Source organism: Lethenteron reissneri, chromosome 29 (genome assembly GCF_015708825.2).
Source record: "Lethenteron reissneri isolate LAM-NWPU_2019-01 chromosome 29, ASM1570882v1, whole genome shotgun sequence".
NCBI lineage: Eukaryota > Metazoa > Chordata > Hyperoartia > Petromyzontiformes > Petromyzontidae > Lethenteron > Lethenteron reissneri.
The window spans coordinates 13045164-13184776 of record NC_083807.1 but is presented as its reverse complement, the minus strand read 5'-3'; the positions used below and the strand labels follow the sequence as shown (position 1 = coordinate 13184776).

At 48.4% G+C, this 139613-nt stretch overlaps 3 protein-coding genes and 1 pseudogene across 4 annotated transcripts; 1 reads left to right on the top strand and 3 right to left on the bottom strand.

Annotated features, from left to right (window-relative positions):
* Positions 1 to 11228: 11228 nt before the first annotated feature.
* LOC133349067 (alanine and arginine-rich domain-containing protein-like) lies at positions 11229 to 17244 on the bottom strand. Its single transcript, XM_061562205.1, has 2 exons — positions 16751 to 17244; positions 11229 to 14449 (listed from the first exon to the last, which is right to left on the bottom strand). Exons 1-2 carry the CDS (start codon positions 16985 to 16987, stop codon positions 14156 to 14158), a joined length of 531 nt encoding a protein of 176 aa, XP_061418189.1. The 5' UTR covers positions 16988 to 17244; the 3' UTR covers positions 11229 to 14155.
* Positions 17245 to 32634: 15390 nt separating this feature from the next.
* Positions 32635 to 36128, top strand: LOC133349066 (fatty acid-binding protein, liver-like). The gene is made up of 4 exons (XM_061562203.1): positions 32635 to 32806; positions 33903 to 34075; positions 34829 to 34918; positions 35843 to 36128. Exons 1-4 carry the CDS (start codon positions 32740 to 32742, stop codon positions 35894 to 35896), a joined length of 384 nt encoding a protein of 127 aa, XP_061418187.1. The 5' UTR covers positions 32635 to 32739; the 3' UTR covers positions 35897 to 36128.
* Positions 36129 to 44348: 8220 nt separating this feature from the next.
* On the bottom strand, positions 44349 to 110173 carry LOC133349271 (M-protein, striated muscle-like; annotated as a pseudogene).
* Positions 110174 to 112005: 1832 nt separating this feature from the next.
* LOC133349270 (stathmin-2-like) lies at positions 112006 to 120985 on the bottom strand. Of its 2 annotated transcripts, XM_061562629.1 has the most exons (6): positions 120856 to 120985; positions 117291 to 117414; positions 115978 to 116073; positions 114817 to 114986; positions 113837 to 114028; positions 112006 to 113077 (listed from the first exon to the last, which is right to left on the bottom strand). In XM_061562629.1, exons 2-6 carry the CDS (start codon positions 117313 to 117315, stop codon positions 113018 to 113020), a joined length of 543 nt encoding a protein of 180 aa, XP_061418613.1. In that variant the 5' UTR covers positions 117316 to 117414; positions 120856 to 120985; the 3' UTR covers positions 112006 to 113017. The 2 variants fall into 2 exon arrangements, with proteins under 2 accessions (XP_061418613.1, XP_061418614.1); XM_061562630.1 differs by lacking the exon at positions 115978 to 116073.
* Between the last annotated feature and the right edge of the window lie 18628 nt (positions 120986 to 139613).

Genomic DNA, 139613 nt, shown 5'->3' with positions numbered 1-139613 from the left:
ACGGAAGAAAGTTTAAATAAATCTTAGATGATGCCACATTACGTGCTGGCCAGTTTTACTTCAGTTAGCTAACTGGCCCTCTGATCACGCCACACGAACAAGGCTAACGTGGCGAGGCCAGCCAGAAGGCTCCGGCGTGTCAAAGAATACGCCCAACGTGGCAAACTCGACATCTGATTGGTTAGAGAATATGACAATCAACAACATCGTCCCCATTTGCTTCAACAGCAGAGGGGATTCACTCGACATTCTGAAGGCCTCAGGGTAGATTTTTCACCCGGAGACGGCACAGGTGGAAAATCCGATTGTATAAAAGCTCTAATTTATATGAGCTGCACTGGAAGCAGCTCAACTGAGGGAGAGAGTAGCAGTGAAATGACGCTAATAGACTGATGGGAACGAGGACGGCTGCTTGCGTTGTGGCCGAAACGTCGTGATAATTATTTTATTATGTTTTATAATTATTATTTTATTATTTCCCTTCTACGTGACTTTACCGAAAGAACCAAGAAGATGAATCCCTGCAGTCACGAAAGCTTTAAATCGAAATTTGATGAGAACGAATTTTGTAAAAATACATATAGCATTATTGAAAGTGTATATATTAAATTTAAAAATATATAATTGTATGATTTTGACAATCTCTAGGCCAGCAGAGAAGGCCTTGCTGGCCCTGACGGTCCACATCTGCTTGTGAGGCGTTATCACAAACAACAAAACATGCCCCGTGTAGCCTTAACATACTGTTGAGGCAAGTTCTGTTAGCGAGCACCTATGAAGTCCGGCACGGTATACTCGGGGATGGATGGTCAGCACTACTCCCGACTGCCTTAGGCTCCCCAATGGCAATGTTTACACACCGCACCAGGTACTCATTTCAGGCCAAGTCAACCGTGGGGAGGCCAATGACCGGTTCAGATAATCGCCACCCAGCGGTTCGTAGCGCAGCGCGCTAACCGCTACACTTACCGCTCCCTATTGTTATAACAGCCACAGTGGCACACCCAGCCCCAATTCCTCCCACACCCACGAACAGAGTCCACTGGTGTCCACTAACAGCTCCCTGTGCAAGGAAACAACACCCAGGCGAGTTTTCAATGCCTCAATACCCTTCCTCCCAGCCCTCACGCCGACACTTATGCCCCATGTTGGGTTGCCACCTCAAAGGTACCAAAAAATACACAATTCCAGAAGAGAGAGAGAACTACACACACAGATGCACCATCTCGAGTGCGAGTGGTGTATTGTTTACACAACACTGGGGCATTTAATGACGTACATATGTGGTGCCACAACGACGGGGCCGCTCTGCCGAACCAGGGAGCCGCCCGGCTTCCCCCACCGCACTGCCCCCCATCACCCGCCCCACATAAGCACACACCCGCACGCATCCCCCCCCCCCCATAGAGCTGGAAGGGAAGGGCACCTGATCGACCGGTTTTTATCCGAGAGACCCTTATCGGGATTAATTCTCACGGTTTCCGGCGATCAGGGAATTGGATGACCTCCCCGTGCTACGTGGCACCGCGGCGCTGCGGCCGGCCTTAATATGGTAGGTCGTGGCGTGGGGCATTCGGCCACCGCGGTTGAGGCGCATTTCCCCCCACACACACTCCCACGGGTCGACGGGGCGAGCAGGGGAGGCACGGGACAGCATGAATAGCGGGGTCACAGGGGCTGTTGCGCATAGTCATGGAGGGTTGGGATAATTGCGCTTGAGCGCGCAAGCCCCATTGGTAGGAAGGGTAAGGGAGTAATTAGGATTTACGCCTTGCACGCAGCACACTGATTAGCATATCAACAGCGCCTGGGGACTGCGGTGCGCGGGCTTGGGGTGCACGAGCCCATTGTTCAGCGCAGCATCCCCTTTGGGAGGTAGGGAGGATAAATAGAGGAGCGCAGAGGGGAAATCGCTCTCTTACTCCAGCGCCAGGCGACCAGACGCAGCTCGAGCCAGCGACCCGGACGTCCGTGCGACGCACCGAGGCACGCGGTTAACAGAAGGATCAGCGGACCGCCGTGGACACTTAACAGTGAGTAAGAAGGGGAATTAGAATCATAGCCGATAAATAGGGAATAGGTACAGGTTTAGTGGAATAGGCCAGCCTCGTCGACTCACTGATTCAACATCAATTCGCAGGTGGCATATAATAAATCATTAATAGCGAAGCGTGGTCTCGCGTGATCTTGTCGTGCAGTGTGAGCGTGTGGGTGCGCTGTGTGCACAGTGGTTCGCCACGGGAGTGAGCGCTGCGCGGAGCTGAGCGCGCGGGTTGCGTGTGGGAACGCGTGTGGTACTGTGTGTGCGTAAGCTCGCGGCGTGCGTAATCGGCGTACCCCAGGTGCGCGATTGTAACGTGAGCGGCCAGCGCGGCGCAGAGAAGCGCAAGAGTGAGTGCCGTACAGAGCTGTGTGTGTGGGTGTGCGCGTACGTAATTAACCATGCCTGCTACGCGGACCCGCGGTGGAGTGGAATCCTCGGGCGACGGCTCCCACCCCATGGGTGAGGAACTTAGCAGCGGTTCGCTTAGCAGCGGGGGGGGGATTGATGATGCTAGCCCGGCCGTTAGCATTATCGAGGGAGGGATCTCGGGGGCTAGCGACCCCCACAAATTGGTGTCGGAAGCGGTACGGACCCCCGCGTTACCTCACGCTAAAATAAGACTAATATTTACCGGCCGGGGGGCCCCTTCGTGGAAGGCATTCGCCCGCAATCTCTTAGGGGCCAAGGAAATTAATGGATGGACGGACGCGCAGGCAGTACGTCAACTTAATATGAATCTTGATGGGCGGGCAGCCGATTTTGTAGAAGCGTTACCCGCGAGCGCACAGACACAGCTAGAGGAGCTGATGCGCCGACTCGATCAGCGGTTTGGCACGCGTGACGAGGAGGAAGCAAAATCGGCCTTAGAGGCGCGCCGGCGCCAACCTGGCGAAGATCTACGTGATTACGCCGAGGATGTGCGCGAGTTAACAAAGATCGCACGCCCGGGGTACGCAACTGATGTTATTGAGGAACTGGCCGCCGAGAAAATCCAGCGGTACCTGTCTCGCACGGCGTGGTGGCAGCCAGACATGAGCTGCCCACGTCTTCCCTTTAACGCCCTTGTCGAGCGCGCACGTAAGTGTGAAAGAATTCACAGCGAACGCGCGCAGCTCCGGGGGCTGGGACGAGAGCGCGCCATTGCGAGCCTGCTCTCGGAAGACGAGGAGGAGGAACAGGAGCTCGCGAGGACGGTAAGGGGCCGGGAAAGAGAGCCTCCAGTGTCCCGCGAGACAACTCCGGGATGGGTTGCCGGTATACAAACGGGTATAAAGGATGTCTCCGGCCAGGTAACCCAGATAGACAACAAGGTAAACCAAGTAGGTGAGAGGGTAACCCAGGTACGCGAGGAAACGAATAAAAATATGACCCAACTGCAATCCTCCGTTGAGACCATCCGATCCGAAATGGGGGACCTACGCGCCACGGTGGGAGGGTTATCTGGGAGGGTAGCCCGACTAGAGGCAGAGGGTGGACAGCGGCGTAATGGGGGGGGAGGGAGCGGACAGGGGACCCGCTACGGAACCGCCCCCCCTCCCCGGGCATGTTATATGTGCGATCGCCGAGGGCATCTAGTGAGAGACTGTCCTGAAATCACCCGAGCTAGGCAGGCGCGGGGGTTAAACTCCAACGCCTCCTAGTGAGCGGACCAACTAGGGGTGCAATCGACGCGGTCCCGATACAAATGGACGATAATGAGAATAATGGCGAGCGAGTGATCTCCACACAGGTTCCAGCAACAACGCCCACGGAAACGGTGACTCCTGGCGACTGGCTGCGGGAGCTGGTGGCGGGGATCACGGGGGCCACGTCGCTGGTGGAAGGGGAGGTTAACGGAGTGCGTACCCGCATCCTACTGGACACGGGGGCGGTGGCCTCGCTCGTGAGCGCAGCGCACTGCAGCGCGATCGGGGTCGACGTGCGTCACCTGCAGGCCCCGGACCGCGCGCTGCACACGGCGAGCGGAGCCGGAATGGGGCTGCTGGGGAAAGCCACCCTAGAGGTCCGCATAGGCAGCCAGGTATGCACGCAGGAGTTCTACGTGTCGAGTGCGTTGTGTCACGAGTGTATCGCAGGCACCGACCTCCTAGAACGGTTGGGACTCAACGTGCAACCCCGCCAGCGATGCGCCACCATGGAGAGCAACGGCGAGCGGATACCGTTCCTGGGACGAGAACCAACGCGCCGCCGCTTTGCACCTGTGGCCGCTATCCTGGCGACGGCAGTCACCATCGGCCCGCTCACCGAGATGCTGGTGCCGGTGGCAACATCCCCCACCGACCCCGCGCTCCGACCATCAGGGGAGGTAATGCTAACTCCTCACCCGGAGTTGGCAAAACGGTATGGGGTTGTGGGATCCGCCACGTTGGTAAACGCAGATGGGGACCGATTGTTTATGCGGATGTTTAACCCCCACAATACCCCCGCGATACTGCGACGGCGCACCCCGATAGCCACAGTACACCCCCTGCACGCACGCCACTCTAACGACTCGGTGTTCGCACTCTGGGCTGAGGACCCCGGTCGTCCTGAGGGTGAGCAGGACCTGGCCTGGCGAGTCGGCCCGACTCCCCGAGCCGAGGTCGTTCCCCTGCTCGACGCGTTACATGTACCATGGGCGGACTTACCTAAGGGAGAGGCCGATCGGCTGCGCGAGTTACTGCGGGAGTATGCCGACGTGTTCAGCGAACACGACTCGGACGTGGGTCGGACCGACCTTGTTAAGCATCAAATTGACACCGGTGCAGCCCGACCCATCAAACTCCCTGCGTACCGAGTGGGCGCACCCGAACGCGCCCAAATCAAAGAGGCAGTTGGGGACATGCTTCGCGATAACATAATTCAGCCCTCGGCGAGCCCCTGGTCAGCCCCGGTGGTACTAGTAACGAAAAAGGATGGGTCAACCCGGTTCTGCGTCGATTACCGTAAACTAAACGCAGTCACGCTCGGCGATGCCTTCCCCATACCTCGCATCGACGACACCTTCGACAGTCTCGCAGGAGCGCGGTATTTTTCCACCCTCGATCTGGCATCCGGTTACTGGCAGGTGGAGATGACGGAGGAGGATCGGCCAAAAACAGCATTCACCACCCCGATGGGCCTGTTTGAGTTTCGAGTGTTGCCGTTCGGACTCACCAATGCGCCCGCGACGTTCCAGCGGCTGATGGAGTTGGTGATGCGGGGCTTGCAATGGGAACAGTGCCTGATTTACTTGGACGATGTGATAGTGTTCAGTAGATCTTTGTCTGAGCATTGGTCCAGGCTTCGAGAGGTGTTCCAGCGACTGCGAGCGGCTCATCTCAAGCTCAAGCCACGTAAGTGTTACATCGCACAACGCGAGGTGGGGTACCTCGGGCATCGCGTCAGCGAGGCAGGCGTGCACACCGATCCGGAGAAGGTGCGCGCCGTAGTGGAGTGGCCACGGCCAAGGAATCTGACGGAGATCAGATCATTTTTGGGGCTTGCCACCTATTATCGTCGATTTGTAAAGGGATTCAGCGAGATTGCACGCCCCCTCACCCAACTCACTTCCCCTAAGCACCCCTATCAGTGGACGGGGGCCTGCCAGACGGCATTCACCACTCTCAAAGACCACCTCACCCACGCCCCCACCCTTGCTTTCCCCGATTTTACCACCGATTTTATTTTGGACACCGACGCCTGCAGCAGCGGGCTGGGCGCGGTGTTGTCACAGGTACAGGATGGGACGGAACGAGTCATCGCGTACGCCAGCCGGACCTTGAGTGGGGCCGAGCTGAACTATTGCGTGACCCGCCAAGAGTTGTACGCCGTGATTTTCGCATGTAAGCAGTTCCGGCCGTATTTGTACGGCAGGAGATGTCGCGTACGCACTGACCATTATGCTCTGCAGTTTCTTCTTACATTCAAGGAGCCGCGGGGGCAGATGGCCCGGTGGTTGGCGCAGTTGCAGGAGTACAACCTGCAAATCGAGTATCGGGCTGGCCGGACGCATGCAAACGCGGACGCCTTGTCGAGGCGACCCACGGTGTACGCCGAGACGAGGGCGGAGGAGGCCTGCCCGTGTTTCACGGGGGGACGCTGCCGGCAGGCAACGGACCCCCGAGAGGCCGCGGCCACTGACCCCCCCCCAGCGAGGGAGAGTGCAGTGTGCGCCACAGAAACCCTCACAGGTGGCACTGAGGATCCCGTCGACCGCCCGGCAAGCGCGGGACCCGCGGCTCGGGACCCGATCGGACGGATCCAGGAGGACGTCGGCTGCGCCTTCCCGGGCCTAAACGACGAGCAGCTGAGACAGACCCAGCAGCGAGATCCGGATCTGGCGGCAGTGGAGGCGGCACTGCGGGAGGAAAAGAGCGCCCTACCAGGACCCTGGAGCGGTTTGTATGCCCGGTTGTGTGTGCGGAACGGAGTGGTACGGGAGTTAACCGAGGCCGGCCAGCCGGGGTGCATCTGTGTTCCTGCCCAGGTGCGACCCCAGCTGCTACGGCTGGTGCATGACCACCCACTCGGGGGCCACGATGGGGAACGACGCACTCGAGAGACCCTGCGTCGCCAGTATCTCTGGCCCAAATTGGCACAAGATGTGGCCGCCTGGGTGCAGGGCTGCCGGGCCTGTCAGCAGTGTGGGCAAAAGCCGGCGAGGTACCAGGTACCCCTGAGGCCGTTCCGAGTCAGTCGGACGAATCAGTTGGTCGGAATCGACCTGCAGGGGCCCTTTCCACGATCCCACCGGGGCAACCGATATATTCTCGTAGCGGTGGAATACTTCACCCGCTACCCCGTGGCGGTGGCTATCCCGGATAAAACAGCCCTTGTAGTGGCCCGGGCCTTCGTGGAAAACTACGTACTTAAGTGCGGGATCCCCGAACGAGTCATTACCGACCAGGGTAGTGAATTCGAGGCCGAACTATTTCAGGCGCTGTGCCGAGAGTTCGGGATCCAGAAGGACCGAACCACGGCGTATCACCCCCAGGCGAACGGGATGGTAGAGAGGATGAACCAGACTCTGGCCGGGAAGCTTAAACGCATGGCGGCCGCGAATCAACAGGACTGGGACGAACACCTTCCCTATGCCCTGTTCGCCTACACCACCGCCGTTCACACCTCTACAGGACAGACCCCGTTCCTAATGATGTTTGGTCGCGAGTCTCGCCTGCCCGCAGATCTGCTGTTCGGTGTTCCTCCGCCGCAACGGGAGGAAGGGAGCCACCCCGTGGAGCACTTGCTGGAGACCCTGCGAGGGGCCAGGGGCCGAGCCGGCCCGCACGGAGAGGCCGCGCACCAGCGGCAAGAGCAGGGCGCCCGACCCCGTATGGAGCCCCCCTTCTACACTGCGGGCTCCGAGGTGTGGCTGTACACTCCCCGCGTCGGTGCCGGACAGGTGGGGAAGCTGACCACCTACTGGCGAGGACCCTGGATTGTGAGACGGCAGATCTCACCATGGACGGTGCTGATTCAGGGAGGAGAGAGGGGCCGGGAGATGGTGGTCAACATCCGCCGACTGAAGCCGTGGCGAGCAGCCCCCGAGGGGGGGAGCCCCGCCGTCCAAGTACCCCGAAACCCCGGGGTCCCCCCACCCCCCGTGCCCGGGGGCCTCGCGCAGTACATGGGCCCCACGGAGCCCCGGGCTCCGAGGGGCCCCGGGCGGGGCCGGGGGCGACGAGGACGGCGACCCTTAAACCCCACCGCCTCTGAGTTTGTTCCCCAGCCCGCAGGTGCCAGAGGCCGAGGGGAGCCGTTGGAATGGAGGAGGAGACCACCGCCGGAGCCCCAGGAGACGGAGCCGCCACCCCCGAGGCCAGCCACAAGGGCCGGGCGAATCCCGCGGACCCCGCGGCGATACCTCGTGGGGGCAACCCAGGCGAGGTGCTCCAGTCAACCCGGGACGGGGACTGGCACCCCGGGGGGCTATGTGGTGCCACAACGACGGGGCCGCTCTGCCGAACCAGGGAGCCGCCCGGCTTCCCCCACCGCACTGCCCCCCATCACCCGCCCCACATAAGCACACACCCGCACGCATCCCCCCCCCCCCATAGAGCTGGAAGGGAAGGGCACCTGATCGACCGGTTTTTATCCGAGAGACCCTTATCGGGATTAATTCTCACGGTTTCCGGCGATCAGGGAATTGGATGACCTCCCCGTGCTACGTGGCACCGCGGCGCTGCGGCCGGCCTTAATATGGTAGGTCGTGGCGTGGGGCATTCGGCCACCGCGGTTGAGGCGCATTTCCCCCCACACACACTCCCACGGGTCGACGGGGCGAGCAGGGGAGGCACGGGACAGCATGAATAGCGGGGTCACAGGGGCTGTTGCGCATAGTCATGGAGGGTTGGGATAATTGCGCTTGAGCGCGCAAGCCCCATTGGTAGGAAGGGTAAGGGAGTAATTAGGATTTACGCCTTGCACGCAGCACACTGATTAGCATATCAACAGCGCCTGGGGACTGCGGTGCGCGGGCTTGGGGTGCACGAGCCCATTGTTCAGCGCAGCATCCCCTTTGGGAGGTAGGGAGGATAAATAGAGGAGCGCAGAGGGGAAATCGCTCTCTTACTCCAGCGCCAGGCGACCAGACGCAGCTCGAGCCAGCGACCCGGACGTCCGTGCGACGCACCGAGGCACGCGGTTAACAGAAGGATCAGCGGACCGCCGTGGACACTTAACAGTGAGTAAGAAGGGGAATTAGAATCATAGCCGATAAATAGGGAATAGGTACAGGTTTAGTGGAATAGGCCAGCCTCGTCGACTCACTGATTCAACATCAATTCGCAGGTGGCATATAATAAATCATTAATAGCGAAGCGTGGTCTCGCGTGATCTTGTCGTGCAGTGTGAGCGTGTGGGTGCGCTGTGTGCACAGTGGTTCGCCACGGGAGTGAGCGCTGCGCGGAGCTGAGCGCGCGGGTTGCGTGTGGGAACGCGTGTGGTACTGTGTGTGCGTAAGCTCGCGGCGTGCGTAATCGGCGTACCCCAGGTGCGCGATTGTAACGTGAGCGGCCAGCGCGGCGCAGAGAAGCGCAAGAGTGAGTGCCGTACAGAGCTGTGTGTGTGGGTGTGCGCGTACGTAATTAACCATGCCTGCTACGCGGACCCGCGGTGGAGTGGAATCCTCGGGCGACGGCTCCCACCCCATGGGTGAGGAACTTAGCAGCGGTTCGCTTAGCAGCGGGGGGGGGATTGATGATGCTAGCCCGGCCGTTAGCATTATCGAGGGAGGGATCTCGGGGGCTAGCGACCCCCACACATATTTGGCAGGACACTTACCGCAAAAAAAAGATGACGATCCCGGGAAAACCAGGACAGGTGGCAACCCTAGTCGCATGCGGCCACCCTTCTTCCAGGTCACCTTCATTTCTCCCCACCCAATGTCACCCCCCCCCCCCCCGCCCTAGGATATTCTTCTTCCCATGCTATCTCCCGGTCCTTCTGTACCTCGGGTGGCATCCTTAACTGCCCCCCTTACCAACCTCGCATGGCGCTGCCTGTCTCTCGTGCTCGACTCCCCCCCCCCCCCCGTAGGAAATGGGTCACAGGCCCATTCCAGCCCATTAATCCGGAGGAATTTTGGTGGGCAAATTAACAACAGCTGGCGATATATATGTAAAACTCCCGCAGCTAAATTTTTGCGGGTCTTTTCAGTTATAAATAACACGAAAAGAAAAAAAAATCTACAAATGCAAACCTTTTTTTGGGGGGGGGGAGGGGGGGGGGAATGCGTAGCTAACAATTGCGGTATTTGAACAACATGCGAAATGCATGATTAGTTAATTTGCTATCAAAACAACGCATGGCCTTTCAGAGAATGTCTTTAAAACCAATGATATAATGTTTGCGCAAAACATGTATTTTAAGTTAAAAGTGATTGAAACCACAGATTGGGTGGATTAATGCATACAAATTGTGCTTTTCAGTCATGTGAATAGTCGGTATATGGAAGATAACATTGTGACTATTGCACCTGGAATGTTTAGTCATGTTCTAAATAGAGGGCTCCACGGCAAAATGACCAACAACAGTGACAACCAGATTTAGGAAATTGCGGTAAATTTGGAAGGAATTTTGATTTTGGTATAGCTAGGATTATGGTTAGATTTAAAGTGAATTCATTACTTTAAACATGGAAATTATGTGACCACTAAAAACGTTACGAAGGTCGCAAAGCTGTTTTCAAGACAATTTACAAACAAAACAAACCTCATGTACAACTGGTTTGCTAATTAAAGTAATTGACTGCTGGAGGGACACAACTGAAAAGATATCAGAATACAGATACATATATACACACACACACACGCGCGTGTGTGCGTCTAACCCGGCGTTTCTCAATCTTGTTTTGGCCTGCGGACCACTCAGGCCTGGAGACAAAACGCATTCACTTCCCGCTCTCTATACCAGTCATACTAAATGATTAATATTACAGGAACATAAAAAGGTCTTGGTTTTTTTTTTATATAGAGGTTGGGGGAGGCATTTCGATCTCAGGATGAGGGTAGTTTAATCAGGGCGGTTTACGCAACTTAATTTTTTAAATATAAAATATCACGAGTAAAATATAAATTAGTGCCCGAAACAAAAGGTAGAATAAACATTGTCAATAACTTCCGGATCAACCTGCATTTGCATCACAGCCCCGCGGGCCACCTAGAGGACTGTCGCGAACCGCACATTGAGAGCCACTGCCCTAGAGCACTGGCTTGGCAGCCCTAGAGCACTGGACTGGCAGCTCTAGAGCACTGGACTGGCAGCTCTAGAGCACTGGACTGGCAGCTCTAGAGCACTGGACTGGCAGCTCTAGAGCACTGGCTTGGCAGCCCTAGAGCACTGGACTGGCAGCTCTAGAGCACTGGACTGGCAGCTCTAGAGCACTGGACTGGCAGCTCTAGAGCACTGGACTGGCAGCTCTAGAGCACTGGCTCTCAGGGTGCCGTCTCCGAATTCAAACGTATGAAATAAAAGAGGCGATCAAGAACGGGGGAGGGGGTGGGTGTGGGGGAACTGATTTGACGAAGAAAAGCAACTTACCGTTTTTTTTTCTTCTTGGTTCTTTCGGTAAAGTCACGTAGAAGGGAAGTAATAAAATAATAAAAATAAAACATAATACAACAAATTATTTTATTATATTCTTTTATTATGTTTTATTTTTATTATTTTATTACTTCCCTTCTACGTGACTTTACCGAAAGAACCAAGAAGATGAATCCCTGCAGTCACGAAAGCTTTAAATCGAAATTCAACGTACCGTTGTGCGTAAAAAAAATAGTTTTTAATCGGGGAATGTCGCCAGATACGACAAATGGATCAGAACACAAACAAAGAAAGGAACAAAAGCTGAAAAGTGCGCAAACAAGCACGTGGCGACACGTGGTGAGAATTGCACCATGTGTCGCAAAGAGGAGCACTTGGATCAGGTTTACAAAAAAATGCAACAACGATAGACGCCACATTGACTGCTCATCGAGTGCGGTGGGCCAGGGGAGGACATGTCGCCGACAGGAATGACTGCCGGTGCTACAGAAGCACGACGGAGACTGCCAAAGGAGAGGACACCCACTGTGGTGCAGCAGCAGCAGCAGCAGCAGCAGCAGCAGCAGCAGCAGCAGCAGCAGCAGCAGCAGCAGCAGCAGCAGCAGCAGCAGCAGCAGCAGCAGCAGCAGCAGCAGCAGCAGCAGCAGCAGCAGCAGCAGCAGCAGCAGCAGCAGCAGCAGCAGCAGCAGCAGCAGCAGCAGCAGCAGCAGCAGCAGCAGCAGCAGCAAAGATCGGCTCATGCGCATGAGTCGGATGGATCGTGGCAGCGCAGGTTCATGAAGCACGTTTGAAGGCGTAGGGGAGGGCTTCATCCAGCAGTGGGTACACAATGGCTGCAGAAAAACGAAATACTAATACGCATTCAAACTGGTTAAAGTTTTTTTTTACCAGGGCAGTTTACCAAATACAGTACTAGTATACATTAAAACTGCACTTAAACTGCAAGCGAGTTAAAAAAAAAAGCATACGGCCTGCATGTATTCAAACACCGAATGTTACAGATACACAAGAGGTCGTGTCTAATGTATGCTGTAATTTAAAATAAGTGGGGATTTAAAGGGACAAAAAACGGTTAAAAAAAAGGTACAGGCTCCAATATTTTAATATCCCAAGGCACTAATTCACGACGCTACAACAGTTGCAATTTTTTACCACGAACAATTCAGGTGTCACGAAGCCACGCACTGGCCTGGCAGCATTTGTGTTGCACGGGACACACGCACACCGGCATGGGACAACTGGTAAGGGTGAACTTATTATTATTATATCTGACCAGCTCATCGTCAGAGGAGCGTGTCAATGCAGGAATGCCGTGCACGCCACCGCACCACGGGCGCTAGGCAGAATGCAAGACCTAATGTAAACAAGGAGGGCCAGTGTTGGCAGAATGGAGCGCAGGAGGCAGCAACAAGGCTGGGACACGTGGCATGAATGAAGCCAGGTTTGGCAGAGGCCCCCAAGTTCTCATATTTCACCGCTCGCACTGTGACGAGTGCCACCTGTTACCTATTTCACGTGATCTTTTTCTCCCCCCCCTACCCACCTCTAAATTTGAAATGCTTATCAACAGTGTGCTACAGTTATTGCACGTATGTTTAGCTCAGCGTGCGCAGCTAATAAGCATTTCAAATTGACAAGTGACAAATAGAGTAAGCGGGGGGGGGGGTGTTATAAATGCCCCCAAACAGGTGGCGACCCCGTGTAACCTTCGCCTCCCCGGCCCCCCCCCACCGCCACTCGTAGGGCGTGAATTCACAAAGCGCCGTTATTCCCCAATGCCACGCAAGAGGGCTTCACAAAGTGTCCTGAAGCTGCAAGGGCCACGGAGGAACTAAGTTCTGCGATGTGTTTTCGGGCCGTGGTGTCCAACGTACCGCTCCCAGCACGTGCAGCCAAAGGCGCCGTAACGCCGCACGATACAACCCGGAAAGAAATGTCACGAAAGAGCTGCACAGCACAAATCGCGAAAACCCTGCGCAGCGAGGGGCAGTGTTTAGATTTGAGGGGCCCCCAGACAAAGCTAATGATGGGGCACCCAGCCACGACTGACAGCCTACAATTACATGTGATAGACACTACACTTGGATGTATCATGGTTTTTAGATTATATGGTCAGTCTCTGTGTTAGTAGGCAACGGCCATATGATTTTAAAACATATATTTGTTATTTTTTCCCTCCGAGCGTTATCCCGCTTGTGCTTTTGGTGTCACGTCATGAGATGAAGTGACCCGATTGGAACTCTCGTGGGCAGTGCAATGCTTTGTGTGAAAATGATGGCCCACGGGTTTCATATGCATATCTCTGAGTTCCCTTCAAGGGACTTCTTGACCACACAGTCGGGGGGGGGGGCAGGACTTTCCCACTCACCCTGCCGCTATGTATAATGCTGCAGCATGGAGTCCAACCGATATTTCGCACGTTCAATTAGAACTACGTACGGTGCAAAAGAGGTTCAACCTAAAAAATGTAACCTCAAAGCTGGAATTTAACTAAATAAAGTACGTAACCAAATTTGATACAATGGGGTTTACTTTGTACCGGCATTGGTGACCAGTCCGAGACCATCGACTCGCTGAACTTGCATTACGGATGGGATGCCTGTATTGAACCCAGGCTCGTGGGGGTGCTAGCTCAGCACTCCGTCCTCTGAGCCACTCGGCCACCTCCACTGCCTGACCTGGCTGATGCTTGTATTTTTGGAGTTTGCGTGTCTCTCTCCCTGTGGTCGCGTGGATTTTCCTCTCGGTCCTCTGGTTTTCTCTCTCCACATTTAGAAACATGCGTTTCTAGTATTTGGCTACTGCTATATATTTTCACGTGATAAGCCACCTCATTGGGCTATCATTGGTGGCCAGGCCGCTTCTGAAAAAAAGAGCTATATAGCTCAGTGGCATTACCTGGTAAAATAAAAAAAGGTTAAGTTTAGTTTGACATATGCTCGAGCAAATGCAGCGATGCCTCCCTGGGATAAGATCTCCCAGTGCGCGATCAGTTACACTCGGTTGGGGCCGTGCAGGGAATCGGAAGCAGGTGTGTGGGCCGTCTTAACCGAGGCGTGGGATGAAGCTGCTTCGCCGAGCGTCGCCTGCCGTGGCGCACACGACAATTTATCTGGAGCAGTGGAACGCCGGAGCCGGCGTGACGTCCAACACCGCGGACGGAGAGTGGAACGCTGTGGCCATTGAGTCCGGCGTCGTAGCTGGCGCGCAGGACGACGCGGCTTGCGCGCGGTGAACTGCGCTGGGCGAACGGGGTGCCTCGGTCGGTGTGCGTGGTGGGAAGAGGGCAGCAGCAGCAGCAGCAGGGCTGCTTGGCTCTCTCCACGCTCTCATCGAGTGGATCTCCTTGCCCAGGTGCAGCAGGGATTTTGCCAGCTGGCAGTCCTGTTGCCGCATTTCTAACTGCATGGTGTACAACACACACACGCGCATGCACAATAGACAATCATTCACCCATTTGGTCATGCGAGAGCAGTCAGCGAACGCCTGTTAAGGACTCCCGCAGCGCATAAAGGTGGGGGCTCGCACTATGCCCAGCTGCCTTTGTCTCCCTAAATGTTGATGTTTAGTATACCACAACGTATGCTTATGCAAGGCTCAGCTGACCTAGAGGAGACCCAGGACAAGATGAGAGACCACTTCCCACTGACGTTATCAGGTCGCCAGGGTTTCAGCAGTGCGCTAAGTTTCAGACAGCAGACAAAACCGCGTAAAAAGCATTCAGCCTTTGTGCAAAAGCCATGACCATTTGCCTCAAGAGGTGCATTGTGGTCCTCTTCGTCTTAAGCCACCAGACTCGAGTGACCTGGCAACCGACGACACGAGACACGCGTGTGACACGCTGCGGAGAACATTACACTTCATGCCTCCATTGTGTCTGCAACTCGGTTGGAATTTACAATATAACATACACGCCGTACGAATTCGTATGATATATATAAATGATGTAGCACAAATCCGTTTGTATATATTGTTAATATTATGGAATGCATGGCTTTTTGTCAATCGATTGGTGAATTAAGGCTCTCCCCCCCATCACACCGTGTCAGCCATGGGGTTGTTTGACCATACTTCGCCGTGCTGGTGAAGATTGTTTAAATTATTGAGCTGTTTTGGCTGCTACAAATTTACATATGATAAGTCGCTTCGTTTGTGGCCAGGTCACTTCTGTAAAAGAAGCTAATCGGGGTTTTACCTGGTACAATAAATAATAGATTAGTTTTACTTTCATAAAAAGTTATTTGCTTACCTCTTTCTACTGTGCACTCCTATCGTGTTTTTGTATTCTTTGTTGTTGTAACTTTCTGACCCGCCCCTACTGCACATATGTGAAAAAGAGCTTTATATCTCATCCGATTCCTCCAGTATAAATACATATTCTGATGATTCTGATATGTGGGGGCAGAGGGGGGGGGAGGCAGAACCAGCTCAGCTTTCACGATCCATGTTCGCCACGGCTGAAAATGTAACTCGGGGGTTTTATAGCGCAATGCGCCAACCACTATGCCTTGCACCAAATAATTGTATTTCATGTATGTACGTATGTTGAACTTATTTTGCACCACATGCAGCGAACCGTGCTCATCAGAGGTGCGGGGGAAGGACAACAAACCAAACACAAAAAGCAGTTAGAAGTAAATTAGTTTTCAATCGAGATGATTTAAAAGTGCATAGCTCCAGTGGCCTTCTCGTATCGGAAAGAAGAGCGTTCCAGACGGCCGCAGAGGCGCATCTGAAAGCGCGCGATGTGGTGACCGTCTTTGTTCGATGGTTAGCCAAAAGCCGCTGCGAGGATGACCGGAGTTCGCGTGGTGGTCTATGCTCCTTTCAAAGTGTTGACAGCCCTATAATACAGGGTGCTTCAAAAAAATGTTAACATTTACATGGGACTATCGTTTTTGATGGAAAAGAAATGATAGTACACTGTAACATGATAAGAAAAGTTTGCTAATAGCTTCGAAAAGTCAAAGAGTCTCCACTTGTTCGCCATCATTGTCAACACGTGCTTGGAATCATCTCCAACAGAGATGTTTGGCAGGAAGCAAAGTGAAGATGGTTGTCACGGCGACACTGGACCGATACTCTTCGATACAAAGCGACGATTCATCGGTGAGCATCAATACAAAATATAACAATGCACACATTGAATTGTGTGAGAACCATTTGCGTGCTGTTGATGGAAATTGTACGCAAATTACATGCCCATGTGTCATATAGATTAAACGATGGTGCAAAATATGGCACTGACATTTTTTTTAAGTATACAAATAAAATGGGAAAAACGAGACAAAAAATTATGATACATATTTGATTCAAACTATGATATGCAAAAGTTTGCAAATTCACCACATAACTGGGGGGGGGGGGGAGGGGGTAAATCGTTACATACCACTGCATGACTGCTTTGGTAAAAGAATGTTGTTTAAGAGGTCAGGGCTTTAAATAACGCTTGGAAATGAGGCAGATTAATTTGCGAACTAGCCAATAAAGAAACCATAATGCAACATTAATTTAAATATCCGAATAATGCTAATTGGACATTATTAGCACGTCCATTCATGACTTGTTTAGCCAGGCACAGTTCAAGCGAATAACATCAGCACCTCTTGTCACTAGATACCGAACGTGACGCACTTTGAACGCGGACGAACTTCCACACGACTCGAGATTAACGTCAATATGGAATCAACGTGGAAGCCTCACCAGTTCAGTCCTGATCCAGCTCAAGGCCCCCTCGATCTTGGCCCTCCTCAGCTCCTCGCTGGCCTCCCGGTGCGCCCCGTGTGGCCGCCCCTTGCCCTCTCGCGCCCCGGAGCTGCCACCCGGGTGCCCTTGCCCAGCCGCCGGGTTCTGGAACGCGTCCCTCAGCCGGTGGCGGATGCTCTGCAGGACGAGCTCGGAGACGGAGTCCTCCTCCAGGTCGCCGTGGCCGGCGTTCATCGCCGCTGTGCCGGCGTTCTAGGGACTCCGTCGGGCTCCGCCGCGGACGACGATGACCCAGCAGCAGCAGCGGCAGCAACAAAGCTCCCTTTAGTATGCTAAACCTCAGAATGCCACGAGGTCCCACGCGTGAATTGAGGAGACAGCTCGGGGGGGGGGGAAGGGGAGGCGAAAAAAAAACAAAAAAACTTTCCTCGCTGATAATCAGGATGCAAAAAGGGCTCCACACAGAGAGGGACGACCGTCGTCTCGGTCGACCGTTAATCGAGGCCCGCACAAGAGAAGTTGGTGTGGGAAGGGAACGTGTTTGACAAGCTTGACCGCACACCAATATGTAGCGGCGCGGTCCCATGCTGGTTGTGTTGCCTTGCGTGGGGCGGCCACGGACGCATTTGCATACCGGCCACATTTTTACGGTGCCGTTTACGCGTTGTTTCGCGCAGAGCCGCTGGAAACCAACATTTACTTCGCCTCCTCGACGACGCGGCGTGTGTAGCCAAACCTGTTAATGTGCCACTTAACGCTGACGTGTGGATGGAACGGCAAAATAAATGGGGCGCCTTTGAAAGGGCCGCATAGATAGACGGCGCTGTGCAGTCGGGCTCTCAGCATTTATTGCCAACGTGTTGAAAATCCCAGCTCAACATGTATTTCATTTATAAACGGAATGGATTAATTAGAGATGTCCGGCTCTGCCAAAGGCCAGAGAGCTGGTCCCAAAGCGTTTCAGCAGTGAGGGTGGATATCGTCTGGAACGCTGCATTGTTGTCGTTGCTGAATATTGAACGTGGCTACGAATTTGACACCAGTTGTCAGCTTTCAGCTGTCTGTGACTGAATTGCACCATGGCTCATTGCAGTCAATAATTCCGTGGATTAAAAACAACATAGTTTAATCTAAAAAGTTAAAGTAATTATTATAAATTAGAGTAATTGTAAGTAATGTAATAATTGCAGTAAAACATTTTTTGGCAAAATGTTCTTATTTTAGTATAATTATTTCTAGGTTGCTGTATGAAATGTAGGAAATTACATTGGTAGCACGGTGAACCCGGTGACCTGAGTTTGCTTCATGGCCACGGCTAACATCAGTGGCGAGTGATATCTAACCCCTGCTGGGCACCTGCTACTTCACCAACTTACAAACCCACGAGGGTGGTGAAGTGTAGGGAAACTAACCCCATGACAGACACGGCATGCGGCAGTGGATTTGGCAAAAGGCTGTACATTATTGCTTTATTACCTTTTTTTTTAATCCCGGGAAGATAGTGAAGTGAATATACTGTGACCAATTTGAACTACTGGATGCAACTGGGAGTGTATTGTTTAGAGTAATATCATGGACAGAGCTCGACGGAAGAAGACCACGATCGCCAACGTGTTTGAGAATGGACATGGCGCACACAAAGAGAGAGACGTCATTATGATTGTTATGGCACAGGCAAACCTCCCTCGAGGTCTCCGTCCTCAACTGAATGTTTTCTCAGCAGTAAAGTGCCTTTTCGAAACACGGTGCGTGCACAACTTTTACGGCAACGAATCTTCTGCACTGGGCAGCATTGTCGTCTGCTTTTTTGTTGTTGTTGCCAGTTTTCACGCCGTAAATAATCGTGAAGAAAGCCCGAAGACCCCCATTGCTGTCCCTGGGAGGGGGGGTCGGGGTTGGCGCGGTGGGGGTGCCGGGAAGAGGGGGGGGGGGGCGGCCAGGCCTGGCGGTGGTTGCTGTGGGAGAGAACCGGGCGCTGGGCAGGGCACGGAGATCGTCTAAATCAGTAATTTGCATAATCAGAGCGCCACTGTGATGCCACACTTGTGAGAGGTTCAAACACAAAAATGAGCATATTTCGGATTGGCACTCGCCCGGGAGATGTTAGCTTAAGTTTAGATTGTTGTCCGTCGCAATGTACGCGTTGAACCGATCGTAACTATTGCTAACACAGTCGTGCTTGTAACAAGGCGTCGTGCCGTTCAGTCATTAAAACCGATACTCGTGCTCATTATACACGTGTCGAATTGTGCGCAGCAAGAACAATTGGCGTGCGACGTAGGCGAATCACATGCTGTTGTGACATTTATTCCAATGGGTAACCATAGCTATAAAGAAAAAGAAAAATAATAAACGACAGTAAAAACGTCGCAGAAATACGATAAACACTCGAATCAAATCGCAAACCCCCGAAAATCGCGGCAGTTCACGTGCCTCGTCGAAGCCAATGAGTTTGTGTGGGTCAGTGACCATGTGTGTTGGTGTGTGGGTGTGTTGGTGTGTTGGTGTGTTGGTGTGTTGGTGTGTTGGGGTGTTGGTGTGTTGGTGTGCACTCACAATAAACCAACTGATAAGCCCTTGCGTCGGTGCGGCCTGCAGCGTGAAGTGTGCTGTGGCTTGGCAGAATGTGCTACAATCTGATGTGCTTCAGTCCACAGTGCATTCACCCACTGGACCATACACTTGTATATATGTACATACACACGTATAATGAGATCCTTAAGCCCCCCACCCCCCTCTACAACACCTCTGTCCACACATTCGTATAAATGGGTACAACCAACGGTGAGTCAATGGCGAAAGGTGACATGTTGTTGGGTAGAGTGTGGGTACTCCCAACTTCTTCAAAGATTTCGATGTAAAGCTTCTCTCGTGACTGCAGGGATTCATCTGCTTGGTTCTTTCGGTAAAGTCAGGTGAGGACGGCTGCTTGCGTTGTGGCCGAAACGTCGTGAGAATTATTTTATTATGTTTTATTTTTATTACTTCCCTTCTACGTGACTTTACCGAAAGAACCAAGAAGATTCTTCAAAGATGTCTAGCCGGTGTGGAAGAGGAGCCCAAACTACTGCACCCTCGAGAGAAATATCTCTCCCCAGGGAGTAACAAAGCATGGGAGCGGCAAAACACATTTGCAGCGCTGCATATACATTAGAGCAGAACACACAGTTCAGTTCGAACGTTCGTCGCGATCCTAAGTCGACTCATCACAACACAGCACGTGGTTGACAATCGCCGTCACTCGAATGAGAAGGGGGCGCTTTAAATGTCTCTGTCTCTCGGAGCGCCCGTGCTGGAGTCAAGGGTCAAGGTCAAGATGATGCCCGCGTCCCCGTCTCGCTCTCGGAGCGAGCGAGCGAGCGAGTCCAGCCATTCATCACGGAACGTCACCGTGGCCAATGAAAGCGATGCTTTGCGGACGTTGGGATTAGAGTAAGATCTCATTCCCGACGGGTGGAGAACATTGCCACAATTGTTATGGAATTTTTGCCCTCTTGGAAGCCGCACAAGTTACAAACGTATGCCGAGTGTGCAGCGGTAGATCGATCGTGTAACAAAGACTTGTGCATTATATTTACGAGTACAATAAATGTATATGTTTTCGTAAGATTATGTCCACTTTCCTAAGTTTAAATGCTCACGTAGTGCTGGTGCTAATAATATAATTAGATAATTTATTACAGCCCCTTGGGGCCGTCCATAAATGACGTCACACACCTAGGGGGGGTGGGGGTCAGACATTTGTGAAGATGTGTGACGACGGGGGGGGGGGGGGGGTTGAGAAGTGTGACGTCACATCAAAATACGCAACTTTAAATAAATATAGACAACACGTTCTACTTAATTAAATAGACTTTTTTTATTATTTTTTCTCTCCTACAACATCAGAGTGCAGCGCCACATTAAATACGCACTACAATGACAATAGTTTAAAACGATTGGAAGCATGTACAAAAAATTGTGGGGGGGGACAGAGCTTTGTGCCGTCATATTTGAGGGGGGGTCTGACTTTTTGTGACGCCGTGTGACGAAGGGGGGGGGGGGGGATAGAAATCGTCCAAAATCGCGTGACGTCATTTATGGACGGCCCCCTTGTCAATCCCGCCGATGGATGAATCCGTGTCCACAGTGTGCCGGTCATCGGGGCTGCTTCACCATACTTCACCATACTTCACCGTACTTCACCATACTTCACCATACTTCACCATACTTCACCGTACTTCACCATACTTCACCATACTTCACCATACTTCATCATACTTCACCATACTTCACCATACTTCACCACACTTCACCATACTTCACCGTACTTCACCACACTTCACCATACTTCACCGTACTTCACCGTACTTCACCATACTTCACCGTACTTCACCATACTTCACCGTACTTCACCACACTTCACCATACTTCACCGTACTTCACCATACTTCACCATACTTCACCGTACTTCACCATACTTCACCGTACTTCACCATACTTCACCATACTTCACCATACTTCATCATACTTCACCATACTTCACCATACTTCACCACACTTCACCATACTTCACCGTACTTCACCACACTTCACCATACTTCACCGTACTTCACCGTACTTCACCATACTTCACCGTACTTCACCATACTTCACCGTACTTCACCATACTTCACCATACTTCACCGTACTTCACCATACTTCACCGTACTTCACCATACTTCACCATACTTCACCACACTTCACCATACTTCACCACACTTCACCGTACTTCACCATACTTCACCACACTTCACCCTACTTCACCATACTTCACCGTACTTCACCACACTTCACCGTACTTCGCCATACTTCACCACACTTCACCATACTTCACCATACTTCTCCGTACTTCACCATACGTCACCATACTTCACCATACGTCACCATACTTCACCATACTTCACCATACGTCACCATACTTCACCATACGTCACCATACGTCACCATACTTCACCATACGTCACCATACTTCACCATACTTCACCATACGTCACCATACTTCACCATACGTCACCATACTTCACCATACGTCACCATACGTCACCATACTTCACCATACTTCACCACACTTCACCATACTTCACCGTACTTCACCGTATTTCACCACACTTCACCGTACTTCACCATACTTCACCATACTTCACCGTACTTCACCATACTTCACCATACTTCACCGTACTTCACCATACTTCACCGTACTTCACCATACTTCACCGTACTTCACCATACTTCACCGTACTTCACCGTACTTCACCATACTTCACCATACGTCACCATACTTCACCATACTTCACCATACGTCACCATACTTCACCATACTTCACCGGGCAGATCGGTGCAGGTTGGTGAACTTGGCGAGGCCCAGGATCGGATTGATATGTAAATTGCTACTGATGTTAGCCGTGGCCGAGACTCAAACTTAGGCGGCCAGATTCATAACACAGAGCGTCAACTACTCTCCCAGTACTCCCCATTTCCTGCGGTTTTAAAACATCACTTGTACTTTGATTTGTTTGTCTTTACTCTGTCTACTCATGTGCTGGTGTTTCTCTTGTTATGCCGTTTTCCCTTTTTTACGTAGTTTTTGCAACTTTTTTTAAACCGAGATTTCACTTGAAATAGACTTGTCAATAGTCGATCATCAGCAGACATTCTCTACCCACTGCTGAATGAAGGCCTCCCAAGCCGTCATCATCCCTCATGGTCCTGCAATGCCACAATCAATCTCATTCTTCCACGGTAAAAGTTTTGCGTATTCTCTCCTTCGGCTGCCATTCCATCACTAGTCTTGATATTTCATAATGTCAACCTTCGCAAACATTCAATCATATTATGAGGAGCAGCGGTGCAGTGTTTCACGCACTGTGCTCTGAAACATGGATTCGATTCCTGGACGTGGCAAACATCAGTGGCGAGTGAGATCTGAAAAAATTCCAGGCCCTCCCTTCCGTACCCCGCACTGGCCAGCGTGGTTATAAATGACAAAACAAATCCCCGTGAATGACGTGGCATGGGGAGGCCTTCATCCAGCAGTGGATGGACCAAGAAAAAGTAGTCAATTATTATTCATAGGATTACAATAATTTGAAATAACTAGTCAGTTAAAAACACGCAGAAAAAAAAATGCTTATTGCAAAAAACGTAATTGTAAATGATGTTTCAAGATGTTAACGAATTGTACGGTTTATTGTTCGACTTGATGTCTCACGTTTCGCTCCACTCGCTGGGAGCTTCCCCGGGAAACTGAAGTCTCTTCGGGAATGCAGAGGAAGCTCCCAGCACGAGCAGCGAAACGTCGGCTTTCCCGCCGGACAGCACACGGGGACAGCCCGGACACAACAACAACAACAACCCACGTCCAAGTGCTGCCCGCAACAACCGCGAAAACCCTGCGCGGTTGTCATCTTCCGTAACCTTCTTGGACATGTTCGTTCGAGGCAGCGCTGTCAAGAGCACATGCGAGCTCCGTTCGCCGTGGCACTGCAATCCAACCGCGAAGCTTTCAACGGACCGAGCGAAAAAGCGATTTCAATGACATTTATTCAAACGGCAAAAAGATGTATAGCGAAGCCCTTAAAGGCTGTCTGACGCGTCGCCTCCACGACAAAGGGCCTGGCCGTTCTGTTGCTGCACTCCTCGTGCTCGTGAAATGTTCCATTTAATCCAACCATTGAGGGCAACCTCGACCCCCCCCCACCCCCCTGTCCTCGTCAGGCGCTAACCCCCTACATTCACACGTGAAGGCGCAGCAAGCAAGGAGGGGAGTCTGCCTCCCCCCCACTCCCCACCCACAGATGCCCCCCAGGGCGGGCGGCAGTGAGGTTTCCCACAGCGCCGCATAAAGCGCTGCTGTGCGCCGCACAGTAAATCGAGATGGGGAAAAAATACAAAAATACATGGGTGCAGTAAATTGCTTTGTCAAAACCTAACGATGCGGTGGGGGTTTTTGGGGGGGTTGGCGTTGTTTTATTTTTTTTATTTTTTTGTAAGCTCCATTACAGTGAAGATTAAGAACCCTGCTGTTGCGTAAAGGTTAGCAACACTGGGATTTGGAAATCCAGAGGTGGCCGGTGTGAGTGGATCTCCGCGGCGAGGCAGTTGAAACCGTAGGGCAGGCCTCTGTCCGCTCAGCGGCATGAACGGGGACACGGCAGCAGGTCGCGTGGGGGGAGGGTAAAATGTGGTCACCGACACGACCTCGAAGACGCGTGAAAGAGCAGGCCACATGACACTCTGCAGGACATCTCGAGAGCTCGCTCGAGAGGAGGGGGTTCTGCCTGAGTGGTGTAATTGCTAGCCTACACCTTTACCTTTGACAGTAAATCAGAAGTGGACATGAAGCCCGTGGCCTGTGACAATTCTACAAGGCATTGATTTGTTTTTAGCCAGGGATCCCTTGAGAGATCGTGCTTGGATGGGCAACCAGTATACGTAACAGGTATGAGCTACATGCTGCTGGGGGGCTACACTGTGGGCAACAGAGGACAGTGCAGCAGCATCTATTGCATGTACTGCTCCTACATGTTGGCGGCAGAGTGACGCAGTGGTTACATTTGTGCCTCAACGGTCAGAAGCCCCGAGTTCAATTCCCGACTCAGGTGTCGATCTGTGTGGCGTTTGTATGTTTCTCCATGCCACACTGTTCTCTATGATTTCACTGCGGGTTCTCTCCTTTCCTCCGGCCTTTCTGATTTTAAAAAAGAACAATGTAACTGGTATTGGCCACGTATCACCATTGAGAAATTACCCGCAAATTTCTCAAGGTGGAATACACATGAACTTGAATAGCAAGATCCACCCCCCCCCCCCATCGTGAAATACCAAATACTGTACAAACGTGATTCAATGTTAAATAATAAATTGACTGTAGTGCAAGTCGGCTCTGGCAGGTAACTTCTTGAAACTGACCACAGTACAATTACATTTCGATTTAAAGCTTTCGTGACTACAGGGATTCGTCTTCTTGGTTCTTTCGGTAAAGTCACGTAGAAGGGAAATAATAAAATAATAAAAATAAAACATAATAAAATACAATTCTCACGACGTTTCGGCCACAACGCAAGCAGCCGTCCTCAGGTGAAGAACATTTTTATTATTTTATTATTTCCCTTCTACGTGACTTTACCGAAAGAACCAAGAAGATGAGTACAATTACAATTAAGTTTCAGAAACGTTCAACGGATATCGTGTGACTGTCGTGCTAATGTGTGAAAAGACACGGGCGTACATGAGGGCATGTCAACTGCAACTCCTGCGTGATGTCACATCGTCGGCCTTGGCCCTGGTGGCCTCATTTAAATTACATCTTGCTGCTCCTCATCCTCCCTGGAAACTGCCTCTTAACGATAGTTTGGGGGGGGGGTGGTGGGGGGGGGCACACAGGGAGCAATGTTGTTTATTATGGGGCCGTGTTTGCAACCCTCACCCCGAGACCTCACCACTGAATGACCGCTGCTTGTAACTCGTCATTGCCGAGTGCTTTCATTTGCCCCGCCAGACCACAGCTCTTGAGAAAAGAAATCTCAAAATGAAGCCACGCACAATGTGCATTGCCTGACTCGCATTCCGAGTGGATAGCTGCCTTCGTTCGTCCGCACAAATGAAAGGAAAGGACAGATTGGCTTCGAAATTCCTGGGACCGCTGACAGGTTATGAACCTCTCTTGGAGCCTATTGAGATTTCAAACATGTGTGTAAGCCAAGAGAACATTCCTGGAATTCCATAGAACATTTTTTTTTTACAACAAAATGACCCGCCTAGCTGACACGAACTCACTTCTGCTGAGCGTGCTTTAACAGCCAAGGACAGGAGGCCCGCGTCACCCTGCAAAGAGTTCAGGGGTCAGAGAAAGCCATGCCAGACAGGGCAATGACCATGCATCTATTCAAACACGACCGGACCTCATAATGATTCACTGTTTGCAGTGCAACGAGGTTGCAGTTTAGATATGGAGTTTATTATTAAAAACAAAACCTCTTTACAAACCGTAAAGATAAACTGCAGCACTGCACGGAAAATGTGTTAGCGTTTATTGCTAAACTGTTTAATATATATAGGGGTTCTAGCCATTGGCTGAAGTTATTTACATCTTTAAAAAAAAGTAGTTCTGCTTTACTCAACGTTCCACACAAAGTTACATTGTCTCATGAAATACTGTTAACCTAAAAAAACGTTGATTACATCGATTGTTGAAATTGTGTTCAATGTGCACAAACGTAATAAAAGCAAGATTGCCAAGGTTTGCACAACGGCCATGGTGTCATCGGCACATTTTATAGCAGCAATCACTCAGTTGGTAGACTAAAAAACCGTGAAGTTACGACTTTTATGAAGGCGACTTAACGAACGTTCCAGATTGACTGAGGTCAATGACTTGCTGGGATTCCATTGTGCGTTTGATGTATGTGCACGGCAGTGGCGCAACGGTTTGAGCACTTGTGCTCGAAACCGAGCTGAGTTCGATTCCCAGCCATGGCTAAACAGGATAGCAAAGGATTCTTGAATGAGACAAATATACAGAAATTTGTAAATAAAAACTCATAGAAGAGTGGAAGCATGTTAAGTTTGACAATGGATGGATAACGGATACAAGAGGTGAGAGTTCAGGTATCTGGGAAGACATTTAGGATGATAACTAAAATGACCATGGGAAGGGTGGCATTCAGCAGGAACAAGTTGCTGCTGATAGGACAGATGAGAACGCACTTCAGGAGGCTGATTGAAATCCCTCGTATGGAGCGTGGTGTTGTATCCGGCACACGTCGACATTAAGAGATCAAATCGTAAATTTAAAATGTTTTGAGGTGTGAGTTTTGGAGTTGAATGGAGAAAATCAGCTGGGCAGGGAGGATAACGAGGAAGCGTGGAGTGGGTTCACTAAGAGCGGAGTTTGATCTTAACAATTCAAGGAAGGCAAGCGACGTGGATCGGGCATATTGTGAGTGACAACGGCCTTCTGAAGAAAGCTCGAGAGGGATGGTTTGAAATAAAAACAAAAGGTAGAAAAGGGAAGGCATTGCTCAACGCTTTCAAAAATGAATCGCACGAAGGCGAACTTGAGCTAATAACCTGCCCTTAGGCAAATTAACTTGAGAAAAATAAGATGGACGAAGCAGCGTCAAGATAAAAGGAATGAAGTCACTTGAACGGCCTTGTCTGAAATCGACAAATGCTGATGCCATCAAATAGATAATTATATAAATAGACCGTTATCGGTTGTCACAACCTAGCTTCAAGTACGTTGAACTCGTGTTCTGAGCACACACACGCACACACACGCACACACACACGCACACACACACGCATACAAGCACATACAAAGACAAAGATCCCCCGTATAGCCTTCACAGACTGTAGGGGCAAGTGCTGTTAGCGAGCACCTATAAAGGCCGGAACGGTACACGAACGTGGGTGGCCAGCACCACGCCCGACCGCCTTTGTCTCCCTAGTGACGATGTTTACACACCGCACCAGGTACTCATTTAAGGCTGAGTCGACCTAGGGGAGGCCCAGGACCGGTTTAGATAATCGTCACTGGTGTTAGCCGTGAGCGGGAATCGAACCCGGGTCGCCAGGTTCATAGCGCAGCGCGCTAACCGCTACACTACCGCTCCCCACAAACACATACACACACATGCACACACACACGCACACACACACGCACACACGCGCACACATACGCGCACACGCACGCGCGCACGCACGCGCGCACACACACGGAGAGGGCAGGATGACAAAGTTCCCTCTCTGGGGTTGTTAGCCGTGTGTGGGGGGGGGTGCTGCTATGCCGATGTCACCTCAGGCTGTGGGTGGCATGGGTTTTGTGGATTCATGTCGAGGTTTGTAAAACTCCCAATCTCACCTGGCTGTGAAGTGGGCCAGAGATGAGATTAACGAAAACAAAAGATTCATGAACCCATCCTTCAGAAACTCTAAGTGCCATCCTCTCACACGAATGGATTTTCTACGACTACTGTGGTTTTATTGAAGGAAATTACGCAACCATACATATGAAAGAGCCTCTTAAACATCATTATGATCCTCATTCAGGCTTTGCTGGATCAGCGAAGAGTATTGTTACATTAGATTTAACCTTGCTTTGCTATTTATTGATATTTTGATCTTCGTAGCATCGACATGGACAATGCAGATCGGGCAGGCTTCATAGTTTACAACCTGCGGTTGGTATAAAGTCAGTAAAGAACCAGCGCCGTTGGGATTACAGCGCAGTGCATTAGACGCAATCAGCACTGATATACAAAGACAAAGATCGCCTTATAGACGCATCAGGCTGTTGGGGCAAGTGCTGTTAGCGAACACCTATTGAGGCCGGAACGGTACACGAGAGGGTGGGTGGCGAGCACCACGCCCGGCCTCCTTGGTCTAGCCAGTGGTGATGTTTTACACACCGCACCAGATGCTTTTTTGAGGCTGAATCGACCTAGGGGAGGCCCAGGACCGATTCAGATAATAGTCACTGGTGTTGGCCGTGAGCGGGATTCGAACTCGGGTCGCCAGGTTCGTAGCCACCGCTCCCCAAGATAATATAATATACACACTCATCAGATCAAACACATGTACACCATTACATGAATACATTTATGAAAACACAAGGATACATGTTGATGAAACATGCAGATATTATAACGGCTCAGCTGGGAACATTTACCACTCGCACTGATATTAGCCGTGGCCTGGGAATCGAACTCAGGTCACTGGGTATGAAGTGCAATATCTCTTTAACACATTCACGTGTTTAACACAATTATAGCCAAATATTATCCTTAAAAGATTGCCATATTGCAGGATATTGATTTCAAAAAGAAATCTACTCATTATATCATCTTCAAGTAATCCACTAACCCCATCACCTGCTCAATTGCAAAGGTTAACCATTCTACAGGCACCTTAATTCATCAAGAACACTGCAAACATTGGAACACTATCATATGCTGTCGTTTAAACCTGTACTCAATTTGGCTGCTCTGCAGCTGGGGAAGTTGCATTGGTGAGAAGGTGGCTTTCTCCTGGACATCTGTGAAAAATAGCTTCATAGCTCATCGGATTTGTCCAGGATACATTAGGACTCTTATTCTGATATTGCAACATTCGTGTATGACAGAGGAAAACATAAAAATAACATAATGAAACATCTCTCCGTTGTAGATCTCTCTCTCTCTCTGGTGTGCTTTCATGGATGTGCCACAAGTTGTCTGGCACGAATTGCGACTCAAAATAAACAGCTCTGATTGGCCTACATCACACAGCAGCAGCCAGCAACGCCGCACAATCCAAGGAGAACCTGAGCTGCCCAAATTATTTCCCGAAGAAGCTCCCAGCTCGTAAAACGAAACGTCTGACATCGTGCCAAACACGCGATGCAATCATAACGCAACACGCAAGAGCTACGCGGCACAACCGTGTAAATCATCGCAGTGGCATCTCGCCGTGCTGTCTTGAATGCGTTTGGCTCAGAGTGGCAACTCTGTTGCGGACATAAAGTTCCGTTGAATGTCTCCTGCAGAACGATTGTCGGGTCTCCATAAATAACTTGTGGCTCCTTAAGGAATATAGGGGTGCAACATATAGCATTCATACACTGGTAAACGGAAACTGCGGTCATCATCCTCGCAGCCGCTTATGTTGATCTTCTTTCGCACCATACGCAACACACCGTGCTCATTGGAGGTGCGGCGTGTGGCTGAACATCGAACAAAGACCGCAACTCCATCGCGTGCCTGCGGGAGAGCTTCTGCGGCCGTGTGGAACCCTCTTCCGATATTAGGAAGCCACTGGAGCTACTCACTTTTAAGTAATAAATGTAAAACGTATTTCCTGCGAACTGATTTTTGTGTTTAGTTTATTGTCGTTTCCCCGCACCTCCAATTAGAGCGGCTGGCTCCGTGTGGTGCAACATAAGTTAGACATGCATACCAAAATATCAACCATAATAGAGGGTTTTTTGGGTTAGATCGCGTAAATATATAAATGTGTCGTTAAAACCCGCCACCACCCGACACAGCCAACTAGTAAGGGTTGTCACGTAAACATAAGGTACCAATTCGTCACTAGTACAGCACACCGGTGTGTTGGAGAGCCAAGCCACAACATTTACAAACTGTTTACGATGTTTCGCCAGTAATTACAACCAGCTTCATCAGGCAACCCTTACTAGTTGGCTGTGTCGGGTGGTGGCGGGTTTTAACGACACAATTATATATTTACACGATCTAACCCAAAAAAGAACCTCTCATGGATACATACAAGCTCACTTAATTGTCTAAACATTCAGTATCAACATGATGTCTCGAACTGTAAGGTGTTCCCTGATCCAAATATTCATCTTTCTGCCTCTCTGGTAATTACAAGCATGTGCCTCTCCATGTTTCTTTGTGCACGCTTATTGCTTTGTATCATTTTATGTTGTGAGTATCCATGACTCTTCCACTTGTATCAGAGCAGGCATCGTGCGGCAACTGAGAATGCCTTCTTGAGTCACATTGGCGTGTTGTTCTTGAGTGTCGAATCGAATTTCCCATAACCACTCCAACCTGCCCTTACTCACCTCTTTGTATTCATCCAAATACCAAATTAGGCATTTGGCAGAATTTTTTATTTCAAGTCAAAGTAGTAACTTTAAATATATATTTTTTAAGTTAGCAAACAGCCATGCTCCATGCATTACAACACTCCCCACCCTCTCACTTAACTCACTCCCCACCCTCTCACTTAACTCAATTCTCGACCCCTGCTCTAGAAAATAACCAAACAAAACGTTGAGGGTCTCAAGGAGGAGGGGGGTGGAGTGGGGGGGGGGGGGTACCCCCATTGCCCCCAGTGCCGGATTAAGCTAGTGCGGGGCCTGTAGCATACGTTATAAAGGGGCCCTAAATTTAAACAAACACGTAAATATTAAAACACTAATTTGTAACTTGCATAGTAGAGTAATTGTATTTTTTCATTTGCTATACAGCCAGATAATGCGACAAATCGCTAACCTTAAACACCCAGTCGTTTATAAAAGTTGAAAGCAGTATAGATCTATAGCAATAGAGCTAGTGCAGAATCACAAAACCGGAGTTGATAGCTTGAAAGCGTTTAGCACGGGGCCCTTGAAAGTAGCGGGGCCCGTAGCTACTACATGTGTAGCTACTTTTGCTATTGGGATCATCCGGCATTTGATTGCCCCCCCCCCTTCTGTCACCTACATCACTGCCCTCATTCAGCTCATTACCTGCAATTCCCTCAAACTCACCTCTCTGTCCCAGTCGAAAAATAATTCTGCTCGAGCTGACTTACGCTACAGGGAATTTATTCATAAACCAAAACACGATTTATGTTTGCACAATATTGTCGATTTCTCATGCGGTAGTATATTGTTCTGCTGATTTATCTTTGCTTCATTGCTGCTCTTTATTTTACTTGTTTCTTGTCGTTTGTAACTTTGGTGACCCAGGTCACGCTGGCAAATGAAACTTATCCTGGTCTCCTGATTTTCTCACCTGGTTAAACTAAATTTACTTGACAGAATAAAAATATCTGAAAAATATCTGGCATTCAGCCGACTTGAAAGCAAATAGAACATTCGGTTTGTACATTAATTGGAAATCAATTCCCCTGACCCAGTGGATATGTCCTAGGCTGTATACGTTATGCTACTTTATATTTGCATAGAACTTTAAACCATGGATATATTACAAAGTATTTTTTTTCATGCATACACACGAAACAGCCTACACAGACTGTTGGGAGAAATTCTGTTGGTGAGCACGTCACGTGAGCAGGTGCCATGGCCGGCACCGTTGTTTCCACACCTCGCTCGGGCGTCACGGTGGTCAGATGTTGACTGGTCGGTTCGATCCCGACCCTGACGTCTGTTGTATATGTTTGGAGTCCGCACGCGTTCCCCGTGCTCGCGTGGGTTCTTCTCCGGGTCCTCCAGGGTTTTTCCCTCCGCGTTTAGAAATGTGCGTTTCAGAAGTATTTGGCTGCTAGAAATGTCCACATAAGCCACTTCGTTAATCTATACTTTGTGGCCAGGTCGCTTAAAAAAATAGTTATATAATGCAGTGGACCTTGCTTGGTTTAATGGTTATGTTTGTAGTTTAATTGAAATCCGAGATGACGTAGGCGGTCCAAGACCGGTTCAGATGCCACCCGCCACTGATGTTAGCTGTGGCTCGGCATCACAATCCAGAGCGCTCGATAACATTTTTCCCACCGGGCCACCCGCCACCGACTGATGATGCTGTGGCACCGGCTCCACCCCACCAAAGACTTGAGCCGTCAGCCGTCACTGCTTATTCCTTTTGTTTAACACTATGGCCGCCCTCCCTGTCGCACTCATGCTGTTACGGCACTGTCGTAGTCAGGTTGCCAGATTTGCAACACGGTTGCCCGAAACGACTTGAGCGTCGCTGCTCCGATACACAGCCTCTAACAGACTGTTGGAGCAAGTGCTGTTAGCGAGCACCTGTGAAGGCCGGCATGGCACAGCCCACGAGGGGATGGGTGGCCAACACCACATCGCCGCCTTTGTCTCTCCAGTGGTGATCATTACACACCGCACCAGGTGCTCATTTGAGGCTGAGTCGACCTCGGGGAGGCCCGGGACCAGTTCAGAAAATCGTCACTGGTGTTGGCCGTGAGCGGGAATCGAACTCGGGTAACCAGGTTCGTAGCGCAGCGCGCTAAACAGCTACACTACCGCTCCCACCACTCTCCACCACACATACACGGACACGCGCAATGCACACACGCGCGCACACACACGCACGTGCATGAGCGGAGGAGGGCACGTTACACGTTTACTGTCCACACATTTTTCCATTCACCTTTGGCACCGCCCCTGCCCTCCTGAAACGTGAGATATAAAAGGGCGGTGGAATCGGTGGTTGGAGCTGCAGCACTCAATAGACTCTAAGCCTCGTTCCACTCTCTTCTGCCCTCCTCTGCCCTCATCTGCCATGGCGTTCAGCGGCAAGTGGAAGCTGGTCTCAACCGAGAACTATGATGAATTCATGAAAATCTGCAGTGAGTATATATCATCGCCTCCAATTGCACTTCGTTAAAATTCCACTCTGGTGACTTTGATTGGGAGGGCAAAATCAGAAGTGGTGGTTCAGTGCTGACAACCAGTGATTTAATAATGCCTGCTGTATGTTATTGCTGATCTCTCAAATGTAATTGGATCTGCCTTTCGGGTCAAAGTTCGCCAGTTGAAGCCACACATCGTGGCTTCTTTATGTGTTTTGTTACATTAGTTTGCTAAATCCATTGATTTATGAAGGCGACTCCAAGACCATGTCAATCATGGGGACTGTTTGACCATACTTGACCGCACTGGTCAATGCGAGTTTGGTGAAAGGGGGAGCCCAGGACCAGTTCAGATTTCCCTCGTCGCTAATGTTTGCTGTGGCCAGAAATCTAAATCAGGTTGTTGGATTAATATTTAATCACGCCAGGCAGTGTTCTACCACACCATGCATTATTCGTATGCATGATTTACTCAAAAAAGGGAAATGTAAATTGTATATGAATAAACGACTTGTTACATAATTCGCAACAGGGAGCCATTGTGTCCTGGGAAAACCAGGTTTTCCGTGCGTGGCTGGGAGGTGGCTGGAAGATGGCAGTACAGCAAACAAAGAGAGGTCATTATCTTTGCGGAGTTTTGAGCGTTATATCCACTTGCATGTGCGTATTGTCTCTGGGTATTCCAGGTAACCTCTAAACACGTCAAAGCACTCATTGCAGGAACCACCCGAACATCCTGAGACAGGGGCAATCAGACAAAAAATAGTCCTGACACTCGGTGAGGCGTCCCAGAGCAAATCAAAGATTCAAGGTGCAGCCTTGCGATTGTTTTCTCAAGCCACTGCTGGCAAAAGGTGCCTCCAATCAAGGGGCGCTCTAGAGAGAGAGAGGGTAAATCGACTTGACTCACCCAAGCGCGTTGGCAGAGGGGGGCAACCCAAACTTCACGCCACCACACGCGGACCTCCGACCAACCGTGGTTGCAAATGGGAAAAATAAAAATGGCAAATACCCATGACGTGCAGATGCGATCGTGCAAAAAAGTCACCGTTCGTCCGCGCGTGGCCCTTTTTTTCTTCTTCCGTGAACGCAGAATTCCCCGACGACGTCATCGCCAAGGGCCGAGACGCCGTCACGGAGACGACCATCGAGCAGACCGGGGACAAGTTCGTCGTGAAGACGGTCACCAACGGCAAGGAGGTGGTGAACAGCTTCACGCTGGGCCAGGAGGCCAGCCTCACCGGGACCCTCGGCACCAGTGCCAAGGTACGAGGAGACCGCCGACCCCTCGCTGGGACCACCCCTGGGCACGTGGGGGAATTCATCACGATGGTAGCAGCAGAGGGGTGGTGGGAGGGCAGTTTCTGCGGTAGGGGTGGACGTGAGGTGTCTGGGCAACCCTAATATTTTTTCTATATTTGGCCGATGCCCACAAAATATTGTTACGCCTGGTCAGCAAACGCACAGTCGTTAACCACGAGATCCGGCCAGTGCCAGATTAAGTTAGTGCATGGCCTATAGCATATGTTATAAAGGGGCCCTAAAAAAAACGTAAATATGAAAACACACATTTTTAACTTGCATAGTAAAGTAATTGTATTTTTTTCATTTGATATACTGCCAGATAATACAACAAATCGCTAACCTTAAATACCCAGTCGTTCATAAAAGTTGAAGGCAGTATCGTACTAGAGTAATAGAGCAGGTGCAGAATCACTGGACCGGACTCCAGCCACGGGACACGTGGGGGTGCATCTGTAATAAATGTGACGACATTGGCTTCATCGAACAGCAGTGTGAAATTCGCACAGGTTCCCAGAAAATAAACTGTTCTGGTGCCAGTCAAGCACCATTGCCATACACCTAAAATCTGACTTTAAATCTCATGAATGCATGAGTGTCTTGGTTGTTAGACTGAGAATGTCTCACCGGTTGATGTCTCAGTGGTTAGAATGATGGGCTCATGATGTGCAATCATGTGTGAATCACCTTTCTCTGATCTATTATGTGTCCATTCAGTGCATCGCTGTGCTCGAGGGAGGCAAGCTGATCTACAAGGTGGACAAGCTGACGCACGTCCAGGAGGTGAAGGGCGATGAGCTCATCGAGGTAAGCACGAGCATGACATCCTAAGAGGCCCCCCGTGTGTGAGACACTGCAGAAAATACACGTAATAAAACGTGGGCGTGCTGGCTGGTCACATGTCGTCATAAATTCAAAGTGCCACGTGTACAATAATAATTAATCAGTGTCTCTTGTCTCTAGGGCTCTCGTATAGTGCTTATTTATCTCTCTTTCGTCTCAATAATCTGTACTCTGTCGTAGCAGGCTATATCTCTCAGAGGGCCATAGATGGGTGAGTCACTCCAAGAGCTTTTATGGGTCAGACCCTGCCCACAGGCGGATAGAGTGCTCTATATTCGTATGCATGATGAACCAGTACCACTGGCTCACCGACAACAGTCTATAGGTGCCGCTGTGGCAAGATGTTAATTCCCTCGCCTGGTATGCAGGAGGTCGTAGGTTCGATCCCGATCCTGATCCCGATCCCGACCCTGACTCCTGTATATTTATAATTTGGATGTTTCCCCCGTGGTCGGGTGGATTTTTCTCCGGTTCTTTCGTTATTTCCCTAAACATTTATAGATATGCATTTAGAGTTTTTGGCTGCTATAAATTTCCACAAAAGTCACTCTTGTTGAGCTTTCATTTGAGGCCAGGTCACTTCTGAAAACGAGCTGCATAGCTCAGTGGGCCTTTCCCAGTAAAATAATGACATGTTTTTATTTTTTTCTATTGTGACTTTGAGATGAAAATGTATTTCAGTCTGGTATATGATTAGACCATTATGCATGTGAGATATCTACCTTCCTGCAGAGTCAGCAAAGTTCAAATATACGTCCGTGTAGCAAATAGGCTGCTTGACATCAATATTTTTTTAAAGTGTCATCTCCATTTGTCCCAGGGTCTCTCTCCGATGGTTTTGTTGACCACATGTTTGGTTTTGTTGTGTTTGGTGTACCCACCCTGCAGAACGTGACGGCTGGAAGTGTGACATTGATCAGGAAGCACAAGCGCGTCGCATAGACGCAACACTCCATCCTGTGTGCGCGAGTCAGGAGCTCCGAAGCCACGTCCATATCACAAACTTTGTCCGCGAGTTTGTTTTTTAAAAATCGGTAATGGTGACATTTCATCAATAATCACGTTACAGCTCTACACGCATTACAAAGCCACCAAGGCATGCTTGTTTGTTTTTCTATGGGTGGCTTTTTTCTGTTTAAATTGAAAGTTGCGAAATAAAGCTTTCTAATTCCAATATCTTTCCACTGGATGCGCTGTTCATGAAGTGTTCTTATTTGTGACTTTTAAAGAATGCAAAAAATAATGTCAAGTAGCACCGAGTACAGGGACTCCTCTACTTACAAACGAGTTAGGTTCCAGAGGTCTCTTCGTAAGTCGATTTGTTCGCAAGTCCAACTTTACTACTGTCGATTCCAAACATGTTGTACGACATGTACACTAAACATGGGGAATGGCTTTAAAAGTTGTATAATCTCCTGCAAATGTACGATTCTCAGTCCGAACAGGCAACTGGACATATGGACAGGTTTGCTCTTATCAATGAAAGTTCGCAAGTCGAATGTTCGCAAGTAGAGGAGTCTCTGTACTTTCTAGTGACAAAAATAGACGCGTGTGAAAAGTATTCCTTTATCAAGAATTATGCGCCACAGTCACAGTCGTCTTTTCCCCATGAGAACAGCAACCAGGTTACTGGGAAACTCAATCACGACACGTGTTGAGAGGAAGGACCTCCCGGCCCCACCTACTTTTACAGAGCCACACCCCACCCATCCACTCGCCCCCGCCACACAGCCAACGTGGCCTCACCTCGTTATTACGCCAAGGGTGGCACAGTCGGGTTTTATTACAATCGGGTTTAATTGTCTTTTATATTAAACCCGATCATCTAAGATTGGGAGAAACCCGATGCCTGCCGCTGGAAAAATCGGGTTTTTTCCACCCATGTATTACGCTGGCCACACATTGTTGTTCACAACAGGCCCCCACCCTACGTTTTGTTGGTTTCACTGGACATCTGTGAAAAAGAGCTTCACAGCTCATCGGATTCCTCCAGTATGAACAGATTCTGATGGGGCCCCGCACATTTCTAACCAAGGCGAAATTTCTTTTTTTACAAATTCTCCCCCACACCATGTCAGCCTTTCTCAAATGAGGATCGTTGTTGTTCAATCAGGACGCTCGAAAGGTGTACCCCTGAGCCCCCAGAGGCTACACCTAAACCCGTTTCCGTGTGGGATTGAAAGGTCTGCCGTACGCAATATTTGTACACACTCGTACAAGTACACACGCATCTCTACAGACAAATATAAGACGCGAGACGAAATCCCCCCGAGAGCCTGAACAGACTGTTGGGGCAAGTGCTGTTAGCGACTACCTACGAAGGCTGGCACGGCACACGAGGGGGTGGGTGGCCAGCACCACGCCTAGACGCCTTTGTCTCCCGAGTGGCAATGTTTACACACCGCACCACGTACTGATTTGAGGCCTAGTCGAACTAGTGGAAGCCCAGGACTGGTTCAGATAATCGTCACTTGCGTTGGCAGGAATCGAACCCGGATGGCTAGGTTCGTAGCGCAGCGCGCTGGCCGCTCCCCGACCGCTCCCCGACGGCTCCCCACACACACACAAATGCAGATCCTCACACACACACAGATACAGATCCCCACACAACACACAGATACAGATCCTCACACACACACCGACAAACAAGTTGTGCCACCAGCGGCGGCACGGGGCGTGTGCGCGCATGGTTGGGTCAGAACTCGCGCGCGTGTCCTGCAATGTGTGCATCACTCAGCAGCACCGTAGAGATCAGAGGTTCTTAACCCGGGGTGCACGCTGTACCCCCTGGGGTGCGAGATGCCCTTTCTGGGGGTGAGAGACGTGGCCAGATTATTTATAGAAGGTGAGTCGTCGAAAAACAAATTAAGCACGGGCACATATTAAAGTAAACCGACTTTGCTTCATTAAAGCTATGTATTTGCTAACATTATACATTTTTCAACGATTGAGCAACAGAGTGAAAGGCTGCGGTAAATGTTAAGAACCACTGCTGTCGATATTCACTATCATGGATCGTGATCGTTTACATAAAATATAATTATTAAGATGCTCAATGAATAATTAGAGAAAGGTAAGTAAGATGTATTGCACATGTAATGGCTAGCAGACCTCAAGATTTAATAATAATAATAGTTCAATTTATAACGCGCGCAAATTTGCGGACGTAATGGCCGCAACTCAGAGGCGCGGAGCGAAGCTCAGAGTCGCTCGAAAGCACGTGGTTGTAGAGGTGAGTTTTTAAGTGTCTCGTGAAGGAGATGATTGAGGTGATGCTGCGAATGTGCAGAGGGATAGCGTTCCAGACTGTTGGGGCTGCCACCGAGAAGCGGCGCATAGACGTGACCATCCTGGATCTTGGTATCAAGAGGAGGTCGTGAGTCGCGCTGCGCAGGCATCTGCCGTGTGCTGCGCTGCAAGTTGTCAATAGTGAAGAAAGGTACGGCGGGCAGGCGGATATGAAGGCATTGTGGCAGAGGCAGGCGATCTTGAACATATTGCCATGCGCAAGTATAAAATGTATTGATCTTAACAAATAAAGGAAACTATTAATATTAAAACAGCAATGACATCAACAAATATTTATTGAGAAATAATTTCATAATATTTTGGGACATTTCAAAGAACGTTATGGAGCAAAAAAAAACTAAATGTATAATCTTCCGTAACCATTCTTATTTGCAATTTTTTACGCTTTTGCATTTAGGTCCCTGGACCGAAATGCGTTTATTCATGAAGAGGGGGACAGGGTTCGCGTGACGATCGTGCATTGAACTTGGGGTCGCGTTGGAAAAGTCAGCATTGTTGGGGAGAGGGACATTTGAAAATGTGGATGAGATGGGTCGTGGAGCCTCTGCCTCTTAGCAAGATTGGAAACGATTTCATTTGTTGAGTACAATCTCACCCAACCACGAAGCTAAACAATTAAATCACGTCTTAGGGTGAATCTCTACTCGGGTTGTTAAAATCTTTGCTAATTATGCTTTATAACCGCATTTTAAAACCGGTTTTTACCGCCCATGTAGAACGTTTGTCAGTAAACATTCATGATTTCCTTATTAACTTGAACACAAAGGGAACCGCTGTGGTGTGATGGTTAGCACAGTCGATTTGTAATGAAAAGGACATTGATTATATTCCATGATGGGCCAAGTTTCGTAGATGCCACCCCATCCCTGCACGTCCACGCACCAGTCTAAAGATTCCACCACAGTCAAACGTGAAGTGTGGGTATGCATGCTACCTCTTCTAAGACGTCTGAACAGCGTGGGGGAGCAGATCACACACCCGCTTGAGCTCCCTCTAGTGGAGCAAGCAAAGCAATTGATAGATTGTGTATTTTACCTTTCAATTGAGAAACGAGGGCGCATGTCCCATGCGGTGACTTAGGCCGTCGTGTCGTTTGTACGTTAACGCGTGGCCAATCAGCACAATCATTACTGAAGTTCCACTGGGAAGGATTACCGGTTCCCGACTCTTGAAACCAGTGATCGATTCTGATAATGGTTACCGGCTATCGTTTTTAACAACACTAATCTTTACACGTCTACCAGCTGATCAGCAATATAAAACAGCATTCGGGTTTAGATTTACTATCCCAACATTATAACATAACATTGGTGATGGAATTTCTTTCCTTTCCTTTGAGCCACCTCCAATGGCTCAATTTGCAAACAGAAGACACACCAGCATAACTTCACTCCGATTTTTATTTGAGAACGCAGCAGCACATTCCATTCAGAGCTGATCCATCATGCGGTGCGACCTTGTGTGTAAACAGTTTGAAAAGGCGAGACTCTCTCAACATAAATCTATCTGCTTGATGTCAGCACACACCTGAGGACTGATGGCAAAGAATGTTAACACAGAAGGCTCCTCATACTGCCATTTAAAGAGGGCTAACATCCCATTACAGCACCATGGTGAATATGTTAAATAAGAGCTAATGCTAAAAGGCAGTCTAGATGAAGGAAAAGAGATGCGTGCTGCTCATGCAATGCGAATACTTACCAAGAGTATAATTAATTGCGTACTAATTGGCACGAAATCAGTTTCATAGATCTTCCGCAATAAAAATAAAATTAAACTCAATAATGCAACTGAAAAGCAATGGGGACGCCAGTGTGTTTGGGAGCACATGTTTTATACTAAGGCATACCACCTCCATCCCACTCTCTTTGTTATCATCACACAATTATGGAGCTTGTGAAATCTAGATTTTAATCACGTGGTGGAGAAATGAACTGCGGCAGTTGGCCAGAGCTGTGGATTGACGCCTCGGACATGCAAAGAGTGCAGCTCTCCGAAACGACAGAATAACTCGTTGCAGCGAAATTCACACGCAACCATAATCACACAGCCCTTTGAAGGCTTCCCCGTGCTGCTGGCCATGGGGGTTGTTTGACCGTGCTTCGCCATGTAGGTGTGTGGGCTGGTGAAAGCGGTGGTTACTAGAGGTTCTGATATCACTCACCGCTGATGTTGGCTGCTTACCAGGTGTATAGTGCAGTGCCCTACCCACTGCGCCACGACTCTACCCCACACCGCTCTACATATATTAACATTATTCCGTACCATTCTTTGGCAATGTGACGTCTTGACAGGACTGAAATACAGAAAAGTCACTAAAGTGTCATTAATTATTTTCTGGACAAAAATATGTTTGAAGTTTAGATGTAAAAGTTTACGTTATGAAGAGAAGTGAATAATTTGAGGCGTCAACAGATGCTACCATTCACAGCACAACCCAACCTAAATCATTTTTTAGCAAAGAACATGAAAGCCAAAGGGCAGAATCCAGAGAACATTCAGACCCCCGTTGACTCATTCTCTCTTAAAATTATGTGATCAGGCTGTGGGTTTTCTGAATAGCCCATGCCAGGGGCTGCTATTGTAGCTACAACCACAGCACGGTACCACAGCCACTCCACAGCTCTCTCCCAAGCTACACCCTGGTGTCCCAAGCTACACCCTGGGTTTATCCGGCAGAGGGCGGCAAACATTGAGGGCACTGCAGGTATGGCGTTGAAGTGGGGCGAAATATGAGAAAAAAAACGGATCTGGAATTTTCTATGACCGGGTCAGGAGTGTAGGAGGTGATTATAGCTGCAGCAAAATGTTGGGTTTCCAAGTCATCTCGAATGTCAACTTTTTAAACGAGACCAAAACAATGCAGGCAACGAGAACTAATTTCAAAATTAATGTTTGCCGTGCCAGATTTGTGTGCTCAATTGAGTCCATAACCGATGGGATGAAAACTGATGCAGGAAGATGCACAAGAGCAAGTTCAAGTTCAAGAGCAAAGCCCCGGGAGAGCAACGACAGAGAAGGCGGCGAAAGATCGGAAGAGGCGGAGGGAAACGCGTGTCGACAGCACACGAGGAATCGCACAATGCTACCGATGATGAATGAGTTCAATGTCTTACGTAGTGGTCAGCATTCGAGAGCGCGAGCGTAATCCCTCTGCGCTACCTGCAGGAGCCCGGGTAACGGAATCTCAACGGCATTGCTGCCGCCAAATGACACTCTCACACGCACCGCACTTTCACGTTCAGACGCGGGATTTGCTCATTCAGTAATTGAGCAAATGTTGCGTTCGTTTGATATCTTCCTTGCTTCAGCCACCCCAGTCGACCGACGTGGTTATACAGAACCCCTTGGCAACGCCGCACAGTCAAGATGCTGTGTGCGTGAGCACAGAGTTTCTTCATCAAGGGAGCGCCGGTCACTCCTCCTTGCCGGTTACATTCAGCTGCACGCACCACAAAGCCACACGTTAGACGCAGTGCCGGATTGTCCTAGTAGCAAAAGTAGCTACATATGCTACGGGCCCCGCACTCTCAAGGGCCCCGCGCAAAATGCTTTCAAGCTATCAATTCTGCTTCAGTGATTCTGCACTTGCTCTATTACTATAGTACTATACTGCCTTCAACTTTTATAAACGACCGGGTGTTTAAGGTTAGCGATTTGTCATATTATCTGGCTGTATAGAAAATGAAAAAATACAATTACTTTCTATGCAAGTAAAAAAATTGTGTTTTCATCTTTGTTTTGTTTTATTTAGGGCCCCTTTATAACATATGCTACAGGCCCCGCACTAGCTTAATCCGGCACTGGTTAGACGTCGCTCACAAATACAAAGATCCCCCGTGTAGCCTTGACATGCTGTTGGGGCAAGTGCTGTGAGCGAGCACCTATGAAGGCCGGCACAGCACACGAAGGGGTGGGTGGCAAGCACCACGCCCGACCGCCTTTGTCTCCCCAGTGGCAATGTTTTTACACACAGCCCCAGGTACTCGTTTGAGGCCCAAGACCGGTGCAGTGAATCGTCACCGATGCTATGAGCGGGAATCGAACTCGGGATGTCGGCTTCGTAGCGCAGCATAGCGCTAACAGCTCCACGACACACACACAGCCCAGCGATCACTTTGCCCTCAATACCCAAGTGTTAGCCCCTTCTTGAAAAACAGTTGAATCGCACAATGAAGTATATATAGGGCAGTGCTAGAGGAGACACCCATTCAAATCCCCCCCCCCACCCCATTAACGCTTTAATAAGTAAAAACTAAATTCCAAATCAGTTCCAATTGTGCTATTGATATTGTATATTGAAACGAAGTATCCACTCGGAATTCTCGCAGGTCAGTGCGACTCTGTGGGAGGACGGCCCTTAATCCACACAGTCGAGGTGGACTTTCACACATGGCCTGTGCAATGGATAACTTTAAATTTTCAGAGCTGGAATTGAGCAAAAATGACTAGAAGACAAAAGTTGTATGTAATATTTTTGTGCGCAGTCATCTGTGGCTGGACTGAGACCATACATTCACGACATTTGAGGGCCCAGATTTGAAGTCAGGGTCGCAGCAGTGCCAGCTCAGTGCTTTGACCTATGACCTCTGAGTCACCCAGCCACCTCCAATGCGGTAGATTGTCTGCAGCATTTGGCTCAGATACGTAAACAAAAATGCCAATTCTAGATTTGAAGTTATCGTGACTGCAAGGATTTATACTCTTTGGTTTTTTCGGTAAAGTCACGTAGGTAAAATTTTGTTTAAAAATAAATAAATAAAATAAAATGTTTTCATTTTATTTATTTTTACCTACGTCACTTTACCGAAAAAAATGCCAATGTTAATTAGAATGCCTGCCACTTGAACGAACATCCTAATAGCTATAGGCGCCTCAATGCCACTATTACTGCCAACTGTTATTGTGAGTGTTTATTTAATTATAAACCATGACGAGAAAGTGTTGTGGATTCACCCTTCAACACACCGGTGGGCTAAAGTAGTGAACTATTTGTCTTTTGTCAACGTGACACATTTTTTACTGATTGTCCGTGTCGGGTGGTGGAGGGTTGCGACACATTTATAAATAACGCGATCTAACCCAAAAACCTTTAATATGAAATAAAATTTAATTAATAAAAAAAACGTCTCATTGCTGTCTAACTTTTCTGCACTAGAAAAAAAACTGCCAAAAAATAAATTTCAGTAAGTGGAAATGCAAGTTAAAGCAGTTGGTCAAAAAGGTAAAAATCAGTAGAACATCGTAATATCTTCAATGATCATTTTAAAAAGAAAAATGCTTCCTTGATCATAACTCAGGGCTGCTATTGTTACACGTATATACAGAACGCAGCTGAACGCCATTAACCCTGGTTCTCTACTTTCCTGTACTCTGTTTTTGTTAATATACTTTTTTTAAAATACACTCCCATAATTTTACGTCTGCAGAATACACGTAATTTTTAACGTCGAATACAAACCATATTGACCATTCTACTCGCCCTCTCAATTACCGCTCTTTAAAACTAATTGTTCACAAGCGATTCATCTGCTTTGAGTGAACGAGATGAATCCGTTTCCGCGGCACTTCCATGAGGACCGCGTTAACGATTTGCACCCCTTCGTAAAACAAAAAAAAAGAACGGTCTCATAAATCCCCACTTGGAAACATCCCCGAAGAGATTTGTAACGAGGATCTCAGGACTAAGACAAGGGGCTCCCAAGCCAGGCTTTGCCTCCGTCTCCTTGAGAACTGAATAAAAACAAAATGTAAATATCCCCACAGATGACGACTCTTCCGGGTGGATGTAATCTGCACTCGCTACAAGACGACACGAGAGCCGATGCTGTTTTGTTACAGTTGAACGCGTTAAAAGAGGGGCGGTGAGGTGAAGCGTTCAACTGAAAAACAATTCAACATCCGATGCCCCTTTCGTCTTACAGAAGCTCGTCGCAAAGTAAGCAAGGCAAGGTTTGTGTGTGTGTGCTTAGTAACAAAAATGCCTGGACAGTATTGGCATTAATGAAACAACGTGGGAGTTAAAACAAAAAACAATTAAACAAGAATTAAGAGGCGATGGGAAAAAATACAAATCATACGAAGGAAAGACAACAACATGTTTATGAAATACAACAAATTTAATGAGGACAAGAAAACAGCATGCTACAACGTTCACAACGTCATTTAGCTCAAGAACCACATGCTCATTATGTTTTAAGTGTTGAGGAGGGTTATCACTTCAATTCCAACCAAAACGTAATCATAATTCCTACATGCTGACACATCATATTCTGAGGCAAAAAAATTACTTGAACAATGCCACATGCCAATCGATGTTGCACAACAGTGGAATACCTGGCGCGATCACACGTACATATCTGACATACAGTCGCGCACACTGAAGCAAATACGGGCATGCACACGAACACGTTTGCACGTAGGATGGAAAATTATGGACGGGCAAATACGTTGCACATGGAAACGTGTTATGCTGATATCAGTAATTCTGGACTTAAGTGAGTGTGCTAGGTGTAAATATGGAGCAACGTCCAATGGAGGGAAATTTTTAATAAAATAAATGAAAGCAAGAATGAAGATAACTCCCAAAACATAAATCAAGCAATGAATAAATGGAGCAATGAATTGATGAAATAATGAATAAATATCATTGCTGATTTTGCAACAAGGTAGAACAAATATTACCTTTGCCACGCGGTGTTTTTTTTTCTAAATCAACCTAAGCGGAAGTAGAGGACATATCTTTCTTGATAGCAACGGTTGGGTGGAAAGCATTTGAGTCAAAACGGAATTATCAGCTCCAATTTATTGGCTATACAATGGCCAGGTTTTCTTTTTATCAAGAAATAGCACGGCAAAATTTTACTAAATATTAAATTGAACAAAAAAGAGCAAGGATCAGCTGAGAAAGATCCATCTGAGAGAAGCCTTTCCTGAAGGCCTTGAGGGGCCACTTTGAAGAGCTACTTTCTGCTGTGCGAGTACTTGGGTTTTTTCGAAGTCTCCTCAATCTCCTTTCCCTGCTTGCAGACACTTACGGTGAAGTCGACGGTGTCCTGGCCATACTTGTTCTTCACTACGATGCCATACTTCCCTGTGTCGGCCATTGTGATGTTCTGGATGATGAGGTTCGCGAAACGCCCCTCTTCGAAATTGATGATGTAGTGCTCGCTCTTGGAGATGACTTTGTCGTTTTTCAGCCACGTGGCCTCTGGCACCGGCTCCCCCGCCACGGAACAGGTCAGGTTCAACGTCTGCACCAAACGGCAAGAGGCAGTTTCCAAGATGGCAACGCTTGCAGTGGTGGGGGATGGGCGCAGGTGAAGCAGTTTTAATTTTGACTCAAAGCTTTGGTGACTGCAGGAATTCATATTCTTTGGGTCTTTCGGTAAAGTCATGACGATAGGTTCAAAGAAAATAACAAAAACTACGACGTTTCGATCGCAACACAAGCGGTCGTCATCAAGAAACGAATGACGACCGCTTGTGTTGCGATCGAAACGTCGTAGTTTTTTTTGTTATTTTATCTAAACCTATCTATGTGACTTTACCGAAAGACCCAAAGAATATAAGTTTTAATTTGAGAAGTGGGGCACGGAAGGTAGGTATGCGTGTTGGGCTTCTGTCGTGCAATAAGTAGCCGACCGTGTTAATCAGAGGTGCAGGGGAAGGACAAAAAAGCGAAACACAAAAAGATCTAAAGAAATTAATTTTCATTCTCGATTTGAAAGTGCATAGCTCCCATGGCTTCCAAAGATTGGAAAGGAACAGTGTTCCAGGTGGCAGCAGAAGTGCATCTGAAAGCGCGCGATGTGGCGACCCTGTTTGTTCGATGGCTAGCCAGAAGCTGCTGCTGCTGCTGCTGCTGCAAGGATGACTAGAGTTCACACGATGGCTTATGCTCCTTGGTTTATCCGCGTCAAATCCCACCAACCCACCCACAGCTGCGCAGATATCCCAACGCCTGTGTCATTCCCTCCAAGCCACCTACAGCTTCGCAGATATCCTAACGCCTGCCTAAGCACAAATCCTTGACTTATTTACCCTGCAGTTAATCTTGATGATTTAGCTTTATCCTCATCCTTTTTCCTTATCCCTTGGCCAAAACCCTGGCTCGAGTGTCAACTTTAACTGCAGCTATAGTCCTAGCCCAAACAAATTCACATTTAGGCATTAGAAGCACGTGTAAGGTTGTGCTTTGTGTGGTTCAGCACCTCACAGCAAATAAATAATATTTGAGTTTGCGGCCTTGTTAAAAAAATGGAAGTAGTTTCATAAAGTTTAATAATTCTACGTATTCATTTTTACAGGATATTTGAAATATTCAAACATCCAAACTGTATTTTTTTTTACTAAAGAAAACAATGCAACAAGAAGGACAAAAACAGATTTCAGAGGTTCCATTCCAATTTAAAGTTCAAACAGCAGCTGCTTTGGTGAATATCCATCCTTACCTTTCCTTCCATGATGCTGACAACGTCAGGCAACCCTCCTACGATCCTGGCATGGTCTGCAAGAACAGCATCGGGCATGGGTTACAAATACGAGGCTTTTGCTTACTTCTTTTGTTGAAGATTGCTCATAATTAACACACCCACGCTTCTGAGGCAGATATCACGACAAGGCAATAATCTATTGCAATTGAAATAACAGCGTAAAGACAAACCTTCACACTTGCAGACGAGCCAACACACACGCATGCAAGTGTATCATGACAACTGATATGTCACTTAAATAATCCCTCCCTTGATAGCAGCAACGTCTGTCTGCGGGACACGCACGCGCACTGACGCGACTTTTCATTTTCGCGGATGCACTTATCCTCTCCGAGAGCCTCAAAGATTATGACATACAGCAGCGAGATATCAGCACAAACACGATCACCGACTCTTGTGTCACACGACATCTCTTGACAGCGGGGATCACATCATGTCACAATATAGTGCTAAAGCCAGGCTCAGCTGCCTATATTGTCAACGTGCTCAAAGAATGGCACGAATGCCTTTGCCGTGAGTGGCTTGGATGAGGGTAAAGGATTGCCAGGCTGCAAATCATTCTGAGAGAACAATGCGCGCAATGTTGTGACACAAAGACAAAGATCCCCCCGTGTAGCCCTAACAGACTGTTGGGGAAAGTGCTGTTTGCGAGCACCTATGAAGGCCGGCACATGAGGGGTGGGTGGCCAGCACCACGCCCGGCCGCCTTTGTCTCCCCAATAGCGATGTTTACACATCGCACCAGCTACTCATTGGAGGTTGAGTCGAGCTAGGGGAGGCCCCCGGAACGGTTCAGATAATCGTCACCGATGTTGGCCGTGAGCGGGAACCAAACTCGGGTCGATGGGTTCGTAGCGCAGTGTAGCGCTAACCGCTGCACCACCGCTCCCCACACACACAGGCACTGTTGGTTAAGGGCATTCGTAAACACTGCACCCTCGCCTCACTGTACTCACTTTTATCTGCATTGGCAGCAAGCCTGTCCAAAAATAAATAACATTCGCAGTCAAATTTGAAATATAGACACAAACTGGTAAACGCGACATAAAGAATGCGTGCACAGCCTGATGTGTCGGCCCACTGCTGGACGACAGCCTGGCCCACGCCTGGCGGGCCGTGATGTGTATTCGACCATACTTCACGTTTGTCAGTGTGGGTTTTGGTGTACAGAACAAGGCGGGTAGGTGGGGGTGGGGGGGGAGTTAAGAAAAACGATAGACTTTTGCTGCCCTGCACCTCAACTGCGCACAACGCCTGTTACACTGCGTGTGGTGTTCGCCCATCCGAGTGCTCTCCAGGGTCAACCCTGCTTAGTTTCCCAAATCTGACGGGATAGGGCTCATCCCAGGCGATCTGGTCATCGGGAGAAACCCACGAGCGCCACGCTTCACGCTGCTCCCCCTCGTAGAGTCAGAATGCACGCGCAGCGACGGTGCTCACGGAAGGGCGAGTGAGAATTGCGGCCGCTGTTTGTGGGTTTGACCCCCAGCGTGAGAGTGTTTGTAGCACGCCGACTCACTCGAGCTTCTGGTACTCTTCCAGCAAGCTAGCGAAGGCTGCGAACGAAAGGAAATGAAATTCACGCAATTTAGAGCGGACAAACCAAAAAAAGATGGCGGTTAAAGAAAATGCATTCAGGCGTTCTTATTTCAAAACAATCCTGCAAGCTATAACTTAAAAAAGAGTGGGCGCTCCCTTACGCTGTACGTAGGAGTCTATCTGAAGATAAAACAGCCAGACAGCCACACAGGCAAAAACAGATAAGACACTGGTGTTCCCGTAAAGCGCAAAAGGGGCAAACAGAACTATAAAATACACATCTAGGAAGCGCGCAAAGACGACAAGAGAACTCGTCGAGACCAACATTCTATTTCTCATGTTGCAGACGGCTACCCCGCCAGCATCCCGGACGCGCGGCAAGTTACCTTTCCCGGAGAGGTCGATGGAGAGTTTGACCGTCTCGGTGCTGCCTGTGGCCTCCAGCCGGTACGTGCCCTTGTCCTTGTCGACGGGAGCTTTAATCTTCAGCCACAGCTCCGTGTCCGAGCTGCCGAACTCCAGCCGCTCCGACTTGGTGAGTTTGCTCTCCCTGCTCCGCCGTCACGCCAGCGGGGACCAGTCACCCGCTGTGCATTAGGTTGGACTGCGCAAGAGCCACTTGTGCACTCGTCGTGGCGCGCAATTAATGTTCGCTTGAAGCAAAGGGTGTAGGATCCGTGGGTGTTCTCGAAATCGGTCGACAAGTCAAGCGCGCACTATCTTACGAGGCAGATTCGTTAGAAACGTTGTAAAATCTGGACTGCAATGTGCGAAATGCGGGTTTTTGTGATGCTGTCAACGATCACTTACGCGTGGAACCAGACGCTCTTCACCTCGGGAAGGCAGTGCTTGATGGTGGAATGAATGCGGACTCCCTCCTCTGTGGCCTGAGCTTTCAGTGCTGCGGCCGACTTGACTGCAAGGGATGCAGAGGGCAGTGGGAACAACGATGACAAGGGCGGCATGGGTGGGCAGAGCACGGCAAGGCAGAGTGCGCACATATCTACACGCGTTGCCAATCACTGTCCCTACATCCCAGAAGAATGTTCAGTTTGTAATAAATGAGTTAGGGGTGGTGGAATCAATTCCAGGTCTGATTTTTTTTTATATTCCATAAAATGTGTTTCATTCCACATCCTCCCTCGCATCGTACATTGCGACATCCTGACGTTCTGGACGGCATTGCCAGGGGCATCAACGATATCAGACGCACCGCACTCATCAGAGCAGGCGGGGTGGGTGGCCAGGTCATTGCCGTTCTGGGCTCAGGTATTTAAGACTGTTCTAAGGTTTATGAATGGACCTCATGAGCGTATAGCTCTGATTCTCCAGCGCTGAGATTGGGCTCAATATATATTACTAGCATTTTGCCCGTCCAAGGACGGGTGTATTACAGTAAATCTGAAACTTGCAAGCATCAATGTGTGTACAATTTGTAAGGGCGCGGTGTCCATTTGGAGGACGTCACCTTATGATGATTATTAATTAGGGGGGCTGTTCGATGTGGGGTTACGTCACCTGCTCATGATTATTAATGAGGGGGGCTGGTCGACGTGGAGTGACGTCACGAGCTTTAAGGACAGACATTCCTGGGTGATTATAGCAGGTATGTTATACAGCATGGGGGTATCTCAGTAGTTCTGTGATATCTGCTTCTGTGGGACAGTCCCTAACACGAGTGTTGGCACTGATCTGCAGTGAAAAAGCAATTGCAGGGCTCTGTAGTACAAACGTAACCTCAATACGAGATGCCGATTTGAGTACAACAGGATGTAAACTGGTAAAATTGCGAGAGAGACAACATTATTCATGCCATAGGTGCATTCTAGTTATTTATGTGAATCGGCACACACGTACTCAGTCAGAATCAGAGTTTGTATTTATCCTGGAGGAACGCGATGAGCTATAAAGTTATTTTCCACAGATGTCCAGTAGGGGAGGGTAAGAACGTTACAACAACACACAGTACAAACACGTGATCGTAGTGTAAAGTACAAGAAATGTAAACAAATCAACCACGCACACACAAATACAACTTAACCATCCCCATCCTACCAGGCAAAGCCCACTGAGGTATTAACTTATTTTTCAGAAGCAACCTGGCCACAAATGATAGCTCAACAAAGTGGCCCGTCATTTGGACATTTATAGCGCCAAAATAATTGAAATAATCTCAATGCCTGTTTTTAAATGTGGCGCGACAAAACCAGAGGACCCGGAGGAAAAAAAATCCACGCCGTGGAGACAATGTACCCGAGCAGTGCAGAATGGATGACTCGCCGATTGCGGGTGTTTAGTGATTCATTCAGAACAAAAAAGTGAGATGGGAAGCTAGAAACGGCAAGGCAGAGCCCACACCAACTCACCAATCATTTTGCAGACTTCCTTAATCACTTCATCAAAAGCTGCCAAAACAAGACCACAACAACAGAACACATTTTGCTGACAATCCCGTCATCATCTGTAAATAATATCCATGACTTTCAATATCAATGACTCACAGTTTCGTGAGGTGGTTGAATGATTAACAATCATCACCTCTTATACATATATAACATTTGAACATATTCTCTGCAGTATATATCGGTGTCTAAACATAGATTACATTATTAATTGCACACGTGGGTTACAAATCAGAGTGTTGTTGACAAACGCGGTGTCGCACCGTGACAACGTGGATGATTGTAGGGTGGTATCGCTCCATGATTGTACCCAGAGCTGGGCAGTATTTAAAATACATTTTACTGTTTTATATCTTCTTCGTCATCACTATCAATAATGCATTAATACGCATAGTATTGACAGTGCATTGCAAGTAGGTCAAAAGGTTAGAAACTAAAGGTGGTGAAAATTGTCCAAAGTAACATTTTACGTCTTATATCCCATGTACATTTGCAAGGGCATTTTGTAATTCAAATAGTTTTTTTTTATTACAGTATTTTGTAGTTCTGCATTTTCCAAATACAATTAAAAACGCAGCACATTTCTTCACGTGACAACTACTCCAATTATCAAGGAATTCAGCGTGTGCAGGATAAACACAGACAGGTGACACGTGTATATGGGTGTCTCTGTGCCTACATGTGTCTTTGTCTAATCTTATCTAAATGAGATTCATATAGCGCCTTTACAAAGGCAGCAATTATACAATAGTACATAGCGCGACAATAATTTTAAATAAACAATTGGATTATTGTACGTGTTGTAATGTTGAAGCAGCTAAAACAAGATGGATCGATAAAGAGGGATTGGGATAGGCCTGGTCGTAGTTGGGGGGCGACAGAAAGCTGGGGGGGAGTTGCGGGGGGGGGGGTGAAAGGTGATCAGCCAACGCTGCATTGGGATGACAAAGGGGGGCAGTGGGGGCAGTGGGGGGCAGTGGGGGGCAGCGGGGGGCTGGAGCCAGGAGGGAGAAGGGTGCCACGGCTACGGAGGCCCCTGCGCCGACGACGACGACGTCTGCGACATTCGCACAGCGCAGCAGCGGACTGTTTGTGTGTCTGTGTTTGCATCTCTTGGTATCTTTAATCTCAAACGCGTGTGTGGATATTTCGGATATACAGGGCGCTTCAAATGGTTTTGTAACACTTCTGAGAATGTGCGACAACACCACGAGAAATGTTGTGCTGCCTTCGGGCTCTGGAGACCACCTGGAGGAGATTGCAGGCACGCGTTGACAACGATGGCGACCAAGTGGGAGAGACTATTTGACTTTTTGCAGCTATTAACGTGACATTTGTTATCATGTAACAGTGTATTGTCCGTTCTTTTCCCATCAAAAACGATAGTCCCATATAAGCGTTAACATTTTTTGAAGCACCCTGGACGGTATTTCCAGACACTTATAAATGCATTTTTTTAACTTATATTTTACAATATGTTGGTGGAGTGGTGGCACAGCGGTTCGTGCACCAGAGCGTTTGGACCTGGCAAGAACAGAGTTCAATTCCCGGCCACGGCGAACATAAGCGGCGAGTGATGTCCCAAACAGTCCAGGGCCTCCTCCCTTCATCAACCCGCACTGACCAGCACGGCGAAGTATGGTCAAACAAACCTCGCGACTGGCATGGAAGGGCCTTCATCCACCCGAGGATTGAAACAGAGGGCTGTAAATTCTGACAATCGTTGTACTTTATGTTTAGCTACCAATGAACGGCTCCTGTGACTTGTCAGCCATACGAGGCACCGCACTACAATAACCGCGTTAGTGCACGAAGTGCAAATTAATTATTCTGCCATTTATTTTCGTGTTTATGCACGAAACAATATACATTACTCAGCCTATATTGGGTCTGAAAACGGTGTTTTAGGGGTGTTTTGGGGAACGTTCGACCGATTAAATGTCATCATTATCAATTTTGCATCGTATTTAGGCGTTCCAAATACACGTCACAACGGTTGCCCTTTCCCTTGCTCTGGTGGCCAATGAGGGCGGGATGGTGGCGTGCGCCGAGCGAGCGAGCGAGCCGCGGGGAGCTTCACTCACTCTTGCCGGTGAACTGCAGGACGCTGGAGTCGGCCCCTCGCTCGTCCTTCAGCTGGAGCTTGTACACCCCCGCGTCGCGCTTGGTGATCTGCAAACGGGCCGCCGCCAAGCGTCACTCGTCATCGTTCCACCCTCACCCCGGCGGGCGCAACGTCGTTCGTTTGCCATTAATCACGTTCGCGAACTTCACACGCGCGTGCGGTGTGTGTGTGTGCGGTGTGTGTGTGTGCGGTGTGTGTGTGGCGTGTGTGTGTGTGCGGTTTGTGTGTGCGGTGTCTGTGGTGTGTGTGTGCGGTGTGTGTGTGTGTGTGCGGTTTGTGTGTGGCGTGTGTGTGTGTGTGTGCGTGCGGTGTGTGTGCGTGCGGTGTGTGTGTATGTGTGCGTGTGCGGTGTGTGTGTGTATGTGTGCGTGTGTGTGTGTGCGGTGTGTGTGTGTGCGGTGTGTGTGTGTGCGGTGTGTGTGTATGTGTGTGTGCGTGTGCGGTGTGTGTGTGTGCGGTGTGTGTGTGTGTGTGCGGCGTGTGTGTGTGGTATGTGTGCGATGTGTGTGGTGTGTGTGTGTGTGGTGTGTGTGTGGCGTGTGTGTGCGTGCGGTGTGTGTGTGTGCGGCGTGTGTGTGTGCGTGCGGTGTGTGTGCGTGCAGTGTGTGTGCGTGCGGTGTGTGTGTGTGCGGTGTGTGTGTGTGCGGTGTGTGTGTGTGCGGTGTGTGTGTATGTGTGTGTGCGTGTGCGGTGTGTGTGTGTGCGGCGTGTGTGTGTGTGTGCGGCGTGTGTGTGCGGTATGTGTGCGATGTGTGTGGTGTGTGTGTGTGTGGTGTGTGTGTGGCGTGTGTGTGCGTGCGGTGTGTGTGTGTGCGGCGTGTGTGTGTGCGTGCGGTGTGTGTGCGTGCAGTGTGTGTGCGTGCGGTGTGTGTGCGTGCGGCGTGTGTGTGTGCGGCGTGTGTGTGTGCGTGCGGTGTGTGTGCGTGCGGTGTGTGTGTGTGCGGCGTGTGTGTGTGCGTGCGGTGTGTGTGCGTGCGGTGTGTGTGCGTGCGGTGTGTGTGCGTGCGGTGTGTGTGTGTGCGTGCGGTGTGTGTGCGTGCGGTGTGTGTGCGTGCGGTGTGTGTGCGTGTGAAATTATCTGCAATCAATGGTGGTCCCCCCGTCGAGTGACGGCGATGTTTGCTTTTCCTTCGACCGCACGGCTCGCTGCCGAACTTTTTTTCTTCCCATTCGCCCGCGTGCTTTATCACCTTTCGTTTAATTAAGCGGGGCCATGGGAGGACGAAAAAAACCCCTGCTCGTTGGAACTTAGTTCGCACTCCTGCCCCAGCAGACGAGGGCTTTCCGTCGAAGCCACCCCCAGGTGACCTCAGTTCACCGAAATGTGGCTCCATCTCCTCTGTTTCCACTATCACCTGGAACTGCCTTCCTGCAGCTGTCCATGCCGTCGACTCCATTAAGCAAAACAAAGTTACGTTTCATACTTTACCCAGGATACCCACGTTTCCACTTGCTTCGTGCAGCATCTTGAGATGAAAGTTTTTTTTCTTCATGAAATCCAAATACTATTTTATATTGATCACGTGCTCCCAGCAGAGTCCACCAATCAGTGGCCTGGCCTACAGGATGCGCACCGACACGCCTGGCCACTGCCGTACGCACCGACTTTTCAAAAGCCCTCAGACTTCGTGTCCGCTGCTCGCACAAACCTTGGCGATGTGCAGAGAGATGATTCCATCCTTAAAGTCGTGCTTCTCATCCACCATGATCTGCTTGCCGTCCTTGAACCACACGGCACTGGTCTGCTTCTTGATGTTCGACACCTGTGTGAAGGACAAGAGCGGCGTCATTGTCTCCCTCGGAACGCACCGAGCCACACGGATGTCCCCGTGCCAAAGATCGCGCGTGCACAAGCGACTTGCTGCTCGCGAGTGTGGTCGAGCATTTGATCGATTACGGTATTTTGTTTCACAATGACGCACGGTCGTGTTTGTCAATCCGCTGCTGGATGAAGGCTTCTTCCCACCCCACACCGTGCCTGTCGCGTCAGTTCGTTTGACTCAACCACGCTGGGCAGTGCGGGTTGGTGGTGGGAGGGTGGGGAGGCCCAGGACCGGTTCCGATATCACTCGCCATCTATGTTAGCCTCGACTAAGAATCGAACTCAGGTTGCCAGGTTCATAGCGCAGTGCGCTAACCATGCCTCCACCACTCCACCCACTTAATGTGTTGATTGGATTAAAGGAGGTCTGGTTACAAACCATGTGCCCAATCATTTAGCGCCAGCATATTTCTGTGACCTGTTAGATATACAGAGGCTGTCAACAACTCTCCACTTATACGATGCCTGAAGTTTGTGGATCCAAGGCACGGAGATGTTTGCCAGCATTGCACCAAGACTTTGGATCGCACTGCCTGTGAACATCAAATTGTCTACGAGTGTTGACATCTGTAATACAAATCCCAAGACTCGTTTTTTCACAACGAGTTTTCTTTCAAGAAACAGTCTTACTTTACTGCAGGAGGCTTTTGTTTTTTTTGTGTCGTCGCTTAATGTTGTCTGTTTGTTGTTTGCATCATTGTGTTGTTTATCGTCATTCGATAATGCACACCTAGATTTTGGCTAAAATATTGGGAGTGAATTACAAGAAAACATTTTCGTCATTATTATTGTCTAATGTATTTTTATTTAGGCTTGCACCGCATGCTGTTTGGCACGATGTCCGACGTTTCACTCCACGTGCTGTGAGCTTCTTTAGGAATTAGATCTCCCAGCACTTGGAGTGAAATATGGGACCTCATAGCCAACAGAATCAGAATATTTATTAATACTGGAGGAATCTGACGGGCTATAAAGCTCTTTTTTATTTAAAAAAAATAAGACACGGTAGAACCCGAACGCATATTGGGCAGTTATACAGCACAACTGCAACAACAACAAAACCGACGCAGTGGTAGGATTTGTCTTGACTCTCTGGTGGGGAGCGCAACATTGCACCTTGCAGATGAGACGCACGTTACAGTCCTCCATGACCTCCCAGTGAACCTGCTCCACCACGTAAGGCCCTGGATGAGAATCAGAATATGGATTTATACTGGAGGAATCCGATGAAAACAATCATGCTCTTTTTCACAGACGGTCCAGCAGATACACGGACGGGCAAGGGAGCTGAATTATTTGTAATAATAATAATTATGCCTTTTATTTCCCCAGGGAAGCCTCACTGAGGCTCAACACTCTTTTGCAGATGAGTCCTGCATTTTGGACAATTTGACCAATTCTGTAAATGGATGTCTGGCTCAACGTGGAAAGAAACCGGGGAGAAAAAAAACAATTATAAAAAAACGATGGAATAACACTCAAAGCTCTGCAACGATAGATTCAAAAAATCCATTGCCAAACTACAATCTCGTGGCCACCTCGAAGCCCAAGCCTACAGCACTTGCTATTCCCAGGCAGTCTCCCATCCACGTGCTGTATTAACCAGGCTCAACGCTGTTTAGCTTTGGAGATCCGATAAGATCGCGCACATTCAGGGTTATTTTATCACAGATCTTTTTTTTGGCCAGTTGCATTAAACGATGTCAGCTATTTTCCGCGTGTTCTTTTACCTTAACCTTGTAACGTTTTATTTAAAATAAACCCAACCGAAACATTCTACTTAAATTGTGTTATGCAAAAAAGTCACTGCTATCACATGACATAAATACAATGTTGATGGTTGTGGATCAACTTAACAATAAATGTGATGACTGCAACATCACAAGCATTGCTAAAATTGAAACGTCTTCAATACCACCCGAAGACTCAATGAAGCTAGGCGTGACGGCAATTTGACAAAAAACATATTTTTGTTTAAACAGTTTTAATTTTTAAAAAACTTAACACATTCACCAATAGCGCTGCCTTTAAGGCCTTTAAGGCAGTGTTACTGACAAATGTGTTGAGTTTTAGTTTGTTGTTATTTGCGCTTGGGCGCCACTGCCAACGCAGCAGCAGCATCACCAAGCAATGTCTTTCAATTGTTCGAATTGTTCACAAATGGTACCGTTCTGATGTCCTTATTCCCAATAACATTTTCCAAGTATTTCTCAAACTCCAGTTCTTTGCTGACCTTTGTGATTACCAGTGACGGATGCATGCAGTGTGCAGTGACTTTAATTTGCATACTAACGGAGAATATTGGTAAAGTATGGGAAGGCCGCACCGTGGAGGTTCACGAGGCCTGGGGGGTTTCAGCATCACTACTTATATATGACATGTAGTAGTTGCAATAACACGTGGTATCAGAGCAACATTCGTTTAACAGGCCTGACCCTGGTGATGAGACCCAGAAGTTTGGAAGCGAGTCCAGAGTTTGTTAGCTTAAACATGCGCAGCTGTTTAATATTGGTCTGGAGACCAGACCGATCTGCTTATTAATGCTTTTATACACAACATCATTGTTGAGTGCGCATTGTTAACTAGGTGTCGAGCATTGCAATGAATGCAAGCAGAATGCTCAAACGGCACACATTCACCTTGCTTTCTCTTCCAGTCTTTCTTTGCCTTCTCCGACTGCTCCAGAAGCTTTTTGAAATCTGCAGGGACACAGCACAACAATGGCACGTCCATTGCCTTACCACGTGGAAGCACTTCCAGAAAGTGTCCATAGTAAAAGGTCCATACAGAGACGACGGCTCATCTTAACAATTATGTTAAAAGTTGTCATGAATGCTGCTGTTTTGATGATGATTATGATATCATTTTAAACTCTTGATAATTAAGTTGAGACGCTGATACTTTTGATGATGATGACAATGACATCAAGATTTATTTACAGGAGGGACACAGGTAAGTGCTGAGAGGATGTGCTGAATGTATGTATGTTGAACTTCTTTCACACTGTACATAGCCAACTGTGTGAATCGGAGGTGTGCGGGAAGGACAACAAACTAAACACGAAAGACAGTTCTAAAGAAATTAGTTTTCAATCTAGATTGAAAGTGCATAACTCCAGTGGCTTCCTAATATCAGAAAGTTGACCGTTGCCCTCCTAACCCTGACACCGATGGATGGATTGTTACATGTACATTTCTAGCAACACCAATACAGCCAGCTATTGGTAATCCCTGCATCATGGAGCACACTGAGAACCCGGCAGCCGGGATTGACCGCGCCGCTCCCAACGCTGACGAGCTCACCGTCGCCCAGCAGCGGCAAGATGCTCGCATTCTCTTTGCCGTCGTCCTCCTTGAAGACGACGCTGTAGGAGCCCTCATCCTCGGCAGTGATGGTCTCCACGAGGACCTCCACCAGCCCCGTGGCCTTGTCCACCTTGATGTCATACTTCTGCTCGGCCAGTGAAACATCCGGAGAGGACATTTTTTAACATTTTTTAAAAACTATTTTTATTTTACGAGGTAAGGCCCGCTGAGCTACGTAGCTCTTTCCCAGAAGCGACCTGGCCACAAATGATAGCTCAACGAAGTGACTTATCATGTGATAATGTAGAGCAGCCAAATACTCTAAACGAATGATTCTAAAGGGTAAAACCTATTCTTATATTTTGATACTGGCAAGAGAGGTCCCGTGATGGGACGGAGTGTGTGGAGTCACCTCATTCTTCTCAATCTCCTTGTCGTTGAAGATACACTTGACGTCGGCGGACTCGGACAGGTCTTCCAACTGAGCCGAGAACCGCACGGTCCCGTTGTCCTGAACCTCCACGGCAAGAGGGGACTTCACCGAGGCCGCTGCACCCACCGGGAGACGAAACGAGAACAGAGATTCTCAACCCGAGAGAATCTTAGGGTAAGTGCTATTGGTGAGCACCTCCCTCCACTCTAGGTCAGAGAGGTTGTTAGGCGGAGGCCCAGGGGCCTCCACCAGTGGGAGGGCCTCCAGAGATGAAAAGAAAAGTTATTTCATTTGTGAATGCCGAATTTTATTTGTTGTTAGCCTTCTAAAAATATTTTTTTTCTTTAACTTTGTTTTCCTTTTGAAAATATCACTGGGGGCCTCACAGTACCTGTAGCCCAGGGGCCGACAACATCTTCATCCGGCCCTGGCTACCGCTGCATGATAAGGGTGCATAACCACATCATCAGCTCAGGGGGGTGTGGCAATCGGTCAGGTGGGACCCCAATATTTGATTTGTCTCGCATGATCGCACCTCGGCTGTTAAATATCGTGACTCGTGCCTAATCACATCGTTACGCTCACGGTCTGGAACATTTAACGCTGTAGGGGCACTCCGTATTTGCAAAATGCAGCCACTGACCGGCGTGGTGAAGTATAGTCAAGCCACTGCAGCTCCGTAGTATGGTGGTTGTCAAGGGGGCCCCAACTCATAGTTATGGCCACCAGGGGGACTAAGGTCGCCCCCCCCCCCCGCATGCTCGTTACGCTACTGCGAAGACTGAACACGATCTCTTCTTTTTATTTTTTACAGCCCCTTTCTCAATCTACCGCCGGATGAATGCCTCCCCATGCCGTGATCGGTCACGTGGTTTAGCTTGACTATACTTCACCACGCCGAACAGCGTGGGTTGGTGAAGGGGAGGGCAGAGGACTGGTTCAGAAATCACCCGTCACTGATGCTTGCCGTGGCTCGGGAACTGAATTCAGGTGGTCGGGTTCGCAGCACAGAGCACAAACCGTTGCGGTACCACTCTCCGCCTCAATCTCTCTCGTGTTGCTTCTAAAATAGAGGGGCATTTTGTGGGCTGTAAACTCGCCGTGAAGAAAAGTATCATTACTCACGTTTGCCCTTCTTACTCTTCTGCTCCTTAGGCTTGCTGGTCTCTGGAAGTACTGGTCATGAAAATAAACACAAATAACTGAATTGGGAAGAGGTAAGTATGTATGTTGAGCTTCTTTTGCACCGTACGTAGCCAACCGTGCTAATCGGAGGAGCGAAATTGTAAAAAAGTGGACTTGAACACTTTTCAAATGATAAATGCAAAATGTGAGACCCTTTCTGGCAGCACAATCTCTCCATGCGACACCTCCTTGCAGGTGAATAATAACGTCGAAAAACACCCATAAAATAGCCAAGTCACCCAGTCACGTGAGACATGAATCACATTGCCGCACCTTCGATTAGCACGGTTGGCTACGTGCAGTATGAAAGAAGTTCAACGTACGTACATAGACACTCGTAAGCAGCAGCATGCGGTTTGGGAACTCAGAAGAGGTGATGAAACAACACGTCTAATAATACACAGGCCTTTGTTAATCCACTGCTGGATGAAGAGCTCCTCATGCTGGGTCCCCAATGGCGGTTGATTGACCAGAGGAGGGACCGGTGGTTAAGATATAATTCGCCACCGACATTAGCTCTAGGTGGGAGTCGAGCTTATGCGACTGAGTCTGCAGTAGCGCGGTGCGATAAGCACGTCACCCACCATTGCGCGAAAGCAAAAAAATGTAAGCCAGATGACATTTCGAGTGGTGTGAAAACGCAGGCTGGGCAAGCCACAGATGTCGGTGTGCAGCGATCGTGAGCCAATGTGAGCTAGACCTGCCAAGCCACGAGCCACCACGGGCCCATACTCTTCCGACATCTTCCCTCGGCCTCCAGCGTTCTCCGCAAACACTCGGAAGAGGTACGGTTGTCCGTCCTTGAGGCCTCCCACCTGCACACAGAATCACACACAGGCGCCCATGTAGAATCATAGTCAGAATATTTATTTACACTGCAGTAGGAATCCGATGAGCTGTTAAGCTCGTTATCACAGATGTCCAGTACGGGGCGGGTCAGAGCGTTAAAATACAAAAACACGATAGGAGTGAAAAGTATAAGAAATGTAAACAAACCACGTAAAAATAATTACAAATAAACTAAACTTTTTTTTATTTGCAGGTAAAGCCCACCGAGCTATTAGTTGCTTTTTCAAAAGCCTCCTGGGCAAGTGCCGTTCATCGGCGAATATCACACAACTTTTTCCCGATGACGACCGCTTGTGTTGCGATCGAAACGTCGCGGTTTTTTTCTATCTACGTCACTTTACCGAAAGAACCAAAGACTATATCACAACCTGCATGGCACACGAAGGGGGGTGGTGTCACCAGCACCACACCCAGCTACCTTTGTGCTGATGTTCACACGTTACACCAGGTACTCATTTACTGCCGAGTATACCTAGGGCAGGCCAAGGAATGGGTCAGATAATCACCACTGATGTAAGCAGAAGCTGGGAATCAAGCTCGGTCCACCGGGTTACTCATGCAGTGTGCTCTCCACGATTAAAAAATACACACGCAAACACTAATTAACAAAGATAAAGATTCCCCGTATATCCTTAACAGACTGTTGGGGCAAGTGCTGTTAGCGAGCACCTATGAAGTCCGGCACGGTATACTCGGTCATGGATGGTCAGCACCACTCCCGACCGCCTTTGTCTTCCCAGTGGCGATGTTTACACACCGCACCAGGTACTTATTTGCATCTGAGTCGACCTAGGGGAGGTCCAGGACCGGTTCAGAAATCCCTCGTTGGTGTTGGGTGTGAGCGGGAATCGAACTCGCGTCACCCGGTTCACCGCTACTCCCCCGCTCGACAGGTAAACACACACGTCCACAGCAACACACACGCGCGCAGGTCCACGTGTTCTCGCCCTCCGCCCGTTTAAATTGCTCAAGAGCCCTCCTCCCGCGTGGCCTCGCCTTGACGCGCGTGCCGGCGGAGGGCTTCTCGTCCCAACGTCTCCAGCTGACGGCGTCGGCCTCCGTGAGCTCCACGTGGTAGAGGGACACGGCCGAGGTCCCCGCGTACAGCGGAGGTTTCCACGACACCACCATCGCGCCGTCCTTGATGTCCGAGAAGACCAGGCCAAATGGGGGACCTGCAGCACCCCGGGGGGCACGGCCGCCAGCGGCGTCACTTTAGTTTAGCACGAAGGTCGAAGGCTTTCGCGACCAATGTTATCCATAAGAAAGGTTTTTTTTGGGGGGGGGGTGGGTGGGGGGGGGGGGTTAGATCGTGTAAATATAAATGTGTCGTTAAACCCGCCATTGCCCGGCGCAGCCAGTGAGTTAGGTTTGTTACGTAAACAAAACGTGCCAATTAATTAGTACTTCGGCACACTGGTCTGTTGTAAATATCGTGGGTTTTCTCTACGACACAAAGGTGTGCTGAACTAGTAACTAATTGTTTACATTTTGTGTACGTGACAAACCTTACTAATTGGCTGTGTCGGGTGGTAGCGGGTTTACCGACATTTATATTCGCGCGATCTCACCCAAAAAAAGGCGTATTATGGAGTGTTACTATAGTCAGCAGTCTTCTCACTTTCGTCGACGTCGAGCTGATGCAACATGTGGAATATTTATGGCCCTTTTTGGCCACGATCAAAAAAAAGTCCCATAAATATAGCTGCGGGGGGTGCCCTTACCGGGCTCGGGGAAGGTCCACTTCTCGCACGGGAAGGTCTGGCTGGGCTCCGACGGGCAGCCCAACCCCCCCGGGTTCTCCGCACTCACGCGGAACTGGTAGTTGCTGTGCTCCGCCAGGCCCTGAACCTGCACGCGGCGGGGACACGCGAGCAGTGTGGTGTCAGCGAGCTCGGGGTCGGCGCCGCCACGCACGTTCCGCCTTTGCGCCGTAACAGTTTCACTGTTTGACCGCTACGGAGAGGATTTATTGCTCCTGTGTGCAGCCCTTTGTCAATCCACTGCTGGATGAGGGCCTCCCAACGGGCGCGCGGGGGTCACGGGAGTTACTCGATCATCGTGCTTCACCGTGCCGGTCGGTGCGGGTTGGTGAAGGTGGGGATAGGGTTACCCCCTATTCCACTATAAATCAAACCCGGGCATATTTCTCAGTCGGCCTAGGTCAGGGGTCAGCAACATGTGGCTCTGGAGCCAGATGCAGCTCTTTAACGACTGCTTCGCGACGTTATTTATGAAGGAGCACCGTCTCCTAGTCACATGCATTGCAGCTCTTGAAATATCGACTGTTTTTTTCTTTCACCGAAGTCTAATAAAATTACTCTTCTTGTTATTTTGGTTTCCCAACCCCTGGCGTAAGTCTGTCGAAGCTGTGCAGTGCGACTGTAACAAGGCTCAGATCTCGGCACAAATCACTTCCTGGCGCCCGCAGACAGACGCCAGCACCAGGGCTGTCCGGGTCAACCTGGAGAGGTGGCAACCCATGGTGGGCAGCGGGGCCTACATTAGCCCCCCTCTGGTCTTGGCACCTGGCAGGCCCACAGTGATGGCATCACCTTGGCTCCCTCGATTTAAGTCCGAAACCGGAGGACTTCTTCACCATTCTGGCAAATCACCTGATGAAGCTGCCTGTTGTAATCACCAGCGAAACGTCACAGTACTTGAATTGTAAATGTTGTGGGTTGTACTCTCCAACACAGCGGTATGCTGAAGTAGTTACTAATTGGCACGTTTTGTTTCCGTGACAAACCTGACGAATCGGCTGTGTCGGGTGGTGGCAGGTTTAACGACACATTTATATTTACGTGATCTAAACCAATTTTTTTTATGGAAAGAAGTACAATACAGCAATGGATTTTGCTGCATTGTACTGCTGCCCACCATGCAATCCTTTCGATTTTTTTAATATTTATGTTATCTAGGATTTAATATAGCGAGGGTCGAATTCGAACCGTGTATGATCGACATCGCACTCGCTGAAGGTGAATGCCTTCAGGGAAGTCGTGTACTGTATACACAACTGCGCACAATTATGAGTCACTTATAACTGCTTTGCCGTTACTTATTGCCAATTGTGGACTCAGACTATTGTCCTATCATCTCATAGAGTCCCTGGCACGTAATAATATGCTACACATTGGCAGTGGGGGTCGCAAAATGCCGATTTATTACAAATAAACCCCAATGATCCAATCAAAACTAGGGATTTCGATCGGATCATTGGGGTGGTATGTGCTACCCCCCCCCCCCACTGGCCCCGCCAGTGCCACGACCCCCGGTATGCCAGGCGAGGTAGTCAACATGCCGCCACCACGGCGCCTGGCGACGTGTAGACCGCAAAGGAAGAGGAAGATGAGGAGGAGGAAGATGAGGAGGAGGAGGCGTGCGCTTGCCTCGTACACCGTGTCGTCGACCCGTCTCGCCTCGGCATCGTGCCAATCGCCCGGGGAATCACTCCCTGCCTCGGGCACGGCGCGCGCCTCCACGCGGTAGCCCGTGGCGAGCGGCGCCTTGCCCGGGGCGGGAGGCTGCCAGTGCAGCACCATGCCGACGCCGGAGCAGTTGAGCAGCGAGATCTTGCTCGGCGGCGGAGCGGTGGCTGGAGGATCAAGGGGTGGCCGTGCGGGTTATAACGAGCCTCGGGAGAACGACGACACGAGGGAGCCGAGTGAGGGCTGCTCGCGACACGCACGTAAATATTATTATTATGGATAATATTGGTGGCGAACGCCTACACATTCATGGGCAATCTTGATCTAAGCCAGTGTTTGAAATTCCACCATTCCACATAGCTATGATTGTATGTATGTTGAACTGCTTTCACACCATACCGCGCCAACTGTGCTAATCGAAGGTGCGGGGGAAGGACAATAAACTAAACACAAGTCAGTTGTACAGCTGCAGGCTGGCATGTGATTCTGTGAGGCAGGACGGTTCTCAGCTGCACAATAGAAGCTTGGGGAGGCCTTCATCTAGCAGTGGATTGACAGAGGACTATGAATTAATTATCAAATATAATTGTACGTGGTTTTCTTTGTAATTTGATCCTTATGGCGGTACCCCGGGGTACCAAATAATACAAATGTCCGAGGCAATTAAATATTTTATTTCTGGGACACTATTTTTCTCCAGGTGTGTACTTCACTCCGCGACTGGGGTACCAATCAATCCCAAATCGGTGCCACTCCGCAATGTCGAGACGCAGCGAGGACGATTGCGCCGAAACCCTGAACGCTCGCGGTACGCACCGTAGTGGTGGTGCATCGTGTACAGCTCGTCGAGATGAGTCGATCACCGCATCGCCGACCATCAACAAACTAAAAATGACTGCATCACGGACATTATGCGAGAGCCGGGGTACAGTGGTACCCTGGGGTTCGGCCATAAGGTTCATTTCTTCTAATACAGGTATTCTAAGGTAATATTAAGGTCGTCTTTACAAGTCACACAAAGTCTGTCATTTCTCACACGTCTTAGAATGCGATGGCACAAAGATAATAGGTTAATTGCTCGAGTGCCTTTGGAAGAGGTGAAGGCATCAGGGTGGGACCATGGATCCATAGAGAGACACAATCATTGTCCTCTGTCCCATCTGAACGTTAATGGCCTCAAAACATCGGCCGAAAAGAACATGGATAAAAATTCACGGTGGTGTCCTCCCGTCCACATCTTTGCATGTGTGTGTGTTGTGCGCTTGTGCGCGCATCACAAAAATACCGCTATTGCTTTTAAAATTATATCGTGATGAATGTGGCTGACACTATATATATGTACTCTATTGATCATTTCCAGCTTTGTAATGGTAAGCATACAGGACATGCAATATCGCCATGTAATTTAGCTCCATGTCATGCATAGCTGTCTCTGATGCGTATTTCGAGTTGTCCGGAATGATTTCGGACAATTTGCCCGACGTGCCGGCAGCGTCTTCAGGACACCACGCGTGTGTGTGTGTGTGTTGACCTTCTTTCGCACCGCGCGTAGCCATCTGTGCCAATCGGAGGTGCAACAAGTGGCAACAAACAGCAAGTTGCCACGGCCCGGAGAACACCGCAGAGGGCTCTGAAGCGCGGTGAGAAAAGCCGTCGTGGCAAAGTCATGTCGTTTACGGGCGCACCTCCCTCCATATTCCGATCCCTCGTCACACCTGCATTGGATGGGCTCCGTGCTTGACACCGCCAGATCTTTATTATTCTCCCGAGTCAGAAACCGTGCACTGTTTGACAACGAAGCATTGGAAAAGCGACGCGATGGAATGCAAGCAGCCGAAGCTTTTTTTGTCAGCGGAGGACGGCGCTGCCACTTACGGTGCGGGGAGCCGGCGCGGACACTCGCAGCCGCAGGTTGACCAACGCTCTTCCCGGCGGCAGGAGCAGATTTAGCGGCCTCATGCAAACTCACTCGTGAAGCCGGCTCAGGGGTCGGCGGCTGATGCCCACTCGTGGGCAAGTCTTGGCAACACAATTATATATTTGGATCTCAGTTACGTCACTTGCCACAAACACACACGGTGATAAAAGCAACAACAAAAAGCATATGAAATGCGTTTCACAAATCGTAACTATGAATATGAGGAGTTACACATTGAGAGCTTACGGTGCAGTTGGTAAGCATTATGCACACAATGACGACCGGAGCTCAATTATGGGCCGAGGTTTTCATCGGCGGTGGATGATTCCTGAAATGGCCCTGGGTCCATTCTATACCGATCTGCACTGACCAGCGTGGTTAGGTATAGTGAAACCATCCCCGCATTAAATCAACAAACACCATTATTGTTCACGTCACCACATTCTCTCCGAGCCTAATGAAACTGGCAGCTTTTACCGCATCACTCTTATCACGTTAAAAACACATTGAACACATTTGCAATACGATGGGAGGGGGGGGGGCAGGGATTTTACTGCAACCGATCGCCACCATTTAGTAACAACAAATACGCATCAAGTAAAACGACCCTGTAATCAACCATTTAATTTCTGCATAATTTTTATCTTCTTTATTTAAGCGTGCTCCAGTTTTCATCGGTCAATATTGACATGATTAATATTTTAACGGTCAATATTGACATTGTTAATACTTCATCATTGTTATTGGTGGCAAAGAGCGAAGCATTTTAGTTCACCTTCTCCGTCGACTGACCGACCGCGCACGAGCGGCTAGAGGCAGCGGGAGTCGGGGGTAGAGAGGGGGGGGTCACCGTCGGGGGTAGGGAGGGGGGGTAGGGAGGGGGGGGGTCACCGTCGGGGGTAGGGAGGGGGGGGTCACCGTGCTCTCGTGTTTCACCACAGGGGTCCGGCCACCCGTGCCGTGAGCGATGGGGACAGTGAGGGGTTCCGATGGTGCCGGTGTGAGTGGTGAGTGAATCTGTGTGCGCCCCCCCCCCCTCCACCCTAACTCTCACAAGTATATTCCGTTCTGCCGAGAACTAAATGTCCTCCACCTTCGCAAACCGACATTCACGAACATCTGTGCCGTCTTTGGGTTGTCTCTTCACCAAAAAGTTATTTTGCGTGTGACCTCATTTCCGTCCATTTGCAACTAAAACCGTAACTTTATGGACACTTTCCAAATGTGTTTGTTTCGTTTCAGTATTTTATACTCACCGATGAAGCAATTTTTTTGCCTTTCTAAGGGAGAATTTATCTCGACCCAAACTCAACGTAACCCGAGCTGTAATGCAAAAAAAAACAATTTCGCTGATTGGAACAAAAATATTCGTTGCTCTGGAGGTTCAAATCAGTAGCGGTTGGGTAGTTCTCTAGTGGGAACAAATATTGTTCCCTCTAATTATATATGTTTAGGATAATATGGTTTTCCCTTTTCTGGCTATAAAACAGGTGTTAAGATGTTAAAGCATCAAATTGAAACCTTTGCAAGGAATCATGTCTGCATTAACCACATATACTTGTGGTGAACATGCAAACTAAAAAACATGCTCTGACAGAATGTGCATTGTCTTTGAAACTGATTGGTCCACACCAGAGACGGCTTTCTTTAGAGCCAAGTCTCAAACGGCGTTAGACCAGAGGACGCCAAAAGGCGACCAGCACAAAGACAATGCCACCATCAAGACATTGAGAGCTCGGGGCGAGCAGCTACAACATGGGACCTCCTCCTTTGGCAGTATTTGTTGAGACCAGGAAAGGTGTGACCTTAGGCAGTACATTATTTCTCCTGTGCTTTTACGAGTATATTTGTCATTTCTCGGAATTGACATTTCGCGTTGAATTTACAAAGTGCTGTATAGACTGCGTGCACGAGTTTAGCGAACAACAGTAATTAGGTGCGAGTGTACCGATTTGTTTGTTCAACACCCTACACTTTGTGTGACAACTAAAAAAGACACCGGGTTAATTTTTTGTTGATGTGAAACTAAAAGGTGCCCGGGTGGCAAAAAGAAGCAGTGAACAACAGGAAGAGTAGCGAGGACTTTCCTTCAGAAAAAAAAGTTTCAACCCACAGACATTACCTCACGATAGATTAGAATTGCACATTTTGTGAACAAGAAACCACATACAAAACAAATGCCACCACCAAAAGTCAACCAACAAGTAAACCGTCAGGAAACATTATCATCTCGGGATCTTCAAAGTCAAAAGTTAAATGTTTTAAGCAAAAAAAAAATTACGTTTGTGTAACCTCAAAGTGCAATCTTTAGCCCACATGTGCGACAAGAGGAGCCAGCTTGAGTTTTCCAGAAGGCTCGTACCATCTGTGTCCAATACAGTTATTGTTAGCTGAATGCAAAGTTATTCATCATTCAATTACCGTTCCTGGACACATTGTGCCATCATCCAGGACACTGCGGGAGCTCAGCTGACTTCCTCTCGGCCCCGCAAACCCGGTGGGGTCTGTTGACTGGTGACTTTACACTACGCACAGTCCTGGTATGTAAACATGTACAAATAATAGTGGTTTTCAATATTGTGTTTTTATGAAATTAATATTTTTTAGTCTTCTGCCCAATAATATGTCTTTGGTACAAACTGCCTCCATCATGTGCAATATTGAGCTTTCTCATCACTAAGAGGAATATTGAAGTGTTGTTGAAGACGCGTGGACAACGGGGTAAGGCACACGTATTTATTTATACAAAGGGCTTACAGTACTAGAGGGATGTATCGGCCCCCTCACCCGTACAACTGGGAATTCACCCCTAGCTAGCCTTCCTAGCTGAGTCCTCCGCTAACGGGCTAGGGGAGGCTGTCTGGCCCGACACTGGTTAGTCGGGCTACGGTACCCGGAATCCCAGAGGTCTGACTCTGGTTCCGGGACCACGCCACTGGCTCCAGCCTGCACTGCCCTTACAAGGGCGGCGTCCCAGGGGGAGTCCAGGGCCTATCTGGCTGGTCTTCTCTCTTCTCTTAACTACTCTAAGACTGAGCCCCGAGCTCTCTGGCTCAACCCTTTTTATACCCCGTTAGAGGATCGAAACCCCCCTCACGCCGTCCAGTACGGACGTCGTTGCGGGCACCACCCCGTGTGCTCACGGAGACCCCGCCCACTGTGTCTGTTTTCCATTAGCCCCTATGTAAACAGCCCTACACAAACAGACCCTCTGTAACAGCCCTACATCACCCCCCCCTGTACAGCTCGCAGCCGTCCCGGCTGCAACAACTTTCAATAAAGGTTATTCAACCCCTGGATCCCCGCGTGTGCCTTAAAAAAAACGTTTTGAACGCTAACTTGAAGGAACCAACAGTAACAACAACAACAACGACAATGACAACAACAAAACCCTCAACCCTGAAAGGGAACAATCCGACACACCCCCCCCCCGAATAAATACGGATACCGTAAGAACGAGCTATATACAATATGTAGCGAAGCCACAATGCACACCAATGGGCAGGGGACACCCCCCCCCCCACACAACACACAATGAACACAACATATATATACAAATCTTGCGGTTCCTCAACAGTCTGCGCATTTTTTTTTTTTTGCGCGTGTCCTTGCGGTATCACAACAGTTTGCGCATTTTTGCGCGTGTCCTTGCGGCGGGCCCCTCACACGGGGGAACCCCGGTTGGCGGACCGTCAGGTGGCAATCGTCCGTCCGGGAGCGGGGTCTCCTCTGATGCCTCGTGACTGTTGGTATCCCCAGAAGGGGTGGTCGGGCGTGAGCCCGTCAGTCTCGATGCACCTGGAGGTGGCACGGCCGGCAAGGCATTAGGTGAGCGCGGTGGGGACGGACCTAGTGAGTCGGTCGACCCCCCACACGTCTGGCCACGCATGTGTGAAGTGGGTTTGTGTGCCGCGACGAAAGGTTTCAACCGAGAGGGGTGCACGAACCATCGCCGCTTCCCCCAACGAATGCGCACGCACTGTGGTCGCAGGACCTCGACCACTTCCACAGGCCCCCGCCACGGTCGCGCCAGCTTTGGGGAGGTAGCCAGGGGTACTTGGGGACAGTGCAACCATGCCCTGTCCCCCGGTTTCCACTGTATGACATGCGCTCGACCCAACCTGAGGCGCTCGTTCGCCTTTTGACGGAGGTCCGAGTTTAACCTCGCAGCATCCCGTGCCTCTGTTAACTTAGCCAAATTAAATTTGACGTGGTCAGCCAATTTTGTTTTACCTTGCTGGTCGGGGATCTGCAGCTGGGCGCGAACAGGCGGGTCGGGTTCGCGACCGTACATAAGGTAAAAGGGGGAAAACCCCGTAGCCGCATGGGGTGCCATCCGATATGCCGCCAAGACCCCCTGAATATGCAGGTCCCAATCAGTCTGGGAATCTGAGACCTGCTGTGCCATCATTGACGAAATGGTGCGATGCAGGCGCTCGACCATTCCGTCAGTCTGTGGGTGATACGGGGAGGTCCGAATTTTCTTTGTGCCTAAGAGGTCACAGACTTGTTTAAGTAATTTGCTGGAAAAATTTTTACCCTGGTCGGTCAGCAGCCGTTCCGGGGCACCTTTGTCCAGGACGTATCCCTGAACAAAGGCGTCCACGATGGCTGCTGCCGACTGGTTGGCAAGGGGCCAGGCCATGGGCCAGCGCGTAAAATACTCGACACCTGTCAGCAAATACTTATTGCCCCTGGGGGTGGCGGGAAATGGGCCCAAGATGTCCAGTGCGACCAGCTCATTTATCCTGGACACCTTGATGGATTGTAACGGCGGGTTAGACTCCCGCGCCGGCGGTTTCCGCTGCGCACACCGCGGGCATGAACTCAGAAGATCCCCCACATCCTTTGTCATACCAGGCCAAAAAAAATCTAGCTGTATTAGTGCGAGGGTCTTTAGAGTCCCCAGATGTAACAGGCGCTCATGCGCGGCCCACACCACTTTGCCTCGCAACTCCGAAGGGACGACCAGCCGATGTCGCTGTGATTTTGCGTCCCAGTGCATGAGCAGACCCTGTACCATTTCCCATGCACCCGAATCACCTTTCACCCGGCCAGCACCCCCGACGCGACGACGCCACCCGAGGAGGGAGGTGTCCTCCATTTGGAGGCGCCCCCACTCAGTGACGGGCAACCCCAACAGGGAATCCCTTCCCTGTTGTTCGATAGAATTATCAGCCAGTGGCTCGTCATCGTCGGTGGCTGCCAGGACCGGGACCGATGCGTCCCCTGAAGGTCTGCAACGTCCCGACCCCAGGAGGCATGCACATTCCGAGGCGGTTGGCATGCGTGACAGAGCGTCCGCGTTGGTATGGCGAACGCCCTTACGGTAAGTGGTCTCAAAATCAAAATCCTGGAGAACCTCCAACCATCGAGACAACTGTCCCGATGGTTGTTGAACTCGCAGGGCATACTGTAGTGCCGCATGATCTGTGCGGACGGTGAAATGCCGACCGTACAGATATGGGCGGTATTGTTGGATGAAAAAAACAATTGCCAACAGCTCTCTACGGGTAACACAATATCTCTGCTCCGCAGGAGACAACACCCGACTACCGTATGCGACCACCCGTTCAACGCCATCAACCACCTGGGAAAGCACACCCCCAATACCCGTGTTGCTCGCATCGGTGTCGAGCAAAAAGGGTTTCGAAAAATCAGGGTAGATCAAGGGAGGGGCTTTCACCAGGGCGTCCCGAAGGGAGCGGAACGCAGCCTCCTCCTCTTGACCCCAGTGGAAACGAACCCCTTTAGATGTTAGAGCGTGCAGGGGTTTTGCAATTGTTGCAAAATCAGCAACAAACCGTCGATAATACGACGCGAACCCAATAAAACTCCTGACCTCTCCCACTGTAGTGGGAGTCGGCCAGGAGCTGACACACTGCGTTTTGGCGGGATCGGTAGCAATACCCGAGCGTCCCACGATGTGCCCCAAATAACGCACCGAATCACGCAACAAATGGCATTTTTGGGGCTTAAATTTCAAATTAGCAGCCCGCATCTTTAGGAAAACTGCCCGCAACCTCTGGAGATGGTCATCAAAAGTTTTACTAAAGACGATAACGTCATCCAAATAAATGAGGCACGACTCCCATTGCAGTCCAGCCAAAACCAATTCCATCAAACGCTGGAAAGTTGCCGGCGCTGAGTGCAAGCCCATCGGCAACCTGTTGAATTGAAACAAGCCGTGCGGTGTACGAAAAGCAGTTTTAGGCTTAGACTCATCATCCAGAGGAAGCTGCCAGAATCCCGAAAGTAAATCGAGTGTGGAAAAGAATCGCGCTCCCACCAAAGCGTCAAGCGATTCATCCATCCGAGGGAGCGGGTATGCGTCGGCAACCGAAATTTTATTAAGACGCCGGAAGTCAACGCAAAACCGCAACGAACCGTCCTGCTTTTTAACCAGGACGATCGGCGCTCCCCAAGGGCTGGTGGAAGGAGAAATGATGTCCGCGGCTAACATGTCATCAACAGCCGATTTGACATGTTCCTTTTCGGCGGGACTCAACCGAAACGGATTTTGGCGAATTGGCGCGCTGTCACCCGTGTCAATATGGTGACGCAGCAAGTGAGTGCAGCCCAAATCATATTTATCTCGACTAAAAACGTCGGAAAATTCTCGCAATAGCGTTTTAAGTTGTTGACGCTCTGAATCGGACAGGTCCGTCGATCCCGCACAAAGCGCCTCGAGCCACCCTTCATCGCTGTCCGAACGTGGTCGCGACGCAGGGACAGTGTTGACGGAATTTACGGCGGGCTCCTCACACGGCACCGGCGTTGCGTGAGCAAGCACGGTCCCCTGTGGGAGCACCACCGTCTGCGAGCCCACGTTTAGGACCGCGATGAAGGGTTCACTATCCCCTCTCACTATGGTCTGGGCCGGTAGTAAATCAGGTCCACTAACCCCGGCCCTAGACGGTCCCAACAGTACCCCTTGCGCCCCGGCACCCTTAACGAGGGGCCGCCGAAGCTTCAAGGGCACCAACATTTGCGTTCCCGGAGGAACGCGTACCGTTCTCTCCACGAACGCCGGCACCGTCGCGAACGCCGTCCGAGTCGCAACCGGTGATGGCAGGAACGCCATGCGTCTGCCCGATGGAAGCTCTATGCACCCCTGGTCGATCAAAATTACAATCGGCATTTTGGCCAGGAAGTCCGTCCCCAGCAGGCACGGAACCGCCAGCGAGGACGAAACAAAAATCGGCCCAGACAATTTAATTTCCCCAATACAAATTTGGGCACGAATTTGTCCGATGATGCCAAGTGAGCCCCCGTTAGCCGCATAGAATGGTACGTTAACAGGCATCAAAGGACGGCTCCGGACAGGGAGAATATTGTAAATTAATTCCGAAATAATAGTCGCCGATGCCCCCGTATCGACCAGGATGCGCACTTCCACCCCGTCGATATATCCTACAACGGCCGACGACCCCGACGATGCGGCAACCACACGATCGGCCAGCACGGACCACTGGCCGGGTTCGATATGGGTACCCGGAGTGGTGCGTGATGGTGCAATGGTGCGTGATACCGGCCCCCCTCTCGTCGCGGTGTTTGAGTGCGTGACGGGTGTGTGTGTGGGCCAAACGTGTGGGGTGCCGCGACTCGCCGGTTTTTGACGGTGGAGCTTGGGATGAGGCCCGTCGTCCCGGTGAGGTGTCGTCCCGCGCTGACGAGGAGAGCGGCACCCCGAGGCGACGTGGCCCCGGACGCCGCAGTTATAACACCGCGGGAGCGATGTCGGAGGTGACGAGTGGTCGGAACGGCCTGACCCGTCCTGGCCCGGCCGTGCACTCGTCGCCTGTTGCCGTCGGTGGTCGACGGCGTAGAGTTCCTCCGTCGGAAGGGTGGCTGCAGCCACCGCACGCCCCGCCGATGCCCTGCTGGCTTTGCGTCGAAGCGACAGGAGGTTTGCGTGGAGGAGCCGCGCCGCCTGGAGCGATGTCATTTCCGCGTCCTCCTGTGCGACGACAGCGATGTCTAGATCGTCGGCCAGGAGGAGTATCTTCTCCGTTACCATAGCGTCGATGCCGTCGTCATCCATCCGGGGGAAGGCCGACTTGGCCATCGCCAGGAGGCTCGTTCGGTACGCTAGGGGCGACTCCTTCTCTCCCCGCTTGCGGTCGTAGAACTCTTGTCTGCATTCCGCCGACGGTCCGTAGACCCCTCCCAGCAGCTGCAGCGCCATCGGTAACGTGGAGCGCCTTTCCTTGGGTGCCGATGTTAGGGCGGCAAGCGCGTCGCCGTCCAGGAGCGCCGGCAGGGCGCTGAGAGCTTCTTCGTCCGTCCATTTAGCCATCTCCTGGTGGGCGAGGAAGCGTCTTTGAAAGCCGCTCCAGTCGCCCTCTGCGCCCACGAATTCTTTAAGCGGGGGCAGCCTTTGGTGTAGCGCAGCGGCTGCCGTGGAGTCCCGTGGACTGCTGCCTCCCCGACTCGGCTGCGTCTCGGCGCGAATGGCAGATGGCATCGCCTGTCGCAGCTTTGATGACGCGCCCTCCTCCGTCGTTGATGCAGCAGCCCCAGCGCGGCCGATGTCGGACCCCAGGTTGAGGTTGGCCACGCCCCTAGCGGTCGCTGCGTCGATGGCGGGAATTTCAAAATTTAAATCTTCAGAAATGGCGGGAAGACGCTCCCCACGCCGGTTCCTCTCGCCCCGCGGTGGACCACCAGCCGCCAGCCGTGTGATGTCCCCCAGCGCAGCGGCAGCGGCGTAGAGCAGTTCCGCCAGCCTCTCATGAGCCAGCCTCAGGTCGTCTCCCCGCTGCTCCTCTTCATGGCGATGCTCCGGTAAGCCCGCATCCGGCCCCGGCTGCACGTCGTCTAGTAGAGCCATCTCGGGCTCGGCAATTTCGGCGGCGTCCTCCGCCCGCTGTTCCCTGGCTCGAGCTGTTTGGCGCGTGTCCATGTTCTTGGTACTTCTGACGCCAGATGAAGTGTTGTTGAAGACGCGTGGACAACGGGGTAAGGCACACGTATTTATTTATACAAAGGGCTTACAGTACTAGAGGGATGTATCGGCCCCCTCACCCGTACAACTGGGAATTCACCCCTAGCTAGCCTTCCTAGCTGAGTCCTCCGCTAACGGGCTAGGGGAGGCTGTCTGGCCCGACACTGGTTAGTCGGGCTACGGTACCCGGAATCCCAGAGGTCTGACTCTGGTTCCGGGACCACGCCACTGGCTCCAGCCTGCACTGCCCTTACAAGGGCGGCGTCCCAGGGGGAGTCCAGGGCCTATCTGGCTGGTCTTCTCTCTTCTCTTAACTACTCTAAGACTGAGCCCCGAGCTCTCTGGCTCAACCCTTTTTATACCCCGTTAGAGGATCGAAACCCCCCCTCACGCCGTCCAGTACGGACGTCGTTGCGGGCACCACCCCGTGTGCTCACGGAGACCCCGCCCACTGTGTCTGTTTTCCATTAGCCCCTATGTAAACAGCCCTACACAAACAGACCCTCTGTAACAGCCCTACAATATAATGCATGTTTTATGTTGTTAAAGTGCACTCAAAAGTTTTGCCTCTTTTTATATGTAAACTATTTTACGCACAGGGAAATATATGAACACAATGACGCAGGGAACAGTTCTCTTGTGCAATTACGAGACAATAAAACCTTCACAGACAGCTATCATGTCATGATGATACACAATCCACAGTGGATAGAAAAAAAACGATATTTGAAAGAAAAAAAATCCCATTACGGAAGAAGCTTCCTTCTCTACGCGACAAAAGAGGTTGTCACGATCTTCTTGGTTCTTTCGGTAAAGTCACGTAGAAGCGAAATAATAAAATAATAACAGCGTCTAAATGGACATGGACATTCAGACAGCGCTGTTCTTCACCTGAGGACGGCTGCTTGCGTTGTGGCCGAAACGTCGTGAGAATTGTATTTTATTATGTTTTATTTTTATTATTTTATTATTTCCCTTCTACGTGACTTTACCGAAAGAACCAAGAAGATGAATCCCTGCAGTTACGAAAGCTTTAAATCGAGGTTGTCACGACTTTAGCAGCTCAGCCAAGGTCTACACTTTACACATCGTTTCAGGCTGAACTGACTTGAGGCTCACTCAGGACACACAAACTACCCTATTTCTGGGAGGTTCGGCCACAACACGTGGTGAGCTGGCGGTCCCCATCGCTACTTCATCCCCAATTAATGTGACATCACCGCAGTCCGCTCACCCTCGTTGTGAGGAGCGTTGCCCGTTCTGATGTTGGTTGCACCCATTGCCCACCTGCTGCCCACAGGCTCCGCCCGCTCCCGTGCCAACTGCTCCCACTGCTCAGGTAGCCCCGCTCATGTCACGCGTGGATCGTGAGGCCAGACCAATTTTCAACGGGGGTTACTAAATTGCAATAAGCACCAATGTTTCGAGACGTCGGGGGGGGGGGGGGAGCTGTTTGAAACCACCAGGGGACCGTCCTGGCCAAACCAGGACATTTTGGTAGCTGTAGCCTCATAGTCAACACGTTTTGTTTTGGTGAACATGCAGTCGCCTTTACGGCAATAAATCTGCCAACCCAAAATGCGCCATCCTGCCATTGCACACGTGTGAGGAATAAAATAATTCTGTGCGGTTAATGAAATCATTCAAGGCAAGGTTGTGGCTCCGAGATAGAGTGTCTTGTTCGTTGACGGAGGCACGGGCTGCGCCTCTGCGCGCACGACTCACCCACAGGTGCCTCCACCTTGAAGGGCGCCGACTCCTTGGAGAAGCTGCTGAAGCCGGCGGCGTTGACAGCCCCGAACGCGGAACACGTACTCGCTGCCCGTCTCCAGCCCGTGCACCACAAAGCTGCCGGGTCAGAAGCGCGCGTCGCCGCCCCGATTAGTCGCGACGCCTCCAAGGGAGCGGTTTCTGGCCACGATTTACTCGTTGGTGAAAGTTAATCAGAATCAGAATATTTATTTGCAATTGATGTCCAGTTGGCGCAGGTCAGAACGTTACGACAAACAATACAAAAACACGATCGGAGTGCAAAGTATAGGAAAGGTAAACAAAGAACTTCCAAAAAAATCTAGAAATGAAACTAAACTATTTGTGTTTTACCAGGTAAAGGTCACTGAGCTATTGGCTTATTTTTCAGAAGCGACCTGGCCACAAATGATAGCTCAACAAAGTGGCTTATCAAGTGGAAATTCATAGCAGCAAAATAGTCTAAATAATCTAAACGCACGTTTCTAAAGGCACAGCCCTGTAATTGCCTGGTCACACCACTGCTGAAGGAAGGGTCTCCACTAGAGGGCGCTCTAGAGAGCCCCTCTAGAGCGGGTGGGTGTGTGATCAACTTCCCCATGTTGGCCGGACATCTAGGAAGAAGTTGGCAGTATTCGCACTTTACCCTACCACACGCAAACCTGCCGATCGACTAACTGCGGTCTAACCGTGTGGGGGGGGGGGGGGGGGGTGGAAATTTAAGAAACGTGTCCATCGTTTCAACCGCTGCGCTGGGAGATTGAAGCAGCAACCACCGGATTGTAGGTCCTGTGTGCCAACCATTCCACTGCGGAGGGCAGCGTCCAAAACAGACTCATTATGAAACTCTGGGGGCATGAGCTGCTTTTAGAATAAGCCCGTTTCGTGGGCCAGCACACATGGAAATAGGTGTGGAGCGCTCACGTTTATTTTTCCGTTTAGACAGGTCCAAGTGCTCACAGCACGGATTGTACTCAGCTTTGCACAAAATCCCGAGTTGAGCTTCTATATTTAACCCAGGAGATTGAATGATGTGCATTGTATACAGTCCTTTCTCAATCCACTACTGGGGGATGGCCTCCCGATGCTATATGGAGGTTGTTTGACCATACTTCACCACGCTGAGCAGTGCATGTTGGGAAAGGGGGGGGGGGCACAGGAACGGTTCAGATATCACTCTCCACTGATGTTCCTCTCAACCAGAAATCGAACTCGGGTGACCAGGTTCTGAGTTCGGAGCGTTGACCGCTGCACCACCGCTGCACGCCAAGTAAACACGGACACGGAGCGCTAAAGCGTCACGTGAACGGTCGGTGAAGTTCCAGATCAACGCCAGCACGGATCGCCGATCGCGGCCTGATTTAACCAACAGCCAGGGCAGGCCACAGGGCAGGCCACAGGGCAGAGACGACGAGGACATATTCCTGGACGATGAAACAATAAATGGAACCGTGGAACGGCGAGCAAGCCTCCACATCCTTCACGGCCAATCCATTATCTCCTCTGGGGATCACGGTGCCCTGTGAGGAAGCAAAGAGTAACAACGACAACGACAACGACGACAACAACGACGACAACAACAACGACAACAACAACGATGACAACAACAACGACAACAACAACGACAACAACAACGACAACAACAACCACGACGACAACAACAACAACAACAACAACCACGACAACAACAACGACAACAACCACGACGACAACAACAACAACGACGACAACAACAACATCGAGCAGGGTGTGGTGGTGCCATGTCGCCAGGCCGTTTTGTCCCCCCCGGACGTATGGCACGCACTTGTTGCGCTTGACGGGGTTGTTGTTGCTGATTTGCCACTCCTTGGAGTTGCAGGCGCGAGACTCCAAGTAGTATCCCAGCAGCCCCTGGGCGGAGTCGGCCACCTCCTTCCAGCTGAGCAGCACCGAGGTGGCCGAGTCCCTCTCAGGGGTCACGCTCTCCGGGGCCGAGGGCGGCACTTGGGGGAGAACGACAAAGAGGCGCGATTGGTGAGCGCCAACTATGGGGGGGCCGGGGGGGGTTGGTTGCAGCGTTATGCGACGCATGGGGGGGGGGGGTCCAGCCGGCCACAAGGAGTGCCCTCCGAATGCACGGATAAACAAGTAGAGACAAAGCACATTTTTAAGAAAAATGTTGAAAAAAAATGGATTCCAACAATTGTCCATAAATGCCAAAAAAACATCCGTACAAATGAACGATTATTATTATTTCCTAAAAAATACTCACTGACATGCAAATGAAAGCAAGACGTGCAGAAACTTGTGATTATTGTACCTTTAAATCGTTTAATTAATACTGCCACTGCGAGACTATCTTCCTCTGAGCCCGATACACTGTGCAACTAAAGTAATACAGACAGTGTAGTTATAGCCTACGTGATATTGTCTACGGGGTTAAAACCATCCGTAGATATTTCAGTAAAAGTGAGTCGGGAGAAAGGAGGGGGGGGCACAGTCGCACCGTGCTTAGCCCCCCCCCCACCCCGCTGAAATAAGTATTGCTAGCCCCCTTGCTACACACACGTCACCACGCCATGTCATTCATCACGTACCGTACTTGTGATTATTTTTATAATAAATAGTTACACATTCAAAGAAGGTGCTGTCGCGCCCAAACAACTCGACCGTGCGGAGCAGCTGCAACGGTCGCAGGTGAGCTTCGAGGTCACGATCGAAGTCCGAGCGACGGGTCCAGCGACTGAGATGTGTCTATTTGCATAGATGCGCCCACCTATTCCAACACGTTTGGCCAACTTGGAAGAGCAGGCCAAATACCCTCTATTGGGGCTCTCTAGAGATCGCTCTCATTAAGGCCATTCTGCCAGTGGCGTGAGCAGCCAATCGCAGGGCCGCACTCGGCACTGTCATTACTTCCAATGGGTTTTGTATAGAAAAAAATGCATCTTGTAAAAAATATTACCGGTTCATAACATTGCTGTGCAAATGTGCTTGTGAGGTTACACAATGACGTGTGTGTTGTAAAATATAAAGAGGATAATAATTGTGGATGAATTAACAATGATCATATTTGATGTCGATCATAATGGTTCAGAACGATGGCCGATTGAAAATGATGGATGATGGTTGAATGACGACAACGACGGTGGTTCAGAATAATGGATTCAAATTGATAAATAATGAACGATGAAGAATGAGAACGATAGTCGGATGATGATGATGATGCTAATGAAGTGTTTATTGTATATCAAACACCAAAGAGCCATACTCAGTTTGTTGTGGGCCGTGACGGGCAGCGTCTCCTCGGAGGGCTCGCTCAAGCCGGTCGAGTTGCAGGCCAGCACGCGGAACCGGTAGCTCTTCCCCTCCGCCAGCCCGAGTGCCGCAAAGTGCGTCGACTTGACCGCGACGCCTCCATTCAGCCGCTCCCACGACTCCCCTCCGTCCGTCGACTGCGCACGCGGCACGGTCGGCACAAACCTGCGTGAACGCCCGCCTAGAATCCACAGTGACTTTGCCCGTCGAGTTCTCGCCTTTTCCTAATTCAACTCATCGTGAAGACAGACGAGTGGCAATTTGAAACCGTCTCTTCGTCGTGTCCTCAGGGTATCATTTTTATTATTTTAGACGATAAAAAAAGTAAGTGTGTCATACTGCTGCTCTGAAAAATGTATTCAGGAGCCACTCAGCAGCTGTAACCCTTTTCCTAACCCCAATTGTGTTCATCGCCTCTCTCCCATACTTGATTAGTGCGCACAAATTCTTCTTTCGTATGGCGGGAAGTCTTTCACCCACATTTATATGTCCATGTTGAGGTTGGTAAGCTGATGGACAGCCTCAAGAGCAACCTGGTGAACATCTGAATGCTGTTGGCAAATGACCCAAGCAGGCATTGGCGTGCTATGTGGTCCATGATTTGATATTGATGACGACAATTGCACTGTGGGTGCACCCATTAACATTCCTAATGTTATACTGTACCACCTGGGTGAAAAACACAATTGTGATTGGAGGCAGTTGTATTTTTCTTAACGGTGGCATTCTCCACCACATTGCTACTAGAGACTAAGCATGTGTGCCTTTAAATGCTGTGTTATTAATAGGCATGTAATAATTCGTCAAATCGGTGATTTTTTTTTTTATTCTGCTCACAATTCCTGCACCAAACTGTGCATGTAAGATGCAATTATCCGTGATTTGTGAAGATTATATAAACATTTTAGGCTCATGTTGTGTTTAAGCTAATGAACAAGATCTGTACAAATGAGACCAAAATAAGCAAGATACTTTAAAAAAACAATGAATTCTTGAATGGAATCTGGACCCCAACATACTGACAATTAATTGAATTGGTGCCACAGGGAATTGTTGAATACCTATCTATTAAAAGAGACCGAAGCGACAGCCAGAAATACAATCGGTGTTGTGTTTTGTTTGTTGCCGGTGTGATGGAGAGATATTCCCAGAGGGAAGGTTCAGTGAAAGGGGGATGAGATTACTTCAGCCGTAATTGCCAGGACCGTTCGTCTGCCTAAGCGATGTGCTCATGTCACATTGAGCCGCGTGGAAGACTTTAGCGAAGGACCCCGTGCTGTCTACCGGTTTGTCTGCCAACTCGTTTCCAAATGAGCATCAACATTCATAATTGCTCCACCACACACCCTTGCCTCTCTTGCTGCCTTAACCACAGGTTGTGCTCACGTACGCAAAGGAACCATAAATAAACTCGTGCGCGCACACCACACACGCACGCTGGGGGGTGCCCTAAATAAAAGCTGACAGAGTCCATGGAGGTAAGGTCCGAGTGAGCCGGGGAACAGGACGACCTATGTACAAATTAGGGCCTCGTTGAAAGACGCTTGTGATCCTGAGGGAGCGCCTCTCCCGCCCACCCTCGACAGCCTCCTGGCACCGTGATCCAATCGATGCTCTGAACCAATAATGCTCCACAGCAATGCATCATGAGTTCGTACATCATTACTCTTTGGCTCTTTCGGTAAAGTCACGTATAAAGATAAAATAATAAATTAAATACTAGCATACGACGTTTCGATTGCAACACAAGCAATCATCATCAGGTATAAATGAAATAGAAACACAAATCTAGTATACTTAGAAATGTAATGTTTTTCTATTTCATTTATATCTGATGACGATTGCTTGTGTTGCAATCGAAACGTCGTATGCTAGTATTTAATTTATTATTTTATCTTTATACGTGACTTTACCGAAAGAACCAAAGAGTAATTCCTGCAGTCACGAAAGCTCCAAATTAAATTTCGTACATCATGTTTCTTGTTGCGTCCAACTTGGCCCATTTTCGTTCAGAACGAGTGTCCTTCTTGCCAACGGTATCTGCCAACTCAGCAATATTTGTTTAACAAGCCAAGCTCTGACGATGAGAACCCAGAATGTCGAAACCAGTCCAGAGTTTGCTCGCTTAAACCAATGCTGCTGGATAATATCGGTCTGGAAAGCCAGTAGTCCGATGGACAAGAAAATAACACGGTATTGTGTGTGTGCGGGTATACACAACGGAGTGCTGCTGATATTTGCACGTAGCCATACATGGTCCACAGCAACGCGGTGTTTGTTTCCTATCAATGTTGAATACATTTTTACATTATTTTCCCATCATTAGGGTGGAGCAAGCAGCGAGTACCGCCCCACACGATGACTATTGCGCCGGCGTGGACCAGCTGCCTTCGCAGTGCGATGACGCCGCTTAGGGAAGTGGGGAACGCAGCGAGTGCTCATCATGCGTGCCACCGCAGCGCGATTGGCGCACTTTCATTGTGCATCACTGACCGCGCGTGACCTTTGAAAAGTACTTTAGAAGTGTCGTCATTGCGAACGAGTCCGCACCTCCCACCACGATACTTCTGACTGCCAATTCATATCGGCTACAAGCCATCCTCTTGTTATGTGCAAGCCAGTTGCCCGTTGTCCGCCGTTAGCTGCCCCATACCCGACTGATTGGCTTCTACGTACTGGGGTGGTGCGACGTCGTGACTCGGGTGATCCTCCCGCTCCGGTTTTTCGCGGTGGCGCTCCCCGTGAGTTTCCCGGTCGTGCCGCGTGTCGCACGGCACGATGCCCAACGTTTCGCTCTACGTGCCGGGGGCTTCTTCAGCAATTAACCGTTTACACGCCAGTGCACAATTACTTTTCTTTGTCAGGTCAGTGTGATTGGACACACATATACACAAGTTTAGGTTATTTCGATTACTTGGCTGCGAGAAATCTCCACGTGATAAGCCACTTCGTTGAGCTTTCATTAGTGGCCAGGCCGCTTCTGAAAAAGAAACTAATAGCTCAGTGGGCTTTACCTGGTAAAATAATAACTAATTATAGCTCATCGGATTCTGCAAGTATAAATAAAAGATTCTGATTCTGGTCACGGCGTATTGTTTTATCGTGCGACAACGTCGTGCCATTGTTGACTATGGATAACGAAATTACGGGACTCGCTCGTGTCGAGCCAAGCACCAGCCCACGAACCCGCGAACCCCGAGGACCCCGAGGAGCGAGGAGCGCGCGTACCTTCTCCACATAGTAGGTGACGGCCTCGGAGCCGGAGGAGACCGGCACCTTCCAGCCGAGCACCGCGTAGCTGCGGCTGATCTCGGTGACCGCCACCTCCTGCGGGCAGCTCGGCACCGTCGCGTCTGCAGGCGACACGCGGCCGTTTAACACGACGACAAAGATCCATGCCCTCTCTCTGCGTACGTGCAGACTGCTGGGCCAAGTGCTGCTAGCGAGCACTGATGAGGGCCGGCGCAGCACACGAGGGGGCTGCGTGTGGCCAGCACTGATGTCCAGCCACCTTTGTTTCCCCAGTCCTGGTGTTCCACGCACCAAACCGGTTGCTTATTTGAGGCTGAGCGGAACTAGGGGAGGCCCGGGAACGGTTCAGACATTCACCGCCGATTTTAACTGTGGGCACGAATTGAACTCCGGCCACTGGGTTTTGCAGCAGAGTGCGCCAACCACGACACTACTGCTCCCCGCACACAGCAGTGTAATATATACATGCAGCAGTGTAATATATACATGCAGCAGTGTAATATATACATGCAGCGGTGTTATACACAAACAGAGGTGTGATACACATGCACGGCAGTGCAATTCACGAAAACCTATCAAAGCCGAATTTGAGAAAGTTGGAATTCAGGGTATGCCGGAAAAGCTACCTATTCCACGTGTTACTGGGAATGTGGTAGACTGATGCAATCAGGAGGCTGGTGTGCTTTGAAGCCTCGGTGGACCAAGTTTTCTGATATTGCTCTCATGTTTTCCACATTAGTTTAACAGGTACTTTACAAATTAATAAAATCTTCAGGCCTTTCATAAAATCTGCAGCCATTCCCATTACAATGATATGTGTGTATACTGAACTCCTTATGCACGGTATGTAGTCAACCGTGCTAATCTGAGGTGCAGGGGAAGGACAACAACCTAAACCAGAGCTGTGTTAATGAGGAATGTGGTGTGTTTGTATTTTTTGCATTTGATAACATCAGCAAAAGTAAATGCGGGAGGCCAGTAACGACGATGATGGTGACGATGATGAAAGCAAAACCACAGCTGCAGTTCAGGACATTCCTCTTACCCGTCGGCTCCTCTTCAGTCACAAAGATTTGTCCAGTCCACGGGGCAGCAGGGGTTCCTAATGCATAAACAGCAACAACAACAACAACAACGTTCCGACACTCGCATAACACATTCACACACCCGCAGGATACGCATGCGTAAACATATCCGCCGCGTCCTTGCAGCCGACACGGGGGACGGGCACCCTTGAGTTTGGCGGCCTCGTCCGGGTGCAGAGCGATGACGGGCTCCGAGGGCCGCGACGGGAGGCTCAGGCCGGCCGAGTTGACGGCACGCACGCGGAACTGGTACGAGTGGCACTCCACGAGCCCCGCCGCCACCCAGCGCGCGTACAGCACCGGCGCGTCGTTGCAGCTCACCCACTTCTCCGTGTTCACCTCGCGCCTGCCGGGCACAAAGCGCCGTCACGTCGCGTCACTCTCCGCACAGGAGCTACCAGGAGCTCCATTCGCATTTTGTTGTTGTTGTTGTTCGTAAAGGTTTAATGAGTTAGGTCGCGTAACTATAAATGTGTCGTGTACCCACCACCACCCGACACGGCCAATTGACATGAGGGTTTGTCACAGAAACAAAACGTGCCAATTCGTTACTACTTGAGCACAACCGGTGAGTTGGAGCGTAAACCCACAACATTTGCAATGTGATTACGACGTTTGGCTGATGATTACAACCAGCTTCATCGGGCGATTTTCCAGATTTGTGAAGAGGAAAAGTATCCTCCCCATAGAGATTAGTTAGCTTAACACGTAGGCTTTCGCGACCGATATTATTCATTGAAAACTGTTGTTGATGTTGTCATTCCCATAGTTGGGCAATGGCCTCTCTTCCCACGTCTTCCATTCATTTGCTTTGTTGATGTTTAAAGCGACCAAATTTCTGGGAGGCTCAACCGGGACACGTGGTGAGCCGACAGACCATCTCTCTCCATCGGCCCCATCCACTTGCATAACTCTACACCAACTTGATCACGAGCTCTGCCCCACAGCGAGTGCTCTTCCGACACTGGCCCCGTCTAGCGCTCACAGGGCCCTGCCTTCCAACTTTGCCAACTGTGCCCAAAACTCAGGGTGGGAGCCCTTCGCCCGCATCATGAGTCAAGTTTGAGACAAGAACATTTTACACTTCGGGACAAAAATCGCATTTTTCGCAAATGCTTGGAGGACACTGTAACAGCCCCTTTGAAACAGGGAGTGTTGTCGGCCGAACCAGGACATTTGGTATTTTTATTTATATGATGTGTGAAAATACGAGCACAGCAAGCGTTCCAGGCACATGTGAAAAATATTTGCGAATGCCTCAGAAGCCAACAATGGGCTTTACTTGTTAGAAGAAGAAAAACTCACTGAAAGTGGTTTTCCATTCTAACTTGCTCAAGACAGCAATTATATCTCATTTGTAGCCTTGAGTCAGCAGTTGAACTTACACATGCCTATGACGGCAGTAAGTTAGTCAATAGGACAAAGGATTTTCCTTAGCACAAAGTGGTACATATGTGATTGACTACAAATATATTAAAAGCTAATTCGACCTCTGACCTAACTTTGCCCTCACGACCTTCTGGTCGTTATATGCAAAATGCCCTGACCACGTATACACGGGACGCATTCCCCCTACGCTGGGATGTTAAACAGATTGCAGGGAACAAATGAATGAGCTCCATCTCGTGTTGCGTAAGAGAGGTCTATTGCAGTGACTTCAGAAGTAGTTCTGTGATGCCATCCTCTGGAGAAATCCCATGGTACAATGTGAAGCCCTGCTTAACGGGCGCCACTGTGGCGAGATGTTAACAACCTCGCCTGCTTTACAGGAGGTCGTTGGTTCGATCCCCACCCTGAACCATGCATATTTGGAGTTTGCATATTCTCCCTGTGGTTGTTTGGATTTTTCTCCAGTTCCTCCGGGTTTCCCTCCACATTTAGAAACATGCCTTTAGAGTGTTGGGCTGCTATAAATTGCCACGTGATAAGCCACTTCATTAGGCTATCACTTGTAGCAGGTCGCTTCTGATAAAGAGCTATATAGCTCAGTGGGCCATACCTGGTAAAATAAAAAGAGTTTATAGTGTTATTGAATTAATTTCAAGAAAATTTTTTTTTCTTTTTGCCAATGTTATTCGAAACGTGCCAAAGATGCGATGGAGTCGGGCGGAGCAGTGTGTCATGCCGTGTGAGAGAACGGCCCACTGAGACAACTATCGCAGAACTACATCCGAGGTCTCTTCAATCAAACATTTCATCTACGCACGAGAGGGTGCATTTTTCATGCGATGGGGTTTTTTTGTGTGCAGTCATTGGCGACCAGACTGAGACCATCAACTCACTGCACTTGAAGAGCCCTCTTTTATCACCAATGGCTGAAACTCAGGTTTGAACGCAGAATATCAGCAGTGTTGGCTCAGTGCTCTTGACTTCTGGGCCAACTGTTCACCTCCCTCCGAGAGGACACATACACATCATGACTTGGCCCTGACGGGATAATTTGGAGAGAGGGAGAGAAGAATAGCAAAAAAATGGCATCTGCTTGCGGCACTGACCTTTCAACAAAGTAGCCGGTGATGGGACTGCCTCCCTGGCCACTGGGAGGCTTCCACGAGACGATGACGTAGTTGCGGTTCGGGTCGTGGATCTCCACGCCAAGCGGAGCAGGAGGTGCGCCAGCAATTTCAGCTGCCGCATCTGTAACGCCGCCGGTGGCGGGGAGGGGGGGCACACACAGGCACATGGAAACCTTACAGGCACGAGTGAGTACGTGCAGACAAAGATCCCCTATCGTGTGTAGTGGGCGTACAGACAGGACGTTCACATTGGTTGTTACAATGGCAAAAGCTGGCTGCTTTCTTTCTCTGTCTATATTTATGTCTTTATTTCTCCAGTCCAATTTGTGGCAACATGTGTTCTCGTGTCGGTGTGAATAACGTTGGTGAAGAGTGTGTCGCCTTGTCCTCGATACTATGGAGCATAATATGTTATGTTACCAAGTTAATTGTATTATTATACTCTTACAACTTCACCCCTTTGCTAAGCAGCGGCCACAATCGAACAGAGAGTCCTTCAAAGAGGTCAGCAACAAATTGAGCTCGAGTGAGGGCAGTTAGCAAGAGCTAAGAAGCTTCTTAAAACATTTTTTGTAGTTGCTATTAGACGCCATATCAATCCAATTCGTGTTTTATACAAGATAGGAAAGACAGGCGAAACAAAGCGAGATCCATAGACCGAGATGTGTGTAGGACAGGTTATTCAGTAAACCCGTGGCCATGGTGGGGTCCCATAGTGAAGCGCCCCATGGCATGGCCTTTGACGGTCTTGCTAATCTAGGTTGGGTGTTGAGGTGGCGAGGTGGCTTAGGTGTCAGGCTTTCGAGCGAGTACCACAATGAACCTCGGGTTAAAATCCCGGTTTCAGTCACCTGTGATTAAACAAAGTTCTCAAGTCTAGCGAGATGATGATGGTCTCAGCATTGTGATCAATAACTGCACACACACAAAACCCATTACATTAGACTTGGCTTTTCACTTAGTTTGGCGCGAAAGAAAAATGCACCTCTGAGAGTAAAAGAATTGGGTTGCACCGCGTGTTGCCCGGCACGATGAATTCAGATCCTGAACAAGCTGCCGGCGCGCGCGGAGATGAAACGTCGGGCCAGCATGCCGAACAACACGCGCTTGATCCCCGACGTCTCAGTCGGGGAGCAAAGCGCGCCGAGCCGCCGCGTACCGCGCACGAAGACGTAGGCGGAGTGGCGAGCGGCGCCGCCGGTGGTGACGACGCGCACCGTGTAGAGGCCCTCGTCCTCCTTGTTGAGGTGGGCCAGCACCAGCGTGGCCTTCTCCCCGCTCCAGTACAGCTGCACCCACTTGGACTCCTCCAGCTGCACGTCTGAGCGAGCACAGCGCACACGGCCGTTGGGAGGGGGGGGGGGGTGCTGAGTAATAACTTTTAAAAGGTAAAGCGCATCCCTGCAATGTCCTGCTTGTGCCACTGCTTCGACTACACGGGATTTTTGGCCTACTCTTCCTCGCTAGCCAGGCATCTTGGAAGAAGCCGCAGTACCCACACTTTACCCCCCACCACACGTGACCTGCCAATCGACTAACTCTGGTGCACCGATATATACTGCTGGCTGGACAGAGGCGGGGAGATTAGCGAAAGCTGCACCGCCGCTTCGTCTGCCACGTCGGGATAACGAGCCGGCTACCCGCTGTGCTAACCATTGCACCAACAACAGCAATTCACAGCCCTTTGTCAATACACGCTTGGGTGAAGGCCTCCCCACGCCAAGTCATACGCCAACACGCTGGCCAGCGTGCATTGGCTGGTAGGAGGTGAGTCCCTGGACCAGTTCAGGCCAGGAATTGAATTCAGAAAGCAGAGCTCGTAGAGCAATGTGCTAACCGCTGCACCGCCGCTCTACCCCAAGGTAAAACCCTCAATGACCAGGATACAAAACCTTGAGATTTGCATCTCACTTACTGGCAAAAAGGCAGAAACCCATTAGTTCCATGTAAAATGTACAACATCAGCAGACATCGTGCGTTAATAATGCACGCCAGAGTAATACATGATATTAAACAGTCTAACTGTGAAAAAAAAAGAAAATTCTGAAGCAAAGAATGGCATAGAATTGTAAAAAATGTCTTTAAAAAGTACCACTTTGATTATACGCAAAGGGGAGTTGCGTGGCATATTTTATATATTGCTCCGCATAATGTTTCAATTATGTATTCTTTCCTGTGGCCGAGGTTGGCATTGCGAGCGTACAGAGTGTGCAGCGAGCATGGGTGGCCGATGAGAGCGGGGGTTGGGGCAATAAGCCGGATTCACGGTCTCAGTGAAGTCACCAATGACTGCAAACAAAAAAATCCCCCTTATCGCCTATTAACAGACTGTTGGGGCAAGTGCTGTTGGCGAGTAGCAACCTATGAAGGCCGGCACGGCACACGAGCTGGGTGGGTGGCCAACACCACGCCCGGCCCAGGACCGGTTCAGATAATGGTCACTGGCTTTTGGCCGTGAGCGGGAATCGAACTAGGTTCACCGGGTCCGTAGCGCAGTGCACTAACCACTGCGCCACCGCTCCCCACTGCACACCAATGACTGCACACACACAGACAAAATCTGAATTCTGTGAAATCTGTATCTGTGGGTAGTCCCCGAACACACAGGGTTGTACTGCTCTGCGAGAGTTCCTAACGAATTTCATAACACGATGCTGAAAGTACATCTGGGAATTTGTAATAATACCACAAGAAATGTGCCTCTGGACTGGAGAAGATTCCAGGCGTGTATGTTGACAAGGATGGAGAACAAGTGGAAACTCACCATGGGAACCTCATTTGCCAGTAAAAATATAATAGTTTTTTTACCCATCTATCTGGCAACAAAACTGACACCTTTTTACATGACTGCAGGTATTGTGGTCTATGCAAACATGACTCCTTGTAAAAAGGTGTCAGTTTTGTTGCCAGATAGAAGGGTAAAAAACCAATTATCAAGTGGAAACTCTTTGACTTTTTGAAGCTATTAACATCACATTTGTTATCATGTTACAGTGTATTGTTCGTTCTTTTCCCATTAAAAACGATAGTCCCATATAAGTGTTAACATTTTTTTTAGCACCCTGTATCTTAGCGTGCAGATGGCTGGATCATTATACCGTGGCCCCATGGATATTTCCCCATCAAATATCCGTCGTATGAGGATTGCAGCGCTTGTACAAACACAAACCGTTATCATGGCCGCAAAGGCAGTGCCAAAAAAATGCCTGGGCACGAATCTGACATCTGTTTATTGTGTAAATAATTATTTTGTTTTCCAAGCTTAATGCATGGCGTGCGTTGAATTTAAATTATTTTCACATCGTGTTCATGTAAGTGCTGTAAAACGAGGTACAATATAGCAAACACCATTAATAATTTAAAGGAGGGAAAAACACAACTCGTAAAATTAATGGCAATTATGCGTGATGGAATGAACGATCTAATATAATTGGCCACAATGGGGAGTGAGCATGGATTTCACTGAGCCTCTCAGCCACTGTCACAGGCAATTTCCTTCTTTGTGACAGTCACTTTTTTTTCTCTTCACCATCACATCCGGTCGTTCTCTCTGTGTCGTGTCATGAAACAAATACATTTGCATTTAACACTCCTGCAGCTTGTCATTGAGCCCACAGCACTCTGTTCAAGAGCCACATCAATAGGCCTCCGTATACATACTTGCGACAGACACCATTTACATGTGGTAGGGATATGTTAACTACCTCGGTTGGTATATAGTAGGTCGTGGGTTCGATCCTGACCCTGACCCTCATGCCTGTATATTTGGAGTGTGCATGTTCTCCCCGTGGTCACGTGGATTTTTATCCGGGTCTTTCCCTCCACATTAAAAACATGCGCTTCGAGTATTTGGCTGCTGCAAATTTACACATTATAAGCCATTTCGTTGGGCTATCACTTGTGGCCAAGTCGCTTCTGAAAAAAGATCTATATAGCTCAGTGGGCCTCACCTAGAAAATAAAAAATAGTGTTTTTTACATGACCTTGAAAAAGAGTATAGGCGGTCCCCGCTTTCACGACGTCACAATGTGTTCCTAGAAACCCCGTCGGAAATCGAAACCCTATTTCCTCATTGACTGTAGAAACAGTGAAAACATCACTTTCTGATGTTTTTTTCCCCTTTTATCGGACATGTTTAACAAGGTTTAATGGGTAAAAATCCACAAAAAATCTTGAGAATAACAAAAGCTCCACGCCAAGTCGCATCGGAAACCAGAATGACTGTTCAAATGTGTTCAGAGTCATGTATGAAGATGCATCGTAAATAAAATGTTTGCATCGTAAATGGATCCTTGGTTGAATTATATAAACGTCGCAAATGTGGACCGTCATCAATCGGATGGTCGTAAAGTGGAGACCATCTGTATTTTTCCCGTGTGAATAAAACTACAACATATAATTATTGGAACCACAATATCTTGAACTAGTAAACAATAAAATAACAACGGGTATTTTTTTTTTATACAGTTAATGGTAACCATTGGTGTGGGGCCTTGTGCCACTGCCACTCGTTCCTTAGACTGCCCCGGGGCTCCTTTGTGCTGCCCCGACTGCCCCTCGGGCTCATTGTTGTTGTTGTCGGTGCTAGGCCCAGGTTGCTTCATCCCAGACTGTGCCATGGTGCTGCTGCCTCTTCTCTCTCCGATGTTTCCCTGCCCTGATCTCCCCCCTTTTCACCTTATCCCAAAACGTAGTCCCCGGTTTTGTAAAACTTCTTCTGACGTAGTTGACTTTAGACGCTATGTATATTCAATTTGGTCTTTCTTCTCGTTATACATTCATTCTAACCTAGCATTTCAAGGGTGCCAGTTCATTGCTCTAACACAGAACTCGCCACCTGAGTCACACGGGCCCTTCCACGTGTGTGTGTGCGTGTGCGTGTATGTACTTTCATTATAATTAACGAGAGGCCCCTACCATCACGGAACCACTGGATTTCCACGCGAGCCTTGTGCAGGTTTGGCACGACCACGGCGGTGCAGCACAGGGACAGCGTCTCTCCCTCCCGGCCGAACGTGACGCCAAACTTTTCCATGATGCGCACGTCAAACTCCAGCCCTGACACCGTGGGCAGGGCTGGCACTGCAGCGGAGCGGGTGAGATGGGGAGCAAATGGGTTGGAGAGGGAAGGAGAGAGATGAGCAAGAAGGAGACAACAAGACATTTCATCTGCAAATGTCCCTCCGTATATTTTAATCGGCTGCTGAAATGGAGACATCTTCACGCCGTGCGACTCATGAGGGTTATTTGACCATACTTCACCACGCTGATTTCAAGTGCACCCGCATCTTGTCCCACAATTACCTGGAAGATTGCCGGGGCAAAACCCACTCTATTCCAAAGATGAATGCATTCTCCAAGGGTATAGAAATGAGATATTTGCATCACGATTTATCACAGCCATTCTCAGAATGAGATGTAAAATCGCCCTCATTAAGTTTATCAGGAAGTTTATCTCAACGAACTTAAACCCAGCAACATGAATTCGATTCCTCGTCATGGCCAACATCAGCGGCGAGTGATATTGGAACCCGTTCTGGCCATCTCCTTCACCAAACTGTGGTGACCAGCACGTTAAAGTGTGGTCAAACAACCCTAAATGACCGATACGGCATGGGGAGGCCTTTAAGCTATCAGCGGATTGACAAACAACTGATTATAATTATTTTATGCAATGGGCACAGTTTACGCAATTCAAAAGCTGAATATATGTTTCTATCTGCATATACAACACACACTTACAACTTTGCAATGACATCGGTAACATTTGCCCAGTTCTCGTAGGTCACATTACTCGTGCTAATTTACATTTTATTAACACTCTTAAGTGTGCTCGGTGTCAACGGTACAACCATTCCACAGTGGCAATATTTTCCATCCCATTATCTCCGGCTTTCAAGTGGCCGCGCGGTGAATTCTTTGGCGCAGTAGGAGCCAAACTATTTTTAAACGGCATCTCCGCTGATAAAGTGCTGCAAGCAAATTGTGTGGCATTAGTCAGGGACTGACATACGCATCATACTACGAGCGTCCATACCTTCTGCTACTGTGGCCGCATGCCCGACATTTATAACAGATTCGCATTGAAAGGAAATTATATTTCACTGCAAAGCTATAAATATGCTAATTCGTCCGGTTATATAAAGAGAGAGCTATTTTCACGAGATTTGGAAACAAATTTAATCCTGTGACAGGTCTGTCTGAAGAGCTAGGGACAGACAAGTACACTTAAATGCATGCACAATATGTTACACGTAATTTTTTTGATAGATTATTTTCCTATTCATTTCTAGTCTGTATTTTTCCGTATTACTTCAAGGCGGTTGTGTCGCTGGTGCGTGCCTGTGAGCCGCCACTTTCGAGGCACGGGATGGTGGATCATGCGGGTTTTGCGAGAACTCCTAAACCCACAGGGTGGAAAGGCGCTCAGCGGACGACGGCAGTAGAGCAAATGAGCTGTTGACCCCATCTGTGTGGACCTGATGAGTTTTATTTCCTTACACGCGATGGGGTTTCTGCAGGTACTCTGGTTTACTTACAAATGAAAAAGTCTGTTCATAATATTCAACGTACCTGATATTGCACTTATTCATCCAGGAGAGGCACATTGGGTCACGTGACTTTATCAGGAGGGTCATGCCCCTTTTGGGTTTTTATCTTAACATGGTTTCAGTCAATTGATGATGCCTGTTCATTATACAAGTGTGGCAGTAAACCGGAGACAACGCACGCGCCTCAGAGGTGCAACACTCTATCCCCATACAGATGGCAACAGAGGGCGATGAGTCCACTTGCTGTACTGCCCTCTCCTGGCGAGACAGGGCAGACGCATGGCGATGCCCACGGTATCGCAGGCCACGTGCGTAACCACCGACCGCACGCTTAAATGAACACAACCAAACACCCTAATGCAGGTCCCTGTTGAGACTGAGATGGGTGAGGCTCTATGAGACATCAGCATCTCCAGTTAGCGCGGTTGGCTACGTACGGTGCGAAAGAAGTTCAGTATACATTATTTTTGTTTTTCCGCAAGGCTGCATCAGGGGAAGCAGAAGGCCGTGTGGCAAAATCCACCACCATGCGTTGGCTGTGTGCACCCATGTCTACTGTTATTATTATTCTTAGGCTTTTGTACCCAGGAATGCCTCACCGAGTCTCCAGACTCGATTTCAGGACGGTCTTGCCAAGTTGTCACCGCCCGTGGATATGTTGCTGTGCATAAACCAAAAGAGGTATTTTTTTTTCATAATTGGGATGTTTGGCCAACACTTTGTACGAGGAAACTGGAAACCGTAGAACCCCAATGCAGAACAGAGGGGGAACATACGACCTTCACACAGATAGGCGCCTGAGTCGGGAATTGAACCCAGGCTCCCTTCTTGCTGAGGTGGACAAGTATTGCCGCTGTGCCATCCCTGCCACTATGCCGCTACGCTCCCAGTCTTGACCAACGTGACCAGCGTGGTGAGGTATGGTCAAATAACCCCCGTGACGTGCACTGCGTGGGTAGGCCCTCAAACAGCTGCGGATTGACCACCGTGTCTTGTATATCATCATGAATGACGCTATCGTAATTCTAAAGGGAGTCGCACGTATTTTTTCGTGGGATTTTGACACTTAACGAAGGGGCTTATCGAAAACGAATTCCAAGTACGCACGAGACACGTGCGTACTTGGAATATTGAAATCAGCGCTTCTGAGCAATTTGTACGAGAGCCCACGCGCTCGTCCTCAAAGCAATCGCTCGCAACAAGTACCACGCTGGCTTTACGAGTCAACTGGAGGAAGGCCTTTGTCAGCTCCCGAGTGCGTGTTCTTTGCAAGAGGCACTCTCGGGCATGGATGACATTCAAATCAATCCCTGGAGCAGACGCCAAGGGCTCGGTTCGCAACAAGAAATCCGCCATCTGGCACGACCGTCCAGGAGTCTGTGAGAACATTTTGAAGCACGTTCATAAAATGTATTTTTTTTACATATTTATATAATGTGATTCATGGAGTTGCTTACACTTTTTTTTATTAAGATGCCATGGAAAAGATGCAAAGGTAATAGTGCAGTCCTGCTCTTTCTTTCCTATGCCTGGCATGAGAACCCCTCTACCGGGTTCTTGGCCTGCTGTTCCACATTGGCAAGAAGTGGGAGTACCCACACTTTACCCCACCAAATGCGGCCTGCCAATGAAATATCTGCGGTGAACCACCAAATGACAGTGTTAGTTGGACGGAAGCAGAGGGGGGGTTGAGGAGACTTGGCTATTGCTTAAATTATGCTGCATTTCCGTCAAATGTTTTGCACTTTGCATTCTGTTTCTCAAATGTCCGTAGAAACATATCCCCTTGACAATGAGTTTCTCTTAAAAATTGCTATCATAAGCGTGATAAACATTCTTCGATAAAACCCATGCATACAGAGACATTAAAAGATCTGCAGTAAATAATGCGTGAATGATGGTGATTGACAAGAGAAGGGGCTGATGGATAGAAGTTATGGCGGTGGTGGTGGTAATGGCGATGATTATCTACACTAATGTGTTTTCGGGTTGTACCATATGTTGTTTGGCATGATGTCCGACGTTTCGTTCCATGTACCAGGAGCTTCTTCGTGCCAAGTAATATGCGGTATGGTCCAAAAACAACAAATGCAGACCCGTGCAGCACACCCGCAGATGCATGCGTACTCACGGTCAGAGAACAGTAACTTTATTTTAGGTTTGCAAATCACCCCAGGCTGATATATTTAAAAAAATAGAAAGCCAAAAAAACGTACTTTTCTTATACATACATATATATGTAAATAAAATAAATGCAATGGGAAGCATTGCACCTCCAATTTCCCATATCGGAAGATTTGCAAACCCAGGCCAAATTGTTTTTGTTAACTGCCTCTGAGCAAAAAGGAGGTGCTCTGAGCTCAAGCGACTCACAGTCGAAGGGGAAAGTGGAGATCCCGGAGTAGAAGCAGGTCTCGTCAAACTCGCTCCTGAATCCTGGTGCGACACAAAACACGGGAGTTGAGTTCCACCAAAAGGGGGAAATGCCTGAAACTGCTTCGCTCGCTCGCTCGCTCGTTTATCCCCCCCCCCGCGATCACTCCCTTCAGCTATCCGAGGTTACAAAGTCGAGCGGGACAATGGTGACATCAGAAAGAGCCGAAAGTTGGATATTCCCCATTGATTTGTGGACATGGTGAAAGCGAGGCCTGCAACAAAACCACAACGCCAGCCGTTTGATTGAATTGTCACAAATATTTATGGTGGCGCTACGATTCAAGACCAAATAGGTTCTTCATCTCATTTTTTACAGTCTCCCTTTCTATTTTGTGTATTTGCATCTCACGTTTTGACTTGTTCGTATTACTTTTGTCCACTCAGTTAGCTCGTCATATGATTTACATATAATTAGTATAAATCGTCAACAATCAGTTCTCACATGCACAATTTGATCGACGTATCGTGAGCGCAGTGATGAATTCGAGTCAATATATCGATGTATGAGTATACGCCTACTCCGACATCGTACCTAATGTGACAATAATTACACAAATTATGATTAACCTTGCGCGATACCATTAATTTTTTGTACCACGTCTGAGCGGTAAGATAAATTCAACTGAAGGCGGGAGAGAGAGGGGGTGGGGTGGGGTGGGGTGGTGAGGTGGGTACTCACTTTTCACCACCAGAGTGGCGAAGCTGGACGTTTCTCCTCTGGTGCTAATGGCCGAGACGCGGTACTGAGCCGTGTCATCCTCATTGCACCTGCAATTTCATGAAACGTTAACTGAGCAGCCGCCCATGGGCAACACTGTACAGCGATAGGCAAAGTCGTTTTCATGGCGCGGCCATGAGCCGTGCTGCTGCTACTCCTTTCGCATTGTGAATGGTTCCATTGGTGTGAATGACCTGCGGACTGAACCTACTTGCTGTACTGCCATCTCCTGGCCATCTCACAGCCTAGTATGCACTGATGGTTGCCCATGCAAGTACTAGTCACAGTCAACCCTATTCTGCTTCTAAGAGCCCAGTGAGATTGGGCACATCCACAGTGAATTGGTCACAGGCAACCACACATCAGATGGGTTGTAAAGAATGGGATTACCTACACGTTACCATAACACAATACAAGAATCAGTATCCAGAATTTGCCAATGGGTAGGAGAGACAGAGGATGATTTATACCTCAACTCAAAATATTATAATTGCAAATCCTACGTGGTGAACTCTGACACCCTGCACATTGTTATTGGCCAAGTGATGCAGACAAGATCATAAATAATAAGAGAAAACTAAATCAACGTTATTGTATATTGTCCTTTGCAATGCAGAGTTATGTAACACAGTTTTACTGTTGAAGACTCAGCGCCAGCACTGACTAAGCTGTTGGGGAATTGGAGTGAGACTTTTTCTACCTGACTCGCCATTCATACAATATTACAGATCAGCCATCGCAAGGCCTGTGGACATCCCTTCAGCCTGGCCTGCTGTTGACGGCAGAGCAGGCGCCCTCCTTTACACGGCACATGGACAACGCAGATGGAGCTGTGCAATCAGCTCCAGGTGCAGATACTCGACGGATCGTTCAGTCGCAGGACCCTGACGCATGGCGGCAACTTGGGGTCGTCTTCATCCAGCAGGGAATCGATCATGCCCAGGAGTCGGCAACCTGCGTCTACGGAGCCGCATGCGGCTGTTTGAGGTTGGTAAGTGACGTTATTTATGAAGGACCCACCGTCTCGTACTCACATGCATTGCGGCTCTTGAAATATTAAAGTTTTTCTTTACCGAAATCGAAAAAAATGTCTCTCCTCGTTACCTTGGTTACCGACCTATGATCACTGCTGATGATTATGATGACGATCATGATGACGATCATGATCTTGACAACAGAGTCCCTCCTCGATGCGAGCATCAGACTCCTCGACCGGAGTCAGGATTTTTCGATTTAAAGCTTTCGTGACTGCAGGGATTCATCTTTTGGTTCTTTCGGTAAACTCACGTAGAAGGGAAGCAATAAAAAAACATAATAAAATAATTATCTTATTTTATTATGTTTTATTTTTATTATTTTATTACTTCCCTTCTACGTGACTTTACCAAAAGAACCAAGAAGACGGAGTCAGGCTGTCCGTGCGCGTGGCTTCTGGGCTCTCGGCCTCAAGGAGCTGGGGGCCCTTACCAGTTGATCTCCAGTGCGTGGACGCCGTAGTTGCTGCTGATGCGGTACTTTCCCGGCTCGCGGTGCACATCCATGGGCTTGTTGTTCTTAAACCTGCAGCGCGACAGAGACACAACCGCGCACATTAAAGACGCAACCGACAAGACTAAACTAAACTAATTATTTATTACCGGGCAAGGCCCACTGAGCTGTATAGCTCTTTTTCAGAAGTGACCTGTCCACAAACGATAGTTAAACGAAGTGGCTTATCGTGTGGAAATTGATATCAGCCAAGTACTCTCAACGCGTGTTCATAAATGTGGAGGGAAAATCCGGAGGACCCGGAGGAAAAATCCACACGACAACGGGACGAACATGCAAACTCCAAATATGCAGGAGTCAGGATCGAGATTGAACCCACGATCTCCTGCATACCAGCCGAGGAAGTTAACATCTTGCTATCGACAAAACAAACGGTCCTTACCTCGTAGAGATCTAAATAAAGAAATAAAACATTCCGGCCGTTTGCGAATCCACTCCTGGGTGAAGGCCTCCCCTCGCCGCGTTGGAGCATGGGGATAGTGTGACCATACTTCATCGTGCTGGTCGGTGAGAGGGGATGGGCTGGGGATATCCAGGACCAGTTCAGATAATATATATCGTAGAATAACATTGCAATTAAAATAGCGGCGGTCTTTCTACTCTCATCAGCTCCTCTTCCACGCTCAGATGTCTTGTAAGAGTTGGGAGTACCCACACGTGACCCCACCACACGTGACCCCACCACACACCACCTGACAAGTGAACAAATGTGGTGTAGCCGAGTAGACTGTGGGGTGGACAGAGGCCCGGGGGGGGGGGGGTTGGTTTAAGGAAATTGCGTCATTGTTTCAACTGTTACTGCAGGAGATGGAATCGAATTGGCGACCTCTGCATTGCGAAGTCCACTGTGCTGACCGTTACACCGCTGTAGCAGCAGCAGCAGCAGCAGCAGGAGCAGCCACATCCCACATGCATGTCCAGCAGCAACGCGAAAAAATATATTTCCCTTCAAGTAAGACGCGGTGCATTAGGCCGTCGGTCACATTCTGCAGGTTCCATCTATTTGTATGGTTTGGCAGATTGGGCAGATGGGACACCGTGCCAGCCCAGTGGCAGGCGACACTCTAAGCGCTCACCACTTGACGTGGGGCGTGGGCCTGCCCTGCACCGTGCAGTTGAAGCGTGCCGTCGACTTCTCCCAGACGACGTGCGACCGCGGCTTCATGAGAAACTCGGGCGAGTGCTGCACCTTGTCATCCCGCACGCGCTCCTGGTACTCCTCGCTGTCCAGGATCTGCACGGTACCCATCGGGAGTCATCGTCAAGCAGGGGCACGTCAACAGGGAGATATCAACAGGAAGACATCAACAGGAAGACATCAACAGGGAGACATCAACAGGGAGACATCAACAGGGAGACATCAACAGGGAGACATCAACAGGGAGACATCAACAGGGAAGACATCAACAGGGAGACACCAACAGGGAGACATCAACAGGGAGACATCAACAGGGAGACATCAACAGGGAGACATCAACAGGGAGACATCAACAGGGAGACATCAACAGGGAGACACCAACAGGGAGACACCAACAGGAAGACATCAACAGGAAGACATCAACAGGGAGACATCAACAGGGAGACATCAACAGGGAGACATCAACAGGGAGACATCAACAGGGAGACACCAACAGGAAGACATCAACAGGAAGACATCAACAGGGAGACGTCAACATGAAGACATCAACAGGGAGACATCAACAGGGAGACATCAACAGGGAGACATCAACAGGGAGACATCAACAGGAAGACATCAACAGGGAGACATCAACAGGAAAGACACCAACAGGGAGACACCAACAGGAAGACATCAACAGGGAGACATCAACAGGGAGACATCAACAGGGAGACATCAACAGGGAGACACCAACAGGGAGACATCTGCCGATATATTTACTTATTTAAATCACACTTGCTAGGCCACAGTTCTGAATGCCCAAAATGTCAATCGTCCAGCAACAAGAAGCCGTCCTATTAAAGCTGTAGCAGATGAGAGTTAACAAGTTTTCTTGAATTGAGCAAGGTTATTAGAATATGTTTGAAACAACAACAACAAGGATTCTGGGAGGGAATTCCAAAGTCGAGCGGTGCGAGGGAATTAGCAAAGAGAGAAGGGGAGTGAGAATAGGTTTTCCCCTTTTTTCTGGCAACAAAACGGGTGTTGAGATGTTACAACACCAAACTGTAACCTTTTACAAGGAATCATGTCTGCTTTAACCACAATGCTTGTGGTCAGAATACAAACACAAAACACACTCTGATAATATATGCATTGTCCTTGACACTCATTGGTCCACACCAGAGACTGGTCTAACACCTTTTGAGACGAGGCTCAAAAGAAAGCTGTCTCTGGTGTGGACCAATCAGTTTCAAGGACAATGCATATATTATCAGAGTATGTTTTTTTGCATTCTGACCACAAGTATTGTGGTTAATGCAGATATGATTCCTTGTAAAAGGTTTCAGGTTGGTGTTTTAACATCTCAACACTTGTTTTGTTGCCAGAAAAAGTGGAAAACCTATTCTCATATTTTGGTACTGGCAAAGGAGTTCCCATAATGATAGAGAAGCGAAGTGTTTTGACCTCCGGCACAGCTGAGACTGAACACGGATTGGATGAGACAGAACACTCGTACAGGGATGGCCTAAGCAACTCAAAAAGCGCATGACATCACGTCTTATCTCAACCATCCCAATTCCCTGCTCACAGGCTAGCCAAGGGGACACCAGTGGCAGCTGTCCCTGTGTGGCGCAGGATGACTGTAGCACCGGCCAGCACATGGACATCAGTCCTCCTGGCAGGAGACGATGTTCCTATGCACGAGTAATTTAAGTTAAACAAAAATATATTATGGACCCAAGCTGGTGACACACGTGGCCTTCCTCTTTTTTACTGAATAACTATTCACGGGATTTGTTTTTTTTTTACAACATCCACCGTGAAGCTGATGGCGGTTATTTATGTTGAATACACGTGCAGCATTAACCGGGGCGGCCACTGGCCTCGAACTGGAAATCCTCCGTAGCGAGCAGCAAATGTACGCCACCGCAGACCCACGTCACCACCCCAGGTGTCATTGCTCCTAGAACACCTGAAGAGCAGATACTATGTTCCTTCCCTTACTCGCTCTCTCTCTTGGTTGCACCGCTCGACTTGCGGGTGCTTGGGTTGGCGACGATTGCAAGCTGTGTGCACTTACTACAACAATGATAAAACAGAGTATTGTAGTATGACGATGCGGTTAACTCACAGCAGTAGTAATCAGTGGTTGCAGTTAGGCAAAGGCACGCTCCGGTCTCAAAGTGTCATCAATTTTCCCTGACGCACCTTCCTGCGCAGAGCGAGCTGGGCGGCTTTCTTGCGGATCTCCTTGCGGGACGATCTGACGGTGCGGGCGATCTCCTCCAGCTCCTCGTCCGCCTCGGCGTCATCCGCGGACCACGCGTGGACGCCCTGCTGCTGCTGCTTCGCGTACCCCTGCGCGTCCCCCAGCCTGTACCCCTGCGCGACCCCCAGCCCGTTCCCGATCACCTCTTGCTGCTGCTGCTCACGCAGCTTCTTCTCGTGGCAATCGAGACACACCTCCACCACATGGTGCTGATGCTGATGATGATACTGCTGCTGCTGCTGCTGATACTGCTGCTGATGCTGCTGCTGGTGATGATGATACTGCTGCTGATGCTGATGATGATACTGCTGCTGCTGAAGATGATGATGCTGATGGCTGCTATCATCATGGGCCAAGTGGCTCCCGCTGTCGAGCTGCCGATGCAGCCCCTTCACCTGTTGCTGCTGCTGGTGCTGCTGCAGGTGCATCCCCTCGGCTTCCCGGTGCTTCAAGCTGCTCTTGATGTGCAGCTGCTGCTGCTGCTGTTGGCTGCTGGAGACTTGCAGCTGCTGCTGCTGCTTGTGGCTGCTCGTCACGTGGAGGCTCTCCTGGTGCTTCTGGCTGACCTGCTCCTGGCGCTTCCGGACGCTTCTCCGCTGCACGAAACCGCCTTCGGACTCGGCATCGTCTTCAACGCTGCTCGCAAAGTTGAGAGAAGCGGACGCGGAACGTGGGCGCAAGCGGTGGTGAAGTCGTGTGTTGAGAACCGCACGTGAAATGTGTTCGCAGTTGCAGACACACTACGACGTCGCACATCTGGCCACATACATCCCGCCCAGATGAATTAACCCGCGTAGGTGTCCAGTTTCAAATTTATTTTAATCAGATGAGAACGGAAGAGGCCAGGATAATTACGGATTACGTTCACGTATCCGACCTTTTCACCCATTCGCCTATTCCTCAACGCCCATGTTGTGGGGCCGATGGCTTGTGTAAAAGTAATTAAATTTTTGTACCTGGTGGCTACGCACGCCTGAAATCCAGCAATTTGAGGGCGAGGGTTGGTGGATGCGCAAATGTTGTGAAACTCCCTTCCTGCTGGCATCGACGAGGTGCCATACCCTGGCTCCCCAGGAGATGGCAGTACAGCAAGCGGGCTAATCACCATCTGTGTCCATCTGTATGGGTGGATTTTCTCCGGGTGCTCCGGTTTCCCTACCACGTGCACAAGCACTCGTACATCGGCTTAGAACAACGCAAAATAAAAACTCAATGCCGGAGCATCCTGAAAAATTATTCTACGCCTCAGTGTGGCTCTCATGGATAAATTAGTAAAAAACAATATTATATATGTAAATGAGGACATATTATCTGCTTCTCTATTCTTTCAACACAGCCTCACAAGAGACTCCAACCGGCTCCACGATACCGAAGCGCTCATGACACCACAGGGCCTGTGTGAGTGCACACATGGCCCTGTGGGCCTCCCCACGTCCACCCACTCACCGCTTCTTGTCCTTGCGCAGGTACTTCTGCATGATGCTGCGTGTCTCCGCGTAGCGGTAGCTCTGGTCAAAGTGCTCATGCTGTTTCTGGTAGAAGGGAAGAGCGGCGGCGGTCTCCATCCTGAGCCCGGCGGTTGTTGTCGTCCCCTCAAATCACAAACTCCTCGGCGCTGCAACCCACGTTTCACGCAACGGCCATGATGTTTGGGAACGCGATTTGACTCAGTAATCGTTTCCGTCACACGCCCGGCCATCCCGCACGCACGTTCTTCTCGCATTCGTTCTGTCTCGTTTGTGTCGGTTTCTGTTTTCTCCCCTGGCCTAAACGTAACATGGGGGGCATCATTTCGCATGCGCTTTTCATACATCGCTTCAAAAGGGTTCTCGCAAGCGTTATTTGTTGCGTTTATCTGGACTGTAACAATCAATTGCAGTTGATGAACTGCTGCACCGTTACACGCCGACTATACATATCATAATAATTTATTGATAGGGGATATCAGTCAGCCCGTCAAACCCTTTATTTATACAGTCTGTTCTCCTATAAAGCGCGTTGTTTTCAAAACGCGAATTGGATATAACGCGATGAATGTATTATAGAACATTTTTTGTTTATAACGCAGATTCGAATCGGATATAACACGATTGAGCGAACGGAACTACGTCGCGCGAGGAGGAATAAGCGGCTGTGCGGCTGCCTCGGCATAGCAGCGTCGCACAAGGCAGCGGGATGCTGCTGGATGCTTCTAGATGCTACCCACACGCCTCGGTCTTTGTTCAGCCTGCGTATGCATCTCACGTGTCATCACGGACTGCGATTTACCCCACGTTATATATTATTTATTATCACGCGATTTCCTTGAGGCGGTGTTCTTCAGGCACGCAACTGCCGCCTTATAGGAGAACAGACTTTCTCGGTTTTTCCCGTTGTCAGGAGTGAGAATTGTACCCCGAGGTTTCAGTGTTGGCACAATGTCAACGAGCAGGTGGTGGCCCACTTCTGAGAGAACGCACTCGGACGTTCTGCGGCTCGCAGGTCCGTGGCTCAAATCAACTGGCGAAGGACGCCAACACATCCAAGTGGGTCTTGTGCTGGCCTCGCCAGCGCAACGCCTGTGGCCGGGGACTTCGCCGGGAAGCAATTCAACCGAGACGAGGGGCGGTGCCAGATTAAGCTAGTGTGGGGCCTGTAGCACGTGTTATAAAGGGGCCCTAAATAAAAAAAAACGTTAATATTAAAACACGTAAACTTTTTTACCAGCATAGTCACATAATTGTATGTTTTCATTTGCTATACAGCCAGATAATAAGAAAAATCGCTAACCTTAAACACCCAGTCGTTCATAAAAGTTGAAGGCTTTTACTATAGCAATAGAGCAAGTGCAGAATCACTGAACCGGAATTGATAGCTTGAAAGCATTTAGCGCGAGGCCCTTGAAAGTGCGGGGCCCGTAGCTACTACATATGTAGCTACTTTTGCTACGAGGATAATCCGGCATTGACGAGGGATGAGCACGCTCCGGTACCCCCTAAGCCACACCCGAGGCTGGGCACGGTCTATATATGGAGGCCGTTAGAGCGGCCACGTTTCTGAACGCCCTTGGTTCACCAGGCGTCCGGAGACAGCTCCTAAAGCGATACCGTCCCAGCCCAGCAAACACCCCGCGGGGAGTGACGACTGCGCGCCGGCGTTAGGTCGCATCACAGCTGCCGAGTGCGAATTGATGGTGGTGGATGGTGGTGGTGGTGGAGGAGGGCGGGGGTGGCGGGGGGGGGGGTCCTATCCGAATCGCTCGTGCGAATGGGGCACAGATGAGATGTTAATTTATTAAGTAAACAAATACCCCCCACTGCATTTAATAATAATGCTTTTATTTTACACAGCGTCGTTCATGCTGCCGGCATCCCATAACGAAGTACATGAATGAAACATACTGTATATTTATATTTCCCGCACCTCCAATTAGCACGGTTAGCTTAAGAAGTGCAACATACATAGAAATGGACCAAATCCCATATATAGCCACTACCGAGCAAATGCAAACCCCTACTACTACCAAACAATTTAAGAAATTAATCTTCAAATAAAGAAACGGCACCAAAAAACTAAAATTACAAACACCAACAAAAAGTTAGCACAACAAAGAGGTCTAACTACGACACAAGCCCAGGCCACAGTCCCAACTTCCCAACCAAGCGTGGAGACCTTCAATGGAGGGCCGGTGGTGGAGTGCCAAAAAGCCACCACTCATGTCAATCGCTCCATGGCAATTGCAGTACCTGTCACAAGCACCACCCTTCTGGTGAGCTCTCGCCCCCCCCCCCCTCCTCCCTCAAGCCCACGCCGTGCAGATCGTGAAGGTTGACTGACGAGACTGCGCCACGCCTGGTTAGTGTGGGTTGGTCAAGGCGGGGAGGAGCATAGACCTGGGAGCGTACAGGTACAGTACAACAATAGATGATGCTGGACTGCCCTCTGCTGACTATCGCCCAGTACAGCAACCCTATGGGACCTACACGTGTGTGGTGATCACCTCTCGGAACACGTTCCAGACTCTAACCCGGCTTAGCTTCCCAGATGAGACGAGATGGGGTGGATTCTGGACGATTTGGTCAAAGGCATTAATATTTGCATGCTGCGAGCATTGACTGAAAACTCCACATGGTCTTTGATATTTCTTTTTTTAAGTGCTTGCATAAGCTAATAGGCCTCTTCTGCATGCCTGCAAAGTCGTTTTAATGTTTCAAGGTTACTTTCTCAAGCATACACTCTAACAGCTGTTCAACTGCGTTACAGATTGGCTCCGTTGAAATATGCACACAAAAAAAATTGAAATATGATAATCCATAGGCCAGGCACTGCAACTAAATAACATTGCAATTTATAGATCATTGCCATTTGCTGTAGGTAATCTAATTGTCGTTCATAACGTGTATAATATTACAAATTGAAATGAATAGATTTCAAGAATACACCTGCAGTCATTTAAGTGGATGGGACGCCTTCTTTGAAGAAAGGGGTGTTCTTGAAATCACGTCCACAATGCATGATAGATGTGACTCTTAAGCATGATTATTAATGTTTTAAAACATAAGTTGAAGCTGTTTAGCTAAGGACCACTGAAGAAGAGAGCAAAGTGGATCCAGATTGCTATTTCTCAGGTTCCAAAGTGCTCTACTGAGAAAACATGTGTTTTGGAAAGACAATATCCAATGGTGCTAACGTAAGCCATCAACATTTACCGTAATGCGGAATATTGCGGAAAGCCAAACCGTGAGTAAAAATCGATAGAAATCTGCAAACGCACTCAACTTTTCTTGAGAATGTGTTGTGGCATCTTGAGTTAATTACAGACAATACAATAATTAGTAAGTGCAACATTTCAACTGCAATAAATTAGCGAATTAAAATAAATCCTCGCATTTTCCCAAGTATTATTCTAAATGTTCTGCCAGTGTCGTATCATGAGGCGAAGCATTCATTCGAAAAACTGTCGTAGGCGTGCGCATCACCACATGTATTCTTAGAAAATATCCCACGGTCATTTTTATGTCCGTGAAATATTGTTGCGCATTTTAAATTGTATTATCGCTAAATAACTACTTCTGAGATTCCTTCATTTAACCTCTATAGAGGGCGCACTTTCCCGCGCACCCTTCTACAGAAATGTTTAATGCCATATAGCATTAAAACCCACATGTTTAATTCCCGCAGCTGAAATTTGGTTCAGTGAAAATCCAAATGTGCGATGTCACTTCTGCCCAGACTTACATCATTGACCCGTGATGTGTTGACAACTTGGTTTATCGAGTGACTGCCTGAATTCAAACCCAGGATGTCAGTGGTGCCTGGTCACCGGCTCATTGCTCTGAGCCAAAAGGCAAACCTCAAATACATTTGTATCATAAAGGAGCACCTAACATAACACTCAAACCACCGTGGTCTCTGGAACCACCAATACAACACGTACAGACTCCACTCTCTGTACCATGTCCTCCCCTATGCACATGTAAATCAGGTGGATATGTTTTCACAAGTCAGAAAAAAAACGTGCACTACACACATTTATCGATTTACGGACATTAAATCGGTCCCGAGAGGACTGGGGATGGAGGAAGCATGTTGAAGGTTGTTTTGAAAGCCCATTATCCGCACTGTGCATCCTTGATAGAATTACTGCCGTGTCAACAAATGGACCAACAACTTTTGTAGAGTTCCAACATAACCCAACTTGACTTTGGTTGCGCTCTCTTTTTGCTTTCCCATAAATATGCGAGATTTGTGACAGCTACTGCAGACCGTCGGTAAAATAATCATCCGACCACTACTCCTCACTGGTGTTTCACGTAACCATTCGTTCATGCGGTATAACGATCATTGAAAGCCCGAGGTAATCCACTGCTCGAGGAAGGCTACCCCATGCCGTGGCAGTATATGAGGGTTGTTTGACCATACTTCACCACGCTGGTTCAGTCGAGGTTGGTAAAGGCAAGGGGGGCGGGGGGCGGGGGGCGGGGGAGAGCTTGGTGGACCAGTTGCGATATCACTCGCCAATCATAAAGACTCAAACAAAAGGTTCATCGCGCAGTGTGCTAACCACTGCGCCACCACTCCACCCCAACCATTGCATGTTGCTACGTAATTTGGAATGTATCTAAAAATAAGACTCAGGGCCATCAGGGGAATTGCATTTGAGCCATAGTAAATATGTATTCAGCAAAATGCATGCGGGATGTATTTCATTAGGGAGCATCGTTACATTTTTATTTTTAAAAAGGACCGCTGACAACTCTGCCCAGGTGAGTCGGCAGCTACGAGGTCCGATCCCTGTGCTGACGTGGCCAATCGCAAGTTCGCCTATTCACACCGCCTCCTAGTCAAGCTAATCCCATTCACGTCATCTCCTAATGAAGCCTGCGGGAGATGAACACTCACTCAGGCGGCCCCATCAATGCGTCACTTAACACCAGGGGTCATGTATCCCTCGCCCTTCTCACGATTAATCCCATTAATTAGTGCGCTCATCGGGTCAATTGTCTTAACATGCATTACTAATTACGTAACCACCTGACGCACCCTAATTACAACCACAGGTCTTTGTTTTACGAACAAACACATCTAATTAAATAAATAAAGTGTCATATTACACGTTAATTATGCTCGGATAACTTTGACGCACTATTCATTAAGCCTGCCGATTGCATTCCATGTAGGGTTGAATTTCAATTTCCACTCTCGCCGCACAAAAAAAGCTCATCACATACAATTAATATCGGACAATTACTCTCTTGCACGCGAAGATGCGCGATTGGTGGGAGCATTCGCGATGTGACAATTTAACTGATTCGTCACGAGTTGCGGCCAAGGTTCAATTCAAGGTTAGATGATTTCGCCTCGTTTGTGGCCGTCTCGTTTGTTACGGTTATGTGCGCCATGCCGTCTCAATGTAAATAATCGGCTTACCATTAACAACGTTATCGATTCTTACGCAGCTGAATTGATGCATTGTACCGCGAGCATTTAGAATCTCGATCAATTAATGACTCGATGCGCGGTTCGTTTACGCCGTCATCCGCATACCCGCGAATGGATAAAGTTAAAAAAAAGTTTGGAGATTAAGTCATTGAAGGGCAAAGTTTAATGACCGTTTTGAAGTTCTCAAATGTAGCAATTATTCAAAGAAATATAATACTATCCTATTGTAGTTTGTCAATCCAACACAGTGCCACATATAGAGTCGTCCATAGGGATAGTTGGAAGACAACATAACTCTAATTAAGCATTGAGCAACGATTCTATTTTGATACCTCGGTCAAAAGACTTGGACTGCTGCTGTATTGTAGACAATTCCAATATGCTGACGAATACTACTTAAGCTATTTTCAGATATCTTAAAATAACCATGTAAAATACCCAAATACCTATGTATACAAACTAACACTTAACTTTCATACAAACGAATACTGTATCCGATACGACTCGATGCACACAACAACAGTGTGCTGTATTTAAATCTGAAATCCTAAGTCTTGGAGGTAAACATCGGCAAGACAGGTTACATCACCGTCGACAGGATATACGAAGATTTCATGCCGATGCAAACTCGTTAAAGGTTTGGAAACAGACTCTGAACAGCCCCCAGACTCATTATTAATATGACATCCCTTTTATCACCCTGCAATGACGCATTCGCTTTTTACAACAATGCACTTTTTAAGTCTGTTGTTACATAGGATGTGAAATACACAAACAACAGACGGATTATCAAGTCTCTCATTTTATAGGTGCTAATACTAACATGATCATTGTTAACACGAATGTTATTGAATTGTCCACATGCGTTTGCTATTATGTAACGTCTATGTACGCTACATGAATTATATGAGCAATTGGACAAAAACAGTCATGATACCAATACACATGTAGTAAATGTGTGCCTGTCTACAATTTGCAGTTTTATAATATTCCTAATTTGCTGCTTGAGTTACCTTTTACATCACGGATTGATTAGAAGTAAAAATAGATGCGGTTTTTTATAGTCACATGAAATTACTAGGTCGTCATTTCGGCCGACTAGCCTTCTTCAGGAAATATTGACACTGAAGTTTCCCGCTGATGAACCAATCAATGTATGAAAAAACAGTTTCAAGACGTATTATTGTAATTACCCGCTTAGCGTCATAAGGCAACGATTATCGCTGACAGTGACAACTATCACGTTATGCGACGCGTACAGCTTTGTCTGTGTTGATGTGCAACAGGTCCACGACTCACACCTTGACCCCAGCCATCAGCAACCACTCCGAACGTGCCGAGAGCGGCCGGGTGGCTCAGCGTGAGAGCGAGCAGCTCGCAATCGGAAAGGTTGCGAGCTCAAGACCTGGTCGAGGGGGTGGATTGACAACCCATCATCTCTCTGTGATAGATAAAATGACTCCCCACTTCGTGGGGAAGTCAACTGCGGTTATCCTATGGATAGACTCGCCCCTGGCACAGGAACGTGGCATTTCCACCACCGACTCAGGGCTGTTAACGTGCAACGAGCAGCGCCCCAATGCACAGTTGTGTTTAGATCGTTGTCCTCTCCCCTCCGATTTAGGCCGGTCGGTTACGTGCGGTGCGAACGAACTTCGTTTGGGCCGGAGATCGCTTTGCCTTGCCCGACCAAACTTCGACTTGTTGGGTGCGCGCAGTGCAACTGATGTCACTGCTCGCGAATGCTCGAGCGTGAAACTCACCGGACGCGAAGAGCAGCCCGCGGTCCAGGACTCGGCGATGGTGGATGTGGCACCCGAGCAGACGCGCGTTAGGTCTCAGCAGTTGAAGGGCAAGGGCGATGGTGCTGCGATGGGATGGAGTGTTCGTGGTGCTGCTGATTGTGCTAGTGGTGACAGGTGGGTGGGGTGTGCCTACGAACGGTTGGTTGGCCGGTAGACATGCACTCCAAGCTGGCACAGGCAAAGAGGGCTGGAGAGGCAGCAGTGATAGTAGTAGTAGTAATAATAAGCACTGTAATACCTCTGGGTCGCATCTCGGGCATGCGAATACTTTCACGGCCTTGTATGGTGGCGCGCGGCCGAGGAGGTTAAAATATAGCCCGCAGAGCTCCCTGGATAATAGCGAAGAAACTCTGCGTCTGCGCACGGCTGGTTTGGAATGGGCGAGCGAAAAGGTTTCCCAGAGCCATGTGTGGTCTCCGTTTCGTCCGAGCTCAGCTCTTTGTGCATAACTTAAAACTTCGTTTTCGCACCGGCCCATCTTGAGCGAGAAGCTTACAATTTAGGAACTTTGCCGGCAAGCATTAAAGGGCACCAGCACAATTTATATTAATTTGTTACCAACATTACCATAAACCGCGTCTTAATCGCTAGCCGTCAATCATGCCCCGGCAAATTTAGGGATGACCTCCCAGACGAATTCCCAATTGCCAGCTCGGATTATCTTCCCATAGGCGCAGTGGTAAATCAGGCGGCTCCATTAGTGGCCATGATAGGAGCCCTTTTAAGAGGCTGCAGCAGTATTTTAGGTGCAGGCATGTCAAAACGACGAGACTTTCGTGAAAAGTAAAACCCATATAGCATTTTAGCATAAAGGTTATAAAGCCCCATCTTTATGTATACAAAAAAAAGTTTACATTTTTTAATAAAAACGTTTGTATGCAATTCTGCAAGTGGATCAGAATCTGCATGTTTATTTAGAGCGGAGTAATCCGATTAGCAAAACATCTCTTTTTACAGATGGCCCAGTAGGAGCAGGTCAGCAGCAAGTGACAGTATTGAAAATGTCTGAACACAGGTTGCAAGGTCCCAAGACCTATCTGTTGACAGACCCTGAAAAATACACACTGACAAAATAATTACATCAGAATTGAATACCAGTGTACACAGGGCGCTGCCCTGCAAATTAATGTAATATTTGAATATTTTTATGTAATTAAGAAACGTAAACACCCCCCCCCCCCCCCCGCCTAACGTTATGCCGCAGGTCTTTGTTCTTGGGTGCAGCAAAAGTCTAATAAAATATTTTTGTTAAAAATAACGTAAACATTTTTTTTTATGCTTAATAGCATTTTCCAGGCCTTCAATAAATCCTCCTACAAACAGCTACGAGGTGAAACAAATACAATGTGCAGGTGATCTTCTTGCTTTAGCGTATGTGGCATATGGTGACCTCCATTGCAACAGATGGATACATCCTTGATCGCGAGCTTTGCACAATCACTGCTGTCGAAAAAAAAAGGTCAGTCGAGGCAAAAACAGCAAGCACTGCAGTGCAGCAGAGCTGACAGCTAACGAACAGCAATGTTCTCAATTCATAACGCGGGTGGGGGGAAATGCCATTACGTGATCACCACTTTATTGCCACACATTGCCTTCGGGAGAGAGTCAAACCTGACAGAAATTTGTGGCAGTGTTGAACCGCTCTCGCAACGGAAGTGCTTTATTGCACCTCTGTTGTTCATTAAAATGTTTGCAATACACGTCGGTCACCAGTGGGAGCAATGAGCAATGCAATCTATGACAATATTCTCCCCAGCTCAACGCAGAGCGACATTTTGCGAATTAGTGATCACGCCTTCTGTCTGAGAATGTAATGCTATTATTACATCTAGGAAATAATTACTGAAAAACCCTTATCACAGTGCATGGTGTATATACAAATATAACATAACCTGTTAGATTGCCAATAATTTGCAAACACTTGACTATTACATTGATCGGTAGGTGCAGTTTAGGTCATAAAATGTTACAACGAAAAAAACAAATCAATTGTACAAGTGAAAAGAAAACTCAGACAAGAGAAATCAAGTTCAAAACTTTATTTAAACAAATGAATGATGGCGAATGTGGCCTTTATGGCAACAACTAGTACTTAAATGTACTGCATAGAAGGCAACATACAAGGACATTTACATATGCCATTCTAACATTCAGAAAGCCACAACTGTGCACTTCTAGGTTAAGCTATTGTTACTTGTAGCAAAACATATTTTATACTGCACAACCAGTTAAATTACATGTAAGTGCCTTAACAATTAAGCCAATATAGTAACAATTGGAACCTGTACACAAATTTGTGTACAATGCTCGATTTCACATTTAGTTTCACATAGCTTTGGAACCAACTGTGCAGCGCAAAAAATACTGCTCTCAAAAGTATGTATCCTTTCTGCAACATGCAAGTAACTTCAGGTGACACCAGTTAAGGTTACCTACAGCTCAAAACAATATTACTTGGTTCACCAAAAAAGTGTTGTTTTGTAGTTAATTCTCCGTTAACCTTACGGCGCTTAGAACGTTACAAGTGTTGTAATGTGCATTACCCATTCAATGCTTATTGTGGCCTTGCCAACCAGCTACACTACCACCAAATGATTAACAATGTAAGCTATAGAACTATTTTGAGCTGTATTGCACCACCCTGTTATTTTGGCAGACAGATAAGCTTCTGATCAGGAATGTGGTTATTATCTGGAGATTGTAGCAAAATAAACAACTACATAAAACCAAACAAAATAGTACAAATAACAAATACCAACACAAGTGAGGAAATACATAACTTTTACTTGTACATTAACAACAGGCTCAAATAGCAGGCAATAACATTACTATTTTTTTCAAGTTTATTGTCAAACCCTATTCAGTGAGGCAACAATATATGCAGATGTTTGGCAATTTTAACATGTAACTCAAAATTCACAAACCTTTCATGGAAACCACCCAAAAGCCCAATGATAAAATGCTGTTCACATTAAAGAAGCGTGTGTGTCACTGTATCCAGATCCATTCAGCACAGAATACAGATGGACTTGCTCTTTATCCCTCCAGCTCATCCTTCAGCTCCTTGTTTTTGCGAACCTCCGCAGCATGCTTCTCCTGCACATCACACAACCAGAAACACATTTTCAGGCAAAGATGTGTCATTTCAGTTGGCTACATTTAAAAAGTGATGGTTAAAACACTGCGCTATGAACCGGGCTTAGCTTGGGTTTGTTTCCACTCCACAGCGACCATCGGTGGTGAGTGATATCCAAACTGGTACCGAGTGCACCCCCCCCCCCTTCACTAACCTGCATTGACCAGGGTGGTGAAGTATGGTCGAACAACCTCAATGTCTAACACAGCCAGGATAGGCCTTTACACAGCAGTGGACTGATGAAGGAATGTATATTATTCTATTATTAATAAAAAACTGCACTCGACCTGAGTCTTGTTGCCTGGACAGTCCCAGCTCTGTGACGAGTGCGATTTTAACAGATGTCTGCTCTGAATCTATCATTCCAAGCTTGCACCAACATAAATAAGTCAAAGCCCATTTTTGCTAATAAAAATTACCCCAAAGCCAGCTGAAAAATGTTTGGCAAATGCTAACATACGACGTTGAGGGGCTACCGGTCACAGCAACTGGAAGAACCGAGATCTATATTCTAGATTTGAAGCTTTCGTGACTGCAAGGATTCATATTCTTAGGTTTTTTCGGTAAAGTCACGTATTTTATTTTATTAATTTTTATGTTTTACCTACGTGACTTTACCGAAAAAACCTAAGAATATGAGATCTATATTGGGTTGCAATGGAGCGCTGCGATGGTAAAGGACGTGGCCGGGCAGCCCCGGGCTGTGGTGGTGCAGTCACCTTCTCCTTCAGCCGCTCCATGAGTGCGGCTATTTGGGCTTCCCGTTTCTCCTTGGTCACCTCCATCTTCTGGGACAGCTTCTCCTCGGCCATCTTGCTGAAGTTGTTGTTCTCCTCCATCACCTTCTGCTGCACCTCCCGCTCGTGCTCGCGCTTCTCGGCCAGCTGCTTCAGCACCTGGGCCTCCTGCGACTGCGCACACAAATTGTTTGTGCCCATTGATCGCCGGTGTCGTCGGCATTCCGAGCGTGCCCAGTGCTTTAATGGGTCTAGAGTTCTGTGACGGGGGGTTATATTGTTGCTGTACTACTAGTCAAATCCATTTTAAGATATTGCTCGGATCCACGGCCATTGTAGCATAGATTTGTTTTTCATATCAAGACTGCCCTGTCAATATATACCATTACTGCAAATCAACCAAGTATTAATCATTCTATGATCATATTTTTTCTTGAACGTAAAAAAATCTTACAAAAACAAAGCTCAGCGAGAGCTTGGCAACCAAAACTCGAAATATCTGATGGATGTGAGCTTTGTCTGCCCGTTAGTCAAATTAAGAGATCAAAATACAAATCTGAGCTATCGTGGGTTTACAAAATTATAGTTCACTTCCATATCGAGTATTTACTGTAACATCCAACGGTCTTGTAATCATGATATTCCACCACAAAGTATACATCGTCTACCGTTCGGTTGAAACCCTAGGAACCATACTGCATCCACTGTTTATTTTTCGATGTAAAACTTTCGTGACTGCAGGGATTCATATTCTTGGTTCTTTCGGTAACGTCACGTAGAAACGTCGTGAGAATTTTATGGTTGTATTTTTATTATTTCCCTTCTACGTGACGTTACCAAAAGAACCAAGAATATTAACTGTTTATGTGAGTGTTCTCTGCCAGTCTCATGTGCCAACCCCCCCAAAGGTTAAAAACATGTCCTTCATTCCCGTCATATCTAATTTGTTCGTGAGGCCATACCTTCCTTCTCTCTTCAGCAGCCTCCAACTTCTTGAGGATCTCCTCCAGAGAAAGATCCTTCTTTCTTGGCGGAGACAGTGGGATTTCCGCATTGCTAGCGGACGGAGGTTTCAGGATGACTTCAAAAGCATGGCCCGAAGCTCTCTTGCTCAGCTCCTTCACCTCCATGTCTGCAGGCAGTTGAAGTTAAATGTTAGCATGAATACGTACATCCAATTTGCTGGAATATAGTAAATGTACATGTAAAAACGAACATTTTTTTTATACAGCCACGAAAATAAGCATGCATATTCAACATTCAGAAACTTAACAGAAACACAATTACAAAATCAAAAAGGACTCACAGTCGATTGTCAAATAAACAATAAGTTAATCCATGCATTACAATACGAAGAGTATGCATGAAACTTACATTAGCTGCACTCGTAATTCAATCCATGACTGCAATTCGACTAAATATGTTTTGGGGTGGTTATGGCAATAATTACATCTGCTTATATTTATCCTATGTTTGTAGATCTAGCATTGATGTTGTGATATGCAGCATATCCATGTCAGCAATAAACAGCCTCAGCTGAATGTTAAGCAGCTTTATCGTTGTACGCATTTAAAACCAATCTCTGCTGTTGGTATGTGAGAGTAAATGCAATTGTGCACATTTCAAGTACAGTACGTGCAGACTCATGCAGGCTCATGTTGACTGTACAGGTCTCGTGTAAATTGTCAGAAAACAAAAATGTCTCCGGTCCTAGAGATTTCGTGGAAATAATTTTGGTTCACAGAAGCAGATAGGGGTCAGTTATGGCATTACAGGGACCTCACCAATAAAACATGCCAAGCAGCATCCTTCCAAATCAATTTACCCTACAATGGGACAGATGTATTTCATCTAGGGTGGTGCAGTACTGTATTATGAAATACCAAATCTTCAGCCAAAAAATGATTACAGCTGTTTAACATATTAAGCCATTTTTAGAACAGCAAATCAACTAAAATTCGCTGTATGCGCCAAATGCCACATGCAATGATATCTCCAAACATATACTCAGAGCAATCTCTTGGAAATGTGTTTATAAAATATGAAAAGGACAACACATTACCCGCAGAAACATGCAAACAGCATGCACACAACAATGTATGAAGTTTGGAATTGTTACTGACCACCATATTTATATACAGACCCCGGGCGAGGTTCAGAGTAAAAACAAGAACACAGAACCGAAAGCATGGAAAGTTCCTTCATTTTGTCCTTGTAAGCTAGACGAAGAGGAAGCAAGAGACGGAGGTGTTAAGGATATCACAAGCAAGTACACAATATACACTATCGACTCTGTAGATGTGCAGTAGGAATAGATAAGGGAAGGTTGTGGGGGGGGCCCAGATTCGTAAGAGACCTGCAATGGGAGACCACGCCCAGCATGTGACAATGAAATCACGACAGCTTTTACGAATTCAATCATGACAATCGTTACCATGAACTGCATTTTAACACCTTAGAAATGATACTGCACACATTATCGAGGCTAATAATACCACAGCCTCGCGAAATCGGTAATTTTTTTAAACTATTGCATTCAAAGTCAATTATATACTGCCTCAGAAAAATAATATTCTATAAATCTCTTTGGATATTTTAGACACATCTGGTAAACAATAAGTAGAAATATACATCCACTGTATATGTACACATTTATAAAAAAAATCATTGCGTAGGTGAAATTGTCGATCAGTTACCATTTAAGGCAGCAGGATGGAAGAGTATTAACCATTAATCTATACAGTATATATGGGAAATGTCGTGTGTGTAACGCATGTGGCTGCTCTCGTGCCATTGCGGTGGCAATTAAACAGCATAATCAGACAATGCGTTGTTTATACCCCCGATTCACCCGAGCAAATACATTTTAATCGCGAAACATTTTCAATAAGGTACCAAAACCGTTTTACGAAGCCGAGCTCCTGCACCATTAAAAGAACCGATACATAGCAATTACACCGTACCGACGATTACATCTCTTGCAACGTAGTTTAACACTCACAATTATACAATTTATGCATCTAAAAGCATAACGGGGGGTTTTCTAGTTTCAAGGGTTACACAATTCGGTATGAATTGCAATCGCTTTCACACATGCGACTGCGCTTGGCATCGCTCTCTGCTGCTCAGGGTGTGGCAGCAGCCCCAATGAGAGGAAGCTGCTGTCCATGGTGCTGACTGCAGCGCACGCATCAGGCATTTCGTTCCGACAAAACACCCCCTCCCCGGTACGCAATTCGTTTTTTTTCCTCACGCGCTTAATATTATCCCGACTGTATTTTGTTAACAATTAATGTACCATCATTTTTAAAACCATCTAAAAATGTAAAGGTTTTCAACAAAAGCCTGATGTAATCTCGTGATATGATGTAGAATAGCAGCTTAGTTGGAGACAACACAATGATAAGGAGCCGCTCCTATCTCTGTTGAATCTTACCTGCGGTCTTGGAAATGGAAGCCATGGCGGATAACGGTGGGATGAAGGCTGAGAGTTCTCAACACTGCAGTAAGGAATGCCTGTCTTTATTCAGACACTGACTCAGCACCACTGGGCTGATACACTGCAGTGGGGGAGAAACCATCAGAAGCAAACCATCACAAGGTCATTACAAAAATACCAAATCAACATCTTCCACCACTATTCATTATAAGCTATTTAGCTTACAATTTGTATACACGTGTTACAATTTGTGCCGGCTTTCATTTATAAAATAAGTGTATTGTATTGGTGTTGTGCGACTCCCCCTGAATATAATGGTATGGTCTGACACGTAGCATTTGCTGTCTTGAGCTTTTTTTCCTTTTTTCTGCAGAGGCAGTTGATCAGATATTGCCCTTTGTGTATTCGTAAAACTGATTCGATTTTGTGCCACCTTATTCTATACTTTTAAGAGTTTGTTTCACCCCATGTTCGGGAAAAAAAACTGTGCAGATACTATTACGAATGCAAATGTTAATGCCACACCCATGCATCTTGCAGATGTATTAATGCAAGTGTGAGTACACCAAAATGTGCATTGTAATGCAACACCTTGAACATTAATACATATTATTCTGCAAACTATCGAAGTTGCAATAAAATATTCTTATATATAAACAGATTAGGTATTTGTGCTTTAGAATCTCAATAAACAATTAATCTGGCAAATACTGCTGCTTTTAACACCGATTTAAAATATGCAATATTCTTAGTCTAAAAATAGCTGGGGGGAAATACATATTAATGTATTAGATATCATTACAGGATATGTCTGTTAGTAAGGATGTCCATACAGGTGCAACTATAACATTAAAAGAGATGTACACAATGAAAACGTGAATATAATCCCCTAAAAAACTGCAGTATGGAGAACACTAAGAAGGTGGAGGTGGCGTGCAACACGTGAAATTCAACTGCAGTACTAATAATACAATAACCTTCAAACACCACAGGCGTTTTAAAGTACAAACATGAATGGATCACAGTAGACCTGCGTACACAACCATAAGTATTGGGTGGACATCCGAATATTTAATACTGGAGGAATCGGATGAGCTATAAAGCTATTTTTCACATATTGTCCAGGAGATGAACATCTGTGGACATCATATCACCAAAATGCACAGGTGGTATTTTTATGTAGTCTGCAGTTTACATAAATGCCAGAAATTTTGAATGCCACAACAAGCACTCCGCTCTTAAAATGCAAACTAAAATATTGGTTAGGGGACATTTTCTCGAATTGTAAATGTTGCGGATTTACTCTCCAACACACCGGTGGACTTAAGTAATAACTATTTGACGTTTTGTTTACATGACAACCCCCTTACTAATTGGCTGTGTCGGGTGGTGGAGAGTTTCGACGCATTTATACTTACGCGATCGAACCCAATGACCTTTATATTGGTCGCCAAGGCCGACGTGTTAAACTGAATCTTATTTATCCAAGCATAATAAGCCAAGTGTAATCTATTGTTGCGAGGCTTGAATCGCTTTTCACATTGGCAGAATGACCAGCAAGTGCCGTCTGATAAACACGAATTACGAATACAATCTTTTATTTAAAAACACACCGCTGTAGACTGATACTAAACATTATAATTAGTAATGTAGTATACGCGAAGCCCTTTAGTGAATTCACTGCTCCGGCATGAGGGCCTACCCACGCCGCATGGGTTTATGTGACCATATTCTAGATTTGAAGCTTTCGTGACTGCAAGGATTCATACTCTTTGGTTTTTTCGGTAAAGTCACGTAGGTGAAACAATAAAATAAATTAAAACTATATTAAATCACAATTTAAAGCTTTCGTGGCTGCAGGGATTCATCTTCTTGGTTCTTTCGGTAAAGTCACGTAGAAGGGAAATAATAAAATAAGAACCAAGAAGATAAATCACGACGTTTCGGAGGCAACACAAGCCCCCCTCATCAGGTGTAAAAAGGCATACTTCACCACGCCGGTCAGTGTGGGTAGAAGTTCAGCACAGCATAACACAGTAACAAGATTGTACAGTAACAAGATTGTTCAGCAATGTCCTCTGGCTACCCACAACGCAGCCTCGCAGCAGCCTGTAGCGCCTGTTTTTCAACAAATCACGATCCACGTTCAACCTGTGTGGCTTCTACGAGCTGGATAATTCCGGGCGATGTAGTCACAGTACTGTACAGTATATGAAACCAAACATATGTATTGTTTCAAATGTACTTCATTTTGTATAATTGAAAAAACCAGCATGTAAAGTGTTTATTCAATATCAAATCATCATCGATAACCCTGGCCGATTGTGATTACACGCTTTTATTATTTAACTCACTCCGTATATTGTCGTATCCTTAAAAAAATATTGTAACTCAATTTTTACCCACTTTCCAATGTGCTATCGACTGCAAACATGGTATACTTATGTCATACTGATGACAAGACTATATTCTATCATAAAAATGTAAATATATATTTTTAAACATTTTACACGCTTTTATTTAACTCACTCGGTCTGTTGCCGTATCCTCAAATCTTGTAACTCAATTTCAACCGTCTTCCCAATGTCGTATCGACTGCAAACTTGGTATAGGTATGTCACGCTGATGACAATACTATATTCTATCATTAAAAACAAATCTATTTTAAAACAATATTTTAAACGGCTCTAATTGTCCACGCTCAACTCACGTTGCCTGTAAATCACCACGTGGCCCCTGACTTCACGGCATGCCACGGGGAGCCACGCCCAGGGGCGATGGGGGCAGGGGGAGGGGCAGCTCGGACAGTACATTTCATTAAAGCGTTTTTTTGTATTTTTTAAATATATATTTTTCTAAACGTTTAGATTATTTGGTTAGAGGGCATTTTATTTCACTAAAAAGGACGTCTTCATTGTATTCTATGGCCACGTTAATGAGCCTCTTGTACAGCGAACCATTCATCATCGGCCACGGCGATTCCACTGCTGGATGGAGCACTGGATTTGTTCGCCGAGCACACGATGGGATGTGTTCGCTTTATTCACGGTGGGAAAAGCCCTTGTATAGTTGCGGTAAAAAAAACTGGAGTAGACGTGTAATTAAATCTACAATTGTAGATTAACAAAAATTGCTCAAAAACCCGATGAAGCATAGAAAATGGGGGCCTTCTCAAACGCCAACCCCGAAAAGTAGATTATTTACCAACAAATATTAATTTTGTAGTACATTTAAACGTTCTTACACCGGGTTCATTCCGCTTACGGAGCGCGTTAGCAACGCTATAGTGCTTGGCGACAGCGATAACGAGGTGTAGATAACGAGGTGTAGATAACGAGGTGTAGATAACGAGGGTGGCTGGATCATTAAAATTCCCAGGCCGTGGCCTGAAAGCCCTCTCTGGTCCAGACGGCACGCCGACTCAACAGCCCCCACCCCCCTCCCAACACAGTGTGCGGCCGCGAAGATTTAAAATAAAACACCTGAAAAACGCGGTGATTTCACAATGGCGACGATTCTGGTAAGGGTGTGTGTGTATATACTTTACAAGCTAAATATTTACCAATTTCGCAACGCGGGAGTTTATAGCAGCGACGCCACAGCAAACGTCCTTTTTGGTCACGCGACGTCCAACGCGCCTTCTCATTGGTTGGGTGTTCAGGGGGCAGGAGGGGAGGGGTTAACGGGGGGTGAGGGGAGGGGGGAGGTGGGGGTGGAGGGGGAGAAGGGGGGGGTGGAGGGGTTGGGGTGGAGGTGGTGGATGTGTGGGTTGGAGGGAGGGAAGGTGGGGTGTGGAGGGGAGAAGGTGGGGGTGGAGGGGCGAGAAGGTGGGGGTGGAGGGAGAAGGCGAGAAGGTGGCGGGCTGGAGGGGGGCGAAGGTGGGGCTGTGGAGGGGTTGGGAAGGTGGGGGTGGAGGGGGGAGAAGGGTGGGGTGGAGGGGAGGGGGTGGAGGTGGGGGTGGAGGGGGAGAGAAGTGGGGGTGGAGGGGGTGGGGTGGGTAGGGGGGAAGGTGGGGGTGGAGGGGGAGAAGGGTGGAGGGGGTGGGGGTGGAGGGGGGGAGGTGGGGGTGGAGGGGGGAAGGTGGGGGTGGAGGGGGGGTAGGGGTGGAGGGGGAGAAGGTGGGGGTGGAGGGGGGGAAGGGGGGGTGGAGGGGGTGGGGGGTGGGAGGGGGGAGGTGGGGGTGGAGAGGGTGAGGGGGGGTGGAGGGGGTGGGGGTGGGGGGGGAAGGTGGGGGTGGAGGGGGGGAAGGGGGGGTGGAGGGGGAGGGTGGGGGGTGGAGGGGGGGAGGTGGGGGTGGAGGGGGGGGGAAGGTGGGGTGGAGGGGGAGAAGGGGGGGTGGAGGGGGGGAGGGGGGAAGGTGGGGGTGGAGGGGGGGGAGGTGGGGGTGGAGGGGGTGGGGGTGGAGGGGGTGGAGGTGGGGGTGGAGGGGGAGAAGGTGGGGGTGGAGGGGGTGGGGTGGAGGGGGGGAAGGTGGGGGGTGGAGGGGGAGAAGGTGGGGGTGGAGGGGGGAAGGTGGGGGTGGAGGGGGGGAAGGTGGGGTGGAGGGGGAGGTGGGGTGGAGGGGTGGGGTGGAGGGGGAGAAGGTGGGGGTGGAGGGGGGAGAAGGTGGGGGTGGAGGGGGGAAGGTGGGGGTGGAGGGGGGGAGAAGGTGGGGGTGGAGGGGGAGAAGGTGGGGGTGGAGGGGGAGAAGGTGGGGGTGGAGGGGGAGAAGGTGGGGGTGGAGGGGGAGAAGGTGGGGGTGGAGGGGGGAAGGTGGGGGTGGAGGGGGGGAAGGTGGGGGTGGAGGGGGTGGGGTGGAGGGGGTGGAGGTGGGGGTGGAGGGGGAGAGGTGGGGGTGGAGGGGTGGGGGTGGAGGGGGGAAGGTGGGGGTGGAGGGGGAGAAGGTGGGGTGGAGGGGGTGGGGGTGGAGGGGGGGAAGGTGGGGGTGGAGGGGGAGAAGGTGGGGGTGGAGGGGGAGAAGGTGGGGGTGGAGGGGGAGAAGGTGGGGGTGGAGGGGGTGGGGGTGGAGGGGGGGAAGGTGGGGGAGGAGGGGGGAAGGTGGGGGGGAGGGGGGGGGTGGAGGGGGGTGAGGTGGGGGTGGAGGGGGGAGAAGGTGGGGTGGAGGGGGTGGGGGTGGAGGGGGGGAAGGTGGGGGTGGGGGGAGGGGGAGAAGGTGGGGGTGGAGGGGGTGGGGGTGGAGGGGGGGAAGGTGGGGGTTGGAGGGGGAGAAGGTGGGGGTGGAGGGGAGAAGGTGGGGGTGGAGGGGGAGAAGGTGGGGGTGGAGGGGGTGGGGGTGGAGGGGGGGAAGGTGGGGGTGGAGGGGGTGAAGGTGGGGGTGGAGGGGGTGGGGGTGGAGGGGGGGAAGGTGGGGGTGGAGGGGGAGAAGGTGGGGGTGGAGGGGGGTGGGGGTGGAGGGGGGGAAGGTGGGGGTGGAGGGGGTGAAGGTGGGGTGGAGGGGGTGGGGGAGGGGGGGAAGGTGTGGGTGGAGGGGGGGGAAGGTGTGGGTGGAGAGGGGGAAGGTGTGGGTGGAGGGGGGGAAGGTGGGGGTGGAGGGGGAGAAGGTGGGGGTGGAGGGGGGGAAGGTGGGGTGGAGGGGGGAGAAGGTGGGGGTGGAGGGGAGAAGGTGGGGGTGGAGGGGGGGAAGGTGGGGGTGGAGGGGGAGAAGGTGGGGGTGGAGGGGGTAGGGGTGGATGGGGTGGAGGTGTGGGTGGAGGGGGGGAAGGTGGGGGTGGAGGGGGAGAAGGTGGGGGTGGAGGGGGTGGGGGTGGAGGGGGTGAAGGTGGGGGTGGAGGGGGGGAAGGCGGGGGTGGAGGGGGGGAAGGCGGGGGTGGAGGGGGAGAAGGTGGGGGTGGAGGGGGGGGTGGAGGGGGTGGAGGTGGGGGTGGAGGGGGTGAAGGTGGGGGTGGAGGTGGGGTGGAGGGGGTGAAGGTGGAGGGGAGATGGGGGGAATGTGGAGGAGGGAGAATGTGAGAGGGGGTTAGTTGAGGTAAACCGATAACCGAATTAATATTGATTCATAAACTCAACAATACACGCATCCAATATTGTTTAAATCTTTAAAATAATAAATGTTTTTGTTTATTCGCGGCACGCAGTGGTTCTGTGGACCATGGCTGATGATGCTGATCAATGTGGCCCTTACATCCGCTAGAGGCCGCTACAATCATCAGCAGGCGCGGAATATCCACTGCTGGATGAGGGCCTCCCCAGTCCGGCGCCATCTCCTGCGGCGTTAGCGATCCACGTTGCTCGCCAGCTCAATGGGTCGCTCAAATTCCCACCCTGGACGCGTTTTCGAGAACGTTCGTCTCAACCTGGAGAGTTCAATCCAAATGCTCACCAGCCCATTCCTTCCACCGTCCGCTCTTCCCATGTCCTCTTGCAGAATCATCTCCGTCGTGTCATCCAGCCGTGGCCCTCTCAGGATACGACCTTCATATGCCACAACAACAACAGCAGCAGCAGCAGCGTCCCACAAATGCAAAAGGACAGACTGCCATAAGCAGCAACGCACCATCCATTACATTGCTACAGGCGCCATCACCTTTACAGGGTGAAGTCATCCAATCCATAGATAATGCCACCACACAGGCAAGATATATCATTGCCAATTGTATCGATATCGATACTTCTTCATAATTAGCTTCGCAGATTCCATCATACGCAGCAACACACCATCCCTTACGGACACCATCACCGTGACAAGGGCGACTCACGCCATCCATGTGACGAGATAGAGAAGGAGACACTAATGTAGTCAATCCTGTGGACATTTGCGTTCATAATGAGACGCACAGACACCACCACACACAGCAGCGGCAGCCCATCCCTCACACTCTGCCAGGCACAGACGCATCACTATTGCAGGTGCAAGTCGCATGATCCATACCTAATGCCGTCACACGCACACACGAGACACTAATGTATTCAATTCTAAGGACATTGCACCACATGAATATGTATGTTTGCATTGCGATTCACTCAGTAGTTAATTTAATTTAGAATGAGCGAAAACAGTAATTTCCATCATCTGGTGGCATGTGGGAGCATTAACAAAGTGCTCAGCTGTACTTTACAGACGTGCACGCAGTCAACATAAAACAAGGACCTGTGCCTATCCCATATCAACATCCAGGCAGCTTTGGCAATGACAAATGAAACGAATGGCTTCTGCTGCTGCCCTGTATTAAGGGCACAACGCCAAGAGACGGTGTCCTGTGCATCGCCGCCCCTTGAGCAAATGCCTAAACGTACATCGACACCGTATAAAGTAGGGACGACGTACACCAATGCTACTGTAATACTGCAGTAATATTCGACTGTTGTGCCTAGTTATGCCCACAACTTGCAATCCAGAGGCCATAAATCCGATATCCGGGCAAAGGCAGTTAAACAGTCTGGCAAGGTTCTCGAACACCCCCTGCCTTTGAGTGATGGCAAAATGTATTCTTGTAACGTCCACTGCAGAGCACACAAATGTGTGTCCTTTCCTGTGCGGCTGGCTGACCGTGCTCTAGTGACATGGCACTGCTTTCTTTATCGTGTGACCCTGTACCGGCTGCCTGGCTCTTGAACTCACTGCGAAAGCTTAACTCCTTCTGGTGCCCATCAATGCCCGCCACGACGCACTTGTCGACACGTGCAAGGGACGTTGGCTGTGGTCTATTGTTGGTTCGCTCACTCGACTTGCAATCAAGTGGGTGCAGATTCATATCCCAGCACGGCAGTTGATACATTGGTGGAGATTTATTAAATCATCCCATCCTCTTGTCCACTCAGCAGTATAAGGGTGCGTGTGTTGGTGTAAAGTGTAAGTACTCCCAAATCTTCCAGGAAATCCGGCCAGCGTGGAAGAGTAGGCAAAATACGCACCAGCTCACTCTACTGATGACCATTCCTCCAGCAGTGGAGTGAACGGTCATTTTCAGGGCTGCACCTTTATCTTTTACATTTACACTCCAATATGATTTGGACGGATATATTTTTTTAATGCAACTACATCTGAACACGTTATTCAAATAGGAAGACACATGACTATCTACAGAGTGTGAATAGGATGTATTTATAAATAGTGCAGGGAATTACGTGTAGAATTCTGCAAGCCGGAGGGGAGTTAAGGTTCTATATGAGTCCTTCCCAGATACCATCTCTACAAAAAGGCTATTAATTAAAGTGTGAATATAAGCAGGACAGGGTTATATTGTAGATGTGAATATGTGATGGCTAATTATTTAGCAATATATCGAGCATGTACAGGGATGTATATGTACAGCCCTTTTACAGTCCACTACTGGATGAGGTCCTCTCCACACCGTACAAGTCATGAGGGTGATTATGAATATACTTTACCAGGCTGATCACTGATAGTGAATTCAAAAGCACAGCCGTTGGAGCATTGAAGTACAATACAACTGTGCCTTTTGCACTGCACTGCCCTCTGCTGCTCACCACGTGGCCCCGCATCCTGTAACACCTGTTATGCATGGGTGTTGCCCTTCCTAGATGAATACAGGCTCCAACCTGCTTAACTTCCAAGATCTGACGAGATCAGGTACCATCCCAGGTGATTTGGTCATCAGCACATGGAAGACACAAATCAGTTGCCTTGGTTGATGGAAGAGAGCCCATGTTTGTCTTATGCACCAGCTCGTGACATGGATACAAATTGTTATTTTGCATTTTTGGAAGAAAAAAAAACGAAGCAGAAATTTGCCCGATCTCATCAAAATCTGACGAGCTAAGCAGGTTTTAGTCTTGAGATTACTCAGACGGGCGACCGTGTGCAAAGTAAAGGACTCAATACAGCGTCAGAGGCAATAACCAGCACCTTCGACCAGCACTGACCAGCGTGGTGAAGTATAGTCAAATAATTGCACTCTCATGCTCACATGTCCTTTGGAAGGCACTCTCTCTTGCCTCGTGGAGGCCACTCTACGATTCTACATTTACATGCTAATTTCTCACATTAACATCACTATCCCCGCCCACTTCTTTATGACCCTTGAGCTACACACATTTCAAACTTTTTTAAAACAGTCTGTCTCAGCAGCAGACCATGCTTTCTCACCTGATGACGGACGCTTGTGTTGCGCCCGAAACGTCGTTATTTATTTTATTTTATACCTACGTGACTTTACCGAAAGAACCAAAGAGTAAGTATATATAAATAAAAACGCACGACGCAGGTTCGTGCACGAGATCAAATATCCCTTGAAAATGAAAGACTATGTGCCCGTGCTTCATGAGTACTGTACTGATTTCTCACGCGTGTTTGCTCTGATCTCAATCTGCTTTATCGCTGTACATTATATTCTTTTATTTTGTGGTTTGTAAATTTTTTTGTGACCGAGGTCACTCTCAAATGAGACCTGTTCTGCCCTCTTGAGGTCTCAGCTGGTTGAACAAACGTATAACAACCATGAGCCATGCGTGCATTCTGTCGGAACGTTGGAGCTGAACAGGTTAAACACGGGTGAAATATTGCCTGGCTGGTCGAGAGTGCTGTGTGTGTATATATGGCTGTCTCTGCGCACTTCACAAGAATGGATCGAGTTCCTGAATAATACATGAGGCTGGTGACAGCATGATCTCCCTGAATATCTATACTGTATGCAGTTAGTCTAACCATCGATGGTAATGATGTATTAATTGTCACATTTTTTTGCAGTCTCTAGAATTGCCTACGGAAAATATTGACCAAAATGTTGACCTTAATGGCCTCTCAGATGATTTTTTTAAATTAATTTCTTTAAAGTAAACACAAATTTCATTTTAGGACGACGCATACTTTGAAATGAACGTGAACATCTGCTTAAATAATTACCGCAGGTCAATTTCATAGTGGCTTAAATTAAAGTTTGCTCTCTCATGTGCCAATAATGTACATGTGGCTTGCCAAAGCCTTCATTGACCTTGACTGATTATGATGAATATACATGAATAAGTATTAAAATTACATCTATAGTTTGAGTTTGTAATTGTCATATTCAATTTTTTAAAGCCACATGCCTGTTCGCATGGCTAATGTCCTGGGCTCAAAATCAAACAAAATCATGGCAACCCTATTAAATGGTTTGCACCGAACAATGCACCGATTAATTTATTTAAAATATAACCCACAACCTGCGCAAAACTGTGCTCACGGGAATCAATTTACTTGCAATTTGTGCAAATCAATGCAGATACTCACTTTACATGTTAGGCTATTGGGGATTACAAAATACACGTGAGAAGGGAAACAATGAGAAATAATTCTGAACGAGACAATATACTCGAATCGCAGTCCCCGAACTGTTAACATGGCTAAATTTCGATTTAAAGCTTTCGTGACTGCAGGGATTCATCTTCTTGGTTCTTTCGGTAAAGTCACGTAGAAGGGAAGTAATAAAATAATAAAAATAAAACGTAATAAAATATTTGTATTATTAAAAATAAAACATAATACAAATATTTTTATTATTTTATTACTTCCCTTCTACGTGACTTTACCGAAAGAACCAAGATGTTAACATGGCTATTACATAATTACATTATCCAAAAAACCATGAGAGCTATCTCCATCCGTTAATGATGCAGTTAGCAATCGATACACAAATATGCATTCCAAACTCATCACGAGCAAAGTTTCTTATCAGCGGCCGTCGAGGAAATACTATCATGGGCTAATTGCACATTACAACATGCCCCCACTTACTGGCCAAGCCGAGCAGAACTATTAGTACAATAACCGATGGCTTCTGCCCACTTCGTAGCGGCTTTAGTGTCACGCTCTTCAAAAATGGACACCAATATGGATCTCTAAAAAAAAGAATTCGATGAAACATCCTTGAAAGCCTCCAAATACAAACTTCCACAGACCCATTTCAAAAACAAACGGGTCAAGGTTGTTTTACCCCCAATTATTATTATTTGGCGGGGGAGGGAGTGGGCAGGGTCAAGAATTAACAAATACTATTTTTTTCGATTTCAAAAATCTAATGTTATAGTTTTATTCAGCACCCTTGATTACCTCCTGATAGAAAGTTTAATAAGCGCTACATTCAGGCGCAAAACCATTAAAAAATCTTGGCCCACTATTTCGGAGCTTTTTTAATGATACGTGAAAATCTAAGTTCTCTAGTCCTTGAACACAGTTACAATATTGGAGTTGACATTACTCACAATTGCTTTATGCTGAACTGCATAATATTGGAATCTGATTTTTTTTAATTTAGACTGGAGGAATTCGATGAGATGTGAAGCACTTGAAAGTAGTAGGACTGAGGCATATTTAGATCAAAATGATGAAATAAATGAGAACGAGCTCGTCGCAATGCTTTTGAAAAATCCAACCTTTCCAATTTTAGATGTATAGCACCTTGACGAATACGCAGAACAAAGAATGAACACTTTGTACAGCAGAATAGTGCGATGTGATGAGATGAGTCGATGAGAAGGATGGCAACGCGTGATGAATATGATGATGACGCGTGCCATGAACGATGACGAGAGTGACAATCAGTGGTTAATGATGAGTGGGCGTGATAAATGGGGAGAGAAGTTGGAACGAGGGATGGTGTTAATGATGTGAAAGGGAGAGGGGGGAGAAGAGGAGTTTTGGATAAGCAAGGGATAATAAGTGAGTGTTTTAGGGTAAGGACGAAAATTGTACATAATATAGGTTTTTTGGGGGGGTGGGATCGCGTAAATATAAATGTGTCGTTTAACCCGCCACCACCCGACACAGCCTATTAGTAAAGGGTTTGTCACATAAACAAAGCGTGCCACTTCGTTACGAGTGTAGAACACTCGTGTGTTTAAGAATAAACTAGTAACGCATGTTCTATTTACGTGACAACCCTTTACGAATTGTCTGTGTCGGGCGGTGCCGGGTTTACCAACGCATTTATATTTACGCGATCTAACCCCCCAAAAAACCTCTCTTGTGGATATTGGACGTGAAAACAGACCACGTGTTAAACTATTTTCTTTCCACCTGAAGAAGAATGCTTGTGTTGCGATCGAAACGTCGTGGATTTTTTGCTTTTAATTTTGATTTCAGTTTTCTATCTACGTGACTTTACCGAAAGAACCAAGAATATGAATTCCTGCAGTCACGAAAGTTTAAAGTCTAAATTTGGACAATGGACAGTGAGGCTGATTGTTTGACGTGTAGGGGAGCTTGCTCCAATGTAAGGGGGGCCAGGAGCGAGAAAGAACGGGGAATCGTGACAATGTGCCTGAAAAGGGGTTTCCGACAAGTGTGTACAGCCATCCATGACAAGGACACTCGAAAGTAAAGACGGAACAGAAACTGAGCAGTGCGCACAGAAGCACAAAGTGACGCGCGCTCTGTAATTATCACTGAGAGACAGAACACATTGATTAGAGAACAAACACATTGATTAAAGAACAAACACATTGATTAGAGAACAAACACATTGATTAGAGAACAAACACATTGATTAGAGAACAAACACATCGATTAGAGAATAAACACATTGATTAGAGAACAAACATTGATTAGAGAACAAACACGTTTAATTAGAGAACAAACACATTGATTAGAGAACAAACACATTGATTAGAGAACAAACACATCGATTAGAGAACAAACACATTGATTAGAGAACAAACACATCGATTAGAGAACAAACACATTGATTAGAGAACAAACACATTGATTAGAGAACAAACACATCGATTAGAGAACAAACACATCGATTAGAGAACAAACACATCGATTAGAGAACAAACACATCGATTAGAGAACAAACACATTGATTAGAGAACAAACACATTGATTAGAGAACAAACACATTGATTAGAGAACAAACACATTGATTAGAGAACAAACACATCGATTAGAGAACAAACACATCGATTAGAGAACAAACACATCGATTAGAGAACAAACACATCGATTAGAGAACAAACACATTGATTAGAGAACAAACACATCGATTAGAGAACAAACACATTGATTAGAGAACAAACACATCGATTAGAGAACAAACACATTGATTAGAGAACAAACACATTGATTAGAGAACAAACACATCGATTAGAGAACAAACACATCGATTAGAGAACAAACACATTGATTAGAGAACAAACACATTGATTAGAGAACAAACACATCGATTAGAGAACAAACACATCGATTAGAGAACAAACACATTGATTAAAGAACAAACACATTGATTAGAGAACAAACACATCGATTAGAGAATAAACACATTGATTAGAGAACAAACATTGATTAGAGAACAAACACATCGATTAGAGAACAAACACATTGATTAGAGAACAAACACATTGATTCGAGAACAAACACATTGATTAGAGAACAAACACATCGATTAGAGAACAAACACATCGATTAGAGAACAAACACATCGATTAGAGAACAAACACATCGATTAGAGAACAAACATTGATTAGAGAACAAACACATGCTTTTGAGACATCCTGGCTCCGAGTTGTGTTTGTTTCCATTCACTGCTGGGTGAAAGCTTCATCCTGCCATGGCGATCTTGAAGATTGATTGACCATTCTTCACCATGGAGGTTGATGAAGGGGCAGGACCGGTTCAGATATCGATTGCCACTGATTTTATCCGTGGTCGGGAATCGAACTTAGGTTGCCGGCTCCGTAGCACGTACGTCCACTGCGCTGAGTGAGAGCGCTGTGCCACCAATCCCGCCCAATATTCTGCCATGGCAATGAGTGTTGCTGCGTCACAGCAATAAGATGCTATTCCGAAACACTCCACCGGAGGGCCACATTACTCAGCTGATAGCCTCTTAAATAGTAGTTTAACGCGTGGCAGGCTTTCGCGACCAAGATTACTCTTAATAAAGGTTTTTGGGTTAGATCCCGGAAGTATAAATGCGTCGAACCCCTCCACCACCCGACACGGCCAATCAGTAAGGGATTTGTCACGTAAACAAAACGCCAAACAGTTACTACTTCAGCCCACCGGTGTGTTGGAGAGTGAATCCACAACTAGGATTGAAGCTTTCGTGACTGCAGGAATTATTATACTCATTGGTTCTTTCGGTAAAGTCACGTATGTAGAAATACAATAAAAAATCAAGTTATAATTAATCATTATTTTTACATACGTGACTTTACCGAAATAACCAATTTGTATGAATCCACAACATTTACAATCTGAGTACGACGTTTCGCTGGTAATTACATCCAGCATCATCGGGCGATTTGCCACAATAGTGACCCACCTCAAGCTTTTAAACTTCAATGCAGGAAGACCACAGCGACATTCCTTACTGTGATCAATGTTTTGACTGCATCGATCTCATGGGCAGATATTTGTGGTGTTCGCAGCCAATGCCACCCTTAGCTATAGGTGGGCACGAGCAGCTCCAGTCCCAAAAACGTTACAAGGCAGCCACTTATTGAGCTCCTCTTATTCACGACCCTCTTACACGTTGCTCCGATTATTCGCGGTAGCTGTTAGGGTCTACAGAAATATATTATGTGCGACCCTATAAATATGTGTGCGCATTTGTGATGGACTGGGCTCATACGAGATAAGGAATGCTCAGACTTACTTAGTAACTGTGAGTATCCACATTTTTTCCCCATGGATTATTGAGATCAATTGACAGGCAACCCCACGGATAACAAGAGTCCAGAATGTTTTTCCTGCAAACATTCCGGATTTGTAATAGGATATTAACAACGCGTTGTTGTTGTTGGGTGGAGGAGAGGGTTAGGGTGTCGGTGGTGGCAAAACAAAGCAATGTATGTGCTGGATGATTGCCGCAATGCAGTGTGACAATGTATGGATGCAATTGCTGCAATTGGGGCGCCACGGTGGCGAGATGTTAACGACCTCGCCTGGTATACAGGAGGTCGTGGGTTCGATCCTGACCCTGATGCCTGCTGTGTATTTGGAGTTTGCGTGTCTCTCTCCCCGTGGTCGTGTGGATTTTTCTCCGGGTCCTCCGGTTTTCCCCTCCACTTTTAGAATCAACATCATGCGTTTAGAGTATTTGGCTGCTGTACATTTTCACTTGATAAGGCACTTCGTTCAGCTATCATTTGTGACCAGGTAGCTTCTGAAAAATAGCTATATAGCTCAGTGGGCCTTACCCGGTAAAATAAAAAAACAGTAAATTTTAACACGTAGGCTTTCACGACCAATATTATCCATGAGGTTTTTTTGAGGGGGGCGGGGGTTACATCACGTAAATATAAAGGTGTCGTTAAACCCGCCACCACCCGACGCAGCCAATTAGTAAAAGTTTGCCACGTAAACAAAACGTGCCACTTCGTTGCTAGTTGCTAGTTGTATAGTTTCAATGAGGCCTTTGCCCTCCTTGCACATCAGCATCAGCATCATCGTGTGGCACGTGTTCCCTCATTTGGAGCAGAGGTCGCAAACGGGTTTTGATTCCTTACCCGTACCCGGCCGCACCAGGGTCGCAAACGGGTACCTGATTGCCACCTCTGGGATGAAGCCATGTTGCAGGCGCGGGTGGGTTGATTCTAGGAACTTGAATTGTGAGAAGAGACAAGACGTTGGGAAATGAGTGACAAAGGATTACTCACCAGTGACTCACGGCCTACCCGTACCCGTACCCGGCCGCACCAGGGTCGCAAACGGGTACCCGTACCCGGCCGGGTACGGGTAGCCGGGTATGGGGTAGGGTACGGGTATCGGGTACCCGGTTGCGACCTCTGATTTGGAGCCGGCGCTCCTAGCGACGCGCGTCCTGTCCAAGCCGCCTGCGTCTCAGCAGTCACGGTGACGTTCCCTCGCGTTGGTCCTCACGGCCACCGCTTTTACTCGTATTACTCGAGTTCCTTTGCTGCACCTTCATAATTCATTCACTAAATCCAGGCCAAGCAGACATTCAAAATGCAATACAGTGCCTGCCAATGTTCACCATAATTTGCCAATGGCACTGTGTTTTGAATGTGATATGTCTTGTTTTGTGGGTACAGGTAACAACAGCAAGTGCACGTAAATGTATGACAGGTGTGTTATTGCCTCGTATGAATTACACGTGAAATGGCATCTCCAACAAGTGTATGTTTTTTTATTTGCTGTGATGTGGCATGCCTCGAGCAGGTGTATGACCGAGCAGTCTGCATGTGTTCGCTTTGGAATTAAATTAATAATGCTAATTTCTGCAGTTTTTCTAGACGGTTCTGAGCACTACCCACTGAGAAAAGTACAGTCGTTAAGATGTGTTTTTGTTGATTCAAACCTGGGAATAGACAATTGCGATTGGCTGGTAAACTGCAATTGTTGACATTCCACCTCGAAATTCACATTGGAAACGTGGCATCGTTGAGTGAACGGCGACACAGGCGTCTTTGGGGGCAGTGAGACATTGTGCGTGCGAGAAGCGGCGCGTTGTTGATTGGTCGTTAATGCAGATGACGCGTGATGAATACATTTGAGCCACACGAGACCTTGCTGATGTCGTCAAGGAGCATAAACCATCACGCAAACCCCGGGCATCCTTGCAGCGGCGGATTTTGGCGAACCGTCAAACAAAATACGGTCACCGCATCGCGGGATTTGCAGATTGCGCTTTTGCGGCCGATATTAGGAAACCACCGGAGCTCTACCTTTTAAATCTAAACTGAAAACGTATTTCTTTATAACAGTTTTTTGTGATTAGTTTGTGTCCTAACCCCCCCCCCCCCCCCAAGCCGCACCTCCGATTAGCGCGGTTGGCAAACGTACGGTGCGAAAGAAGTTCACCGTGCACGCACCACCATCGCTGGAAATCGGCGTGTCGGCTTGTCCGCGGAAGAGAGCGTGTGCAGGGCTCCTGCATTCAGAGGAAGGCTGGAACGCAACGCGATGAGTCACCATCGACATCGTCCCCCCCCCCCCCCCCCCCGAGTGCACTCGTACAGATGTCGTTGCATTTGTTCGTTAACCAAGGGGCCGTCCATAAATGACGTCACGCGATTTTGGACGATTTTTTACCCCCCCCCCCCCACCTCGTCACACGGCGTCACAAAAAGTCAGACCCCCTCTCAAAAATGACGTCACAAAGCTCTGCCCCCCCCCCCAAAACCATATTTCCATTTTGAAAATAAAACATGCTTCAAATCGCTTTAAACTACTGCCATTGTCGTGTGTATTTAATGTGGCGCTGCACTCTGATGTTGTAGGAGTATTGTTATAAAAATTAGTGTTATAACAATTCTATATTTATTAAAAGTTGATTTGACGTCACATTTCTCAACCCCCCCCCCCCCTCGTCACACATCGTCACAAATGTCTGACCCCCCCCCAGGTGCGTGACGTCATTTATGGACGGCCCCCAAGGCAAGGTTACAGTGATCTACACGAGACCCGACACGACGCCCCCCCCCTCCCAAGTTATATAAACAAGCCACCCTCCCTGCACCAGTGCTAGAAAATACGTTTCAGGCGTTAAACAAAAAAAGTGGCACAATGGCCCAGGAACTGCCAACATTTTTCACACATTTTGTCATTAAGTCAGAGGGCCGGTGTCCGTCACTCATACGTCTGGCACCTTTGTCAGAAATTATTTTTCTTTTCTCCCCGAGGCATTCGTCCGACACTAATAATAATAAGTTACTTTTGTAAGGCGCATTTCATCCAAGGATCCCAATGCGCCGTATTGGGATCCTACGTCAGTGCCCGTTTACCGGCTAAAGGGGTACAACAGCAATCGCTTCAACCAAAAACTGGCCATGCTTCCTTTAATAAACTTGAGCTTGTCCGATTGAGCTTAGGATCAGATTTTGAATGTTGTGGTCTTCTGGTAAAGGGAAGCACTGAAAATTGCACAGATGCTTATGAAAAGGCCGATAATAAATTGTAGTTATGGCTTGTGGTTATGTATGTCTGATATACACACCACGCTAATTCACAAACAGCTTGGCAAGCACATAAAACAACGAAATTGAATTATTAATCCCTTTATTGTGTATAAAACAGCACTTAAGATAATGTGTTACTGTACGCTGCCTGAAATATGGAATGCTGACATGATGAATTATATTAATCGTATGAATTATGACCTTGGCTTATGTAAAAAGCAGATATTTGAACTCTCGCTCGTGAGTGCAGATACTGGAAACGGGAAATGTCGTGAGCAGGCTCATCTAAGTGCGCACGCGTTGTGATGAGCTCGTCCAAGGGGGCTGACAGGCAAAAATAACAAGGGACAATTTGTTTTTGTTGTTGCAAATCATATACACACCTGATGATGATTGCTTGTGTTGCAGTCGAAACGTTTATTGTTTTATATTTGTATTATTGTATTATTTCCCTTCTACGTGACTTTACCGAAAGAACCAAGAATATGAATCCCTGAAGTCACGAAAGCTTTATATCAAAACTAGCTGTACTACCCGGCTTCGCCCGGGACTTGTATCTACCACGGCCGGCCGCCTTTGTCTCCCCAGTGGCGATGTTAATACGCTACAGTAGTTAAGTTACTCGTTTGAGGCAGAGTCGACCTAGGGGAGGTTCAAATAATCGTCACCGGTGGTGGCCGTGAGCGGGAATCGAACTGGGTTTGCCGGGTTGGTAGCGCAGCGTAGCGTTAAGCACTACACCCACCGCTCCTCACACACCACACACGCACAGACACACACACAGACACACACACAGACACACGCAGACACACACAGACAGAAACACACACACAGACAGCACGCTAACCACTACACTACCGCTCCCCACACACCACACACGCACACACACAGACACACACACAGACACACACACAGACACACACACACAGACACACACACACAGACACAGGCAGCACGCTAAGCACTACACTACCGTTCCCCCTACACAACACACGCGCGCGCGTCCATTGCTGCAGACACACACGACTTTCAGGGTGCATACGGCAGTAAACGACTGAAATAATAAAGCGGCAATGCTGTGTAAGGAACGCCTTAGACCCGCATTATACATTTGTGTAATGCGAGCGTAAACACACAAACACACACAAACACATACACAATACACACACACATACATGCAGACACACAGACAGACACATAACACACATACATACACACACATACATACACACAAACACATCCACAGACGTACATACACACATACATACAGGCACGCAGACATACACATAAACACATACAAAAAAACCCACATACATACACACACACATACATACACACAAACACATGCACACACATACATACACACATGCATACAGACACACAGACATACACATAAACACATACACACATACACATGACCCGGCTTCGCCCGGGACTTGGATCCACCACGGCGGCAAAACCGACATACATACACACACAGACATACACACAAACACATACACACACATACATACACACATGCATACAGACACACAGACATACACATTAACACATACACATGACCCGGCTTCGCCCGGGACTTGGATCTACCACGCCCAGCCGCCTTTGTCTCCCAAGTGCCGATGTTAATACGCCACACCAGTTACTCGTTTGAGGCTGAGTGGACCTAGGGGAGGTTCAAATAATCGTCACCGGTGGTGGCCGTGAGCGGGAATGGAACTGGGTTCGCCGGGTTGGTAGCGCAGCGTAGCATTAAGCACTACACCCACCGCTCCTCACACACCACACACGCACAGACACACACACAGACACACGCAGACACACACAGACAGACACAGACAGACACACACACACACAGACACACAGACAGCACGCTAAGCACTACACTACCGCTCCCCACACACCACACACGCACACACACAGACACACACACAGACACACGCAGACACACACAGACAGACACACACACACACACAGACACAGACAGCACGCTAAGCACTACACTACCGTTCCCCCTACACAACACACGCGCGCGCGTCCATAGGTACACATACACGCGCTTGCTGCAGACACACACGACTTTCAGGGTGCGTAAGGCAGTAAACAACTGAAATAATAAAGCGGCAATGCTGTGCGAGGAACGCCTTAGACCAGCAACACATTTGTGTAATGCGAGCGTAAACACACAAACACATACAAACACATACACACACATACATACACACACATACACACAAACACATGCACACACGTACATACACACATACATAGAGACACGCAGACATACACAAAAAACCACATACATACACACACACATACATACAAACACATACATACACATACATACACACATACATAGAGACACACAGACATACACATAAACACAAACACACATACACATGACCCGGCTTCGCCCGGGACTTGGATCCACGATGCCCCGCCGCCTTTGTCTCCCCAGTGACGATGTTCACACACGACAGCAGTTACGCTTTTGAGGCTGAGTGGACCTAGGGGAGGGCCAGGTCCGTTTCAAATAATCGTCAGCGGTGGTGGGCGTGAGTTGGAATCGAACTGGCGTCGCTCAAGCAGCTTAATGACTGTTTGTACAAAGAACATATAAAGAATCGATTATAATAACCAGGCAAGAGTCCACATTATAGACTGCCAGTACACGCACTCAGCTTCATAAGCAGGCTAGAGTGTACATGATAGAGTGGCAGTACGCTCACCGAGCTTAATAAGCAGGCTACAGTGTACATGATAGACTGGCAGTACGCTCACCCAGCTTAATGAGTATTTGTACAGTGAACATTAAAGTAATCGATTGTTGGCGCGTTGGGTTTAAAAGTAATATTAATAGCACACATTGTGGTGGGGGTGTAGTGAAGAGTAGGAAAAACTTTGATGAATTTACCTCAGAGTGGCGTGGTGGGTGTCGAGGCCTAGTAGCGTGCAAAGCCTGCGGCCTCGCCTAAAATTGTCGGCTTGGAAAAGGCAGGGTACGGGTGGCATTCCTTCCCCCCCCCCCCCCTAGCGCTCCAACAAAACTGTGTAATGGCTATTATTTAATTAAATACGGAGCTTATGAAAGTGGCGAAGGCGTGGCTAGCCGTTGGCAGGGGCAACCGCCGTCCAATGAAACTGCAGCCCTTGGCGAAGGCGTGGCTAGCCGTTGCCAGGTCCAATGAAAGCGGCGAAGGCGTGGCTAGCCGTTGCCAGGGGCAACCGCCGTCCAATGAAAGTGCGTATGGGCCAAAGTCCACACACACACACACAGACAGACAGACATGAACGATTTTATATATATAGATATAAACAAATCTCAATATTCAGAGAGCCGCAACGCACTCTGGTGGTGAAAGTTCAAGTTCAAGTACTAGGTATAGCCCTGTGAGCCATTCGGCTCTTGAATCGGGTGCAACCGCAACAAACAAAAAACAAAAACATGAACAAAAAACATCTTAAAGTGAATATGTGACTAAGTGCAAACAGAAAATCCAAGAAAAGACAGCAAAATATTGCAGAAAAAAACACCGTACACCAACGAGACGGCCAGTTCTTGACAAATGACGCACACCTGTCAGCCCAGATGGCTGAGCCCGTGCTCTTGTGCAGGTAAATTGAGTTTTCAAGGTCCACACGGCGTACAGCCGTTTCAATGAGGGCAAACAAAAACATTGTCTATTTGTTTGTGTTTCTCCCTTGTGATGGGACTTTGTAGGACGAACGTTGAGATGTATAAGGGCACGGGGTGGCCGATAAGGTCTGAATTGGTCTGTAATAAGATAGGCACCGATAAGGGGTTGGCAGGCATGGACGACGTCACGAAGCAGCTCCTTAAAGAGCCACACGCAGCACCGAAGCCGCAGGTTGCCCAACCCTGAGCGAGTATCTCTAAAACCCACTGTGATTTGTTTATATATATCTGTATACACTGAAACTAATGTTTATGAAAGTGGTTTTGATTACATTCTGTAAAATCAAATGTTGATTTTCAAAAATATAGAAAAACTCTTTTTTAATCCATGGCTATGTCATCAGGATACATCTGATCATACTTCACCACACTGGTCAGTGCAGGTTGGTGAATGGGGGAGTCCAGGATCACTTATGACATCACTCAACCATGATGTCATTCACGGTCGAGACTCAAACTCCGGTCGCCGTGTTCCTCGTGCAGTAACGCCAACTACTGCCCCACTTCTATGCAGCATATGGGGTGTAAGCAATCAACAATAGTATGAACTGAACACACGTGCGGCAAACATTAAAGCATCTTGAGAGCAACATAAAAAACAAGTCCACACCCTAAAACCCATCGCTCATGTTTGAACACGTTCATCAGCCCTAAATGGATGAATGAGCCGAGTTCGGATCGCTTTAATAATGCATCGGTTGTGCATCAAACAATCACCCCTGGGGCAAGGGTGATGGATTGGCACCAAGTCAGCTGTTCAAACCACATCAATCCCCTGCTTTCCCATCCATCCATCTGTAGTGACATAGAATCGGTCACGTAGC

Excerpts from the sequence above, each read along its gene's own strand:
- LOC133349067 (XM_061562205.1), bottom strand. The coding sequence starts at position 16,987 with ATGAACGCCGGCCACGGCGACCTGGAGGAGGACTCCGTCTCCGAGCTC. Across the intron at positions 14,450-16,750 it reads GCTGGATCAGGACTGAACTG|TTAGAAATGCGGCAACAGGA; the intron begins GTGAGGCTTCCA and ends TACACCATGCAG.
- LOC133349270 (XM_061562629.1), bottom strand. The coding sequence starts at position 117,315 with ATGGCTTCCATTTCCAAGACCGCAG. Across the intron at positions 114,987-115,977 it reads GTCTGTATATAAATATGGTG|ACATGGAGGTGAAGGAGCTG; the intron begins GTCAGTAACAAT and ends AACTGCCTGCAG. Across the intron at positions 113,078-113,836 it reads TGGAGCGGCTGAAGGAGAAG|GAGAAGCATGCTGCGGAGGT; the intron begins GTGACTGCACCA and ends TGTGATGTGCAG.
- LOC133349066 (XM_061562203.1), top strand. The coding sequence starts at position 32,740 with ATGGCGTTCAGCGGCAAGTGGAAGCTGGTCTCAACCGAGAACTATGAT. Across the intron at positions 32,807-33,902 it reads TGAATTCATGAAAATCTGCA|AATTCCCCGACGACGTCATC; the intron begins GTGAGTATATAT and ends CCGTGAACGCAG. Across the intron at positions 34,076-34,828 it reads CCCTCGGCACCAGTGCCAAG|TGCATCGCTGTGCTCGAGGG; the intron begins GTACGAGGAGAC and ends GTGTCCATTCAG.